This window comes from Equus przewalskii, chromosome 11 (genome assembly GCF_037783145.1).
Source record: "Equus przewalskii isolate Varuska chromosome 11, EquPr2, whole genome shotgun sequence".
In the NCBI taxonomy this organism is placed as follows: Eukaryota; Metazoa; Chordata; class Mammalia; order Perissodactyla; family Equidae; genus Equus; species Equus przewalskii.
Window position 1 is genome coordinate 23,115,889 of NC_091841.1, and position 119,477 is coordinate 23,235,365.

Below are 119,477 nucleotides of genomic sequence, written 5' to 3' on the forward strand. Positions count from 1 at the left end.
GGCGCTACCACACCGGGAAGCAGTGGCTGAGCAGGCAGCTTCCCAGGTCCGCCCGGATCTGGCTCCGAATATTGGCTTTGCCCCTAACCACCTTGAAACCCTGAGACCTGTGCCGTCCAATATCCTACCCACACAGGGCTATTTAAATTTGAACTAATTAAAATTTAACAAAATCGAAAAGTCAGTCCCTTGGTCTCAACAGCCACCTTTCAAGGGCTCCATGGCCACAAGCGCCTAGAGGCTCCCAGATTGGACAACACGGAGAACATTTCCATGCTCACGGAAAGTTACACAGGACAGCACTGCCTCAGACGGTGCTGAGCGTCCCTGAGCCTCAGTTTCCTCCTCTGTCAGATGCACATAACCCTACCTTCTGGGTAGGGGAACCTGGGAGGACTCAAGGAGCTAACGCCCACCAAGCGCTCAGGGCGGGCCTGGCCCATAACGAACGTTCATGGAATGCATCGCGGAGATGGAAGGTGAGGACCGGGGAGGAAACAGGGGAGGCTGCTGAGGTTTGCTTCTGAAACTCTCAGATTCAGATCTTCCCCTGTCCAAGGGGAGGATGAGGACTGCGGGGGCACGGAGTGGCCGCTGACCCCAGCCCCCGCGCGCCCCGAGCCCGCGCGCCCTGCGGTCCCCGCGCCCCGGGGAGGGACCCCGCGCCGAGCCGAGCGCCGCCTGCAGGAGCCGCGCGCCCTGCCCGCCGCGGGGCTGCGCTCGGGGACCGGCCGGCAGGGGGCGCGGGGCCGGCGGGCGGGGCGCGGGGGGCGGGCGGGGGCCGGGCCAGGGCGCGCGGGGGGCGAGCGCGGCGGCCGCCCGGGCGGGACCGCAGCCGCAGCGGAGCCGGGACTGTCGCGCGGGCCGCGCCGGCGATGCCGCGCCCCCGGGCCGGGCTGTAGCGGGGCCGGGGCGGAGCGCGCGCCGGGCGGGCCGGCCATGGAGGTGGTGGACGAGACCGAGGCGCTGCAGCGCTTCTTCGAAGGTGAGGACCGCGGGCGGCGGGGGCGGCGCCGATCACCCCCTCCCCCGGGACTGGGACCCCGACTGTGCTTTCGCTCCGCTGGGACCCCCGAGGACGCCTTCTCTGGGCTGGGGCCCTCCTCCAGGCTGGCACCCCCCTGCGGGGCTGCGAGTCTTCTGGAAGTTACTCCCCACCTCCACTAAAGTTGGACGCCCTCTCTCTGTCCCCCAACACACAACTTCCCTGGAGTTGTGTCCTCTTCCCGTCTCGGTCCTCCTTCGTGCCTCCCAGGACCTGCAGTCCCCCCTAAATTCTGACACCTCCCACCCCAAGCGCACTTCCGCAGTCTGGGGACCCTGGACTGTGTTTCCCTGGAACCCCATCCAGGCCCAGACTCCTTTTGAGGCTCCGACCCCCAGCACACCTTCTAGCATCTTCCATGCCTCTTAGACTGGCACCCCAGCCCCAGCGTGCTTCCCAGAGGCTGGGACACCCCCCCCCCCCACCCACCCAGAGACCCAGGCGCCTTGTGTGCCTTTCAGGTTGGCATCCTCCCGCCGCCTGACTCCTAGGAGCTGGGACCTCCCCCTTGTGCTTCCCTGAGACTACGACCCCCTTTAAGTCTGCCATCCACCTTCTACGAGGCTGCTCCCTCTCCCAAGGCTGAAATGCCCCTTGAAGCTGTCCCCCTTCCCTACCTGGGCCTGGGAAGCCCTCCCCAGCATTCCTCCCTGGGCTGAGTGGGCTGGATTGCCCCACTCTCCCACCCTGACTGCACTGCTCTGCTTGGTCTGGAAGCTTCTTGAAGTTGGCATCCCTGTTGCCAGCCACCTCGCCACTCCGAGACCCTCCCCCAGCTGTGAACTGCATCCCGCTAGCCCTCTGAGGCTCCTCAGGGCTCTGTCACCCGCCCACACCTGTCCCTGCGGCTGTGCCTCCTCTGGCTGTGTCCCCCACCCCAGACCTTGACCCCGAGGGGACCCTCTCAGGGCTGGGATCTACATAGACCCTACAATATTTTCTTCTACCCACTTCCCTGTCCCCACAGTGATTTGGGAGGTCTGCTCCCACGTCTAAGCGACTTCCTGACCCTTTTCCTGAGTAGCATCTGCAGGTCCTCAGGGCATCCCCCTCCTCCTGGGTGCTGGATTCAGGAGGAATGAGACCGAGGGTGGGAGGGGGAGGCGGAGGTGCAGGCTGACATCTCCAGCCCACTCTGCTGCTTTTCAGGCCCTCTAGCCCCTTTTCTGCCCCTCCCTTCCAATTTGGGGAGCCCAGCCTCTGCCCCCACCCTCTCCCCAGTCCCTAAGCCCTCATCCTGCTCCTCAGTGCATTCAGAACCCAGAAGTCGGGGACTCAGAGCCTTCCATCAGTGTGAACCCACCCCTGGGGGCCGGGGGTGGCCCACGGAGCACGCTGTGCTGGCACTGTGGGGCTGCGGGGCTGGGAATCGGGGCCCAAGTTTCAAGCCTAGAGCCCAGATTCCGTGGAGTCCCATGAGGGAGAGAAGAAGGCCTCTCTTTGCCTCAGTTTCTCCCTCTCTGTGACCCGAGAGGCGGGAGCCTTTGTCCCCTCCGGCTTGCTGCGCAGCCCAGGGCAGAGTATCCACCAGCCTCAGCACTCACCTCTCCGGGATTCTGGACACCCCAGCAGACCCAGATCCCAAGAAGTCACCTTTGGACTAGATTAAATGGTTGATCCCCAGGTTGTCGGGCTGTTTGAGGGTCCCAGGCAGCCCCCCATCAGTCCCAAGGACTCTTGTTTTCCCCCGACTCTGTTCATCCTTTAGAAACCCACAGGAGTCTTATGGGGGCTGGGGGCCCCTGGGGAGGCAGGAAAGGGACACAAGTCCTGCCTTGGGGGTACTGTTTTGAGGTGCCCTGAGCTTTCTAGGTACCCCAGATGACCCCCGGCTAGTGCCTCTTGCTTCCTCCAGATAGCCCCCTGTCTCCTCTCCCAAAGCCCAGGGCCCGGGCAGAGGGGTGGGCCTGGCTGGCCAGGGCTCCCTGACTCCTGAGCCAAACTCCCTCCTGGCCGTGGGTGGGGGTGGGGGCTGACGCCACGACTCAGCCATGCGGCCGGCCTGGCGGGGAGGCTGCGCAGCTCCCTCCAAAGAGATAAGAGGAGACTCAAGAATGTCTGTGGGGAACAGGGGTGGGTGTGGGACTGCCCGCGAGGAGGGCCCCGGGGGGAGCCAGGGGCTGGCGAAGTGTTCCCAGAGCTTGCGATGGGGGAAGATGGGGTGGGCGCCGAGGGCCCGGGTCCCTGGGGCCACTTGGGAGGGGAAGGGCTGGCAGGGCATCAGATGGGCAGTGGTGTGGGGGGACCCAGCGTGGGTGTCAGGGTGCGCCCGGGAGTGGCGGAGCCTGAGCGTGCTCGTGGGTGTAAGTGTGAAAGGGCAGGGGGTGGGGAGTTGTGCTTTTGTGCGTGTGGACATGGTGTTCCTGAGCGTGTGGGGGCAATGGGTGCTCTTGCACTCAGGTCTGGGGACCCCTGAGTTCTCCTCCGGGTCCCCGCTTGGCCTTGGTCACTCCCTCTGGACAGTGGGTCTGGGACCGGGTCCATGCTTTCAGCTCTGGGTTTGGAGACGGGCAAGGGCTTTGCTGAAAGGGCAGGGGTGCGTGAGCCCCCTCGTCTGACGTGGCCCGCACCAGGGTGGTGTCCTGGGTCCAGCCCTGTGCGGGTGGGCCAGGCTGTGCCCCGCTCCAGGGTGGTGGGCTGGGGGCTAAGGCGCTTTGGGCCTTGGGTGGGAGGCTGGGACAGGGCGGCCCCCTCGAGGCTGGTACAGCCGGGGCCCCCGTGACCGCCCTGCTAATCCCTAGAGGGAGGCTTCGGCCGCCCGGCTCGGCGGGCACAGGGCCTGCGGAGAGGGGACCCTCCGGGCAGCATGCACTGGCTCCCAGCAGGTAACTGGGTGGCGGTGGCATCGTCTTGACCGGCTGGGGCCTTGGACACCCAGAGCCCGGTCAGGGACAGGGACAAGGCAGCATCAGAGGATCCCGGGAGGACCTCCGAGGTTCTGGTGGTGGCTCAGCCGTGGAGAGCTGTGTGACCCTGTGCAGAGCTCTCACCCTCTCTGGGCCCCTTTTCCTCATGTGCAGGACAGGAGGCGGTGGCAGAGAAGGTCTGGATGCCTTCAGCTCTCATGAGCCTAGTCTCCCAGCCCCGGAAAGAAGGGAGCTTGCAAGGGGGAGGGTGCTGGCCCCTGGCTCCAGGGGCATGTGGCACTTGAGTCAGCAGCCAGTGTCCCCCAGAAAGCAGGTGGTATAGAGGAAGGCTTAGAGGCTGAGGGGAACTGGGCTTCTAGCAGGTGCTGGAAAGGCACTGCGAGGTTGGGGCAACCTCCACTCGGCCTCTAGAGCCCACCAGGGAGGCTGGAGGGAGGGGGCGGGTTTTCACTCCTGCCAGCCCCGATGGGTGGCTCGGGCTGCTGACTTCCCTTCTCCTGCCTCATGTCCCCTCCTGGGGCAGCCAGGGGCCCTGGACCACAGCAGGGGCTTCCAGGGTCATTCTTTTTAGCCACCAAACAAAGACGAACTCATGGTCTCCTGAGAGCACCTCTCTGCTGGACGTAGAGACCCCAGAGCACCAGGATCCTGGTTTAAAAGCCACCGGCCCCCGGCTCCAGATGGGGGGGGGGCACGAGGGGGTGACATGGGCCCCCTTTCCCAGGGGCCAAGACAGTGGCTCCGAGAGAAGGGAGTTGGCCAAAGGGGACACCTAGCCCCATCTCTCTCTCTGCCACCAGGCCCTTGGGAGGGAGGGCGGCCTTCCTTCGGGGACCAGCAGCTGTGCCTCCAGAGGGCAGGAGGAGGCCCCGGGGGAGGCCGCCTGATGGCTTGTGGGAGAGGATGCCCACCCTGGACTGAGCTGGGGCTGAGCTGGGGTGTATGATGGGGTGGCACCAGGCCCCGTGTCAGCCTGTCTGTTTGTCTGTCATGCACCCAGGGATAGGTGGATGGGGGAGGCAGTCCGGCCCCTGACTCTCAAGGATATGAGATGAGGTATCTCCTGGGTCCACCCAGAGACCCTGGGAGGACACCTGTCCCAGCCGCCCTCCCCCAGTCCCTCAGTCCAGCTGGAGGGGAAATGTAGTGTGGGGTCTGACTCATCCCCATGTTCCCAACACCCAGCGCAGGGCCACACAGGGGTGGGGGGGGCGGGGCGGGCAGGAAATGTTCCCAGGGTCAATGGAGACAACAATGGCTATGGGAGCAGAGGCGGGGCAGGGGGTGCACCCCAGGAAGCCGACTCTCTGGGAGGACCTGTGGTCAGCGCAGGGAGAGCAGCGGGCTGTGTCCAACCTGCTGGCCTCTGGAACTGAGGCTGGGGGCCTGGGCAGAGGGCCCTTGGGGTCTTAGGCAGGGCCAAGCAGGGTGTTTGGGGGAAGGACAGGCCACTCAGGGCTGACTGGCCTCCTTCTGGGGCCCTGGCACCCGCTGCCTGACTGCCAAGGGCTTACAGGACTGGGGGCCCTGGCAGCAGAGGCCGCCGGGTAACAGCCCAGCGGGGCCGCCGATTGGCTGCTGCCCTTGGACTTTGCCCTCCTGATAAGGATGGGGAGCAGAAATGATTAACCGAATCATTAACCGGGGGTGGCCCCACCCCACCCAGGCGGCCTGCCCTTCCTTTCCACCTTCTTTCTCCTCACGGCCCCTCTCTGGGCCTCAGTTTCCCTCACACCCTGGGCGCGTGTCTAGGGGGGCCTCCTCTCCCATCTAGGTCTCCAGCCCCTGCTGCGTGGTGTGGGCAGCCCCTTGGCTGGGGCACGGGTTGGATGGTGTCATGGTCTTCAGCACTCACGGTGGGGGGCGGGGGTTTCCGGCTCTGGGCTTCCCCTCGGCCCTCCTCCTGGGCGTATCGCTGCCCCTCCCTTTTCTCATCTGTAAAATGGGAATACAGCTGTGGTCAAAGTGCCTGCCTCTCAGGGACCTGTGGGGACTAGGTAAAGGGGTATGAGAAGGGCCTGGTACAGGGCCTGGTGCAGAAACCCCCATAAATGTCAGCCTGGATTGTGATGATTATCCCCCAGGCCGGCACAGTCCCGTTGAGCAGGCTCAAGGCCGATATGAAGCTCCCCACTTTGGGGAATTTTTGGTCCATGGGGTAGGTCAGTCGGTGCCCCGAAGCTTGGGCTGGGGCCTGGGGCTGTGTGCCTTGGGGAAGTGCCTCCCTGTCTCTGGGCTCCTTACTCCAGGGGTGCTGGGAAACCATCAGCCTTGTGGAGCACGCTCTGGATGCGGGGCCTGCGCCGTGATGGGTCTGGCCGCGCCTGGTCCTCATGCCCCTCCTGGTTCCTGGACCTCCAGCGGGGCCTGCCCCACCTCGGAACTTGGGCAGACTTGGGCCTTGGGCAGGCGGGCAGGGGGAAGGGGCTTGACTATCCTTTGCCTACAGCACCCAGGCCAGAAGCTTTTGCATATGTTGTCTCCCTGGCGTCCTGGTGTTCCACAGAAGCGTAGGTGGTGTCCCCTTGCTTCTGAGAGGGGGATGCTGAGGCAGGCAGGAGAGGAAGGGGACGTGTCAGGCCCACTCAGGGCGACCACAGCGGAGCTGGGACGGGATCCTGGGTCTCCTGGCTGCAGCCTGTCGCAGTTGGGTGCCAGCCTGGAGTGGGGCCAGGAGGGGGCCTCTCCTCCTCCTTGTGTGCCGAGGGACCCCATCCACCGCTAATGGCTGTGCCAGGTGCCTGCCGTTCAGCCCCTTGACCTCTCTGGGCCTCAGGGCCCTCACTCCAATGGTCAAGGTTGTGGGGTGGAAGCAGTAAGACCCCAAGAGGGCCGAGGCCTGGAGGGGGAGGGGAAGGAAGGGCGAAACCCTGGATGGGGGGCAGTTGGGTCCAGAGCCCCCCTGACCTGGACTGTGGACTAGGGGTCCCAGGGCATCCTGTCTTCCCTCTGTCTCTAAGCCCCAGCACTGGAAAGTTCTCCCTCCGTCTGGCCTACATCCCTCCAGCCCCCGTAATGCACACCCATACCCTCTGTCTCTCTGAGTTTGGGGACCCTCCCTCCCTGGGGGTGTCCCCTCACTGCCTTCTTCATCATCTCAGTCCCCTGTGCTTTCTTCGCCCTCCACGGTTCTCCCTTTGGGGTCTTTGGTAGCCTGGCGGAGTGGGAGGAGAGGGGTCCCCATCCCCTGCTCTGCCAGCTTGGAGGGGCTGCCTTTGGTGGGGTGGTTGGGGGTCTACGACACCGAGTTCGTTCATTTGGATCTGGCCCCATCTAGAGCTGATGGGGAGGTGTGTCGGGCTGGGCCTACCATGGGGTCAGCGAGCATTTGTGTGCACTAGTGTACCAGTCTGGGAGGTGTCAGAGATGTGAACATGCGCAAGCATGCTGGTGCCTCAGGGCCTTTGCACTGCCTGGAATGCTCTTCCCAGATATCCATGTGGCTCACCTCCTTCTTATCTTGGCTCAGGGAGGCCCTCCCTGACTATCCTATTTAAAATGGCAACTCAGCCCGGCTCTCCTGGCACCCCAACCCCCTTCTCTGCCTTATTTTGTCCATATCTGTCTCCTTTTAAAATGCTATGGATTTTGCCGATCCATCCTGTCATCTGACTCTGCCTCCAGAATGTCAGCTGCATGTGGCAGGAGCTCTTGTCCGTGTTGTTTACGGCTGTGTCTCCGGAGCCCAGTGTCGTGCCCGACACAGAGCAGATGCTCGATAGATAACTGTTTGAATGAATGAAGTGGGGGGGGGAGGGAGCACACGTGGAGCATGCTGGTGTGCACACGTGTATGTCAGGTGCCACTGTGTAGATGTGTGTGTTCGTACGGACAGGATCACCCGCGTGTCAGTGGATATGCGCCTGGGAATGTGCCCTGGGGTGCGCACATCCGTGTGGGCCGTGTGGTATGTGAGCGCAGGTGGGCGTGGGTGCGATACCCCACCCCAAGCAGCGGGCTGTCTACTCTGCCCCCGTGGGGAGGACACTTCCCCAGCTGGCCTGCCCTGGTCCCTGCGGGAGAGGGCCGGGGGCATCGGATGGGAGCCACCTCGGCCCCGTGGAGTAGGGCTGGGGGGTCCCCAGAGCAAAGCAGAGATCCTTGGGGACCAACGTGGCTTCTTTAAGAACAGGCTGTAGCTTCTGGGCTCAGTTCTGTTGGACCCGGCGTGGGACCATCTTGGGGCTGTAAGTTCCACCTCCTGTCGACCTGAGGACAGGGTGGCAGCCCTGTGGGGACTAGGGGGGGACTTAGCTATAGCCCAGGAGTGGCTAAAGATTCCGGGTCCCCTGGAGGAGATGGGTCTCTGTAGGCAGGGTGGAGGGGCTCTTCTGCATTTTTGGCCAGAAGTTGAGAGGGAGCAAAGACAACTGTGGCCCAGATTTATTTAAGGACCTGATGGCAATGACGCAAAAGCCACATCCTTGTCATTCAGCCCCCAGCTAACTGGAGATTTGATGCAGAGAGGCAAAGGATAGCTTGCAAAATCAAGCATCTGACCTGAAGGCATTTTGAGTGAGAAGACTCTGGTCGCAAGTGGAAGGCTGAAGCAGGGACAGCTAGCGGTTACCTGTTAACCATAGGTCATATTAATAAAGATAGAAAGTCCAGAAGAAAGGAGGTGAGGGCCCACTGTGCCCCGTCCCAGTGTGAACTAGTTTGGAGCATGTCAATTAGCTCGGCACTGGGGGCCCTCTGTGACGGGGGAAGGGGTCGTGGGGGGGATTGAGGAGGGGTTGCCTGATCAGGGAGGCAGTCACAGAAGGCTTACCCACTGTGGGGGATGGCTAGAGCCAAGGCCTGGAGGCTGGCTTGTGCCGTGTAAGTGCCAGAATAGCAGCACGGTCCTGGTCATGCCTCAGAGGGACCCAGAAGAAGGTGGGAGGCTCCCTGGAGCAGATAGGCAGTCAGGTGGTGAGGCGTGGGGAGGAGCGGTCCGGCCTGGGCGGGAAGCGGATGGAGTCCTGAGAGAGAGATGGACACAGAGCAATTCACGTCGATGGAGGAATGGCCTCCTGGGGTCGGGGCTTCCCACCATCTCCTTGGAGGCTCACGACCACCCGGCCACGCAGGGTTCCCTGCTCCGCTCGCAAGAGAGGACGGCCGAGGCCCAGGGAGGTCAGGGCGCTTGCTGAGGGTCACACAGCTGTGAAGGGGGCCCACGTGAGTGGCCAGGCCTCCTTGAGCCCTCCGATTCAGGTACCTGGGGTGGACCCTCAGGGCAGCGGGGGGACAGGCTGGGGCCGTCAGCCCCGGCTTCAGACCAGCTAGGCCTGGCCAGCATCCTTAGGCCCTGGCCTGCCCTGCCCGCAGCCACGTGGCTGACGGGATTTCCGCCATGTTTGGGGCATGAATTGACAAGTGCCCCATTGACGGGCGGGGGGGAGGGTGTGGGCAGGGCACAAGCCTCCCACTGTGCCGGGTCCCCACCCTCCCCCGTTCCCCAGGACAATGGCCGAGACTCAGCCAGTGGCCACAGCTGGTTGGGGGGGGTGATGAGCACGAGGAGGGAGGGCGGGTGTCCAGGGTGGAGGACCACCTGGGCCCCCACCCGCCCTCATCCTGCACCTGGTTTCTGTCCCCTGCATCCGTCTTCTGCCCAGCTGGGTGGCCTTAAAGGGAGGAGGAGAGAGGAGAGGAGGGGGCTTCCTTCCCACAGCCCCTACCCCAGCGGCCTGGCTCCTGTTAGAAGCAGGTAATAAAGAGCCTAATTAATGGGAGCAGCTGGGGCACAGAGCTCAGCCGGGCCGGGGGCGCCTGGAGGGGCCCTGTCTAGCCTGGACCCTGACCCCAGTATGGCCCGGCCCAGGTCCCTGGATCCTGGCACGCCTGGCGCCAGGGTCCCGCTTGCCACCCTGCTCATTCTTTCCGTGGACATTTATTGTGTGCCTACTGTATGCTTAGATGCTTAGATCCCAGGGAGTCAGGACAGGGCGGGGCTCACAGCCCGGTTCCCACACCTGTAAGCAGCGGGCACGGTGCTTATCCTTTCTGAGCCTCAGTTTCCTCATCTGTACAATGGAGACCCTACCCCGTAGGTAGGATTATTAGGAGAATTAAATAGGAGCCGTATGAAGTGTGTGGTGTGGTGGGAGCTGTGGACAGTGGGAAGGCGGTGGACAGACCCTCCACCCGTCTGTAAGGTCTGTGCTAAGCAGGAGAGAAAAGAGCCTGATGAGAAAGTAGAAAGGAGGCTGCCACTCAAGAGATGGGACAGTCAGATATGGCCTCTGGGAGGAACTTACATTTAAGCCAAAACCTAAAGACTGAATACGAATGGGCTTTGTTGGGCAGAGGGAACAGCGTGTGCAAAGGCCCTGAGGTGCAAGGGGGATGTTTGTCCAAGGATGGAATGAGGCAGGGGATAGACCATGGAGAGTTGCCAGGAGGCAGGCTGTGGGGCAGGCAGGGGGCTGCTCGTGCCAGGCCTTGGACTCTGGTGGGCTCTGGTGATCCCGAGCAGTGGGAAGGGGTTGAAGGGTTTGAGGAGGGGGAGGGCAGGGACCTGGTGGTGCCACTTTCTGGCTGTGGGACCTTGGGCAGCCTCCCACTTCCTGCCTGGCAGGTGTCTGTTGTTGGCTCAGGGATGTTCCAGGGCTCTTTTGGGAGCAGTGCAGGAGGGGGGACCCCAACGCTGCCTTCCTCCTGGGTTCCTGGGGGCTCTGTCCCAGCCTCAGGAGCCCCTGGGCTCCAGCAGACCCCCACTCGCACCCTGTCCTCCCAGAATGTTCGGTTAGAAATGTCCAGGGTGGTTTAGGGGGCGGGCTGGGGGCATCTGCCTGGCAGCTGGACCCTTTGGGCAGGGCAGTGTGGGGAGAAGACCAAGCCGGCCTCCAGGGCTCCCAGAGAAGGAGAAGAGGTGGGCTCAGTCAGTGTTCCTCAGGAGGCCCACCAGCCCCGCAACCCCCACCCCGCGGCCCACCCCCCACCCTTCCCCAGGGGCTGCCTCCTCCCTCCTCCGTCCTCCGTCCGCCCGGCCCCTGGCACGGGAGGGTCTCCCCTCCCGCTAACCACATCTGGTTCTCGTTAGGGTCTCCCAGGATGCCTCTGCCTGAGGCCCCCCTGTCCCGGGGGAGGTGGGCAGGAGGATTAGGGGTGATTAGGTAGGAGCGCTCCTGGCCGAGGGAAGGAGGGGGAGGAGGGGGCCTGGCCTGTTATAAATAGCAACACCGTGACTCCGTCACCTCATCCTTCACTGTAGATTCCAAGTTCAGGCTCAAAAACCTGCAGCTTCAGGGGCAAGGGTGGGGTGACGCTCCAGTATGCCCTCCCTCCCCGTCGCCTGGGCTCCATCCTGCCTTGGGAACCACCCCCCCAGCCCATCAGGTGGGGCAGCCCAGGAAGGCCCAGAAGTCTCAGCGACCACCAGCCATACCTTCCCCCTTGGAGTCAGGTCCCTGGGCCCTGGTTTGAATCCTCATTGCTGTGTTGCCTTGGGCAAGAGACTTGACCTCTCTGAACGAAGGGGCTGATGCTAATAACACCAAGTCTGCAGGGGTGACTGGGAGGTAAACCTGGAAAGCAGTCAGCATAGTGCTGGGTCCTGTTGGGTGCTGTCAGCAGGAGCCGCTGTCACCATCCTTGTCCTGTCATCGTGGTCCCCATTGCAGGTTGGGAGTTTAAGTGTCACACTGCACGTGAAGAGCCTACGGGGTACCCAGCATGTAATATGATTATCAATGTACTTGGCTCCAGAAGTGCCTGGCACACAGTAGGCGCTCAACAAAGGAGACCTGTCGTAAACAGGGAAGGATGGGGTGGGGGCCAGAAGGTAGACAGGAGCCCCAGAACCTCGGCAGGCAGACTGGTCATTCCCGGCTCCAGAAGCTCTTCTTGCTCTGGCCACCCAGGGCCCTAGCTGGCCATCAGCGGTGCTCGGTGGGTGTCCCTTGTTCCTGGCTGGGTGAGCCGGGGGTGGGGGCCCGCAGGAGGGCCTGTCCCAAGCAGCGCGTGACTCCTAGGAGGGCTTAGCCACTCATTAATCACCTAAGCGGGGCTCAGCATTCTTGAAATGCCGGCCAGGGCCAGGGAGGGGCCTGGGCTGGGGGGTCCTGGGGACCCCAGGGCGCTGGGGACTGGGAAGTGAGGACAGCCACTCCATCTGCTTAGCACTCTCTGCTGGGCACCTTACATACCTTAGTCTATTTCATTCTCAAATCACCCCTGTAACGTGTTAGCTGTTCGTGTCCCCATTTTACTAATGAGGAGACTGAGGCTCAGAGAGGGTGTGTGACCTTCCCAAGGTCACACAACGGGGAGGAGGCGGGCCAGGATTTGTTCCTGGACCTGTCTGAGCTCTGTTCCCAGGGCTCACCAGGGGAGGGGGCATGAGGTGCCGACCCCAGACTCAAGGCTCCGGGGCCCAGTGGGAGGGGTACCTCCTGCCTCAGTGGGGCTGGCCAGCCCAGGTCAGCAGTGTGGGTGGGGCCGTCCTCCATTATCAGGGTTGACGCATCTCCCACGTCAGCCCCCTTATCATCCCGCCCTCTGGCTCCCCCCCGCAAGGTGACCCCGGGAGGAGAGAGGCCAGCGCCTCCCCCTCTCCTCCCTTGCTGATGCCTGAGAGCCCTGGGCCGCCTTTTCTGCGAGTCCCTCCCCTTCTTGCGGCCGGGGCCAGCAGGGAGGGCCCAGGAGAGGGCGGGCAGGCCTGGCGGAGGAGCAGGGCTCAGGCCTCCATCCTTCCTGCTGCGAGGCCAGGGCAAGCCCTTACCTCTCTGGGCCTCTGTTCCTCCTCTGGAAAACCCAGGCTAAGCACCCTAGGCCCTGTTACGGGGGTGATGGGCGTATGCAGTGAGGGTGGGCTGGGCTGGGCATGCCTGGTTCCGATCCCCACCCCTTTCCATCTGCAGCAGGAGCCTGGGGTGCTGGAGGCTCCGCCAGCCTCCTGGGCCCTCAGGATGTATGGCCCAGCCCAGCCAGGCCTCGTGCTCTTGGGGACCCACCAGCTGGGCCACCTGGAAGTGGCTGCTGGAGGACAGGGCAAGACACAGTCATCGAGTCTAGTTCTGTGTCCTCGAGGGTGGTGGGCATCCCCTGGCCACTTGACCCAATAATGCACCTCCTTTGCTCTTCACAGCATCCCATAAGACAGGGGGACAATTACCCCATTTTACAGACAACAGGAAGGGACTTGCTCAGTCGTGAAGCTAGAAAGGGGCACGGAGAGGCACAACGTGACTTGTCTATCCCAGATCTGTGCCCTGGGCCCCTCCACTCCTTGGAGACTCCAGGTGGCCTTGTGGGCTGGGGGAGGCATCATCAGTGCCTCCTGGAGGGGTGTCAGGTGGTGGACGAGGAGGGCCTCTCCCGGCACATGGATACACAGATGGGGAGGAGCCTAGGGGCATAGGTTTTGGAGGGCTCAGCCTGGGAGAGTTGGAGGGCTCGGTCCAGAAGCCTAAGGGTCTCAGGGAGCTGGACCCCTCCCCTAGCTCACATCTGTGCCTCCCCTGCAGGCCACGACATCAACGGCGCCCTGGAGCCCTCCAACATCGACACCAGCATCCTGGAGGAGTACATCAGCAAGGAGGATGCCTCCGACCTGTGAGTGGCCCCGTGACAGCCTCGGCCCCACCCCCGGCCCCTCCGGCTTCCACCTTTCACCTGGCAGGCGTGACACGGCCCCACCTCTGAAAGCTGCTCCTCATCCTTTCCCAGCGCTGACCCCTCTGTCATCCCCGCGCTGCCCTGCGGGTGGGGCCTGGGGACCTGGCTGGTGCTGAGCTTCCTTCCTTCTCTGCAGCTGCTTCCCTGACATCTCTGCTCCAGCCAGTGCCGCCTCCTACCCCCACGGGCAGCCAGCGATCCCCAGCTCCAGCGGGGTCCACCACCTGAGCCCCCCTGGGGGTGGACCCTCCCCGGGGCGCCATGGCCCCCTCCCACCCCCAAGCTACAGTGCCCCGCTCAACTGCAACAACAACAACGGCATGGGCGCCGCTCCCAAGCCCTTCCTGGGGGGCTCCGGGCCCCCCATCAAGGCAGAGCCCAAGGCTCCCTATGCCCCAGGGTGAGTGAGGGCAGAGAGTCGGGGGTAAGGATGCAGGGGCCCAGGGGCCAGTGTGGGGCCAGTGACCGAGGGCTTGGCAGTGGTGAGCGGGCTGCCCCGTGGGTCGGTAAGAGGCGGGGCAGGACAAGGGCCAGGCTGAGGAGGGACTCACGGCTTTGTTCTGAGGCACTGGGCAGCCATGGTGGGTTCTGGGCAGGGGAGTGATGAGGGTTGATGGAAGTGCTGGAAAAAATCTCTGAGGGCTGTGTGGAGAGTGGATGGGAGGGGGTGAGGCTGGAGGCGTGACTGCTTACATTCACGGGACCATCTACACACGCGTGCACACACGCAGGGCACACACATTCCCCTCGCCACGCCAGCCCCATCCACTCACTCGTGTAGCCAGCTGCTGTTTATGGCGGCCACAGGGAGTTGGCCGATGGCACAGATGTGGTACCTGAAGGTCCCCCTCCCTGAGCCAACCTCCCAGGTCCTTCCCCCATCCCTCTGAGGGGCCCACACCAGTGGCCTGACCCAAGGGCTCAGCCTGGGCCTGGCTGGGAGCAAAGGTTCCAGGAGGCCACCAGCCCAGCAGACTCTAGGGCAGCCTATGAACACATGCACGTGGGGAGAGGCAGGGAATGTGGGTCTGCTGGGCTGTGCACAGGGGCTTGGAGAAAGTTCTGGGCTCCCCAGCCTGGGGCAGGGGGCAGGGGGCTCTGTCTCCGGGCAGAAGAATGATGAGTGCTGGGAGGGTGACACTGGTCAGACGGCCTGGCTGCCTCTGCGGCTCCACCATTTCCCAGCCTTCTGGCTCGGTAACCCATGACGTGGGTCGGGGCCTCTGCCCCAAAGGCTCCCCCGTCCAGGTGACTCTGGAAATAAGGGAGGAAGACATGAGGAAGGGCTGGGGGGACGATGGCTGTTTCCTGGCTTCCAGGGGGAGGGCGGCGGAGGGGAGCTGGGGTGCCAGGGGGCAGACTTTGTTGCACAAGGCAGGCATCCACTGGAGACCAAGAGGCTGTCCCTAAGACCCGAAGGGCGGGGGCAGAGGGGAGAGGATGAGCATGTAATAAGCGCCTGCTGGGTGCCCACTGCCACCACCTCCCTCTGTGTGTACGAGCTCACCTACCTGCCCCAGTAACCAGCTCCTGGGGGACCCCAAAACCAGGCGGCCTGCGAGGAAAGCTTGGCCGCCCCTCACAGCAGGATTGAGAGAGAGAAAGGGCCTATCAGAACCACACGGAGATGCCATGGCTGGGCCCCCTCCAGGGAGGGACCTGGAGCCTCTCTCTGCCTGCACCCCTGCCAGGCCCTGTGCTAGATGGTAAAGGAGACGTCCCCATGCCCCGGGCAGTGTATCCCGCGGTCTAGTTGGGGGGTGAGGTATTAATCAATCAATCCCCACATCGAGGACTGATGAGCACCACGAGGGGTTGTAAGGAAAGACCCCTAGGCCTGTGGACTCTGGCGTTCGATTGCAGAGACTGGAGGGTGTGGAAGACCTTGACACAGTAGAGGAACCCAAGGCCACTGTCAGAGAAGTGCAGGGAGCAGGTGGTGGACGCCGAGCTGGGGACGCCCCGTCAGCCCGCCAGGCCTTGAGGGCCGTGGCAAGGACTGAGTCCCCATCACTTTCTTCTGTCATCCTTACACCGCTGGCAGGGTTGGGTGGGTAGCTTGTCCAGGGGAGCCCTGGGACTCTGGAGTCAGCCCAGAGCTGTATCCATGACAGCTCGGCCGCCTCTGGCAGCTGCCTGGGCATGACAGTGGGCAGTCTCTCCAGATGCAGGGACCAGGATGGCCAGAGAGCCAGACCCCCACATGGCCGCAGCCTCCACATCCCTGGGCGAATGCAGGGTTCATGCAGGACGTGTTGACCTCTCAGGGTTTAGTTTTTTTTTGTTTCCCTGAACCACTGATAAAACAAAAACTGCAAGAAAAAAATAAACCCAGGCCCGGTGGAGCTGGCTCCCTGCCCAGCCCACACCTGCCCATGGTGGGGCAGCCCCCCGGCGCCCCGCTGAAACTCCCCAGGCCCAGCCCCCAGGGCCCCGTGATTCCAGGAAGTGGGTGCAGGAAGAGGGGAGCAGACCTGGCCCCTCAGTCTGGGGAGGGTGTCCTTGAACCCCTGTGCCATCCTCAGGGACACTGGTTACTGGCCCCCAGAAGCCCAGTAGGTCGGTCTGAAGGGATATTGGGCAGGAGCCCACAGTCCCCCACCCACAACTCAGCCCCGGGTCCTGCCAGGCCCCCCATGGTGGCTGGTGCAGAGAAATGCCCCTAAGGGTGGGTGTGAGGGGACCGTGATGCCACTGGCCTCTGGGGTCCCTGGGAGCCTGCCCCGCAGAGGAGCTGTCTGGCTTGAAGGCATGGGCTCAGCTGCCCATCCAATGGCCCCTTCCTCCTGCTCCCGCAGCACGCTGCCAGACTCTCCCCCAGACTCGGGCTCCGAGGCCTACTCCCCCCAGCAGGTGAATGGTGAGTCCGGCGGGCACCGCCCTCCCCCTCTGGGGTTTGGGCAAGTGGTTGGGGCGGCCTTATCGGGGAGGGAGGGCGCGAGGGAGGGAGGGGGCCAGCGGCCGCCCAACAGCCCAGATTATCGCTGGTCAAATACTCTGTGGCCCTGGCTATTGTTTCCCCACGGGCGGGTGGGGAGCCTGGCCCTGCCTCTGAGCAAGTGTCCCTGCCGGTGATGCCACCCGCCTGCCCGCCTGCGCCATCATGGACGCGCCCTTCGGTGGTAAGTGGACGGCTGGGGGAGGCCCTGGGTGCAGCCTGAGCGCGGGCCTCGCCGCCGGCTGGGCCCACGTCGCCTCGGGGGGTGCTCAGGGGTGCAGCAGCCCCCAGGTGGCCACGAGTAGAAGGCTCACAGGCAGCTGTCTCCCCACAGCCCAGAGAGGGGTCAAGAGTTCTGTTTATCTTACCAAAAACATCTCTGGAATGCCTCCTGGGGAACAAAGGGAGCGGGCCTCCTCCCTCGGGCTGGGGGGCTGGCCCCTGGGAGCCCCGTAGAGGGGCTGCCAGAGGGAGGAGGGCTGCCACAGGACTGTGCTGGGGGTCTCTGGAGACTTCCTCCTGAGGCCCAGAGGAGGACCAGGCTGGAGAGGAGCTGGAGGAGAACTTTGGGATAAGGGAGCTGGGCCAGGCCCGGCCCCGGCAAGGAGCTGGCTAGGATGGGGCGAAAGGCTGCCCATCCCCTGGACAGGGTCTTGCCTCTAGTGGCCAGTCTTTAGGCTGCCCATCCCTCCTCCCACATGAGGTCGGAGGGAGGGCAGCCCCCAGGCTCAGCCCAGGAGGGGGTGGGAATCAGGAGGCTCTGCCCAGGGGAGAGCTGGGACCACCACCTCGAGTGAGGTAGGTCTCTGATGCCCACTCCCTTCTCTCCCGCAGACCCCCATCTCCTGCGCACTATAACCCCTGAGACCCTGTGCCACGTGGGAGTGCCCTCCCGCCTGGAGCACCCGCCCCCACCTCCAGCCCACCTGCCAGGCCCCCCACCGCCCCCGCCGCCCCCACCTCACTACCCTATCCTGCAGCGGGACCTGTACATGAAGGCCGAGCCCCCGATGCCCCCCTATGCCGCCATGGGGCAGGGACTGGTGCCCACCGACCTCCATCACACCCAGCAGTCCCAGATGCTGCACCAGCTGCTGCAGCAACATGGAGCTGAGTAAGACGTGGGCAGATAGCTGCCCCTAGGACTGGACAGACAGGGTGGCGGGTGGGGTCAGGGCAGCAGCAAGTGGGGCAGAGATGGAGGTAGGGACAAGGATGAACCCAGGAAGGACAGAAGGCCCTGACCCCCGGAGATGGGGGTCAGCACGTGCATCTGTATGTGCCCAGCAGTGTGTTGGGGACTTACAGCAATGGCTAAGCCACCCCCATTGTCCAGATAGGTAAACTGAGGCTCCAAGAGGGGGAGATGCTCACCCAGGTATCAGAACCAGGAAGGGGCAGAGCTGGGACTTGAACTGGGGCTGTCCCCTTACTCAGACCTAGTGAATCCATCTTGTGGAGTCCTCAGCTTCCTGAGGAGGTTCTAGGAGTAGATCCCAGCTCCCGGCTCGGACACCAACCTGCAGAACTGTCTTTTTCTCTGTTTTACGTGTTGAGATTTCATGAAAGATTTAGTTCAAGGAAAGATCCCACTGCCAAACTTTTTGTAAATCAGAAGGGGAAGGGGTGCCGTGCAGCCCCCAAAATCTTCAACCCCCTCCCAAAACTCCCTTTCCAAGCCTATAAAGGGTGACACTGAGAGTGACACCACAGGGAAGGGGCCCAACTCATTCATTCCGCAAATGATTCTGAGCACTCTGGCTGCCAGGCCCATTGCTGGGTGTGATGGGGATACAGACAAGTCAGGTGTGGCTCCTGGATTTCACAGGTGGGGGGCTAGAGAGGGGTGACAGAGACAGAGAATGACAACATGGAGTGATGGGGGGCGCTCCAAGGAGGCAGAGCCTGGGGCTTCCCGCAGGATGTGTCCTCTGGCTGGGCATATCCTGCTGAAACAGGGTGGAGAGGGGAGGAGGGGCGTTAGTGCCCGGGGGCAGGGGGCTCAGGGAGAGCCATCCCCCCATGGCTCACTCCTCTGTCCCCCTAGGCTCCCCACACACCCCTCCAAGAAGAGGAAGCACTCCGAATCACCCCCCAACACCCTCAACGCCCAGATGCTGAATGGAATGATCAAACAGGAGCCTGGGACCGTGACAGCCCTGCCCCCGCACCCCACTCGAGCCCCATCCCCACCTTGGCCTCCCCAGGGCCCGCTCTCCCCCGGCCCCGGCTCCTTGCCCCTCAGCATCGCCCGGGTCCAGACGCCGCCTTGGCACCCACCAGGTGCACCCTCACCAGGTACGTGGCTGGCTTGCTCGACCCCGCAGGGGGCCCACCCTTCAAGGTGGGGTGTGGGGCCGGGGCCCATATGGGCGTTCCCTCCCTCCAGGTCTCCTGCAGGACAATGATAGTCTCAGTGGCTCCTACCTGGACCCCAACTACCAGTCCATCAAGTGGCAGCCGCATCAGCAGAACAAGTGGGCGACACTGTACGACGCGAACTACAAAGAGCTGTAAGTGGTCTGTGCGACTCTCCACCCCTCCTGGCCACCCCATCTGGGGCCCCCCAGCCCTGGCAGTGGCGTCACGGTCCCAGAGCAGGGCCTGGGAGCACACTGGGTACAAGATGGTCCCGTTGTACAGAAGAGCAGACAGGCTCAGGGCAGAGCCAGGCTTGGCACTCAGCGTTCCTCAGTCCTGGCCCAGCCTGAGGGCTTCTTAAGAAGGTGGTGTGGGCCAGGGAGGGGCTGGTGGGGGCCAGGTCAGGGAGAAGGGGGGAATGAGTGTTTTCTGACTCCTCCTTCCCCTCCACCTCCTCCACTCCTCCTTCGGCATTCCAGGAAGGTAGCAGGAAGCTGAGTGTCAGCAGGGCCCTTCCAGCCCCCTCCCTGGGGAGGAGGGACCAGGGAGTGGGGGAGGACTGGGTCAGAGGCAGCCCGGGCATTCCTACCTCTCCCTCAACACCCACACAGATCCAGTTTCCCCGCTCAGGCCAGGAGCACTCTGGGACCACTCCCCCGACTCCCACTGAAGGCCAGTGCGGGGTGAGAGTGTGGCTCCCCTCGACTCACCTTGGACCTTGCCAGGCCTGGGCAGGGTACCTGGACTGGGGGCTCTCAGGGCTGAGACCGGCCTCCTGGAGTTGGGTGCCCCAGGCTCTGTGGAACTCTTAGCCACAAGCCCTCAGGGCTGGGGGGTCCACCTGCTGTGGTGGCTGAAGGTCCCTTGGGCCCTGCCAGGGTCAGCGGGAGAGTCTTTGGGGACCTAGCCCCTATGGCCTGGTGAGGACCCCCACTTTGACTCCTATGCTTCTTGGGCTGGCCCTGCCACCCCAGGCCCCAAGGCCGGGAAGCTGGCAGCTGAGGCCCCCAGTGTGGCCCAGGCGCTTCCTGGGTGTTCCCCTGGGTCGGGCAGGTGGGTGGAGCCCCGAGAGGGAGAGGTGGTGAGCCCTGGGCCTTCCTGTGGTTGTTAGCCAGGCCCAAAGGCCTCTCCCCACAAGTTGGGAAACATTTTCCCTGCCTAGCTTCTTCCAGCAGGCCCTGGGCATCAGGAGCATTCCTGGTGCCTGGGGACCTGGATGAGGGCAGGCCAGTAGTTGCCCCCCTTCCTGCCACCTGGAGGTCCCCTAAGGGTCCTGGAAAGTGCTTGGAACACCTTCCCAGCAACAGATGGGTAAACTGAGGCTGCTTCTAGGTTGTCTAGAGTGTCCCTCTCCTGATGGATGGAGGAGTCAGAATGAGGATGTTTGGGGGCTTGAGCAAGCTGGTGGGCAGGGGCTGGGCCAGTGCCGAGCCGGCGCCTGGTTCCACCGTTGCCACGGCAACCAGCTGTCAGGCAGTAGTGATGCTCTGCAGACATATCCCCTCTCACCCCATCTCCCGGGAGGGAGGGGGCTTCAGGCCGTGTTCTGGGAAGGAGTCAAGTGTGGTGAGGGGCCGTCAATCTCCCCCAGGAGAGTTCCCTCCTGTCTGGTGGGCCTCAAGGGTCCTGCCCTGCCTCCCCATCACCAGGGCGGGGTGGGCCCAGGCATGTAGAGGAAAGAATATCGGCTGAGGAGTTGGCAGACCTGATCGTAAATCCTCCTGGGGACTCAGTTTCCATTTCTGAGGAGTGGGGGCAGCCCCATGAGTGGTTTGAGGATCGTCCGGGGTACCGGCTAGGAAATTGCTGTGGAACGCAGGCATGTGGGAGGGACCGACATTCGGGGCCATCTTTGGGGGGCCCCGGGTGAGTGCCCTCCCCTGCCCCCAGGCCCATGCTCACCTACCGCGTGGATGCCGACAAGGGCTTCAACTTTTCGGTGGGCGATGATGCCTTCGTGTGCCAGAAGAAGAACCACTTCCAGGTGACGGTGTACATCGGCATGCTGGGCGAGCCCAAGTACGTCAAGACGCCCGAAGGCCTCAAGCCCCTTGATTGCTTCTACCTGAAGTTGCACGGAGTGAAGGCAGGTTTGGGGGCTCAGCAAGGAGGGCTGGGCAGGAGGGCCAGGACGGCGTGAGGGCATTGAAAGACCCCAAGGCGAAGCTCCCCCGGCTAAGCCCTGCCACCCTGCCTTTCCTCCCTGTGCTTGCCCCTAATTGTCAGGCTCCTCTGCCCTCTGCTCAGTTATGTTACCTGTTTCCTTCTCTACCCTGGGCCCCCCAAGTCTGTGCCCCTAGCCGAGACCTCTCTCCTGACCCCTCTGTCAGCTGCCTCAGCTCCACATCCCAAGATAAACCCCCCATGAGCTCACCCCTCCCCCTGGGCTCCCCGCTCAGGGAAGAGGGCCCCAGGGCCCTAGTTACCCAGGCTGTGAGTCTGGGGGCCCTCTTGCCCTCGCCTCACCATGCACAGGGCCCTGCTATTCCCTCGACACGGTCCCCTCCTCTCCTCTCCTCTGCCTCTCCTGGGACCAGGCCATCCCCTCTCCGTGTCTGAATGCCTAAGGCAGCTTCCACTCTGGCTCCTGACTCCTGTCCCACCTGAGACACGGTGGGCACCACACTCGCCATTCTTCCAAGGCTCCCAGTGCCCTCCCAGTAGAGCCCCCCTAACTTCTAAGCTGAGCCCCCAAAAGCCTTCGGGATCCAGTCCTTCACTCCAGCCCTGCCGTTTGCTGGGCCCCAGACACGGCCCTGTCTTTCCTCTGGTGGCTCCCTTTCTCTGGGATGCCCTCCCAACGCCCATGCCCTCCCTCCTCTGCTGGCTGACTGCCCCTTAACCTTCACTGTGCACTCTGCTGCTGTCCCTGGCCCTTGGGGACACTTGCCCATCTCTACTCTTAGAGGCCCCTCCCCTGTGACCCCCCCCAGCACAACCACAGTGGCTGTTGATTTTGAGACCGTGAGCTTCCAGGGGGCACGGCCGCATGTGTCTCCTTCAGTGTCATGAGGGGCCAGTGCTCGTGGAGGGGTTGAGGGGACGTGGGTGTGGGACAGGGTCTGGGGAGGGCATGGGTTTGGGTGTGAGCAAGTGTTTATGGAGGCCGGTTTGGGGCGTGTGCTTGGAGGTGGGGGAGGGTGTGGATGTGGAGGTGGGGGCTGTGAGGGTGACTGGAGTGTGTGTGCGTGGGGGGATGCCTGCAGAGGTGGGGGGAGCGATGTGGGTGTGCACCTATGTCGGGGAAGGCACCGGAGTTTGTGGCAAGTGAGGCTGAAGGGCGGCAGGACCAGGCGGGGAGCAGGGGGCCCTGAGGTGCCACTGGACTGTGCTCCTCCCCCAGCTGGAGGCCCTGAACCAGTCCATCAACATCGAGCAGTCCCAGTCAGACCGAAGCAAGCGCCCCTTCAACCCCGTCACGTGAGTGTCTGACCCCGTGGGACGTGGTACCTGCAGCTGGCTTGGGAGCTGAGGGGGGCCCCGCAGGCACCCACCATGTCTACCTGCCACACACTCCTGACCTGGCGCCCCCCCTGCGGCCTGCCTCTCCAATACCCCCCTCCCTGCCCCCTGAGCACCCCGCCCTTCCTCTGCAGGGTCAATCTGCCCCCTGAGCAGGTCACGAAGGTGACCGTGGGGCGGTTGCACTTCAGCGAGACCACCGCCAACAACATGCGCAAGAAGGGCAAGCCCAACCCTGACCAGAGGTGAGCAGGCTAGACCCTGCCCCGGGGCCCTCCGTTTCTGAGGAGGAGGGGCAGGGAGATACCACCCTGTGTGGCACAGAGTCCCACAGACCGACCCGTGTTACAGATGAGGGACCTGAGACTCAGAGCCCTCAACTGACCTCAACTGACTTGAGGACGGGACAGCAGAAGCCTGGCTTCTGATTAAGGAAACGCTCTGTGGCTTCCTAGCTGTGGGCCCTGGGGAATTTCTGCCCCCTGGTGGAGACTCACATTCCTCCTCTGTAGGATGAGGAGTTAATGCCCACTTCCTGGGGGTGCGGGGAGTCTGTGGGAGATGACTGAGTGGCAGTTTTGTGCACTGTACCTCTCCCCGGGAAGTGTGGCTGGGGGGCAGGGGCAGGTGGGGCCGGACCCTGGGTGCCTCTAAGAGCCCTGTGTGCCCCAGGTACTTCATGCTGGTGGTGGCCCTCCAGGCCCACGCACAGAACCAGAACTACACGCTGGCTGCCCAGATCTCGGAGCGCATCATCGTGCGGGTGAGGGCCACCTTCTCCCAGGGGGTTGAGAGTCCTCCTCAGAGCGGGGAGAAACAGCACCCAGGAGAAATACTTGGGTACTGGGGAGTCAGGAGCTGGAGTGCTGATCCTGTTGTGCACTGGCTGTGCGGCCTTGGGCAAGGCTCCCACCCTCTCCGGGCTGCAGTGTCTCCTTCACAGTAAAGCATGGAGGTGGACAAGAGCTGGTAGCCTTCTGAGATCCCACTAGTGACTGAGAGTTGCCACAATGGAGGGACAGTTTAAGTTGGGCATGGTGGGGTGAGGAGCCCTGGCTGGAGCTGGAGGGATGGCTGCGGGGCTTCCCCCTTTCCCAGGGCGCTGCAGGCCCCCGTCCCCCAGGACTGATCCAACCGCAACTTGCACTAGGCCTCCAATCCAGGCCAGTTTGAGAGTGACAGCGACGTGCTGTGGCAGCGGGCGCAAGTGCCCGACACCGTCTTCCACCATGGCCGTGTGGGCATCAACACGGACCGGCCAGACGAGGCGCTGGTCGTGCACGGCAACGTCAAGGTCATGGGCTCGCTCATGCACCCCTCAGACCTGCGGGCGAAGGAGCACGTGCAGGAGGTGGGGGCGGAGCTGTGGGCGAGGGGCGGGGCGAGCCGAGCTGCGAGGGGAGGGGCTGGTGGCAAGGGCGGGCTGCGAGGGGCGGTGCTGCTTGTGTGGGCGGGGCTCGTGGGAAGGGCGGGGCCAGATGGAGGGGTGGGGCTGCAGGGGAAGGAGGAGCGGGTGGCAGGCCCTCGATCTCTGCATCAGGGGACCCAGGTAGCAGGGTCTCCTCTCCACACTGCAGCCTCGGGGCTGCCGCCCTGCAGGGCTCCGGGGCCCGCTCCCGACGGGCCCGGGAAGGGAGGGGTTCAGTCTAGGTCCTGGCTCCCGCACAGGTGGACACCATGGAGCAGCTGAAGAGGATCTCGCGCATGCGCCTGGTGCACTACAGATACAAGCCGGAGTTTGCCGCCAGCGCTGGCATCGAGGCGACCGCGGCGCCCGAGACGGGTAGGGACCGGCCTGCGCGGATGGGGCTGGGGTCCGGGAACCCAGTAACCTCAGCCCTCGGTAACCCAGCCCCTGTCCTCTGGCAATTCTGTGTCCCTGTCTTCTGGAAACCCTACTCTCAGGAACCTCTCCCCTTGACTTCTGGAACTCCGCCCCCGGGAATCCCGCCCTCTAGAAGTCCCGCCCCTCAGCCCCCGGGAAAACGCGCCTCCCCAGGACCCGGGTACCTTGCCCCTTGACGTTGGAAGCCCTGGAATCGGGGTCCTGGCATCCTCGCCCTTTGGCTCCCTAGATGATTCCTGCCTTCATCCTCCTGGATCCCTGCCTCCTTCCCCTGAGTTCCCCCTGGATTCCTTACTCCCAGGAATCCGCCTCTCCCTTCAGCCCCGAGAACCCCACACCTTGACCCCCCTGGAACTACAACCCTGTGAACACTTCGTGGGAAGTGGAAGCCCCTTGCTTCAAGGCTCCTTAGAACCCAAATCTCTAGCCCTCAGAACTTCGCCCTCTCCAATCCCTGCCCCCTCCTTACATTAGACTTGTCCCTCCCCAGGTGTGATCGCCCAGGAGGTGAAGGAGATCCTGCCTGAGGCCGTGAAGGACACTGGAGACGTAGTCTTTGCCAATGGGAAAACTATAGAGAACTTCCTGGTGGTGAACAAGGTCTGCAGGGTGGGGGAACCTAAGGGGCAGAGGGATGCCAGCTGGAGGGCATTCTCCTCCTCCATAGAGACGGGGGCACTGAAGTGCAGAGGCAGGAGCAGCCCAACTCTCTCTCATGATGCCTCCAGAGCCCCCTCCCCACCCCCCAGGGCAGGGGAGGGCGTTCAGCGCGGGAAGCTGGGGACTTGAGCTCTATGGCTGTGTGGTCAAGGGCAAGAGCAGCCTCGCTGAGGGTCATTGCCTTCTCTGCAAAAGGAGGGAAACAATAGTAACTGCCAAGACATTCTCCTGTGGTTATTGCAAAGCTTACACATGTGGTTTATTGTGAGGATGATGTTTGTAACTTACCTGGCGTGAGGCTGGGCACCGAAGAGCATGTTGTATGTTTCGGCCTCTGCTGAATAAAAGTGCTGAAGTCTGAGACACCATGTTCATTGGAGCGGGGAGGGCAGAAGGCCAGAGCCTCCGAGAGATGGAGAGTTCCGACGAGCAGGGTGGGGGCTGTTCAGGCAGGCTGGATGGCCCAGGCAAAGGTGCAGAGGTGGGGATGCTATTTGGGCCCACAGAGAGTGGTGGGAGCTGAGGCTGGCCTGCATAGGGAGGCCTGGAGGGGCTCCTCTTCTGCTCCCCACTGGGCCTGTAGCCTGGGTCTCCCAGGAGCTGACTGTGCCCTCAACATTGGCCCATTGGCTGTGGCAGGAGCGCATCTTCATGGAGAACGTGGGTGCTGTGAAGGAGCTGTGCAAGCTGACTGACAACCTGGAGACGCGCATTGATGAGCTGGAGCGCTGGAGCCACAAGCTGGCCAAACTGCGGCGACTTGATAGTCTCAAGTCCACTGGCAGCTCAGGCGCCTTCAGGTGGGGGCATGGGGTGGGGGAGGGCAAGACCCCTTTCCCAGAGGCACCTCTTACCCTGGCTCTCTTGCTGCAGCCATGCAGGGAGCCAGTTCAGCCGGGCGGGCAGCGTCCCCCACAAGAAGAGGCCCCCCAAGGTGGCCAGCAAGGTGAGGGTGGGCAGGAATGGAGGGCAAATAGACCAGGGGCCTCTCCATCCCCCATAGTGTCTCCTTCCAGCTTGCATCTCTCCAGGCTCACTGACTCCACGCGCTTCCCCTCTCTTCCCAACCCTCTGGCCCTCCCAGCCTCCAGTTTCTCTTTCTCACCCTCTGCCCCCGGGGGGAATGAGTAGACCTTGGCTTCCCCACCTCCAGCAGAGCCCACAGTAGACGAACCCATGGGCTCCCTAAGTCTGGACCTTGTCTGCTTCTTCCCCTTTTCTTCCTGGTCCTCAGTCATCGTCTGTGGTCCCAGACCAGGCCTGCATCAGCCAGCGCTTCCTGCAGGGAACCATCATTGCCCTGGTGGTGGTCATGGCCTTCAGGTGACTTGTCCTCTAGGCTCTGGGGGTGCTGGCTGGGGGAGTTGAGCTGCCCACGGGCCCAGGCCTGGGGGAAGAGGAAGATGTGACTGGGAGACCAAGTGGCTGAGGTCTTGCTGGAGGAGGTGGGCTGCCTTGTGCTGTCTTGTCCCTCAGGGCTGGGGAGACCAGTGTACCCCTGGGAGCCCAGCCCCTGGGCCCAAGGACCACAGGCCTTACCCTAGAGAGAGGGCACTGGACGGTGGCTCCAGCTCTAACTGTGGCCCTTTTCTGTGGCTCCCAGCGTGGTGTCCATGTCCACACTGTATGTGCTGAGCCTGCGTACTGAGGAGGACCTGGTAGAAACTGATGGGTATGTCCCTGGTGGTCCGGCTGCAGCCAAGCTGCCAGGCCAAGCGGGGCTTCGGTGGGCCGCCCAGGGTCAGAGGAGCCAAGGAGGCTGTGTCCTCTCAAGGGGGTTTCCCCTCAGGGTCTCAGCCTGCTGGGGGCTGGTGCAAGTGGGTGGGAAGGGCTCCCTAGGAGGGGAAGCTGTTTTTCCCAGTTCCTGCTGAAGCCGATATTTCTCTGTGGTCTACTCAGTGCTCCTCCGGGTAGCTGGGCCTGAGTCAGTAGCATCCAGGGGGCCCAGGCTGGAACAGGGTGGGAGGAAGGAGGGCCAGGGTGGGAACTTGGGCTCTGCCCCCTGTCACCTGCAGCTCCTGGGCCATCTCTGACTGTGTCTTCTCTTCTCTCCTCCCCGGTGCCTGTCCCCTCCTTTCCTCTCTGCTGCTCCTTAGCTCTTTTGCCGTGTCTACTTCCTGTCTTCTGGCCCTGCTCCGGCCCCAGCACCCTGGGGGGAGCGAGGCCCTGTGCCCATGGTACGTGTGTGGACCAAGCCCCCTCCCTCTTGCCTCTGGCTCCTGCCTCCTTTCCACCTTCCCTGTTCACCTCCTCCTGCCCCTCCTGCTTCTCCGGGACTCCCAGGTCTCCCCGCTCCGGCTCTCCCAGCCCCTCTGAGCTCAGCCCACCCTTCCCCAGCAGGTCCAGCCAGAGCTTTGGGACCACTCAGCTCCGACAGTCCCCTGTGACCACTGGGCTGCCAGGCACACAGCCCTCTTTGCTGCTGGGTGCGTAGCTGGGGTGGGTCTGGAGATAAGGGACGGGGGAGAGGTGGCTGTTTTCTGGCTGGGGGGCTCTGCTGCTCCCCTCTGGCTCACACAGCTTCTGGCCTCCTTCCTCAGTTACCGCCGGCCTGGTCAGCTCAGCTCCGGGTCCAGCCATACGCACTGTGGACCTGTGCTTCAGCCGCCCCTGCCCGGTCGTCTGCTGCTCCTCGTCCACCCCCAGCCCTACTCCTGCCCCTAGTCTTGGCCCCAGCTCTAACCCCAGTCACGGTCTCAGCCCCAGTCCCAGCCCCTCCACCAACCGCTCAGGTATGGCTATCTTGGGGCCAGGCTTGGGTTGGGAGGTGGTTTGTGTGAGTCCAGAGAAAGGCCCCCAAGACTCACTGGTGGGAGGGTCTCCTGGAGCCCAGAATAAGGCTCTGCAGAAAGACTGGGAGGGAACCAAGAGGCATATGGGAGTCACCTAGAGTCTGCAGGGGTCCTAGAGACAGCTGAGCAGGAGGCAGCCAGTTCCCTCTTCTCAGCCTGTCCCTGGTTCTCTCCACAGGCCCCAGCCAGATGGCCCTGCTGCCAGTCACCAACATCAGAGCCAAGTCCTGGGGCCTGTCAGCCAATGGCATTGGCCACTTCAAGCATTCAAAGAGCTTGGAGCCTGTGGCTAGCCCTGCAGTCCCCTTCCCTGGGGGGCAGGGCAAAGCCAAGAACAGCCCCAGCCTCGGTCTCCATGGCCGGGCCCGCCGAGGAGCCCCCCAGCCTGGCCTGAGCCCTGTTCAGCCCACTCAGGCCCGGGACCAGCCAGGTACATGCTCTGCCGCCCCACCTCTCAGCCCAGCCCAGCAAGGCTCCCTCGCCAGGGCCCATTTCAGCCCAGTCACGTGAAGGCCTGGGTGCAGAACTGTCAGTCAGCAGACGTTTGCAGAGCATTACTAAGTACCAGGACTCAGGCCTGGAGCCTCAGATAGATCGCCTCATTGATTCCTCATGACACTCCTGCAAGACAGGAACTGTCCCATGGTTCAGAGGAGGAAATGGAGACTTAGGTAAAGTGACTTGCCCAGGGTTGTACAACCTGTCCGTGGCAGAGCTGGAATTTGATCCCAAGTTGGCCTGACTCCAGGCCTGCCTCCTTCTGTGTCACCATGCCAGGGCAAGGAGGGTGTGGTACAGGGTCCCCCCAATTTTTCCAAACCTCAAACCCTTGGTTTTAACAAAGCCAGAGAATGCTTTATTGCAGAGGTTTTCAAACCAGGCTCCCTCTGAGGGCTGCCCTGCAGGTTGAAGGGGAGGCCAAGAGCCAAGAGCCTTCAGCCTGGTGGCAATGCTCCAGGTACTGGGCCTCCTCATCAACTTTCATTTGGTGAGTTTTGTGGCTTAAAAAAAAAAAGAAGCTTTGAAACTGTGGCTTGCCGAGTCTGAAGTTCAAAGTGATGAGGGAAACCCCATGGGTGCATGCTCACCAGACAGCCATTTCCTGGGCCTCTGCTCTGTGGCTGGCTCTGTACAGGGCCCTGGGGGTGATGGAGACAGACATGCCCCACCCCCAAAGAGCTCACAGACACCGAAACGCAGGAGAGTGTGAGGCTCTGAGGGGACGTGCAGGCAGCTGGGCACCTGGGGAGGGCACTCTGTCGAGGCTGGGGTGGGGAGGTGATCAAGGAAGGATCTGGAAGGTGACGTTGGAATTAAGTGTCTGAAGGACAGTGAGAGTTCACCCAGAAGAGGAGTGGGAAGGGCCCTTTCCATCTTGTCTGTATGTGATACCTGTCCATGGGTCCATGGGGTGTTCTGCGTTCTGCTGGGGTCCTTGAGTGTCTCTTGGAGCTGAAAATGGACCAGGTCTAGCAAATGCTCAGTGGTAGTGGCCCCAGCTTCCCCCTCTTGGGGGGGGGGGGGGGATGGTCAGGCAGCAGCAAGCCTGTAGGTGAACTGAGATAAACAAGAAAGCCTTGTGTCCCCCACCCCCCCGTCACCCTTCAGTCCTACCCAGCCAGCCAGTCTGTGGCGGGTTGGTCCAGAGAGGGCCACACGCAGTGGTGTGCTGGTATTTAACAGTCGGCTCTCGGGGTGGGGGTCGGGGAAGCCCTGATTTGCCTGTGTGAATACTCCCACTGTGGCTGATTTCAAGCTACCAAGTTGACATCACTGAAGCCAGAGCTGGGCAAAGATGTGTGCGATGGGGAACACAGGCCTGAGGGGCAGGCTCCTCTACAGCCCTGGCAGGGGATATGGGAGAGCCATCCCTGCTCCTGGGCATTCTGGTTCTGTCAAGCAGGCAGACCTCAGGCTCATGGGAACCGGCTGGTGCTTGGGCTGCTAGGGAAGAGGGTGGTGTGACCCCAGCCATTGTGGGGGTCTAGAAAGAACAACCTGGAACTTATTCATCCTAAGGTGGGAGTGACCGATCCCAGTCTGGCAAGGAAAGTCTTGGCTGCTTCTCATTTGTGTCCTGCCTTGTCACCCTGCTCCCTGCCCCAACGGCCTCTCTCCTTGCAGACCCAGTGCCCTCCCTGACCTCCATCCAGGTGCTGGAGAATTCGATGCCCATCACCTCCCTGTACTGCGCCCCAGGGAATGCCTGCAGGTGGGCCTGGCTCCCTCCCTTCACCCCAAGGACAGGTTCCCTCAGGTGACATGAGCTCAGGCAGTACAGATGTCCAGCTCCTGTTCCCCTCAGGGAGGAGCTTCCCCCCCAAGGCGGGGCAGCCCCTTTCTCGGGCCTCGAAGGGCTCCAGTGTAGACTGGGGGCTGAGGAGTCGACGGGGGGGCCTTCAGCAGGCTGGCCTTGGGCTAAGGAGCCAGCTTTGCCCTTTCAGGCCTGGCAACTTCACCTACCACATCCCCATCAGCAGCAGCACCCCGCTGCACCTCAGCCTGACCCTGCAGATGAAGTGAGTGCCAGCGCCAGGGAGCAAGGGCTGCGGTGGTCCTGGGCAACTTGGCGAAGGGGGCCTGGGAGGGATGATGCTAAGTTTATCGCCTGCCCCATCCTTCACTGGCTCTGGGACCCAGGCAATCTCTGGGCTTCAGCGCTCCTGTAAAATGGGCTGCTGCCTCCCGGGGGTGTGAAGACCACGCGGGATGGTAGGTGGGGAAGGGACGGTAGCTGTTAGGACCCTGACTCTTATGCCTTCTTCTCAGGTTGTGGGATGTGGTGGCTGTTTCAGTGGGGCAGGGCGGGTGGAGTGGAGGGCTGGCTGGGCGGGGCTGGCGCTGAGGAACTCGGAAGCCCACTTCCTTGCTGACTGGCCTTCCCCCAGCTCCTCATCTCCCGTGTCCGTCGTGCTGTGCCGCCTCATGTCAAAGGAGGAGCCGTGTGAGGAGGGGGGCTTTCTGCAGAGCCTTCACACCCACCAGGACACCCAGGTAGGGGCCAGCTAGGCCCCAGAGCTTCCTCTGCCCTGGCACAGCTGGGCCCCCAAACGGGAGAGGGGAGGGAGCCAGGGCTCAGAGTGAAGGCGGCTCCATAAGGGACACTTCAGGGCCTGGGCCTCTGTGCCTTGGGGAGGGGGGCATGCGTGCACCTTGCTGCTGAGCATCTTCTCAGCCCTGTCCCTGCTCTGTCCCATCCTTGGCCCTGTCCCGACAGAGCCTGGGGAAGAAAACAGCTCCATGAAGACCAACTGGAATGAGTGCAGTGGTGGGGACAGGGCGGGTGTCCTCGGCACCCACAGCAGGGAGAGCTAACCTGGTCTGGTCTCAGGGTCAGGACAGCCACCCACAAAAGTCATGTTTAACTAACACGAGACCTGAAGGATGATTTGGGGTCAGCTGGGGAAGGAAGAGGACGGTGTCTCAGGAGAACAGCATGTGCAGAGATCTGGAAGCCAGGGAGGGCGCCGCCTGCTGGCAGGGCTGGAACTGTGTGTGCAAGGGCTGAGAGTCCGGGGACAACAAGAAGCCCGCCCTCAGGCTCAGGCTGGGCAAGTGGCATGGTTCGAGCTATGATTTTGGAAGAGCCCTTGGGCTACATGTAGAGGGCTAGCTCCTGCTCCGGGAACCAAACGGCTGGGTCCCTGTCACTGGCCATGTGACCCAAAGTTGTGACTCTCAACACAAATGAAGGAAATTTCTTCTCATCCATTCATGTGTTTATTCAACCAGTATCTGTCAGGGCCTCCCTGTCCCAGGCCCAGTGCTGGGCCAAGCTGTGGGGAGGCAGAGCTGGGGTAGACATGGGCCTGGCCTTCCAAGAATGCCTTCTCTACCTGGGGAGAAAAGATGTGCAGAAAGTAACCTGAGTAGAGGATGGAGTGAGCGAGCCTCAAAAGGGGCCCAGGCCCTGTGACCTTGCAGAGAAGACAGCACCTGAGTGGAGGGAGAGCCTGGCCGGATGCTCCTTAGACGGGGAGCTGAGGCCTGAGCCCACAGAGTATAGGGGCCAGGTAGGAGGTGGGCCAGCTGCATGCGGCCAGGCCTCACGCTACCCGGCAAGGGCGAGCATGACAGACCTGGGTTTGAATCCCAGCTCTGCTGCGTGTCCACTGGTGATTTTAGGCAAGCAACTCAGTTCCTTCATCTAGAAACAGCATCACCTTATTGGGGTGTGGTGAGGATGGGGTCAGTGAAATACCTGGATGTGCCTGGAGCATAATGGGTGCAAGGGAAGGGAGGCAGGGGCCAGGGGGCACGGCTGTGGACTTGAAGGTATTTGGCATAGTCTGCATAGAGGGTGCCTGCCATTGCTCCCCAAAGCAGAACCTGCTCCCTCTGATCTCTCTGCTTTTACCCTTCAAAAACCTTGCTGAGAGTCCAGGGCTGTGATGGCTGTGGCGCGAGGGATGCTGGTTGGGATAGGGGCAGGGGCTGTCCTGACCCCTCTCCCTTCTCTCTCCAGGGCACTTCCCACCAGTGGCCAGTAACTATCCTGTCCTTCCGTGAATTCACCTACCACTTCCGCGTGGCACTGCTGGTGAGCACAGACACCCCACCTGTCCCCAGAGGTCCAGATACCTGTATCTCAGTGTGGGGCTTGGGGAGGGGTGGGGGGGTTTGCAGAGCGCGTGGAAGGACTTGGGAGACAGTGTCAGGCAATGTGAGCAGGGGGAGTGCCTCCTGCCCTGCACCTCCAGAGCCGCCTCACCCATTCCTGCTGCCCTTCCACTCAGGGTCAGGCCAACTGCAGCGCGGAGGCTCTGGCCCGGCCAGCCACAGACTACTACTTCCACTTCTACCGCCTGTGTGACTGAGCTGCCTTCCTCAAGGCAGCACCACACCAGGGCCCGGGGGTCCCTGGGCGCCCCTTCCACACTGGATGCAATGGTGTTACACTGGAGCCTGCTGCCCGCCATCTCTCTGCCGTTCACTGGCACTCCCTCAGAGAGACTGAGCCGGGCTTGGCCCTCCCCGAGACTGGTGAAACTGGAAGTCCTCACACTGGAGTTGCTGTTCCTGCTGGTCGCCCCTCACACACCATGGAGGAAGCCAGAGAGAGACCTGTGGGGCCAGGACAGGACCAATTCACATCTGTCCAGATATGGTGGGTGGAGGGCTGGCTTCAGGTGCCCTGGAGGCAAGGGGAAGCCTGTGACTGTCCAGAGCCCACCCTCCCTGCCCCTCCTTTGAGACTGGGAGCCACCCGCTTTTGGAGAGGACCTGCCCACTTTTGAGAGCAGCGGGGGGCCTGGATGAGCCCTAAGAGACTTGGCTGGACCCATGAGTCGGCAGAGGGCAGACAGCCTTCATCCTCGAAGCTGCTCCCTGGGGGTGGCTAGGTGGTGGACGTTTGGGGTTTGCCTGTTACGCTGGACTTGGACTTATAAGCTTTAAGTGTGGCCCAGGAGGTCTCTTCTTTCTGGGTAAACTTGGCTCCTAAGAGCTCCCAGGACAGCTGAAGCCAGCCCTTGGATGGGCTGGAGACTGACCATGTGCCTTACGTACACTTAGTGCCTGGCTGAACCATGGGGGCCAGTGGGCCAGGTAAGCCTTGGACCCTTGAACCTGGAGTATCTGGGGAGGGAAGGTCCCGGTGAGTCCCCAGATGGCGTTGTTGCCCCATGGCCTGGACCCCTGGAGCTTCCAGAGCTCACAGTAGTGTCAGTGACCCATCACTTCCTCTGAGCAGAGGAGCAGGAATCCCTACAGGGCAGTAGGCCGGTCTTGGCTGGTGGGTGGACGCAGACAGCTTTGGCTGTTGTTAATGAATTACTAAAATGCACTTAAACCAAGGGCAGGAGTGGAAGGATGGAGATGGAAAGCCCAGGGTGGGCCAGAGCCCTGGGGGGCATGCTTGCAGACAGGGCCCTGGCTCTGATCCGTCCCACGGAGCCTCAAGACCATCCCACTCCTGACCACCATGCCTGGCCTCTCCCTCCACACTTGTTTGCTGGTGGCCTCGTCTCCCCAAATCAGGGGCTCCCGTGCTGGGCTCGGACAGCGAAGCTGGAGGGACCCGTGCTTGGCAGGAGGCCCCATCTCTGCCACTCCTCCCAGGAGCGAAGCAGTGGGCCTGGCTTATGAAGTCTCATCACAAGTGCCAACGTTAGTGGCACGTAGTGGGTGCCTGGAGCATTGAGGCCACATCCAGGCTCACGGAAGGAGGGTGGAAATCATTCAGCCATGTCTGCAGGGTTCAGGAAGGGGGCCGGGACTGACCGTCCTTGCTGTGATACTCTGCCACTTCGTTGGGAACCAGGCCTTGCCCCTCTCCTACTTCCCATTCTCCGCTTTGAATGGGAGGCCTTGTGGTGGGGAAGCTGCATCTTGAAGCAGCCTGTGAACTGTGGGCCCCCTCTGCCGTAGATCTCAGAGCACTTCTCAGGATGGGGAAACACCAGGGGAATTTAGGGGACAGCAGGAGTACCCTGCCTCCCAGTCCGCTCCCCAACGTGATCCCACCCCCTCAAGCTGACATAGGAATTACATGGCTCCGCACACCACGCAGGGGTGGAGCCTTACTTAGGACTACTCTGTTCTCCCTCCTCCCCCTGGGGGAACTCTCCCTCTAATGCCTTAAAACTGCCGAGACCCGCCCCTTGTAATAGGATTCTTGGGCTCCCTCAGTCAGGGTGCAAGTTCTTGGACTGCAGCCCCTCAGTCTTTAACTGGAAAGTGACCCTCCACTGCCCCCTGGAGCCCATGTGGACACAGTATAGCCCCAATCTGGTTAGCAGCTGGCTGTTTCCACGCCTGGGGAGGGGGTCCTCAGTGCAAGGATTGGGGCCAAGCTGGGGCTCCAAGCTGCTCGAGGGGGGTCAACCTTGGACCAAAGTTGCCTTAAGCCCAATAAGGTTAAAGTGCTTCAGGGAAGGCAAGTCGGCCACCTGCTGGAGGCTGACAGCAGCCTAGGTGGCACTAGTGAGCAGGGGTCTGGGCTCCATCCCCTCCCAGGGCCCAGCAGCCATCCCTCCCTCCCCCTCTCCCCTTTGGCATTTATTCCCGTAGCCACTGGGCTAATCTCCCCCAAGCTTCAAGCTGTACAGAGGGCCTCTCCATGCACAGTCCCCACCCACATTACCTCCCCTGCAAAAGCCTGCGTGTGCATAGAGCGCCCCCTCCCTCCCAGTTAACTCCCAGTTCCTGTCCCTGAGCTTTGACTCATATTTATCGCGTACCAACTCTGACTCTGGAGTGGGCAGAGGGAAGCAGCCCCGGGCCTGCTTGCCTCCTGTCCCCTGAACTGTCCTTTTCTTCTGAAGTAAATATACGTATATAAATAAATGTATAAATACTGCTTTGTATCTGAGCTTGCCTCCCCGTCTCTTCTTGAGATTGTTCTGGTGGGAGATGGAGTCGCCTGTGGGGCCGGGACCAAGTGGAAGCTCTGGGGCCGCTGAGCCAGAGGGATGCTTTGCCCTCCGTTATCCTTCTTAGCGTCATGCAGGCTGGGGAACATGACTCAGCAACTGCCTCGCCTAGCCACACCCCACAGACCTACAGCTGCCTTACTTGGGTTCAAAGTAGCCACATTAGGGAAAAGCCTTCTTGGGGACAAGCTGAGCCTCTTGAGGGTCCCCAGCCCAGAGAAGGGTGGCTACACTTAGAGGAGGGGACTGGCCTGGGGCAGACTTGCTTGGTGCGGGTTTCAGGAGAAGTTTGCTCTAGGAACAACAGACGAGGGTAGGCCTTCAACTCCAAGGACAAGACAGCCCTCCCACACCCGCCTCGCCCCTCAAAGGTAGAGGGCACGGCTTCCCAGGAGCAGGAACCGACTGAAAGGCAGAAGAGAAATGGGAAGGGGTGGGACTGGCACCCAGCACCAGCACCACCCCCACGCCGCAGAATGGGCACCAGAGGGACTGTCACACATCTGCCTTTATTGTGAGCAGCAGGTGGGACACTTCCAGCAATGGTAAAAAAATTAATTTACAAAAGCAGGGATTCAGTGAAGCCGCCTGGTTGGAACCTGAAAGAGAGGGGTATCAAAAATGAGACCAAGGACCCTCATTTGACCCACTTTTCTCACTGAACCCCTATGCTCCGGGGGCAAGGGCTGGCAGGCACACTCCTTTGAAGCTGGGCCACCAGGGCCGATTCTCAGTGACTTGTCTGACGGATTATCTGCAGCAAGGTTTTTTGGTTTTTTAAAAATCACTTAGTCAAGATTTATTTCAATGACTGAAAACACCGAGACTAACCAAGATGGTACTCCTTGCTGAAGTTCTAAGTCCCAGATCCTGACCCGCTTCTAGCCCACTCCCCAGGAGTCTCTCTAAGACAATGGTGTGACTTGCAAGATTGCAGCTGTGTAACCACGGGAAGCCTGTGCCCAAAGCCCTACGCAGGACACCCCAAAGCCCACCTGAGGCCCTGGGCAGTGTGGAGACCCCTGAATGGACAAGGTAGGTCACGCTCAGTTCAAATCCCCATTAAGGACAGGGAAAGAGGCACATGTGCCTGGCGTCCCCATCCACTCTGCTGAGTCTGTCTCCACTGCCCAAAGGGTCGTGCAGGCCTGAGGACCTGGTGGCTTCTCCAGTGTCCCACCCTGTCACAGCTCTTACCCTTGGGGGCTCACACGTAGATGCCGACCCAGAGTAGCAAGAAGAGGACTCCAAAACCCATGAAGAGCGAGGCCACCAGAGAGATGAGGAGCTCTTTGTAGATATCCCGAGTGTACTTGGTGGAGGTGACCTCATAACTGGCAGGGCGATTAAGGAGAAGAAAAGGGATGGACTGCGCAGGGCAGGGAGCCTGGCCAGTGCACCTCTGGGAGAAAGGTCTGGGCAAAGGGCCTCTGGTGCTCCGTACCACCCCTCCACCACCCATGAAGAAAATAAGACCCAGAGAGGTTACGTCACTTGCCCCAGGTCACACAGCTAATGAGTGGCAGAGCTGGGACTAGCCCTCAGATCTCCTGACACCTCAGTGCACCCCTCCTTATACCAGTTTTCAACTTCAGGTCCCCTATCCCCAACCTCCAGTGCAGCCAGGCCCTCTGTTTACTATCCTGGAAGTCTGAAGAGCAAACTGAGCTCACCCGAACTTGGAAGATATGGGCACTACCTGACCTGGGACATCCAGAGCCTTCCCTTGACTTCCATCCCTCCCCCATCCTCACGCCAGAACAAAACTGACAGGGTGCATGTGCCCCGCGTGGTTTCTCCCTCGGTTTCCCACGTCACTAATTCTGGCCCACGGGCTGCTCAGCAAAAGGATACACGAAGAACCAGGCGGTGAAGAACATGCCAATGGCCAACAGCACCACAGTCAGATGGGGGAAGACAGCCGGGTTCACTGGGCTGGTGTATCTGCTCATGGCCTCAAGCTCCTAGGGGAGGACATGAGATCAGAGCCATCGAAGAATCCCACGACTTCAACCTGGGGGGACCACGGGGTCATCAAGGAGCCTCGGGCTGCTTGTGCCTGCTAAAGGCCTGTTTCAGCCTGGGAAGTACGGAAATCCTTCAGAACCAACATCAGGTGATTCAGTGTGGGAAGGACAACAATTACATCTTACACAAAGGGGGCCCTTTGTCTTTTGCTAAGAAGGGCAGCTGAGAATCAGAGGCTGAAACACAGAAGGTGACTGATTAGCTATGCATCAGTGGTCCATAGCATCACCTGAGGCCCCCCACCGCTATGAAAAAAACGTGATGAAACGCATGAACTCTGCCTGGGAAAAGCCACATATTAAAAAAAAGTAGGCCTATAATTTTAAGAGCTTTATGGACCCATATCTGTAGACCCCAAGCTAAGAATCCCTGTTGTAATTCACGCAGCCAGGACCAGTACCCAGATCTCAACTGCTAATTCTATAGTCTTCCCGCTACACGATTATGGAATCTCAGGATCTCCACGCGGAAGACATCAGTCAAAATTCTGGCTCTAGTGAATAACATGAGCCTCAGTAAGGAGTTACAATGATATCTGTCTCCCAGGGTTGACGTATGATTTAAGGAAGATGACAAACGTCAAAGGACCTAGCTCAGGGCCTGCCATAGAGTAAGCAGCTCATCAATAGGTGTTTGTTTCCTTCCCAAAGTTATGGGAAGATTATGAGATCATGCCAGTGAAAGAGGGCTGCAAACGTCAAGTTCGGTACAAATGTTAACTTCCATTGTCCACCCACCGGCCAACGCTTCTAAAACCCAGAACATAACAACTCGGGAGAAGTAAACTGACCCTATTGTTCTAAGAGACACTGCAATTCAGTTCCGTACACATTTATGCCCCCCCCTGAAAACGACAGACAATCGCTGCCATTTATGGAGCCTCCGATGGCAGGCCCTGTGTTTGGCACTGGGAATACAAAGATGAATAGACATCATCCCAGGGCTGGCTGCACGTCAGACGGTGGTCACTAGGAGGCGTGGCAGATAACAAAGAGGTCCGTGACACGTGGCGAGAGGTCTGTACCGAGGCTGCGGGAGCTCCCAGGAGGGAGCGGCCAAGTGCCCCAGAGACTTGGAAGTGCTTCACCAAGAAGGTGACATTTGCCCAGGGCCTTGTAGGATGAATACGAGTTCGGCAAGGGGAAGAACTTGCCAGGTAGAGAGAGCTTGAACACAGGTAACAGAGACAAAAGCTCGAAAGTCTTAAAAATGCACCTCAAGTCCCTCACCCTTAAAAATCGCGAGATCAAAACCTCAGCCTAAAGAGGCCACGGCAGGATGCTTCCCCTCCCCGCCCCTCAGCCCAAGCCGGAGGATACAGGAGCCTCCCGCTCTCGAGAGCTCGGGCGTCTGAGGTCTCTGCGAGAGAGACGGGGCGTGGGACGGGCACCGACGGGTCCCCACAGCCCTGTCGGGAACTCCCCTCAGCCCTCTCACCATTTTGCCGGGCTCAGGGTATCCGCCGCTCTGCCACCGGAAGAACACGTCGGCGGGAGCAGGCGCCCTGTTCGGCCGGAAGAGGAAGTGCGGCCGCGCCCTTGGCATTGTGGGACTTGTAGTCCTGTGGTTTCGGGTATAGAGGGAGCTGGGGACCTACGGGGGCCTGATATGGAGTAGGGACAAGTGGTGGAGAAGGGTAGAGCAGGGTTGCTGAAAGAGTCCGTTCACCCTGGCGAGACTGTCGGCCGTGAGAGAAGCTGGCTGAGGAGATCGGGGCCTGAACTACACTTCCCAGGAGGCTGTGCACCGCGGCGGGTCACGTGACGGGAGCGCGGGCTTTGGAAGGCGGCTGAGCGAGAGGGTACCCGCCGGTCGCGCTGAGACAGGTGCTGGCTGAGGCTTGTCGTGGGGGACACCGGACCAAGCGCTCGCTGCCGAGGCCTCGCGCTCCAGAGGCCAGGTGAGACCCCACGGGAAGCGCCTCCGAGGGCGGCGGGGTCGGCTCTGCGCCGGGGGCCGTGGAGGGCCGTGTGCGGCGCGCGGAGCCGAGGCGAGGGCGCCGGGCTGCCACTTTCCCGCCGCGGGACGGTCGCGAAACCTCGAGCCTCTTTCTTCGTGTGTAGAGAGAGGATAATAGCTTCCCCTTTATAGCGACCCCTTTACAGGGTCGTTGTGTGTTTTGACTTAAGACCCTGGTTGAGAAATGTTTTTTAATCTTGACCCCTTTGCTGCCCATCTCTCTGGGATGCTGCGGGAGGATAACGGGCTGACAAGGCATTGTCCGCTCTGGACACGTGCTAGCAAAGCAGGCGGCTCGAGGCATGAGACAGGATCGAGAGGCTTCTGCGGGGGGAACGTTTGCAGAGCCCTTCGTGTATGTTCAGAGTTTCTCGTCTGTTATCTCAGTTAAGCCTGGCAGTCATTCTGCAAGACAACCGTGCTTATCATCTTATTTCCTACACGAGAAAACCAAACTTCACTACCTTAGTAATGTCCCACACTAAGTGATGTTACACCGATGGAGAATGGTGGCGCCTAAATGCAAGGCCACTGCCATTCACAAGGGAACTAAAATGCGATGGACCGTCTAGAAGGGGCTACAGGATGGTGGGAGGAGGGCACAGCTGAGCGAAAGGGTCTTATCCCAGCCTTTCTCTTGGGTTCCCAGACTGAGGGTAGGTTGGGAGCTAGAGACTGGGTGATCTTGATGCCATGCTGGTGTTTGGACTTAATTAGAAAGAGGAATGTAACAGGATCGCTTATACTTTAGAAAGAACCCTGTGAAGGAAGAGGCAGAACCATCATAAGGCCTAGTATAATATTTGTTAGTGTTGGACACGTTCCACCAGTGGGTACATGATGACTTTAAGTGGCACCCCAAAAATCCTTTTTAATAGCTATATATTTAGGTATAACCCAGGTATGACACAGATATGATTGCTTAAGATGAGTTCTCCTTTTCACCAGAGTTTTTAAAAAATGGTGTCCATTTAAAGAAAATGTTAAGGGAATGAAAGTACAAGTTTTAGTTGGAAGTTGCAAAAATTAGGAAGGTGATTCGGGCCTGCCTGAAGTTTGGGAAACACTGCCCTAGGCGATATTTGGTAAGGGGCCTGAACCACAGAAGTGCCATCCTGGGCTGAGTGACTAGAGCATGGCTAGATCAGGGCCTGGGGTGGAGTAGGAGCCGGGGAATTCATGGTTCAGACTCAGTGGTAGAGATAAAATACAAAACGAGAGTCTTAAAACTGCTGGTAACATCATGATCATGGAAGTGGTGGAAACTCTTAAGTGCTGACGGGCTTCTGAAGGGAGATTAGAGCAGTCTGTGAGAAAGCCACATTACTCCCATGCAGGTGTGTTATTTTTGCCAGTCCTCCTTCAAGCCTGCCCAATCCGTCAGGGTCCTCGAGAGAAACAGAACAAAGAGGATATAGGATATGGATATATATATATGTAAAGAGATTTATCCTAAGGAATTGGCTCAGCTGATCGTAGAGGCTGGCAAGTTTGAAAATTGAAGGGCAGGCCCGCAGGCTGGAAACTCAGGAGTTGATGGTGTAGTCTCGAGGCAGAATTTCTTCTTCAGGAAACCTCCATGTTTGTTCTCAAGACCTTTCAAGTGACTGCGTGAGGCCCACCCATATCATGGAGGATAATCTCTTTTACTTAAAATCGACTGATTATAAATGTTAACCACATTTACAAAATACCTTCACAGCAACACCTGGTTTAGTGTTTGATGAAATAATTGGGTACTGTAGCCTAGCCCAGTTGACACACAGAACTAACCCTCACAGCTGCTAAGAGGAGGTGAGCGGGAGGAATGAGCTGGGGCTGTTCAATGACTGGTGTAAAGGTGCAAAAGAGGAAGGAACGTGTTGCTCATGAATTGGCAAGAAGATAGATGCTGATGTGTTTATTTGACCTCTTTACACATTCAGCCGTGTATCATAGTTGCTCTCATATCTATCACATCTCACCTCCTTTGTTTCGCCAGTATTTGCCTGTCCTTCAGGGCCCAGTTGTACTATTATGATCCCTGGACTCCTTAAGCTGGGCCAGGCACTCTTCTCTGGACTTGCCTGGTCCTTGATGCAGACATCTGTTGTAGCTCTGATTGCAGGCTAGCCCTATTGCTGCCTTAGCCACAAAACTTTAAGCCCCTCGAGGACATCAGCAGTGTCTTATTTCCCTTAGCACCAGTTCAGTTCCTGATGCTCAGGAAGCCTTAGTATTAATTGAGTGGACTCCTTTACTAAGTGTACATTTCTTGAGAATGAGAACTTTGTCTTGTTCATCTTTTCGTCTTGTGCAGTGCTGACGTGGTGTTCTTTCTGTTGTGCTGAATTTGTTTAGCTGAAGGCATGAAGTTGGTGAGATAGCGCTAGTTATAACCCCTGGTCCTTTTGCATCCTTTAACTTCCTCCTTGTTTTACTGGCCTTTCTTTTTTAGCTGCCCCTCCTCTGTGTTGCTATGGGAATTCAAGGCTTGGCCAAACTGATTGCTGATGTGGCCCCTGGTGCCATCCGGGAGAATGACATCAAGAGCTACTTTGGCCGCAAGGTGGCCATTGATGCCTCCATGAGCATTTATCAGTTCCTGATTGCTGTTCGCCAGGGTGGGGATGTGCTGCAGAACGAGGAGGGTGAGACCACCAGCCACCTGATGGGCATGTTCTACCGCACCATCCGCATGATGGAGAATGGCATCAAGCCCGTGTACGTCTTTGACGGCAAGCCACCCCAGCTCAAGTCAGGTGAGCTGGCCAAACGCGGCGAGCGGCGGGCTGAGGCAGAGAAGCAGCTGCAACAGGCTCAGGCTGCTGGGGCTGAGGAGGAGGTGGAAAAGTTTACAAAGCGGCTGGTGAAGGTCACCAAGCAACACAACGATGAGTGCAAGCATCTACTGAGCCTCATGGGCATCCCCTACCTCGATGCACCCAGCGAGGCCGAGGCCAGCTGTGCTGCCCTGGTGAAGGCTGGCAAGGTCTACGCTGCCGCCACGGAGGACATGGATTGCCTGACCTTTGGCAGCCCTGTCCTAATGCGGCATCTGACTGCCAGCGAGGCCAAGAAGCTGCCCATCCAGGAGTTCCACCTCAGCCGGATCCTGCAGGAGCTGGGCCTGAACCAGGAGCAGTTTGTGGATCTGTGCATCCTGCTGGGCAGCGACTACTGTGAGAGCATCCGGGGCATTGGGCCCAAGCGGGCCGTCGACCTCATCCAGAAGCACAAGAGCATCGAGGAGATCGTGCGTCGGCTCGACCCCAACAAGTACCCCGTGCCGGAAAATTGGCTCCACAAGGAGGCCCAGCAGCTCTTCCTGGAGCCTGAGGTGCTGGACCCGGAGACTGTGGAGCTGAAATGGAGTGAGCCAAATGAAGAAGAGCTCGTCAAGTTCATGTGTGGCGAAAAGCAGTTCTCTGAGGAGCGAATCCGCAGTGGGGTCAAGCGGCTGAGCAAGAGCCGCCAGGGCAGCACCCAGGGCCGCCTGGATGATTTCTTCAAGGTCACTGGCTCGCTCTCCTCAGCTAAGCGCAAGGAGCCAGAACCCAAGGGATCTGCTAAGAAGAAGGCAAAGACTGGGGCAGCGGGGAAGTTCAAAAGGGGCAAATAAATGTTTCCCCTCGTTAAGCCTCCTTGACCCCAGAATATTCGCCTTGCTGTACCCTCAAGAGCTAGCGCTAAAGAAACCGCCACGGGGGCAGGGAGGGGACTGCATCGCTTCTCCAGCACTACCCTCCTCAGTAGTGCTTTTCCCTTTTTTACTTGATCTTATGGCAGGAAAGCCACCGAGGTACTTGGTTTTTCTTCTTTTTTGCTCAGGAAAGTATGTCAGGCTCAAACCACCTCTCAGGCAATTTAATGGACACTGAATCCATTGTCACTTGAAAGTGACAGCAACAAGTTTTGAAGAGGGGAGATGGGGATGAATGGTAAAGATAAATGACTGTACAGGATATCCTGGCTGGCCACCTGGTGGCTGGTGGGGAGGTGATGGTGGAACCAGACTGCGCTGGTCTCTGGTTTGGCCTTGGCTCACCCTGAAGGACAGCCATCAGGAAGACCCAGTCGTAACTGATGGGAAGAGCCATTAAGAAATGAGACAGGCCTCTGCTAGAGTCCCTGAAGTTGGCAACAAGGGTTTGATGACTGGGTATGTGTCCTGGGGTGGGCAGACACTTGAACTTGCTATGTAACTTGAGTCTTTACATTTGTATTCAGAGGCGGAAGGTGGCAAAGTTCTTATGGCCTCTCTGAGGCAATCAACTGAGTTGAGACTTTGGAATAAGATGCTGTTTTCATGTGCTGTTTTTGTTTTAAAGGTATGAGGAGAAAGAGTCAATAAAATTACAAAAGTCACCAGAATGTCATGTTCTTTGAGAACATTTGAAAACATCTTGAGTGCCCTAGGCTGCAGGTAGAATGTAATAACATGCTGGAATTGCACCCTATTAACAGGTGGTTTGAGAGTGGCCACAAGATGGCGCCGTGCCCTATAGAATGGCGGGAGCAGCTTTGGCGGTATTTCAGCCGTTTGGAGGGGGTGCCTAGTTTATCTTGCTGGGAAAGGAGTTTGAATAAATTGAATGGATTTCTGGTTTTCCGCCTACTGTGTAAGATAAAGGCACTTCTCCGAGACAGCCTTACAATTTAGATCAACTACTCCTAGCATCCAAGCATTTACTTTACCAGTTTGTAAATCGTGAATTTTACCATTCAGAAACCACTTCCTTGTTCCTTTTGTGCCATCAAATTCACGTTACTGTTTCTCATGGAGATGGAATGTTGTTGTACTTGGAAAATTTTGTAGTCTTCGTAAAACTTGGTGGGGAGCTGTCCTGTTTGAGTTTCTTAACTTTTTAGCATTTCTATCACTTACTGCCATTTGAGATTATTAACAAGGACACTTAAGTGTAAGTGGCCTGAAATTTAAGTTGGCAACATTTTGACATTAAGCAGGTAGAAGACTAAAGACCAGTGGTTTTCAAAATTTTTAATGGAGCAACCTAGTTTTCAAGTGAAATCTTGCGTGGAATCTCAGGATATAAGAGCTCCTCTAGTTGAGGCAGGAATGGGATATAGTCTCACCACAACGCCCTCATGACTAGGGGACTCAGTGGTGTAGACAGAAAGTTCTATCCCTTGCATCTGAGTTTTGTTCACTGCTCTCTCTAGCAGTTGATGACGAGTGAAACCGATTTCCCCAGATTGAATCAAGCCGATTTATTTCCGCTCTTCTTCTAAGCCTGCAGTAAGGGGTCCCAGAGGCAGTAAGACTTCTACTCAGGGGTTATCGCTTTGGTGCAGTAGCTCTAGTTATGGGATTGCACCCTCTGGTTGTCAAGCATGGAGAGTGGTTTGTTTTCCTCTGGTTTTTTGAAGTTGAGTTGCTTGGTCTTTTCTAGAAGTTTATTAACCACTGCCCACTGCAGGGAAAACCAGGTCTGCAAATTTCTGTTTAGCATGTTCTAATCTTCTTGCTCAGAGAGCTGTTCTAGTAGGATGGAGGTTAAAAGGCATTGCTTTGCAGTCCAGCTCTGAGGCACTGTGCCTGCAGAGAAAGATTTAGGCAAAAAGGAGACTTATGGGGACCACCCACTGAGATGAGAAATGAGTTACAGAGGGTGAGGGCATTGCCTCGTGATAGGAAACGATGCAGGTAAAACCTGGCTCGTGAATCTAGGCACTGTAGCATCTGAACTTACGGAGATCGTGGGAAGGGGTTGCCTTTGCTTTTCCTTTTGCCGTGGACCACCTGTGCCTTGGTGTTTTCCGGAGGGTCCTGTTGTTCCTTCCTCTGCCCAAGGGGCTTATGCAAAGGGGAATCTGTTCAGAAAGAAGTTAGAGCCACAGAGGTAGTAGCTTATAGCCAAGGCACAGGGAGTCCTGTCGACACGTGTAGAAGAGCATTGTCGATTACAAGTGCATTAATAGCCTTCATTTGGGTCAACATCAAATTTTATTTCTCAGCATTATGTCATGGGGAAGTGGTAACAAAATTGGCACACACAAAAGGAATACTGATATCCGGCCTAATTAAAGAGAATGCCTCCGGCAAAGTGGTAGGAGGATGAAAGTAACAAAGATAAACATAGATGTTGGAGTCCTAAAAAAGTGAGTTGAAATGTTAGTTCTGTCACATCTGTGACCAGAGGTGACTTGTCCTCTCTCAGCCTGTTTTCTTATCCGTCATCGTTTGGATTTGAGATCACTCGTGTTACCACTGTAACAGTCTGAGCTCTTTGTCACTGGTGTGTCCTTTTGTGGCCATGTGAGACCACATTGGTCTAGGCTAAGGAGAGAAGGCCACAGTGGTTGAGGTGCTTTGAGGACCTGAACTTTGGCTCAATAAACTTCACTGGGTTTGCTCAGATCGTGTAGCCTGGGCCCACAGCTGGACGGCTTGCCAGGCTGGTGACGCCACACCCAAACCTTAGGTAGCAGGGAGCAGGGCTGGGGAAGGATCAGCACCTATTCTGGAGTGAGGGAGCCAATGAAAGTAGAACTCTTCAATTCTCATTTTTCTGCCTATGCTGTTTTTAACCAGGTTCTGCCCAAATGGAAAAGATCCAAACTCTTCTGCAACCTGTTCTCCCCCTTCTCTTTTTTTTCCTTTTTAATCTTTTTGTCTTTGTTTTGACAAATTTCTAAGTAATCACGACAGCCTTTCCATAGGTGGTGCCCTAACCCCATCCCAGCATGCCGTACGACATTCATCTCCCTGACGGCCACTCTCTCCTAAAACTAAACGTGAACTCTTCTGGGGCTCTGCTTTTTCCTGTAGTTTGAGGTCCTCTCCACCCAGTGTCCAAAATTATCAATATGCTTAATAGATGCTGTTGAACAGGTGGATAATCCCCTCACCTGAACCGACAGGTGGGAGTGGGAGTGGGGAGGGAAGAGGGGGTGACTGCCAATGACAAGCCCTGGGAGTCAAGGCGAGACTCGTGGGGGCACATTCCTATGTTTGCTCTCTAGAGATGGGTTAAACTGTCTCTTTCAAAAACCAAGAAATTAAAAAATCCTATTTCAGTATTAGATTGATTATCCTAAATTCCTACCTGGTCCCCAACAGAGAAAGATGCCTAACAACAACAACAATGATCACAAACTTCTGTGTTTTTATCTTCCTATTTCTGGTTTAGAACTATGACTTGATTATATTTAACCCACTGTTCCTGCTCAAAAGTAATGCTATAACATAATTTAGGTTATAGAAAATTTCTTACATCCCTTACATTCTGGCTGAAACGTGTGTTTTCCTCATGCCTGGTAATTCACTATCTCCCAACTTGGTCCCATGTGTTCACTGACTGCTATTTTATTAAACTTGGATTACAGGTAGGGAAGCGAAGGGGAACCACTGAAAGCCCCATTTGTTTTTGGGGAGAAGACTAAATTGCCCCATCTGCTCTCTTGTTTATGGAGCAAGAAGTGGACTCCCCATTCTGGGAATGTTCTCTTCCTTGGGGGGTGGTTAGAAGAGATGAATCAAAAGCTGAAGGGATTTTTAATGGCCAGCAACTCTCTGGTAGCTGTTTTGGCAAGACCTAAGACCTAAGGCTCCCTCAGTACCCTGGATGGAACATGGGGCCAAAATCAGTAGTGCTGGCATCCTTTAGGGCCAGATGTCTCCAATAACCACAGTCCTAGCCATTGCCTTGCCTGCTTCTAAAAGTGGAAAAATTGCTTCTCCGGGAGCCTGAGGCAGCCACAGGTGACATCTAGTCGTAGAGTGAGCTGAGCTCCCAGGCACTGGCTTGTGCAAGGCCTCAGAACTCTAAGCACTCGTGCTTCCTTTCTAAATCTTACTCAAAAGGCTCAGCTGCCCTGTCTCCGCTCCGGCCTGTGAACCTCTGAGATTTGCAAACACGGGCGGAGAAGGCACTGAGAAGTGGACCGGTGACATGAGTTTACTCCTTCCCTGGGTGGAATTTTGCTGCTAAACTTCCTCCTGATTTCTGGGCTCAGTGGGTCCTGCCTATTCTTCTAATACTCTCCTGACTTCCTCTTTGCTCACCAACCTACTGCATCTGCCAAACTAGAAAAAGGAAACAACAAAACTCTCACATCCCTGTCCCAACAGCTACCTCCCTCCTTCCAGGGGGCCTGCCTGTTCCCCCACCCCTCTGAGACTTAGATCTGTGCCTGGAGAAGAAAGGGGAGGGGTTTGAGTCAGAGCCTTTATCTCCTCAAACCCACCCCCTCTGGATATTAGAATTGTAGTGGCATTGTCCCTCAAGCTCCCCTCTGCTTTGGCTCCAGACGCTCCTCTTCCAGATGGGGGCCTGCTGTTATTGCTGAAGATAGGCATCTAGCCAGAGCTGCCCGGACTCCTTCAGTGAGCTGTTGGGGCAAAATGGGAGCAGGCAGTGAGGGAGACAGGGCGGAGCCAAGTGAGAAGCCAAACTCCCCACCAGAAGTACAGTAGTGAGACTAACAGGCATGGAGGCCGCCTTCCACGTGAACGCTCTCCTCCCCTTCGCTTCTGAGAAGGCTTGAGCCTTGGCCCTGAGAGCCAAGGCCTGAGCTGGCCACAGGACCAACAGCACGCCCTGCCTTTGCCTCGGTGACCTCCATTTCAGATGGCCGGGGAAACCTTCCTGTGACTCCCACCCGACACTTCCCCACCAACCCCACTGCCCCACCCCGCAGCCATCCTCCAGGCTCAGGTACTCACTAGACGATGTCGGCAAAGGCTGAGAGCAGGGGCTTGGACTGGTACTGGATGCCATGCTTGGCGCACAGGGACTGCACCAGGGGAGCCACTTTGTGGTAGTTGTGTCGAGGCATCGTGGGGAAAAGACTTGAGGGAGGAGAGGGCATGGTCAGTGGCTCCAATTCTTTGTTCCCCTGCACACATGGACCCTCCCCAGGACCCGGTGCCTAGGTCTCCCCACTTACTGGTGCTCAATCTGGAAGTTGAGATGTCCACTGAACCAGTCATTGAAGGCAGACTTGTGCACATTGCATGTTGCCTGGAGCTGGAAGGAAAAGAACAGGGGAGAGCATGGTTCTGGGTACCAGATGGAAAGGCCAGGCCAGCCTTCTCCAGGTAAATGTGGCTGGGGTGGGGTGTGGGACTGTCCCTGGGCACTCCCTTCTCCACATGATGGCAGGGGAGAAGCTTCAAGCTAATGAGGCAATGCTGTTGGGGACTTTGTTGTTACACCATAGCACCCCCTACACCCTGCGTCTCTGCCCACCCAGCCTTTGCGTTAGTTATGCGCAGGTCTTCCAAGTGACCGTCCCTTACCTGGGTGGAGAACCAGTCCTTGTTCTGGTCATGATCAATGTGCATGGGGATATGGTTCATCTGTGTCACCCACACAAACCAGTTGCTTTCCAGGAACCTGGTGGACACGGCGCACAGACAAAAACAAGTTCTTACTCTCCTTCAGACCGCTGCTCCAGCCAAGCCACCTTCCCGAGCCAAACCTGAAAACCCCTGCCACCTGAAGCCCCAGCACAGCCCCCAGACCGGACTGGTTACTCCCAAACATCTGCTTTTCTTTGCCAGTCCCTACTCCCCCATCACATACTACCTGACCATGAAGAAAAGGCCCAGGAAGCCTTTCAGTCCCAACAATGGCACATAAGTGAGGACGATGCGAACGTAGAAGGTGACCATCCAGGCCAAGTCCTGCCGTGAGAGGCAGAGAGCATTAGGACTGGCACAGAGCACCTCTGCTTCTTCCTCTCACTTCACCTGTTTCTTTGCATGATGCAGCCATTCTCCCGGGCCCCACACTGGCACACTCAGTCACTGTCAGCTTCTCTCCGTTGCCCAATCCTGCAGTATCTAGTGCCGCTGCTCCTTCCGTCCATTCCCAGTGGCACCTACCAGCCCTCCTTGTCTATTTCTTTCTCAGGTACCAAGGCCTCCAGCTCCTCCCAACCCATCTAAATCCTTCATCCCTTCATCATGCTGCCAAGTGAATCTTCTAGGACCGTGGCTCAGTCTGTGCCAGTGCACTGATCAAATCTCCAGTCACTTTCTGCACCATGCTCCTCCCCTGACACTTGAGTCCTCTCCATGTCCAGGGGCTAAACTCGCCCCTCACTTCCCAGCTTCTCTGCTCAGAGTCCATCCGCCCCTACCCCACCTCTGCCTGTCCTCCAAGGCCAGCCTGCTTTTCTGATGCCTCATCCAGCCAGATGTCGTCAGGCCCCTTTTGGAATCCCAGAAGCTTCTGCTTGTACCTCTTCTCCGGTGTCAACCACATCCTGCTCCATCAGAAGTTTCCCAAGACTAAGTGCCATCTCTTACTCATCTTCCCCATTCCCCAGCCCGGCCCCTGGCTTTGTTCCCAGCACAAGAACCTCAGGAGATTCTGGCTGAATGTAATAGGGCATTGGGAGTCAGGCTGCCTAAGTCCAAATCATCCCACCTAGAGGTAAGGAAGGTCTGTACTAGTTCTCTTTCCTCTCAATTAGGCCTGGAGTGAATCTCAGTAGGATTTCCCTTGGAGACCCCTTTCCCCTCCCTCAGGGTCCTAGAGACAAAGGATGTGGGACTCTTGGGCTGTGCATACTCACCACCCACTTCTTCCGCTGGATAACAAAATAGAAAATATACCACTGGAAATAGAGAGGCAGCAAGGCTGGGGGCCCAACTAGGGAGGAAATGGAGACAGGGAGGAGGTGTGAGCAGCATGAGGGTCACAAAGGGCCTCTGGCATGGGGCTGCCCCTTGCCGTCTCCTCCCGTTGCCCCTTGGCACCACAATCCAGTGGAACCCACAGGCACTGAAGGCGGGCATGAATGCAAGTGTGAAGAAGACACAATCTCCCAAGAGGACGCTGGCAGGGTGCAGGGTGGGAGTGGCTTTCTTTTCCAGTGGAAGAGGGCCACTAGGGAAACTGCCTCCACACATGGAACCTGCTCTGCTCCCATGACTTGAAAGGGCCCTGGCTAATACTCTCGCAGCTGCCCTGGCCACTGCCCTGCTTCTGCCAGGGGCCTTACTACTGGCCCTATGCCTGTCCTTGCAGCCATCTGCCCCATGTTCTTGGCTGCTCCACCATGTAGGTGAAGGGACAGGAGCAGGAAAACGTGTGTTGGGGTAGGGGGGATGACCTTGTGATCCTTCACAGGCTGAAAGCTCACTTTCTTGGACCAAGGACATGAGTTTGTGCCACCCAACCTGAAGTCCTAGAGCTGTGGGCAGTGGTGGAGGGACTTCGCTTAAAACTGGGAGTTGATGGGGCTGGCCCCTTGGCAGAGTGGTTAAGTTCTGCGCTCCGCTTTGGCGGCACAGGGTTTCGCTGGGCGCCGACATGGCACCGCTCATCAGGCCATACTGGGTTGGTGTCCCACATAGCACAACCAGAGGCACTCACAACTAGAATATACAACTATGTACTGGGGGGGCTTTGGGGAGAAGAAGAAAATAAAACAGATGTTAGCTCAGGTACCAGTCTTAAAAACAAACAGACAAAAAACACCCAAAAAACCCCCTGGGAGTTGAAGAAGTGGATCCCGTCCTCTGTGCTGTCCCATTTCCTTTTCTGTGTCCCTTCTCTGCAGGGCCCTCCCTGATGCTGCTTATAAGCCCCTGCATTACAGTGCCCGCCCATGGCTCCTCTATCCTGATGTGCCATGGATTCTAACATTCTTTCTCCCAGACTTTTCTGCTCCACCCTCTGCCCCATCCCCCTTTCTCTAGTAGGGATGGTTGGTAATAGGCAGTTAGGATAAATTCTTTTGAACTAAAATAGGATCATTGAAATCAACCCCTCCTTTCCTTTAAAAATTTGAATTTTTAAAGGAGTTTTTAAACTCAAATTTTAGGCATTACAGTTTTTTAAAGCAAGGACTATATAGCAGTCTTCAGAGAGCTTAAGCCAACCACAGAAATCTCCTCTCCTCAGCTCCAACCATTCCCCAACTCCCTCTTTGGATCCAGTCCTCCCATAGCTGTGTCCACCTTTGTCCCCCTGGGGGTTGGACTGTGCCCTGCTGGGTCACACTGGCACAGCTCTCTGTTAGACAAGGGTTAAGGTGAGGTTTACGGTTTAATTGGGATGGCCCCACCTGACCCCGCAGTTCTCTTGTGGTAGCCGGGGTGGGACTAGAGGAACTAGTTTGCCTGTAACACAGATGACCTTAGACTAAATTTTAGCCTAACTGTTGACGTGGCTCAGCTGATATGGTAGGTTGTGGATGGGGTCCTTTCTCCAGCCTTTACTTAAAATACCCTAATGGCTTGGGGAGTCACTTCGTCCTCACACCCCCTCAGCACCCTGGCCCAGGCATCCCCCTGTGTGGATGAGGACACTCACTCAGGAAGAAGTATTTGTGCTGGTGGTTGTATGGCATGTACTTCTTCTTCTGTTTCCCAAGCTGTGGAAAAAAGCAGACACAAATCAGCACCCGCAGACCAGCCACCTGTTCTGCTCCCCATGACCTTGGCTTTTCCCTGCTTGGGAGGTTAGGCCTACTCCAGGGCCTGTCAGCTTGGGGGTGCTATTGGAAGGCTCCAGCTGGCCCAGCCTTCCTTCTAGCACCTGATGCATGAAGCCCCCGGCTGTGATCTGCCACGTGCACCACACCATGGCATGCCGCTCAATGCCTGGGCCCACATGAGGCACGTGCACAGGTCTGCAGGTCCTCAGGACTCCTCATGTTCCTCCAAAGACACCTTCATCCTAAGGTTTCCCGGCCCCTCCACCTTCTCCCCTTCCTTTCTCCCATCTGGTACTTTTTTGACCTCAGAGTCTCCATGGACAACAGTTTTACCCCTACACAGGTCAATATTCCCTGTACCTCCAGCCCTGATCTTCTCTATCAAACTCTTTTGGTCATTTATTTGAACATTTATTGAGCACCTACTGTGTGCCAGGCACTGTTCTAGGTTCTGAGAGTACAGAGGTAAACAATAGAAATTTCCTACCCTCATGGAGCTTATAATCTGAGGAGAGGATGCTCATTTTGTAAACAGAAACTCTGTAAACAGAGCTCAAGGTAATTACAGATTAAAAGGAAAATATAACAGAAAGTGAGGGAGGCAGTGTTTTGACTAGAGTGGTCAGATATGGCCTCTCTGAGGTGCTGACAGCTGAACTGAGACCCAAATAATGAGAAGCAGCCAGTAATGCAAAAATTCAGGGGAGAGCATTGAAAGCAGAGGGAAGAGCCAGTACAAAGGCCTGGGATGTTCAGGTGACAGAAAGAAGGCCAGAGTGGCTGGGAATAGTAAGCAACAGGGGAGAATGGTTGATAAGGCCAGAAAATTAGGGATGGCCAAATCATGTTGACCTTAGAAAGCCGTGCTAAGGCCACGGTAAGGAGTCTGGGTTTTATTCCACTGGGGAGGGGAAGCCACTGGAGGGCTTTCAGTGGGTCCAGCATTATCTGCTTTGTGCTTTCAAAGACTCATTCTGGCTGGAGGTGGAGGAATGAACTATACAGGGCAGGTGTAGTGGCAGGGACACCAGTGAGGAGGCTGGAACAGTAATCCAGCCCTGAAATGGACCAGGCCTGGGGATGGTAAGCAGTGGAGATGGAGAAAGTTGATGGACTTGGGATACATTCTGGAGGCAGTATTAAAAGGCTTGCGGGATGTGGGGGTGAAGTTCCTCCCATCCTAAGCACCATTAACTCAGAGCGAAACCCGGAAGAGGAGCATCTGTCTTGTGTGGTAGGGTGGGCGGGCAGAACTCTGGCCTCCTATTTTGGAACTGTTATGGAGGGGAGCCCCGTACACTGCTGTCTCCTTGAATGGCAATCAAATGCCATTATGATCCTAATAACTGCCCTGTTGTGTTTTGACTCTCGGAGGCCAGAAAGGTTGTGTTTAGGGTGAAGTGTCACCTGCATTTTGTTTTTCTCCAGGAGAGTTGGGAGGCACTGAAGTGGATGCCACTGGGTCAGCATGGGCATCAATGCCCATTTAAACTGTACCCAGAAGGGCTGAACCAAGCGCCAAGCAGCCTGTAGGCCAGGCATTTACTAACAGGCAGCCTACCCTCAGCCTCATAACTAGGCAAAAAAAGAGAGGCTATTTTGGTCCCAGATCATTCTCTACTTTTTAGTGTCTGCAGACAGGGATTTCCTGAAAACCCTAGTACCAAGAAGCAATCTAGGCAGTGGTGTGAGAAGGTGCTCTTCTACTTAGACTCCCACCTTTTTTAACCCTCTATAGTGACAACAGAAGTGCCACCAAGAGCCCCATGCTTTGCCCAATAAATAACCCACACTGCCCTTGAAGCAGCCACCGGAGCCAGGCAGGACCAGGGCTGGTTCATCATCTGCACAATGTTGACCTAAGACAGTGGTGGACGTGTAGCAAACCAAGAAAATCCCTGCCTAGGAGGTGGGAAAATAGGGCATTATGCACAGGTAGGGCATGAGCCTCAAGCTAGGGGCTCCTGGTGCCAGGACAGCCAGTGCTCCCAAAGCCTTTCCAGAGTTCTTCTCACGGCCAGAGGGGACAGGAGAGCCAGGCTACCCTGAACGCCTGCCTGGAACTGAAACATGTTCAACGACAGTTTAATTCTTGGCAGAAGGTAGGGGCGAGGAACCTGGCAGAACTCTGACTGCAGCCTAGAGCCCTGGGATGAAGGCTTTTAAATTAGCTCTTCGGAGAACTCCGCTGGCCATTCAGTCTCCTACTGTCTTATGCTCACCAAGGGCAGACCAGATCTCCACTCCTAGGCCTTCTTCCTTTCGCAGCTGCATTACGATTTTTGCTCACAATCTCAGATGACAACTCAAACCCAATGCTGACCACCCAGGAAGTCAGACTGGGATCAGATGGGTGGGAAGAATTACTCAGTGAATGAATGTTCTAGGCACTGGGCATCAAAGAAGAGTAAGACAGTCCAGCCCTTGATGGGGAAGACTGTGACACAGTAGGATATCAAAGTGTAAGAGAGGAATACAGACTGCAGGGGCGTTGACTGCCTGGGGTAGGGGTGTCAAAAAAGCAGCCCCCAAGGAGGGCCATCCATCACCTTTAAGGAGGAGCAGGGCTTGGCACAGTAACCTCCTGATCATCCTTTGGATCCTTAGCAGCATGTGGTACCTTTATGTGATAACTATTTGCTGACTTGAGGCCTGTCAATTGCCTCTTGCCTCCCACAACTTCCAAACAGCCAGCCGGCCGGCCCAGCCCCCCATGTCTTACTCTGACAGCAATGTATTTTCCCCAAAGCCCTCTGTGCTGGCTGGTTCCCATTCTCCAAGACTTTGTCACTGATGTCTCCACTCACCTCCACAGAGAGGATCTTCCCCAAGGCAAAGAAGAAGGGGTGCATGTTGATGTCTGGGTCTTTGCGGAAGCAGTTGGGCTTGGCGTGATGCTGGAAGTGCAGGTGGTTCCACCAACTGGCAGGGGCCCCCTACAGAAAAGTGGGGACATGAGTATGAAAGTATGAGTATGACCATAAGTATGAAAGCCTAGTGCTTCCCCTCCCCACAGGCAGCCCTTCATTGACTGGAGTTTCAGAGAGTCCCTCCCCATCCCAGTGACCTTCAGTTGGCCAATCACAAAATGATGTAGCAGGTGGTTCCACGTAGAGGTGCTGAAGACGGACAGGTGTCCAAAGTCATGCTGCAGCCAGCCAGCCTGGGCCTGGGAGAGAACAGTGAGCGCTGAGAGCACCCACCTAGGCCCGTGATGGCCGCAGCACCCTAACTGAGCACATCAGGAGAGGAGTCAGGACGCCTGGCTCCTAACTTTGGCTCTGCCACTAACTCACATGAGAGTTCCTGTCCCTGTTCTTCAGTTCCCCAGCTCTGGAGCTCTGATTTATGATGTCTACAGAACTGAACATCCAGACTACAGAAAAGGACAGCGAGGGACAAACTCAGACAGCTGGGCAAATGGATTCTGACAGCCAAGTATTAGGGCCCAAGCATATTAACATGTTGGGCAGTGTTGTGGTGGGGAGGAAGCCCTGCTTTGCCGAGAAACCAGAATCTTGGCTCTAGGCAGATTTGGGCTGTGACAGAACCTAAACAGAGTTTCACAGGAGAAACTCCGCAGGAAGAAGGGAACCCTTGGAGGAGAGCTGGAGAGGCAGTGAGAAATACAGATGCGCGTGTGGCTCACGAGCAGGTGAAAGCCACAGACAATGGAATGTGTGTTCTCTCTCTGCACTAACTCTCCCCCAAGTCCTCGGCTCTGTCCCGGTCAGAAAGCGGGGCTCCTGGGCTTCCTCAGGGGGACAAAGCGCTTTCCCCAGGGATGCTGAGCACGGCTGTGCTCTTGACAAGCTAAGGGCTCTCACCTGAACTGTGCTGAGCAGCACTGCACAGAGGAGGAAGGGCACGAAGGATGTCCCAAAGACCCAAAGAGTGAGCCAGGCAGCCACATCCAGCAGCAGGATGTGCAGTAGGTACAGCAGGAAGAAGACGTGGTTGGGCTTCATGAGCCCCATCTGCTCCACTGTGGCCCGTAGTTCCCGGAACTCATCGGTCAGCTCTTTCTGCGCAGCAGAGTGGAGAGAGTGGGGCTGTTACTCTTCCTGGCTGAACCCAGCACTGCTGGAGACAAGGGCCCTGTTAGGCTCAGACCTCCCACCCAGGTAGCCCTGGGAAGTCCACCGTCCTAGGTAAAGACACCACCACACTGAGGAAGGATGACAGGAGGAGGTGCAATGGCATCACACCTAAGAGCAGGTGGTCTTTGGAGTTAACAGACCTGATTCAAGTCCCTGCTCTGCCGTTTACTAATGGCCTGATCCTTGGCCATGCTGCTTAACCTCTCTGAGCCTTGGTTTTCCCATCTGTAAATGTGTGAGGATTACAGGAGGTTATGCCTGGCACAGAGTATGTGCTCAGTGGACAGGTCTCACGATGATGATGGCAGTGGTGGTGGGGGCAGCCTTGTGAGAACCTTAGCTTCCAAAGCCCTGCTCCCGTGGGCCTGTGACCCAGTGACTGTGCGGGAGAAACAGGGACCTCAAGACTCCCAAGAACTACTGACTGGTCACCTGTGATCCTATCCAGGCCTGCCTTCTACCCCGTGCCCCTCAACAACCACAGGCTCTCCAAACAGCAAACCGGCTCTCACGTTCTTAGTGGGCTCAAAGCTGGGCTGCTCAGGAGACAGTTCTCCAATCAGGAGAGAGTTCATATACTTCCTCACAAGGCTCTTGTTGATGTGGAATGCCACAAAAGGATCCTGCAAGGATGGGGAGAAGGCAGAACAGTGAGGAAACCAGCCCACCCGCCCCTGGCCTCCTGGAGGGCTCACACCAAAGGCCATCCTCCTGATCCAGCAAGGAGGCTGTCCCCAAGTTCAAAGAGACACTACCTGTCTCCAGCCAACTGCCCTTCGAGGGTGCTCAGACCTTTCCCAGGTGTCCACAGCTCAGGGTGACCCAGCCTCCGTGTTCTAGTAACAAGGGCACCACACTAAGGAATAGGAAGCACGGGTTGGGGGGACCACAGAAAGACCTGCCTGGGCTGGCCTTTCCTTTGGGCGTCTCTAGGTACAGCTTTTGCGCTTGAGTTTAGTTATAGGTGAGAAACAACCAGAAGGGATGGGTGCGGCTATGAGAATTCTCTTTCCGTGGGACTTTTAACAAGGCCCTCTCTGAGCCAGCGTTCTCCATAACATGTGATGAGGGAGACTCCTTATGTCCGAAGCGGGGAACTTCTGCGTTTTTCCCCTCTCTGCGGCTATCGAGGTGTGGATCCCTGTTTTCCCTAGCGCTCTGACCACTCCCTGCCCCCAGGGAGGCTAATTCTGACTATGCGAGGTGGGGTCCTCTCTGTAGGTCAGGCAGCCCCAGACCTTGCTGGGAACCGGCACTCGAGGCGGGATCGAGGGCGGAGCCGGCGGCCGGTGGCACCACACATCCGGACCAATCGCGCTCTCCGCCTCGGCAGCCCCGGCCCCCGCCCCAAATCACACTGCAGGAAGCCCCGTCGTCGGAGCCTGCTCCGTCTGCGCTTGCGCCGCTCTACGCCTTCGCCTGCGGCCGCAGTCTAAACGCCCCACTGGTCACTTGGGGTGACCAGCGTAGACTTTGGCCTCCAGCCCCAGGCCGGCCACGTCAGAGTGAGGGGCAGGCCCTCATCCGGAAGCGTCTATGCCCCTTTGCGACATAACGGGAACTCCGAGGCGCGCTCCGGGATGGCAAGGACGGAGGATGGGGACATCAGAAGGGGTTAGACCACTGGCGCGGGATGAAAGAAGGATGTAGGGGGAGGGGACGCGGCGAAGCGAAGGCTCCAACCTTTGGGTCCCAAGGGGTGATCCCTGACTCTCCAACCCAGCAGGGAGGCGCCAGGTGCCTTAGCTCTGAGAACAGGTTGTCTAGAAAGGGAAGCAGCAAGACGGGGACTGGGGCGCGCGCTGACCTCGCGGTGAGGCCCGAGGGACGAGGGACGCGACCCTGCACTGGGCTTACTGCCCAGGAGTGCAAACAAATGTCTGCTGCGGCGAATAGCTGGGGACCCCGCTGGCTTGCGGCTGAGTGACTTCCCCACAGGATTCGAGGACCGCTCCGCGGGTCCTCGCTAAGTGTTTGCGGATGCAGGCCGCCCACCTTTAGCATGGCGCTCGCATTCCCCTCTGCACCAGCAGCCCCTAGCCCTCTCCGGCCCGTGCGGCCGCTTCCCCACCCTCCCGTCTTCACGCTGTGCGGGGGTTCCCAAGGCAGCGGGCACAGGTGGCTCCCGCCTCAGCCCTATCCCCGAGAGTGGCTCCCTCTCCCGCTCCCGCTCTCGAGTGTAGCCCAGCACACTCAGTAAAGACGCGGCTTGCGCTCCCCTCCCAGCCACCGAGACAGGTCAAGACTCCCTCTCCCTGCCACCGACCCCTTCTCCCTCGGCCTCGGCAGCACCGCCATCCCAGGCGCCCTGCATCCTCGCTGTCTTCTCCGCTAGCCCTGCTCTGGGGCCTGCCCACGCTGGAGACGGCGAACTCAGGGCCACAGACGGAATGCATGCACGGGCGGCGCAACCCTTTGTTTGTGTGTGCACGTTGCAGGCCTCCATCCCATGCCCCAGGCTCCAATTTTCATAGCCTCTCTCCTGCCCCTCCGTGCCGGCAGCACACCCAGTCACCGGGCAACAGGTATGCTCCGGCGCCACCGGCTTTTCCCCGAATTAGTTGGTGTTTGGCCGTGGGTGCCCAGCTTCCGGTCTCGCGCACTGAGCCTCTGGCTCTAGCCGCCCGGCGCGGCCTCGTCCCCCGTCCCACTCTGGCAGCACTCACCGTTGCATCCTGCCCGGCGTAGTGGCTGATGACCCGGGAGCCTCCGGGGTGCCGGCGCGTGAACTCGCTGATGTTGTACACCTTCCGGTCGATGACCAGCCACTGCTCCTTCCCGCGGCCGGAGCGCTGCGCCACCTCGTCCCAAGTGAAGTAGCGTGGGGTCGGCCCCTGGGCCGGGGTCTCGGGGGCCATCGGGGCCCGGCGACTCTGAGCGCCGGCCGGGCAGGGCTGTCGCGCGCGCGCTCGGGGCTCGCGGGGTGTAGCGCGCGTCCGCAGCCCGCCGCCCGCGCGCGGGGTTTTCAGCCCTCCCGGCGCGGCCCTCCGAGCCCCTCTGCGCGCTCTCCCATTGGTCGAGCCCGCGGCGGGGGCAGCGAGACCCTGCCTCCCAGCGTGGCCTGGGGCCCGCGGCTGGGGGCGGGCGCCGAGGGGCGCCCCCTCGCGGGCTCCTGGGAGGAGTTGCCGCTCGATCCCGCTTCCCGACCTGCGGCGTTTCCTCCCAGGCGAGGATAACGGTTCCTGGGGAGGCTCCCGGGTGCGCCGGCCTGGCTCGGGGGGCGGCTGCCGCGAGTGCGCGGGTGGCCACAGGGTTTTGGGGTAGGAGTTGGCTCGGCCAGGGACGGGGGGCGTCGGCCGAGCCGAGGGAGTAGGTGGATGGAGGGCCCGGCGGCGAGGGAGGCCTGCCAGGCTGGCAGGAGTAGGGTTGGGGAGGGGGGAAGGGGCTGTCCTGGCAGCCGATGTCGTCCTGGCGCGGAGGCTGCCCTAGGGGGCTGGTCTTTAGGCTGTGGACATCCTCGCCAGTCTCCGGACGCTCGCCCTCCAGGTGGATCCAGCATCCACCTGATAAACTCACACCCTGGGCGCGCCGCTCCACCCGTTGAGCTGCCTGAAGTAACAGGCTGAGAACCCTTGGCGGCTGTCTTGTGAACAGCATCATTACGGTTTATTGAGTTGGGGGGCGGGGAGTCTTCATGCTTTACTTTGCTCAATGTAGCATTAAAAATGCCCCACAATTTTTGTAGCCCTTTTTGCCTTTTTGGTTTGTTTGTTTTCATTTATGTTCTCTTTTTAAATCAACTGGGATTCTTAAATAAAAGGCAGTGGCCCGCGTCTCCTGACCTCTAGGAGGCCTTGGGTGAAGAGCCTGCGTCTCAAGCTGAGGTGTCTCTTCTCCAACCTGGAGGCAACTGGGAGCTGCAGCAGGCTTAAGTAGAGAGATTTGGGGCTCAGATCCCCGGGTTTTAGGAAGGAATGGGAAAGCACCCAAAGGTTGGGGGCGCCAGTCAAGAAGCTGTTGCCGGATGAAGAGACCCAGAGTTTATGTGCTGAGTTTTCATTTATTTATTCCACAAAAACTTTATAAAGCACTTACTATGTGCCGGGCACTGTTCTTAGTGTTTTGCAAACGTTAACTCATTTAATTCTCATAACAACCCTATGAGGAAGGAACTATTGTTAACCTCCGTTACAGATGGAGAAACTGAGCCACTCAGAAGTATTTTGTCACAGTGGGTTTGTGGCAGAGCGGAGATTTGAACCCACCTGTGCTCCTTATGCCTGGGGTCTGCTGTTTCTCCTCTGATTACACTAGTATTTGGGGACATTGATAGGACCCTGCAGCCAAGGGAGAGGAAGCAGAGCTTTATCCCAAGCCCTGAGCTGGAGTCTGAGCCCCTAGGAGTCAGGAGAGGGCATGCAGAGCAAACTAGGAGAAATACGGCTAGGTTTCTGGTAGCAAAGGACCTTAATCCATTCAATCCAAATCCTTCATTTTATAGAGAAGAAAATCGGGTTCAGAATGGGGAAGGGACTCTCCAAGTGTCCTTGGGGAAACTCAGGGGTTCTGACCTCTAGTTAAGATGCCAGGCCACTGCACCTTGCTGGGAAATGATGGTCCATGCAGCTGCCAACTTTCCTTTAAAAAAAAAATCCTTGCCCAACAATTTGGGGGTGTTTAACAAGAGAAATGAAATGGTTTGTACTCTTTGATTAAGAAATTTTACTCTTGGAAAAGTGGGAACTGGGAGACCACAAAGATGTTTATGGCAAACTTAATAGCAAAAACTGGAAACCACGGCAAGTCTCGATAATAAAATCTTCAAGCTCACTGGCATATATTCACCCGATGGGGATCCAGAGTGATTACGAATGAGCAGTATGTGAACTGTTTTGATAGGGAGAAAATACTTTGCAGTGACAAAAGTAGAACCCAAAGTGGTATGATTACAATTATGTAAGAAACTCATGGATATTAAATAACAGAGGAGAATCTGCCATGATGAGAACGTTTCATGGTTTAATATTCTTAAGTTTATTTTCCTGCCAAGTTGCTTAATCTCATTAAAGAAAAAGAAGAAAAAGAAGAAGAGGAAGAAGAAAGACCTTGCTCAGCCATTATGCCTGTAGTGAAGGTTCTGTGGGATAAGACACTCTGGTTCAAAGAAGAGATGGCAGGGTCAGTGTTGCTGTCCTTGCTTCTCTGGGGCATCTTCTTCCTCCCAGGCCGTTAGATCTGCTTCTAGGAAACCAGAGAAGGCAGGCCTGAACAGGCCCCAGACCATCAGATTTCTCCTGGAAATTGTTCTTCAGTGCCCCAGGCATCAATGTCAGCTTTTCACTGGTCTTTTTTTTTTTTTAAAAAAAAGGATTTTATTTTTCCTTTTTCTCCCCAAAGCCCCCTGGTACATAGTTGTGTATTTTTAGTTGTGGGTCCTTCTAGTTGTGGCATGTGGGATGCCGCCTCAGCATGGCTTGATGAGCAGTGCCATGTCCGCGCCCGGGATCTGAAAACCGGCGAAACCCTGGGTCGCCAAAGTGGAGCACGCGAACTTAACCACTCGGCCATGGGCCGGCCCCTTCACTGGTCTTTTAGTGCAACTTTACAGTACAAAGGATCTCTATTTAGAATAAAACAAAAAGACTAAGCTTAGAATCCTGATAATGGGGAGATTGTCTACTGCACTGTAGCAAGCAACCATATACATACACCTTGACCTGTTTAACCTTTTCCCTCTTGTTGGACATTTGTTTAGAAATATTTGCTTGTATAAATACTGCAGTGATGAACATTTAAGCATAAATATTAGTTTATAGTTTTTAAGACATAGATATTTATATTTATGAGCATTTTCTTAGGATACATTCCACACGTCTAATTAGTGGATCAAATGCTAAGAACATTTTTAGGCCCTTGTTATTTGTTGCCAAATTGGCTGTCAGCAACGTTTATTTGTTGAGCACTCGCTATGTGTCCTGTTCCACCACAGCTGCTGTCACCAGAACAGAAAGGAATGCAGATCTGCCGCTCCCTGGCCGACGGCCTCCCCACCGATACTGTGAGCTCTAAACATGCAGGAATGAAGCACAACCACTCTGGATCTCTCCTGGGGGTCTCCCAATCCCCCCTCATGCTATCCAAATAATTGTAATATCAAACTACAGGCAAATTCAATTCTAAATGTATTTCAAAGTTAGAGAAGGATCCATCAAGTTCCAACAGGGGATGTAGCAAGGAAGAGAGTCAATGTGGTAGAACAGAAGAATGGGTTGATATCTGAGACCTGGAACCTACACCTGCCATTCCACCTACTGACATGTGATGCTGGATGTCTTATCAACTTCTCTGGTCTCAGATTCCTTTTTAAAGCGGAGAGACCAGATTCCTTCCAGCACTAGCAGCCTATGTCTTTTTTGATGAGTTTCGCTCATGATACAATACTTCTGGTCAGTGTGCACCTAGAGATGATGCTTTTGATGATAACTGCTTCTCAGATAAGTTCACGCAACCTGCTACTGAAGGCAACTAAATTTGACATCCTTGTTAAGTTTAGATCATTTTTGTTGTTGAAAATTGAGTGTTTTTAAAATAGTTATGACTTTGCTGGCACAAAATAATCAATAACCATTCTATAGATAAGAGAAATAGGTAAGTTTTACTTGAGCCAAACTGAGGATTATAACCCAGGAAGGCAGTTTCCACAAAGGAAGAAAGCATTCTGGAGAAGCGCGGCTTTCAGTACAGTCTTATACCTTTTTAGGACAAAGAAGATACATTAAACATGCCCAGGATACATATTCATCAGAATTTCAAAGAGATATTCAGTTGTAAATTAGCACGTCAACATGGCCCTGATGTCAGGAAAGGGACTAATAAGGCTTTACTGATGTTCGGTATTGGTGGGGGAGAGGCAGTATGCATTCTTATCTTAAGAGAGTGCGTTCTTTCCTTTAGTGGTTAAAGCAGATGTACAATGTCTGTTTGATAGGGCATAAGCCAGGCTTCTTTAGTTCAAGCTGAATCACTTTTGAACCTGAATAGTTACCCCATATACCTCAATATGTGAAAAAAATCTCTTGTCATTTTTCCCTTGGGATCAATAATCTTTCGACAGAAAGTATTGATGATCAAAATATTGCCCGTTGGTGCCAGGGTAGTTGCTGTCTGCCCTGGGTCCATCATGTCCCTCGGTGCTAGGCTTTTATTTCATTAATTTTCCCACTTATCCACCTTGGGGAGAAATAGTCGGATAAAGTGGACAAGCATAGAGGTATATATTGACAGAAGAAGTGTTTTATAGGTTATGCAATTTGTCAATTATTTTTAGATTATTGCATAAACATTGTACACGTGCTTTTACATGACTTCTTGTACTTTCCTTGTTTATGACAATTATAGAACAAATAATTCAATACTTGAAATGATTAGTTTAAAAATCAGTTCTTTGGCATAGTCTTTATCAGAAAAGAAAATTTGTCCAAGGTTGTAAGATTGATTGGCCATCTCAAGTCACTGAGCAATCATTACTCCAGCTTGCATGCCAGTCTTACAGCACTGAGTAAAAAAATGGTAATTAGTTTGAATATTATGATTAATACAAGAATTCCAAGGAGTAATAGAAATAGGACTTGCAATCCATATTGCAAAAGGGAGGCAATACTGGAAGGGAGCCAACTAAACAAATCAGGATGAGGTGTCAGGTTGCTTTAGGGCATTCACCTGCTTTCTCACGTGCTTTAGCAGCGATGACACATTGGAAGACTCATCACGTGTAAAACACAGCATTCAGTTTGAATGATTGTACAGGTACCACCTTGGGATGCAATTAAAATGTCTAAGCCCATTCTATTTTGAAGGACAGTCTTTCTCATTGAAGACATTTCAGTATTTAACAAGGCTGTTCCTGCTTGACTATCATTAAGGGCTTGTTGAGTAAATTTAGAGCTTCTATATGTGATACAACTTCTAGCTTCAAAGAAGGAACAAGTATAGCTGCTAGGTGGCCATGCACAGATTGGTTAAAATTATCTGTTATAGTGCTTTCCAACAGAGCTGCAGACAGTCTTTTGTTTGATGCCTTTCCCAATAAATAAAAGCTTGAGGTTGTAGTCCATGATCCTTAAGGTCTTCATCTCCCAGGAGCTCTCTGGGAAAGGAATCAGCTACCAACATTTTCATTTCTTTTAAGCACCTCAATGAGACCCTGGCAACAATGTAATACATCTCCCTTAAGGAAAGTTGGTTCTTGCATTTTCTCATCTAATTGCATAGACCCTCCTGTTTTTATTTCAAAAGGAGACAGCTGATATTTACCAAAATGTGTAGATCTAAGATTGAGAAGTACTAGTGGAAGAGCTTTTGGCCATGAGAGATCAAATGCTTCTGAGAGCTTTGCCAAGTTGAGTTTTGATTGTACCGTTAGTTAAAATGTTGCATTATTGGGCAAATGTCGTGAATAGATTTAATTATAGATTTCATTATTTGTCTGGTGGAATGAGTTTCCCAGTCACTGAATAACTCAGTAGGAGTTCCCCAAACAGAAATTATCCTTTCCAGTAATTTACCTATTACTAAAGCCATCACTCTTCTGCAAGGAAAGGCCTCAACCTAATGTGAGAACACACAGAACATTAGCAAGATATTTATATCCTTGAGGTGCTGGCATTTGAACAAAGTTCAACTGCCATACCTTAGAAGGTCCCTTAAGAAGGGGAAAGTGATGTTGTGACCCATGAACTGTTTTCCTGGGGTTATATTTGGGACACATATTGCAATGAGCAAATGCTTTATCGGCCACCATGGGAGAAGGTGTCCAAAAATATGGTTTTCCCCATAAAATCATCTTTTCAGGTGGCCAGTGGGTTAATTGGTGTATATGCTAGAGTAGTGGCAATTGTGTTCCAATAGGCACTCTGGCTTTTTTTTTTTCTGTCGGGCCTGAATCACATCTGCATGGTGGTGTCAAAAATTCCCCTTTTTTGTTGCCACCTTTGCTTCTCTTCTTTTGTGGCAATTTCTTGAGCCTGTAGAGGGAAATCTTTCACTGGATTATCAGAGTCAATAGAAAGTAGGGGGCATTCTCGAGGCTGGACGGCATATCCAGCTTGATAATGTCCTTGCTTGTCATTTAAGTAAAACCCATCTGTAAGCCAAATTAGATAATAGAATGCAGTCTTGGTCATTTTCTTCCTATGGTGCTGGAAGCAAGGTATCAGGGTTAAGATAGTGAATAATATTCAGCTACACCATATAACTAAGAAGGTTTATCATCATTTGCTCAACAGTGCTTCCCACGCAATTTAGCATACCAAATAAACCTAATTAGTTTAGTATCTCCCTCTGTAGGAAGGGAAACAAATTTCTTTGAGAAGTCCCAGGGGCCCTCTGAAAATTCTCAGAGAAATTGTCAAGTCAAAAGAAACTTCATTTAGGATTGGAATTTTGGAGAGCTTGCCAAAAATACCAAAAGGTTTTAAAACACTTCGCCAAACAAGATCAAGTGTTTGCTGTGAAAAAATGCTTAGTTCTCTGTTTAACCAAAGCGAGACTCACTCATAAGTAAAGAAAACCTTTTGTAATCACTTCGTCAAGAGCAGACTAAAAGTCCAGGAAAATTGTCCTTTTAAGAAAGAGAAAACCAAATTCTAATTTTTGTACCGGCTTACTTTTGATATTAAAACTTATTCACTTAATTAAATTTATTCCAGTCTTAGCTTGACCCGGCATAAAACTCTTCAAAGGTCCTTTTTCACAAACCTTCTATAACTTTAATTTTACATTCATATTTTGTTCTATGCCTTCCCTCCTTCCTAGTATTTTAGGACAAATTTACCTTTCTTAACAAAACAAACAAAAAATCTCCAAACATACATTTTACTTTTCTTGTATAGAGATGTCTTCGTTATTATTATTTTTTATTAGCATCTTGTGGAGTGGCAGAGACACAAATACTTTCTAGAAACATGTGCTTCTTCAGAAAAGTTCTCAGCATGGCACAAAACATGTTTATTAATATAGCCAAGTATTTTCTAGTTTCTCTGTAATAAGAAGCCAAAGGTAGATAAATCTATGTTTAGTAATTAATGTCTAATATTTCATCTAATGTGGAAATGACCAAGATACTCCATAAATTTCTATCATTTAATTTAACAAAAGTCTAAGGTTTCAAGTCACCAAAGGTTTTGAAGTTATTGTAACTACATACACCATAACAATTATTGTTAAAAAGTTCACTGAAAACTTTTATCTTTTCCCATCTATTTAGTTTGTTTCCAATAATTATATTTAGATTACCTACAAAAACTTCATGAGACATTAGACAAAATCAGCTATCATTCTAAGCTATTTTGCTAACAAATTTTGTAACAGAGAGAACATGAGCTTATTTGGCTAATAAACCCAAGCAGAGTGAAGGTTACATCTCTGCATCATAGCCAGTGCCTATAACTCTGAAGATATGCTTATTTCAATCAAACCTAAAAGCTTAAATAAGCTTTCATTTACCAAAGATTGTTTTATATCATGTTAACTTGAAAGGCATTTGGGTTAGTTTCTATTACACTTAGGAATAATTTGTGTAAGTGCTTACTTTAAGCCAATTAAATAGATCTCCTTTAGAAATTATACCATCTGGAGGTAGAAAAATATCACATATGTAACAAAAATAACGTATATATAGACACACACATAAACACACAGGTAGATGCAACAAAGATTTGATAGCCTCTGTTTTTAAAATTTTCCTTAGAATTTTGGGCAAGGGTACTTTCATAGCAGTCTGCATCTCCAAAAGCCTCTTTCCCCATTTTTCCCTTTCTTTCAGTCTTAGGAATCTGAGATGGTCTAGATAATAGCTCCTGGAGAGGTCACAAGTTTTTGAGATCAACAGGCGATGTTAGCTTCTTATCAAAGGACTGACACACCCATCCAGTTCCATAATCCTTGATTTGCTTCTTTGTCTCTGGATATGTAGTTTTATCTCAATTTAGGGGAGAAGGCATAAGAAAACCTCCTATCAGGCTTTTTTTTTTTTGAGGAAGATTAGCCCTGAGCTAACTACTGTCAATCGTCCTCTTTTTGCTGAGGAAGACTGGCCCTGAGCCAACACCCATGCCCATCTTCCTCTACTTTATACGTGGGACGCCTACCACAGCATGACTTTTGCCTAGCGGTGCCATGTCCGCACCTGGGATCCAAACTGGTGAACCCTGGGCCGCCAAGAAGCGGAATGTGCAAACTTAACTGCTGCGCCACCGGGCCGGCCCTCCTATCAGGCTTTGAATATCAGCTTCCAATTTGGCCAAATTTCTGATCATAAATGACTAAATCCTTTCAAATATCTTGTCAGGTTTTAGGCAGAACGAACAGTAACTATTCCTGACAGCATTAAACAACTCCATTACTTTTTAAATTTTCGTTCCCCCTCCACTGTTTAAGGATAGCAGTTTCCCAGAAAATCTCTCATTCTCATTAACCCTGGGAGGGGCTCATATTGGGTCCTCCTTTGAAGGTAGCCATGACTTCATGAGTGCACTTCTTAAAAGATCTTGTCTAACTGGAATGTTTCTTCTAATGGCCAAGGTACAAGTTTGGGAGGCTCAAAGGAGCCCCAAAGTGGCCACTGTAATTTTAAATTATCTTGGCTTATCTCGGTCCAGAGATCCATCCATTTACAGTTATCTCCATTTTCTTGAGCACTTGCAAGTGTCTGCTCCATACGTATTGAACACGAAGCCAGCCTGAGTTCCAGAGGAAGGCTGTCCATCTGGGAACTGGTCAGCCTTAGAGGCATGATTTCCTTTTCTTTTAGTTTTGTTTTACTATAAAGTGTGAGCAATTTCTAAGGACAGTGCAGTGGGTCAGAAGTGTGCTGTTTGTGAATGTCATTCCCTAAAAAAGGTTGTGAACACTCTCTTATGTGTCTGAGTTTCTCTCGCCAGCAGTTTAAAACTACCGGGGAGGCTCAGAGCGCTGGACAAACAATTTGTTCAGACTTTATAGACACAATCCTTTCTAATTTAAAGCCAAATTTAAAAGGTCAGCCTGCCCTATTCACTCCAGTGTTCCCCCTAGGCTCCCCTGGCCTAGGAATTCCCCCTAGGTTCCTCTTACCTAGAAAATGTACCTGTACCCCCTTAAGACACCTGGTCTTAAGACTTGAAACAGCTCAAGTAAAAAGTCGGGACCTATGACTTGAATAAGGAGGTCTGGGTTTCAAGAGAGTCACCGAGGGCATCTGAACAGTGCTGTGAAGCTGGAGGGGCACAATGGGCCTGCATGGTACCAAGCACCCATTCAAAGTAGATTCCAGGTGGTCTCCAGTGGGTTTCTCTGAAATCCTGCTGCACTACACCAAGAAATGTGGACCCAAAATAGCTAACAACCGTTCTATAAATAAGAGAGATATATGCATTTTACTTGAGCCAAACTGAGGATTATAACCCAGAAAAGCCTTTTCCAGAAAGGAAAAAAGCATTCTGGAGAAGCAAGGTTTTCAGGGCAGTCATATCTTTTCAGAACAAAGACCATACATTAAACTTGCCCAGGATACATAGTCATCAAAGTTTCAAAGAGGTATTCAGTTGTAAGTTAGCAGGTCAACAGGACCATGATGTTGGGCAAGGGACTAATATGGGCATTACCAATAGGGTGTTACCATTAGGGTATAGGAGGGGAAGTATGCATTCATACTTAAGAGAGTGCATTCTTGGGGCTGGCCCCGTGGCCGAGTGGTTAAGTTCGCGCGCTCCGCTGCAGGCGGCCCAGTGTTTCGTTGGTTCGAATCCTGGGCGCGGACATGACACTGCTCATCAAACCACGCTGAGGCAGCGTCCCACATGCCACAACTAGAAGGACCCACAACGAAGAATACACAACTATGTACCGGGGGGCTTTGGGGAGAAAAAGGAAAAAATAAAATCTTTAAAAAAAAAAAAAAAAAAGAAAGTGCATTCTTTCCTTTAGTGGTTAAAGCAGATGTACAATGTATGTTTGATAGGCCATACATCAGGCTTCTTTAGTTCAAACCAAATGAGTTTTGAACCCAAACAGTTACCCCATATACCTCAATATGTGAAAATCTCTTGTCAACTTTAGTCACAAATTGAGAAATTGTTATCTAGTGTGCTTGGTTAAAGTAGTTTGGCCTGGCCAATATTGTTAGCTAAGATAATATGTGTATGGCATTTTCACACACCTTGTGTCCTTCATTCCTCATTATTTTTTATCTTATTTATTTTTTTTTGAGGAAGATTGGCCCTGAGCTAATATCTGTTGCCAATCTTTCCCTCCTCCCTTTTTTTTTCGCTCGAGGAAAACTGTCACTGAGCTAACATCTATGCCTGTCTTCCTCTATTTTATATGTGGGATGCCACCACAGTGTGGCTTGACAAGCAGTGCTAGATCCATGCCTGGGATCCAAACCTGTGAACCCTGAACCACCAAAGCAGAGCACGTGAACTTAACCACTATGTCATGGGACCAGCCCTATTCCTCATTATTTAAAAAAAACCAAACAACAGGGGCTGGCCCGGTGGCATAGTGGTTAAGTTCACACGCTCCACTTTGGTTGCCCAGGGTTTGCGGGTTTGGATCCCAGGCGCAGACCTACACACTGCTCATTAAGCCATGCTGTGGTGGCATTCCGCATACAAAATAGAGGAAGATTGGCATAGGTGTTAGCTCAGTGACAATCTTCCTCCAGCAAAAAGAGGAAGATTGGCAATAGATATTAGCTCAGGGCCAATCTTCCTGACCAAAAAAAAAAAAAAGAAAACAAAAACCAACGGCAACAACAACAAAACTCTAGGTGAGATAGGACAGAAATTTCCATTCCATCCTGAGGAAACTGCAAGTCAGAGAGGCTCTAAGACCTAACACCCTGCAGGTAAGTGATAGAATAGGAATACTAAAGTGGCATGTGACTGCTTTTGATTTGTGACTTCCCACAAGAAGGAACAGCCGCTGTTCCCCAAAGCCCAGATCCACTGCTGGATTTGTGACATAGGCCCAGCCAAACACAGTGTCTCATTCCTCTGACAACAGTAATTGGCCCAAGGGTTAGACATGTGACCTCAAGCCCATTAGAATCAATCCCTGGGATTAATTCATAGAAGCAGGGCATGGGGAGCATTCTTTCTGCCAGGGTCGCTTAGCAGCCACGGCCATATTTTCTGTTACATGGAGAAGACCTTTATACAGTAGGAGAGAATCAGGCTGGCAGGAAAAGAAAAGCAGAGACTAATAGAAAGTGTTGAATTGCTGCTCGGAGGCCCTGGTTTCTGAAGCTGGTTAGTTCTATGACCTATCTGGCTAGTCTTCCCGGCTAGGTAAACCAATAAATTCCATTATTTCCTGACATTAGTTAGAATTTCTTTTTTTTGTTATTTGCAACCAAGAAATGAACCCAGAACCTCTGATTCTCAGGCCAGAGTCCTTTTGTCACCAACTAATTGCCCCGAGGAACTCATGGGTGGGTTTGGAAGCATTTAACTGTTTTTCCAAATTATTTCTTTTCCTTTTGTTATGTGAAGGAGATGCAATCACCAACCACCCTGAGCCAGACCCAGCTTCCCCACAAGAGCTATGCCTATGACCTTTGCCTTATTTTTAATGCTAAGATCTCTCCAGGAGGCGCTTAGGCCTTATTACCATAACCTGCAGTGTATGTGGAAGCCTGTTTTCCAGCTGAGCCCGCGCAAGCGAATCCCCACCTCTCCCTTTTGAATATTCATTCCCCATCCGACATAAAAGGTCCCTGCTTCCCTTTGTCCAGGGACGCCATGACTCTGGAAATGGTTCCACGTGGTCTCTCATTTGCTGCAAATATACTTTACTTTGTGAGACAACTACTTCTGGTGGAGAGTCTGATTTAACTCGCCAGGGGGGAACCCACTTTGGTTTTGATAGCCCTTTCTTCTCATGTTAATAATAGCAGTGAGTAGTTGAGCGCTTCCAATGGGCCAGGCAGTGTGCTAAATACGCCACTGATTTACTGTACCAAAACATAAAGCCGCAATCCAGAAAGGATAAATATGGAACCCTGGAAGGGCAACACCCTTCCCCAGGTACCATGGCATCTAAACTATCTGTTTTTATGAACTGAGGAGATTAGAGTTTTTGTAAAAATGTGGCCAAGTGATTGTGCCTCGGTAGAGGAGGACGCCTAACTGTGGGGGGGCCTCCAGACTGCACCATTCCATTCTTCTACGAGGCAGGAGCTCGTCCTTTCAGCCTCCCCCTTCTAAATGCTCTCTCATTTTTAATCAGCCATTCTGACTCCATAATGTGCATTGTGTTTTTTTTTTTATTTTTTTTTTTTATTTTTATTTTTTTTTATTTATTTATTTATTTTTTTTATTAATGTTATGATAGATTACAACCTTGTGAGATTTCAGTTGTACATTTTTGTTAGTCATGTTGTGGGTACACCACTTCCCCCTCCGTACCCTCCCCCCACCCCCCCTTTTCCCTGGTAACCACCGATCAGATCTCCTTATCAATATGCTAATTTCCACCTATGAGTGGAGTCATATAGAGTTCGTCTTTCTCTGACTGACTTATTTCGCTTAACATAATGCCCTCGAGGTCCATCCACATTGTTGTGAATGGGCCAATTTCGTCTTTTTTTATGGCTGAGTAGTATTCCATTGTGTATATATACCACATCTTCTTTATCCAATCATCAGTTTCTGGGCATGTAGGCTGGTTCCACGTCTTGGCTATTGTAAATAATGCTGCGATGAACATAGGGGTGCAACGGACTCTTGAGATATCTGATATCAGGTTCTTAGGATAGATACCCAGTAATGGGATGGCTGGGTCATAGGGTATTTCTATTTTTAACTTTTTGAGAAATCTCCATACTGTTTTCCATAGTGGCTGTACCAGTTTGCATTCCCACCAACAGTGTATGAGGGTTCCTCTTTCTCCACAACCTCTCCAACATTTGTCGTTCTTGGTTTTGGATGTTTTTGCCAATCTAACGGGGGTAAGGTGATATCTTAGTGTAGTTTTGATTTGCATTTCCCTGATGATTAGCGATGATGAACATCTTTTCATGTGTCTATTGGCCATATTCATATCTTCTTTTGAGAAATGTCTGTTCATGTCCTCTGCCCATTTTTTGATCGGGTTGTTTGTTTTTTTGTTGTTAAGCAGTGTGAGTTCTTTGTATATTATGGAGATTAACCCTTTGTCGGATAAGTGGCTTGTAAATATTTTTTCCCAATTAGTGAGCTGTTTTTTTGTTTCAATCCTGTTTTCCCTTGCCTTGAAGAAGCTCTTTAGTCTGATGAAGTCCCATTTGTTTATTCTTTCTATTGTTTCCCTCAACTGAGGAGTTACAGTGTCCGAAAAGATTCTTTTGAAACTGATGTCAAAGAGTGTACTGCCTATATTCTCTTCCAAAAGACTTATTGTCTCAGGCCTAATCTTTAGGTCTTTGATCCATTTTGAGTTTATTTTGGTGTGTGGTGAAAAAGAATGGTCAATTTTCAATCTTTTGCATGTGGCTGTCCAGTTTTCCCAGCACCATTTGTTGAAGAGACTTTCTTTTCTCCATTGTAGGCCCTCTGCTCCTTTGTCGAAGATTAGCTGTCCATAGATGTGTGGTTTTATCTCTGGGCTTTCAATTCTGTTCCATTGATCTGTGGACCTGTTTTTGTACCAGTACCATGCTGTTTTGATCACTGTAGCTTTGTAGTATGTTTTGAAATCGGGGATTGTGATTCCGCCGGCTTTGTTTTTCTTGCTCAGGATTGCTTTAGCAATTCGCGGTCTTTTGTTGCCCCATATGAATTTTAGGATTGTTTGTTCAATTTCTGTGAAGAATGTTCTTGGGATTCTGATTGGGATAGCATTGAACCTGTATATTGCTTTAGGTAGTATGGACATTTTAACTATGTTTATTCTTCCAATCCATGTGCAAGGAATGTTTTTCCATCTCTTTATGTCATCGCCTATTTCTTTCAAGAAAGTCTTGTAGTTTTCATTGTATAGATCCTTCACTTCCTTGGTTAAGTTTATCCCAAGGTATTTTATTCTTTTCGTTGCGATTGTGAATGGGATAGAGTTCTTGAGTTCTTTTTCTGTTAGTTTATTGTTAGTGTATAGAAATGCTACTGATTTATGCACGTTAATTTTATACCCTGCTACTTTGCTGTAGTTGTTGATTATTTCTAATAGTTTTTCTGTGGATTCTTTGGGGTTTTCTATGTATAAGATCATGTCGTCTGCAAACAACGAGAGTTTTACTTCTTCGTTACCTATTTGGATTCCTTTTATTTCTTTTTCCTGCCGAATTGCTCTGGCCAGCACCTCCAGAACTATGTTGAATAGGAGTGGTGAAAGTGGGCACCCTTGTCTTGTTCCTGTCCTCAGAGGGATGGCTTTCAGCTTTTGTCCATTGAGTATGATGTTGGCTGTGGGTCTATCATATATGGCCTTTATTATGTTGAGGTACTTTCCTTCTATACCCATTTTACTGAGGGTTTTTATCATAAATGGGTGTTGGATCTTGTCGAATGCTTTCTCTGCATCTATTGAGATGATCATGTGGTTTTTGGTTTTCATTTTGTTGATGTAGTGTATCACGTTGATTGACTTGCGGATGTTGAACCATCCCTGTGTCCCTGGTATAAATCCCACTTGATCATGGTGTATAATCTTTTTGATGTATTGCTGTAATCGGTTAGCCAAAATTTTGTTGAGGATTTTTGCATCTATGTTCATCAGTGATATCGGCCTGTAGTTCTCCTTCTTTGTGTTGTCCTTGTCAGGTTTGGGGATCAGAGTGATGTTGGCTTCATAGAATGTGTTAGGGAGTTCTCCATCTTTCTCAATTTTCTGGAACAGTTTGAGGAGAATAGGTATTAAGTCTTCTTTGAATGTTTGGTAGAATTCTCCAGAGAAGCCGTCTGGTCCTGGACTCTTATTTTTGGGGAGGTTTTTGATTACCGTTTCTATTTCCTTACTTGTGATTGGTCTATTCAGATTCTCCATTTCTTCCTGATTCAGTTTGGGGAGATTGTAGGAGTCTAGGAATTTGTCCATTTCTTCCAGGTTGTTCAATTTGTTGGCATATAGTTTTTCATAGTATTCTCTTATGATCTCTTGTATTTCATTGGTATCTGTTGTGATTTCTCCTCTGTCATTCCTGATTTTATTAATTTGCGATTTCTCTCTTCTTTTCTTGGTGAGTCTGGCTAGGGGTTTGTCAATTTTGTTAATTCTTTCGAAGAACCAACTCTTTGTTTCATTGATCCTTTCTATTGTCTTTTTTGTTTCAATATCGTTTATTTCTGCTCTTATTTTTATTATTTCCCTCCTTCTACTGACTCTGGGCCTTGTTTGTTCTTCTTTTTCTAGTTCTGTTAGGTGTCGTTTGAGGTTGCTTACGTGAGCTTTTTCTTGTTTAGTGAGGTGAGCCTGTATTGCGATGAATTTCCCTCTTAGGACTGCTTTTGCTGCATCCCAAATGATTTGGTATGTCGTGTTCTCATTTTCATTTGTCTCCAGATAATATTTGATTTCTTCTTTAATTTCTTCAATGATCCATTGTTTGTTGAGAAGCGTGTTGTTTAGTCTCCACATTTTTGCACCTTTCTCTGCTTTTTTCTTGTAGTTGATTTCTAGTTTAATAGCGTTATGATCAGAAAAGATGCTTGATATTATTTCAACTCTCTTGTATTTATTGATGTTTGCTTTGGTTCCCAAAATATGGTCAATCCTTGAGAATGTTCCATGTGCACTTGAGAAGAATGTGTAACCTGCTGTTTTTGGATGAAGTGTTCTATATATATCTATTAAGTCCATCTGGTCTAATTTTTCATTTAATTCTATTATTTCCTTGTTGATTTTCTGTCTGGATGTTCTGTCCATTGGTGTTAATGGTGTGTTGAGGTCCCCTACTATTATTGTATTGTTGTTGATGTCTTCTTTTAGTTCTATTAAGAGTTGCTTTACAAATTTTGGTGCTCCTGTGTTGGGTGCGTATATATTTATAAGTGTTATGTCTTCTTGGTGGAGAGTCCCTTTTATCATTATATACTGTCCCTCTTTGTCTTTCTTTATCTGTTTTGCTTTGAAATCTACCTTGTCTGATATTAGTATAGCGACACCTGCTTTCTTTTGTTCATTATTAGCTTGGAGTATTGTTCTCCATCCCTTCACTCTGAGTCTGTGTTTGTCTTTGGGGCTGAGGTGTGTTTCCTGGAGGCAGCATATTGTTGGATCTTGTTCTTTGATCCATCCTGCCACTCTGTGTCTTTTGATTGGGGAGTTCAATCCGTTTACATTTAGAGTGATTATTGAGACGTGGGGGCCTACCACTACCATATTGTGTCTTGTTTTCCGGTTTTCTTCAGTTTCCTTTGTTTCTCGTCCCATGGTTTAATCTGTTCTGATGTAGAGCTGCTACTCTCTGTTGTTGTCCTTCTACTTATCTCCTCTGCTCTTGGTTTTGTAGCCCCTTTCCTTTTTTGGATTTTTCAGGAATGAGGGTTTTCCTGAGGATTTCCTGAAGAGGAGGTTTTGTGGCAATGAACTCCCTTAATTTTTGTTTATCTGGGAAAGCTTTTATTTCTCCATCGTATTTGAAGGATATTTTCGCTGGGTAGAGAATTCTCGGCTGTAGGTTTTTGTCCTTCAGATTTTTGAATATATCATTCCACTCTCTTCTAGCCTGTAAAGTTTCTGCTGAGAAATCTGCTGATAGCCTGATGGGGGTTCCTTTGTAGGTTAGTTTCTTTTGCCTGGCTGTCCTTAATATTTTCTCCTTGTCGTTGACTTTTGCTAGCTTCACTACTATATGCCGTGGAGTTGGTCTTCTTGCATTGATAAAGTTTGGAGATCTATTGGCTTCTGTCACCTGAAGATCCATCTCCCTCACCAGATTTGGGAAGTTCTCAGCCATTATTTCTTTGAATAGGTTTTCTGCCCCTTTCTCCTTCTCTTCTCCCTCTGGTATACCTATAATCCTTACGTTGCATCTCCTAATTGTGTCTGATAATTCTCGGAGAGTTTCTTCATTTCTTTTAAGTCTTGCTTCTCTCTCCTCCTCTGCCTGCAACAATTCTATATTGCCATCTTCCAAATTGCTAATTCTTTCCTCCATATTATCGGCCCTACTGTTCAGAGCATCTAGATTTTTCTTAATCTCCTCTATTGTGTTCTTCATTTCCAATATTTCTGTTTGGTTCTTCTTTATCGTATCAAACTCTTTTGTGACATAGCTCCTGAACTCGTTGAGTTGTCGGTCAGAATTCTCTCTTAACTCAGTGAGTATTTTAATGATGGCTGTTTTGAAGTCATCATCATTTAGGTTATATATCTCATTTTCTTTGGGATTGTTTTCTGTGTATTTGTTACTTTCTTTCTGTTCTGGAGATTTAATGTATTTTTTCATATTGCTTGATGATGTTGATTTGTGCCTCCGCATGGAGATAGAGTTTAGTTGCTCCTTTCACTTGTTTCAGCTGCTGCGGTGGGGGGAGCAGCTGTTTATACTTCACCAACCAGGAACCCTGTCCGTAGTTGCTAACTGGGCCTGGGCCCCTCTTCGTAGCCACAGTGGCCCTTTGGATTCCCTCCTCTGCCGTGGGGGCCGTCACGGGGGGCTTCAGGCTGCAGGGGCCTACTGTTGTTGCCCACCTAGATGCGCTCTCTCCTTGGGGTCTGCAACGGTGTTATGGGCTTTTCCAGCGGCCAGGGGTGGGATCACTTATATTTGTCGCTCCGTTGCTGTCGGCACCCACCAAATCTCACTTGTCCTCTATGGGTCGCAGGAGAGCTATTGGCATCTTCTACAGTCTGTGGTTAGTACACCTAGCTATGCTGCTTTTGCCCTGGGGTCTTCCAGCCTTGTGGCTGGCGGCTGGGTGCCTTCTACTGGTGCTGTGCAGAGGCTTTCCCTAAGGCTTCTGTGAGCCTGTAGGGTTTCCCCCTAGGCTACTAAGCTGGGTCTCTGGAACTCTCTCCAGCCCCAGTCCTCTCCGAGATCTCCGGCAATCCCTAGCCTCACTGGGTGGGCAACGGCAGCTGGGGGTCGCCCCGTCCTCTGGGCTTCTCTCCGGGCCTCTGCCGGGAGCTCTGAATGCTCAGCGTGGCCCCTCTGCTACCAGCAGACAGAGAGTTTTGTCTGCTGCCTGGCGGAGCTCCGGCGCTTCCCCTCCGGGTCGCCGGACCCGCCTTTGAAAGTTCCCCCGCCCCGGTCCTCTCCGAGATCTCCGGCAATCCCTAGTCCCACGGGGCGGGCAACAGCAGCTGGGGGACGCCCCGCCCTCTGGGCTTCTGTCCGAGCCTCTGCCGGGAGCCCTGAATGCTGGGCGTGGCCCCTCTGCTAATGGCAGACAGAGAGTTTTGTCTGCTGCCTGGCGGAGCTCCGGCGCTTCCCCTCCTGGTCGCCGGACCCGCCTTTGAAAGTTCCCCCGCCCCGGTCCTCTCCGAGATCTCCGGCAATCCCTAGTCCCGTGGGGCGGGCAACGGCAGCTGGGGGTCGCCCCGCCCTCTGGGCTTCTCTCCGGGCCTCTGCCGGGAGCCCTGAGTGCTCAGCGTGGCCCCTCTGCTACCGGCAGACAGAGAGTTTTGTCTGCTGCCTGGCGGAGCTCCGGCGCTTCCCCACCGGGTCGCCGGATGTGCCGTTGAAAGTTCCCCCGCCCCGGTCCTCTCCGAGATCTCCGGCAATCCCTAGTCCCCCGGGGCGGGCAATGGCAGCTGGGGGTCGCCCCGCCCTCTGGGCTTCTCTCCGGGCCTCTGCCGGGAGCCCTGAGTGCTCAGCGTGGCCCCTCTGCTACTGGCAGACAGAGAGTTTTGTCTGCTGCCTGGCGGAGCTCCGGCGCTTCCCCACCGGGTCGCCGGATGCGCCTTTGAAAGTTCCCCCGCCCCGGTCCTCTCCGAGATCTCCGGCAATCCCTAGTCCCCCGGGGCGGGCAACGGCAGCTGGGGGTCGCCCCGCCCTCTGGGCTTCTCTCCGGGCCTCTGCCGGGAGCCCTGAGTGCTCAGCGTGGCCCCTCTGCTACTGGCAGACAGAGAGTTTTGTCTGCTGCCTGGCGGAGCTCCGGCGCTTCCCCACCGGGTCGCCGGATGCGCCTTTGAAAGTTCCCCCGCCCCGGTCCTCTCCGAGATCTCCGGCAATCCCTAGTCCCCCGGGGCGGGCGTCTCTCTGGGACCCTCCGGGCGCCCCGAGCACCAGGCTGGGTCTCCCCGCCAATGGCGGGGAGAGACTCTCCCCGCGGGCTCACGTGTGCAACTCCAAAGTTTCCCTCTGCGTTTAGGAGTAATTGCAGGGGGTTTAAGTAGGGTTCTGGTCACCTGTTTCCACCGTCGCTCCTCTGTTGTGTTCTCGCTCCTGCCCTAGATGTGTGTGGATCCTCTGGGGGCGTCCGTTGGAAGAAAGCCGCTTGCGGGTACTAGGCTGCCCGTCGGGGTCGGAGAGTTTTCACCTATTTCCACATCCTCCCGGAGGAAAGTCCGTCCGCCTTCCGATGTATAGTCGCGTGGGTGTCTCAGACGTCCTGAGATGCTGTCTGGATATCCTTTGTCAAGCGATAAGTGTCCAAATAATTGTAGACTCGAAGGGCGAGAGACAAAGAGGACTACTCACGGCGCCATCTTGGAATCCACTCTCCTGTGCATTGTGTTTTTGAGAGAAAGGCTGGATATAAGGGCAAGATCTTTTCATTGCTAAATCATTTTTTAAAATATTTCTAACCCATTGCTATTTGTTATTCTGGAGGTATAATTAATGTATAACATTTTATTAGTTTCAGGTGTACAACATAATGATTCCATATTTGTGTATATTGCAAAGTGGTCGCCACAATAAATCTAGTTAAGAACCAAATAATTTTAGGTTGTAAAACTCTAAATGGTTACCTCAGTAAATTTAATTACTGTCAGGATTCAAGGTGAAGACATGAAGAGAGTTCCCCATTAAATTTATATGTTTGGTATAGACTACTCCTTTGAACTTGTAACTCCCATATCCACTGCTTTCTTGCCACTTCCTTTGGGCTGTCTTACCATTATATCCAGATTAACAGGTCTAAGCCTGAACTTTCCACCTCCCACTTCACTTCCTAAACCTGCTGCCCTTCGGTTGTCTTCCCCATCATTAGAAATGCTCTGTTTACTCAGTGGGACAAGCTAAAGACCTGGGAGTCCTTCGTGAAACTTCACTGTCCATGGGCTCCCACAGTTGATTCATGACCAAGTCCCGCCGGTCATACCTCCAGAAACAGCATGAATCTCTTCCCTTCCCTCAACCTCTAGTGTCTCCACTCTACCCACACTGTTGTCACTTCCTGCAGTAGTCTCCTAACCAGCCTTCCTGCCTTTATCCGCATACATGTGATCCCCTGCTCCTCACATAACTGTCTCCTTCTCAACTACTGTCGCCAACTTAAATTTCGTGTCTTCAACTGCTCCTTCCATGACTACCACTCTTTCTAAGGAAGATGCTCCCCCATTGTCCTTGCTCACGATCTTAACATCCTCTTTGTTCTCACAGGATTTGTAATTATTTTATTCATTCTGGCTTTCTTTGCTCATTTTCTGTCTCCTTGACTGGATGATAAGCTTAATGAGGCAGAGGCTTTGTCTTGTTCACTGTGTATCCCTAATATGTACCCAATACAGTTAGTTGGATGAATGAATAAAGTCAATAAAAAAATAAACCAAAATGAGTGACACCAACAGGAGGTCATAGGAAAAATTGTACAGAGAGTGTTCAGAGACAAAATTCAACTGAGTAAGTTTGAAGATTTTTTTTTGAGGAGAGTTTTTCTACTTTATTACAAAGAGAAGAAGTCTTTATGTGGTCAGAAGATACAAGATTGATCTTTTTTCTCTTCCTATGAAAACATTGCTGTTCAAACAGCCAACATGATTTGTCTCAGTTCACTTTTTAAAAAAACATTTTATTTAAAGTTTTTTAAATTTGAGGTATGTTTTTTGTTGAGGAAGATTGGCCTGAGTTAACACGTGTTGCCAATATTCTTCTTTTTTTTTCTCCCCAAAGCCCCAGTGCATAGTTGTATAACCTAGTTGTAGGTCATTCTAGTTCTTCTATGTGGGACGCCACCACAGCATGGCTTGATGAGCAGTGCATAGGTCCACACCCAGGATCCAAACAGGTGAACCCCAGGCCACTGAAGCAGAGCCCGTGAACTTAACCACTCGACCATGGGGCTGGCCCCTTAGTTTACTTCTTTAAGTCCCATCATATTCACTTGGGTGTGGATGTCCTTGGCTGCTAAAAATCTAGCCCTTTAGGGCACAGGACAACAAAGTTGCCTGACCAGCAGTTCCAGAATGTCCCATTTCCATATATTGCATCCATGCATACCTCCTAAAAATGAGGTACAGCAGGGTAAACATCCAAAATAGATGTCATATATGTAATAAGTACATATTCATACATACATATATACTTTTATTTATATGATGTCCAAAAAACATTTTTTAAAGTGCACATTTATTACAAAATTGTAATGAAGACTGGACAGTGTTTTGCTCATTCTGGGACGATGAAGCTCAGTAATGACACAACCCTGGAAACCATCAAGAGAATGTGAGAGGGGCTGGCCCCGTGGCCGAGTGGTTGGGTTCGCGCGCTCCATTGCAGGCGGCCCAGTGTTTTGTTGGTTCGAATCCTGGGCGCGGACATGGCACTACTCATCAGGCCACGCTGGGGTGGCATCCCACATGCCACAACTAGAAGGACCCACAATGAAGAATATACAACTATGTACCGGGGGGCTTTGGGAAGGAAAAAAATAAAATCTTTAAAAAAGAAAAAGAGATTGTGAGAATATCTTTTTTCTAAACGGATATTCTTGTGTTAAGCTTGGCTAAACTGCCTTTTGAAAACAGAGGGGGAAGTAAAATGAAGGAAGCAGACTTTGCTCATCTTTGCAAGTGCGATATGAGAAGGATCTTCACATAAAAATGCACGAATATTTGTTATTTTATTACCAGTAGTGCTACAATAAACAATGCAAATTTTGTTGAGTCTTTTGTGGGTTTTCTTTTTTACATTTTAGGAACTAAATGGTAAACTTCTGCTAGTGTGCTTCATTGTCTTTACAGACCCAAGTCTGTTGGCAAAAAGATCCCCTTTTGATCGAGATCTTTCTCTGAAAGCATCACTGATCAAGAGTCAGGTTTGTTGAATTCAGTAGCCTTTGTCCCTTGGTGCCAGGAAGGACCTTTCCTGGATGTCATGTCCCAAGTCAGAGGGAAAGCGTGTGGATGGAAACCACTAGAGGCCTCATTTGAGTAACAAGGAAGGGTACTAGGGAGAACCCTCAGGTGTTTCTTATTCCAGTCTACGTTCAGTTGAGGTCATAAGCATTGGAAATCATCTGGAAGCGCTGAGTTGGCATCGCTGTATTGGGCACATTATTTTTAAAAAGTTTCACAAGCAACAGGTACAGAACTTAACAAGTATACAGAGCAGGGGCTAGCCTGGTGGTGCAGCTGTTAAGTTCACACGTTCCGGTTTGGCAGCCCGGGGTTTGCTGGTTTGGATCCTGGATGTGGACCTACGCACTGCTTGTCAAGCCATGCTGTGGCAGGCATCCCACATATAAAGTAGAGGCACATGGGCATGGATGTTAGCTCAGGGCCAGTCTTCCTCAGCAAAAAAGAGGAAGATTGGCAAAAGATATTAGCTCTGGGCTAATCTTCCTCAAAAAAAAAAAAAAAGCATATACAGAGCAGAATTAAAAATGACCTAACAAACCCAGTTTGTAAGATAGTTTTGAACCAGGAGCCCAGACCTGAAGGTAATCAGCTAAATAGATCAAAAGACTGAAGATCGTCAGGTGAAATTTGTTGTAGCCAATGTCCTTGGTCCCTAATTTATGCAATTGGGTTTCTACTTCCCCAGAGGCATTTATCTATGTGCAACAGGGGGTGTTTGCTATTGCACAGACACCTCCTTGCTCAGCAAGTAGATAATCAAGGGCTATAAAATTAACCGAAACTATTACAGCCAGTGAGTCAAGCCTGCATTGCTGAGCTGAAGCTGCTTTAGCTGTGAAATTGGCCAATTCTCCTAATGTTAGGGAGAGATTTCCAATCATTTGTTCATTGGCAGTTACTCTGGTCGGTAGGGAGAAAGCTTTCTCTGTGTGGAGGCAAACCCAGAATCACATATGCCTCCTGGAAGTTCTCATTTAAGGCAGTTATAGAGGTTTGATGGGAAGAACCAATGAGAGGCTCCCATTTTGTTGTGGAGAGAGAATAGAGCAGTGAATACGGCAAGGGCACGCTGTCCTTTTATTCTCCAGCTTTGAAGGCAATGAGTTGCCCAGGTGTAAACCAAACCTCCACAAATAAAGATGTACCTAGGAGGTGTACATAGGTCTTCTGCATACGTGATATCATTGAGGAATCTATTCATCGTTATAGTACAGAGGTGTTAGCATCATTCAACCAAGACTCAGATATTGTATTATTACATATTGAAAGACTACCTAAATATAGTGGCAATTGGAATTCCAGTGTGGTTACTTAGGAGGAACTAAGGGGTCATTGCTATCTTGATTTCTGATGACAAACCCAACAATCAGAGAGGTTTCTCTGTTTTGCACTAGATTGGGAAATGTGGCCAAGGGCATTGTTCTTCCAAGAAAGAGGGAGAAAATAAAGTAAGAAACAACAGTGAGGGTATACAGGCCTGGTCTAGCCATCTTGGAAAAGCTGTCCTTCAGCTGCTGTCTGCTTCAGTTCCTGGAAATCTTACATTTCAGGTCACCAGATGGTATGCAGGTCCAGTTGGAGTTTGGTGCCTTCTTTACGTGTGACATGTGACTCCAAGAGTCCACTCCCTGGAGTTGGTGGCACGAGGGTTAGTCAGCAGCACCTGATAGGAACAGTGATCGTTCCAAGGAGTTTGCAAAGCTTTCATTAAGTTTCATGTGATTTGCCCAATGAAGTGGGTGCCTCGGTCACTGGGTATTGTGGAAGGCACATCCCTAGCAGAAAGCACATTGTCTAACAGTTTCTTTTCAACCATGAGGGCATCAGTCCTGTGATAGGGAACGGCTTCAACCCATCTGGAAAACGTACGTACAGTAACAAGAACATATTGATAACCCAGGCTAAATGGCGGTTGAATGAAATCCAGCTGCAGGTGTTCAAAGGGTCCAGAGGGAGGAGGTCTGAGGGCTCTGGGGACAAAAATAGTTTCTCCAGGATTATGGACCTGGCAGTCAGACATTGCTGGTAGACTGTTTTTGTAATTTTTCAGAAGTCTCCCCACCAATGTTGACTCATAATTTGAGTCATCTTAAATGTACCACGGTGAGTGGAAGAATGCAAAAACAAAAAAATGGCGTTTGCCAGGGAGCCAGGAAGAACCAAGCAACTGTGTTGGGATTCCCATAGCCGCGACTGTTCATTAATTTACAGCCACTGTTTACCCATTCTAATTTCTCTGACTTAGGAGCAGACTCCTGCCAGGTTCCAAGGACATTAGAATGGCAAAAGCCTGGAAATGGGGGGTCTTTTTTTTTGCAGAAGCAGAACGAACTTCATCCTCATGTGCCACTCTCTTTATAGATTCTGCTACTGCTGTCTTTGCATGAAAGTCAGCTAGCACATTTCCCAGATCAGAATCCCTTGCCCCTGAGAAAAGGACTCAGATTTCGTCCTTTGAATGTGAGTCTCCATTTACCCCAGATTTATTAGAATGCAATTGACAAGGAAATTTGGTTATTTCTGTGACATATAACATTTTAACATAATAACTAGAATTCTAACTGATAACATTATATCAGGACATACCAGGATTTTAGGAATTTCATACAATTTCTTAAACACTTATATGTCTATACAGACAGACACAGCATACAGGAGGATTCCATTCTTAGCCAGTCCTGACTATACATAAGATTCCTTTCCCATATTATTTCCAGTAGTTTTAATTACATAAGTTAGAACTTTTAACCCTTAGAAACCTTTAATTTCTATTGAAAACTAAGAAGTAAGTAATTATGAACTGTCTTTTACACTAGCATTCTGTGGATTGGCAGAGTTATAAATACTTTCTATAATTTCTAGAAATATGTGCTTGTTCATAGAAAAATTCTCAGTGTGACATAAGACGTGATTACCAACAGACCCAATTTTATCTTTAGTTTCTCTATACTAAGTAGATAAACCTATGTTCAGTGATTAAGTTTCAATATTTTGTCTTCTTAAGGAATATCTAGATACTCAATAAGTCTCTATCGTTTAATTTAACTTAGCAAAACTCTAAAGTTTTAGGTTGCCAAAAAGATTTGGAAAACTTATTTGAAAAGTTCACCTAGAAAAACCTTTTATTCTGTTTACGATACTAATCTCAAGTTCGTGTGCCCAATGTGCAGTAAGACACCAGCACTTGGAGATGGAGAAAGGTTTATTAGAATTGGCCAAAACGAAAAGGTGGGAAGATAGCTTCTCTCAAATATGCCTTAATGAAAGAAGAAAGCAGGGGATCATTATAGAGCTAAGGGGCTTGTGAGGAGGAGATTTGGAGAAACAAAGGGGAAATCGGTGTTTCTTTCACTCCAGATAAGCCCTTGGGCAATCAGACTTCTGGGCGTCAACAGCAGCTGGGGGCTGGCTATCTGGTGATTGTAACTTCCTTGAAGCCATCCTTTTTATAAAAAATTTTATTTTATTGAGCTTGTATTGGTTTATAACATTGGTAATTTCAGGCGTACATTATTATATATCAGTTTCTGTATAGACTGCATCTTGCTCACCACCAATAGTCTAGTTTTTATCCATCACCATATACATGTGCCCCTTTATCCCTTTTGCCCTCCATCACCTCCTTCCCCTCTGGTGACTACTAATCTGTTCTCTTTATGTATGTGTTTATCTGCCACATATGAGTGAAATTGTATGGTGATTGTCTTTCTCTGTCTAGCTTATTTTGCTGAACATAATACCCTCAAGGTCCATCCACGTTGTTGCAAATTTGACAATTTTGTCTTTTTTATAGCTGAGTAGTATTCCATTGTATATGTAGACCACATCTTCTTTGTCCTTTCATCAGTTGATGGGCACTTGTGTTGCTTCCACGTCTTGGCTACTGTGAATAATGCTGCAATGCACATAGAGGTGCATAAGTCTCTGTATTGTTGATTTCAAGTTCTTTGGATAAATACACCAGTAGTGTGATAGCTGAGTCATATGGTACTTCTATTTTTAATTTTTTGAGAAATCTCCATACTGTTTTCCACAGTGGCTGCACCAGTTTGCATTCCCACCAGCACTGTATGAGGGTTCCCTTTTCTCCATATCCTCTCCAACATTTGTTATTTTTTGGCTTGGTAATCATAGTCATTATAACAAGTGTAAGGTGATATCTCCTTGTAGTTTTGATTTGCAATTCTCTAATGATTATCGACGTTGAACATCATTTCATGTGCCTGTTGGCACATCTGTGTATCCTCTTTGGAAAAATATCTGTTCATATCTTCTGCCCATTTTTTCATCAGGTTGTTTGTTTTTTTTGTTGTTGAGTTGTATGAGTTCTTTGGAGATTAACCCCTTGTCTGATATATGATTTGCAAATATTTTCTCCAGGTTGGCAGATTGTCTTTTCTTTTTGTTCATGGTTTCCTTTGCTGTGCAGAAGCTTTTTAGTCTGATGTAGACCCATTTGTTTATTTTTTCTTTTGTTTCCCGTGCCTGAGTAGACGTGGTATCCAAAAAGACATGCCAGAGTGTATTGCTTATATTTTCTTCTAGGCGTTTTATAGTTTCACGTCTTTCCTTTGAGTCTCTAATCCACTCTGAGTTAGTTTTTGTGTATGGCAAAAGATAATGGTCTACTTTCCTTGTTTTGCATGTGGCTGTCCAGTTTTCCCAACACTGTCTATTAAAGAGAATTCCTTTCTTCCATTGTATGTTCTTGGCTCTTTTGTCAAGGATTAGCTGTCCATAGATATGTGGTTTTATTTCCGGACTTTCAATTCTGTTCCATTGATCTGTGTGTCTGCTTTTGTACCAGTACCATGCTGTTTTGATTACTATAGCTTTGTAGTATATTTTGAAGTCAGCGATTGTGATGCCTCCAGCTTTATTCTTTTTTCTCAGGATTGCTTTTCTATTCAGGGTCTTTTGTTGTTCCATATAAATTTTAGGATTCTTTGTTCTATTTCCATGAAGAATATCATTGGGACTCTGATAGGGATTGCATTGAATCTGTAGATTGCTTTAGGTATTATGGACATTTTAACTATGTTTATTCTTCCAATCCATGTGCATAGAATATCTTTCCATTTCTTTATGTTATCTTTGATTTCTTTTAGTAATGTCTCATAGTTTTCAGTGTATAGGTCTTTCACCTCCTTGGATAAGTTTATTCCTAGATATCTTATTTTTTTGTTTCAATTGTAAATGGGATTGTATTCTTGACTTCTCTTTCTGCTAGTTCATTATTTGTGTATAGAAATGCAACTAATATTTTAAGTTGATTTTGTACCCTGCAACTTTTCTGTAGTTGTTGATTTTCTTTTCTTTCTTTTTTTTTTTTTTTGAGGAAGATTAGCCCTGAGCTAACATCTGCCAATCCTCCTCTTTTTGATGAGGAAGACTGTCCCTGAGCTAACATCTGTGCCCAACTTCCTCTGCTTTATATGTGGGACGCCTACCACAGCATGGCTTGCCAAGTGGTGCCATGTCTGCACCTGGGATCCGAACCGGCAAACCCCGGGCCACCAAAGCAGAACATGTGAACTTAACCGCTGCACCAGTGGGCCGGCCACAGTTGTTGATTATTTCTAATAGCTTTCTGGTGGATTCTTTAGGGTTTTCTGTATATAGAATCATGTCACCTGCAAACAGAGAGAGTTTACTTGTTTTTTTCCAGTTTGGATTACTTTTATTTCTTTTTCTTGCCTAGTTGCTTTGGCCAAAAGCTCCAGTACTATGTTGAATAAGAGTGGCAAGAGTGGGCACCCTTGTCTTGTTCCTGTTCTCAGAGGGATGTCTTTCAGTTTTTCACCATTAAGTAGGATGTTGGCTATGGGTTTGCCATATATGGACTTTATTATGTTGAGGTACTTTCCTTCTCTACCCATTTTCTTGAGAAATTTTATCATAAATGGATGTTGGATCTTGTCAAATGCTGTCTCTGCATCTGTTGAGATGATCATGTGATTTTTATTCCTCATTTTGTTAATGTGGTGTATCACATTGATTGATTTGTGGATGTTGAACCATCCCTGTGTCCCTGATATAAATCCCACTTGATCATGTTGTATGATCCTTTTAATGTATTGCTGTATTCCATTTGCCAATATTTTTTTGAGGATTTTTGCATCTATGTTCATCAGCGATATTAGTCTGTAATTTTCCTTCTTTGTCTTTTGCTTGTCTGGTTTTGGGATCAGGGTGATGTTGGCCTCATAGAATGAGTCTGAAGCATTCAATCTTCTTCAATTTTCTGGAATAGTTTGAGAAGGATAGGTATTAACTCTTCCTTGATTATTTGGTAGAATTCTCCACAAAAGCCATCTGGTCCTGGACTTTTGTTTTTTGGAAGGTTTTTGATTACTGTTGCAAACTCTTTACTTGTAATTGGTCTATTCAGATTCTCTATTTCTTCTTGATTCAACGTTCAGAGGTTGTATGAGTCTAAGAATTTATCCATTTCTTCTAGGTTATGCAATTTGTTGGCATATAGTTTTTCATAGTAATCTCTTATAATCCTTTGAATTTCTGTGGTAGCCATTGTAATTTCTCCTCTTTAATTTCTAATTGTGTTTATTTGAGCCTTCTCTCTTTTTTTCTTAGTGAGTCTGGCTAAGAGTTTGCCAATTTTGTTTATCTTCTCAAAGAACCAGCTCTTAGTCTCATTGATGCTTTCTACTGTTTTTTGGTTTCAATTTCATTTATTTCTGCTCTAATTTTTCTTATTTCCCCACATCTGCTGACTTTGGGCTTTGTTTATTCTTTTTCTAGTTCTGTTAGGTGTAGTTTAAGGTTACTTATTTGAGATTTTTCTTCTTTGTTGAGATAGGCCTATATTGCTATAAATTTCCTTCTTAAGAACGCTTTTGCTCCATCCCGTAAGAATTGGTATGTTGTGTTTTCATTTTCATTTCTCTCCAGGTATTTTTGATTTTCCTTTGATTTCTTCATTGATCCAACAGTTGTTCAGTAGCATGTTGTTAGTCTCCACATATTTGTGACTTTCCTAGCTTTTTTCTTGTAATTGATTCCTAGTTTCATAGCCTTGTGGTCAGACAAGATGCTTGATATGATTTCAATCTTCTTAAATTTATTGAGGCTTGCCTGTTTCCCAGCATATGGTCTATCTTTGAGAATGTTCCATGTACACTTGAGAAGAATGTGCATTCTGCTGTTTTGGGATGCAATGTTCTATATATCTATCTGTTAAATCCATTTGGTCTAGCATTTTGTTTAAGGCCACTCTTTCTTTATTGACTTTCTGTCTGGATGATCTATCCATTGATGTAAGTGGGATGTTGAGGTCTCCTACTATTACTGTGTTACTGTCAATTTCACCCTGTAGGTTGTTAATAGTTGCTTTTTATACTTTGGTGCACCTGTGTTAAATGCATGCATACTCATAAGTGTTATCTCCTCTTGGTGGAATATCCCTTTTATCATTATATACTGCCTCTCTTTGTCTCTCATTGTCTTTTGTATCTTGAAGTCTGCTTTTTCTGATATAAATATGGCAACATCTGCTTTCTTTTGGTGGCTATTTGCTTGGAGTATCAACTTACATCCTTTCACTCTGAGCCTGTGTTTGTCTTTAGAGCTGAGATGTGTTTCCTGGAGGCAGCATACTGTTAGATCTCATTTTTTAATCCATCCATCTACTCTGTGTCTTTTGATTGGAGAATTCAATCCATTTACATTTAGAATGATTATTCATATTTGAGGGCTTAGTACTGCCATTTTATCTCCTGTTTTATGGTTGTTAAATATTTCCGTTGTTTCTCTTCCCTGCATTTCTGACTGCCATTTCAGCTTGGTGGTTTACTCAGTTTTCTTTTTATTTATGATTTGTGACTGCTGTAACTTTTTGTTTAATGGTTACCATGAGGTTTGCGTGAAAGATCTCATAGATGAGATAGTCCATTTTCTGATAGCTTCTTATCTCCTTTAGCCTAAGCAGGTTCCATCTCTTTCCTCTTCCCCTTCTGAGTTATTGTTGTCACAAATTGTTCTTTTCTGTGTCGAGAGTTTGTGACTAAATTGAAGTGTTTATAGTTATTTTTGATGCCTTCCTTCCCTTTGTCTTTTATGATAAGTGTTTACTGACCTATTCTGATATAGAGCTGCAATTTTCTGATTCTGTCTATTTATCTCTTTGCTCAAGGTTTTGTAAACATTTACTTTTCACTTTCAGATGATAGGCCTCCTTTCAATGTTTCTTGTAGGGCAGGCCTAGCCTCAATGATCTCCCTTAGCTTTTATTTATCTGAGAAAGCTTTTATTTCTCCATCCTATCCGGAGGATAGTTTCTCTGAATAGAGTATTCTTCGCTGAAAGTTTTTATCTTTCAGTATTTTGAATATATCATTCCATTTTATCCTACCTAGCCTGTAAAATTTCTGCTGAGAAATCCACTGAAAGCTGATGGGGGGTTCCTTTGTAGGTTATTTTCTTCTGCCTTGCTGTCCTTAGCATTTTTTCTTTGTCATTGACTTTTGCCAGTATCAGTATTATATGCCGTGGAGAAGGTCTTTTTGCATTGATGTGATTTGGAGTTCTATTGGCTTCATGTACTTGTACATCTAGTTCCTTCCCCAGGTTTGGGAAGTTCTCAGCTATTATTTCTTTGAGCAAGTTCTCTGCTCTGTTCTCCATCTCTTCTCCCTCTTAAATATCTACAATCCTTATGTTACTTTTCCTAATTGAATTGGATATTTCTTGAAGAATTTCTTCATTTGTTAAAAATCTTAGTTCTCTCTCCTCCTCCACTGGAAGCATTTCTATCCTCTAAATCACTAATTCTGTCCTCCATAATGAAAGCTCTATTTTTTGCGTATTCTAGATGATTTATTTCATTAATTGTGTTCTTCATATCCAGAATTTCTGTTGGTTTTTTTTTTTAGAGTTCAATCTCTTTGGTGAAATATACTTTCTTTTCATTAATTTTATTCCTGAGCTCATTGAACTGTCTTTCTGAGTTTTCTTGTAGCTCATTGAGTTTCTTTATGACAACTATTTTGAATTCCTTCTCACTTAGATTGTAAATTTTTGTGAGTTCAGGACTGGTTTCTGGAGACTTGTCACTTTCCCTCCATTCTGAAGTGTTAGTGTAGTTCTTCATGGTGTTTGATAAAGTGATCCTTTGCTCATGCATTTGTGGTAGTATCAAGTTGTAGTTTCTACCTGCCACTACTTGGGGGCAGGCAGCAGCTGTGTTTTCTGATCCCACTCCATCTTTTGGAAGTTGTGCAGGTAGGGCTACTCTGCATTTTCCTGCGCTGGCCACAGTCCCTCGGCAGGTTATGCTCAAATGGCAGGGCCTTTGCACTGGGCAGGTGGGTGGGTCACCATTGGTGGAGTGTTTGTGCTCGGCAGGGGACCAGCTGAACTACTGTGCACAAAGTGGATGGGGCACGTATATGAGGGCTAAGCCACCGCTAGGTGGGTCCAGTGGGCTGCTGTGGTCCGCAGGTAGTGTGTCTTCTTGCCTGTGCTGCACCGAGAGGGTGCCCACGTGGTGGCTGAGCTACTGCCACTTGGTGTAGAGTGTTCCCATGGGTGGGGCCACCATGATATGTTGGATGCCCCCTTGGGCTGGATTGCAACTCTGCATTTGCTCATGCTGGGCTTTCCCCATCTCCTTTTACAGTCATGAGCGACTGCTGTCTGAGGATCCTTGCTGCCACCAGGGAGGGGGAGGGGTGCACTTATTTAGTTCCACTGCCTCCTGGGGATCCAGTCCACCCACCTTCAGATGTATAGCTGTGTGGATCTCTCAGAAATCCTGTTGTGCTGTGCAGTGAATCATCTGCTGGTTAATGAACGTCTATTTAGTTGTAGCTTAAAGGGGAGAGACTGAGGGAACAACCCACTCTGTCATGATGGTGACGTCTGAAGGCATTCTTTTTCTTCTTCAAAACAAGTTCATAAATCCTTGTGACCCTTGAGTCAGCCCCGAGGTTAAACAAGAAAACACCAAATTAAGAAGATTAACTTCTTTTCATTTGTGTCTTTGTTGGGAACAAGGTTGAAGAGTAATCATGTTCTTATCAAATATTTACAGTAACCCTCAGGTACCCAGCTTCACTTTGTTTAATTTACTTGCTCTTAACAATTAGGTTTAGATTACTTATGAAAATTCCATCATACTGAGTTATTTTTTTTCTTGACAAAGTTTTAAATATGGGTAGAGTTATTATATTTAATGCTGATAACTCTAAAGAAATGTCTGTTTTAATTAAACCAGTGAACTTAAACCAACTTTTATTTACTAACGGTTACCTTAGATCATGTGAACTTGAAAGAACATTTGGGTTAGTTTCTTTTATATTCCTGAGAACTTTAGAATGCCCAGTCCTTACAAGGGCTTGCCTTCAAACCAACTAAATAGAGCTCTTTTACAAATCAATTTTAGCCATATCGTTCAGAGATAGAAAAATATCTCACATTGACAACATATATATATGGATATACACACAAACACACAAACAGATGCAAATAAAGATCTTATGGCTTTTTTTTTTAAGGTTGTCACCTGAGCTAACATCTGTTGCCAATCTTCTTTTTTCTTCTTCTTCTTCTTCTCTCCAAAGCCCCCAAGTACACAATTGTATATTTTAGTTGTTTGTAGGTCCTTCTGGTTGTGCTATGTGGGATGCCGCCTCAGCATGGCCTGATCAGCAGTGCCAGGTCCGTGCCCAGGATCCAAACCAATGAAACCCTGGGCAGCCGAAACGCAGCATACGAACTTAACCACTCAGCCGTGGAGCTGGCTTTGAGATCTTATGGCTTTTGCTTTTGCCAGTATTTGTGGAAAGGACGTTTAAGATTTTTAAGCCCAATTTCCAAATATTTCCCCCCTTTCCGATGAGAAACATTTTCATTTCAAAGAATGGCTGTTGGGTCCTGGAAAAGATAAGCATAGAAAATTTACATCACAAAGGCACAGATTAAATACAGGACAATTCTATTTCCAATGTCCTGTTCTTCCTAAGCATTTTGAGAGGAATAGGAGAGATTTGGGGGATGGACAAGGATGGATAGACTTTGAATTTCTAGAGCCACATCTTTGACCTTGCAGAGATTCGCAAGACAAAGATCAATGTTTCCAGCTCCCCAAAGCACTGGATTGCAGCTTGAGTGATAAAAAGGCTGATTTGCCCCCAATTTGCTTCTTTCCTTCTGGGTGCATAGTTTTATATAGGCAAAAAAAAAAAAAAAATCTTGTCAGGCGCTAAATATCAGTTTCCAATTTGGCCAAATTTCTCTTCATAAAGCTATTAAATCTTTTAAAATATCTTGTCAAGTTTCAGCCAGAACAAACAGCCCATATTTCTGGCAGATCAAATAACCCCATTAATTTTAATTTTAGTTTCCCCTTGACTCTAAAAGGGAGTAACATAGCAGTTTAAAAGGGAATTACTTAGAGTCTCGTCAATCTTGTGAGGGGCCCATATGGGAGCCCTTCCTTTGGAGGTAGATATGAGGGCATTTGAGAAGAATTTGCATAGGGTCTTTAACGGCCATTTCTTTTCCAGTGTCCCAGTTGATCACAATTGAGACGTCAATCTTTGGGCCAGCATTTTTTTGAAGATGGACCCCTAGGTGGTGCAATGTGGGAGGCCTTGGTCTTGTTTTGGGTCTCTGGCCTTGGAGCTCTGGTACCTGTATAGGTATTAGCTTGATGGATTTCTGTTTGCAATCTTGTTCCAGGGTTCTTTCAAAATGCTCAGCTATAGCCATGAATTCATCAGGCCTGTGGCCTCCCTGGGTGTAGGAAATTCTTTGACTATGGCTCTTAGTTCCATCTTTGACCAAGGGGTGAAGGACACCTGAGGGGCCTCGTCTGCAGCCTTAGCTAATTTTATTTAAATGGTAGTTGTCTAATAGTCTCTTTGAAGTAGAAAGACATTTCAGACAGAGAATTAGTAAAATGTGGGTACTGAGGTGAAAAAGGACAAAGGGGGCAGTTAAAGTCACGTAGGTAGTCATGTCAGTCCTATCATTTTTTGTTTTAGATCGCTTTTGTCTCTTTAATTTTATATTAGTTTTTTGTAAGGCATCTTTTAATGAAGCTATTTTGGAATCTTGAAGGCTTTTGTAAGCTTCTGCATGCCAGTTAAAGTAAACATCTCATTCTGTCTGTTCTGCTTGGGATCCCTTGCTCTGAAGTGCATTTCTTAAATGAGCAATTTTATCTAATTGACCATTCCTCATAATGGCCATTGTAGTTTGAGGTTGTTTTTTGTAAAATCTTGCCATACTTCTCAATATCGGCAGCTTCCAAGGCTACAGTTCCGTTGACATGAAATCACCAATAACCATGCTATAGATAAGAGAAATAAGGTGAGTTTTACTTGAGCCAAACTGAGGATTACAGCCCAGGAAGGCAGTTTCCACAAAGGAAGAAATCATTCTGGAGCAGGGTGGCTTTCAGTACAGTCTTAAACATTTTTTAGAACAAACATACATTGAACACACCCAGGATACAAGTTCATCAAAGTTTCAAAGAGGTATTCAGTTGTAAATCAGCAGGTCAGCATGACCCAGATGTCAGGAAAAGGACTAATAATTGGCCGATACTGGCTACTGGTGTAGGAGAGGAAGTTTGCATTCTTATCTTAAGAGAGTGCATTCTTTAACGGTTAAAGCAGATGTACAATGCATGTTTGATAGGCCATAAATCAGGCTCCTTTAGTTCAAGCCCAAACAGTTTTTGAACCTGAATAGTTACCCCATATACTTCAATATGTGAAAATCTCTTGTCAGTCCTTAAACGTAAAACAAGCAGGTGTGTCAGAAAGTGGCACATTCAACTCTTTGGATATAAAGGATCTCATTTCTTTAGTTAGCTTTTATCCACACACACAAAAACACAGACAAACCTGTGCACCTTAAAATATTGGTGGTAACCAAGAGATGTTACTATGTCCTGGCCAAAAGAAGGCTCTGTGTGCACCACCAAAAATTCTTGCAGAACCTCAGACTGAGGAAAAGGATTGAACCAGCAAAGTCCAAAGGATGGGGACTGTGGACTGATTCCAGACAAAATGGAGAACTGCAGCTGCCACCAACAGTTCCCAGTATGAAATTTGGGGGCTGATTCCAAACAGAATCTGGGGACAGAATTAAGGGCTGGGATTTTCTACTCAAAAAGTCAGCATAAACCAAGAGATGTTACTGCGTCCTGGGAATTGTGGTCTGAAAGGAAGGCCCTGTAAAGGAAAGTCAATTAGATTGGGAGCTAGAATACAAAGAGGGAGTAGAGCTTGAACTGAGAGGAACTTATCCACAGCCCCTGGGAACAATGAGAAAGACTGTGAACTCAAAAGTGTTCATGGGCACCATGCCTGTGTTTCTCATTGTCCCTGAATGTTGTTGAAAGTTCGCTTCAGATCCCATTGCTACCGCGAGTCTGTTGAAAAACAAAATTCAGCTGAGTAAATTCGAAGATCTAATTGGCTTTATTAAATGGTTCATGAATTGGGCAGCATCTCATCTGGTAGGCAGAGAGATACTCCAAGGGGCTACACAACACGGAAGACTTTCATAGGCAGGAGGGTGGGACAAGGAAAGGAAGTCATCAGCAAAGAAAAGATGAAAGTTCATTGAGGAAAGTAAAAGTCCAGGTGATGATGGCTCCTTGTTGACTGAGCTGTGGCATTTTCCATCTGCTGGGCAAGAAGGCAGTCTCTCCTCCTCTTGCTGGAACAGTAAGTAGTCTCATTTTCTGTTTGGGAGTGCAAGGTACTCTTTTCCTGTTGTGGTCTGTAACTGATGCTGTAATTAACTGATACTGTAATTGATATCTTCTTGCTTGGGGCAATTGACCACAAGTGGCAGGGCATGAGATCTAACCCTATAGGCCTTCCTGACTCCAATTTTAGTTGAGGTTTATTTTATTAATTTTACCAAGAGCCAATAAACATAAGAGGACACTCAAACTCTGTCCCATAATTAAAAAGGGGGGGATTGCACTTTTCGTGTATCAGCTTGGCAAAATTTAAAGGTTTGGCCACATCTCTTAGACTTGGCAAGAGTTTGGAAAGACAGGTTGTGGGATGGCAAACTAGTGCAGTATTTTAGAAAGTATTTGGCAATATCTACCAAATTATAAAAGGCATATATCCATTGGCCCAGGAATTCCAGAGATAGAATGCAAACAAGAATGCAAATACATATGTTCCAGAATGTTTATTGTAGCATTGTTTGTCATAGTAAGAATATGGAAGAATAATAGCTAACATTTTTGAATACTTCCTATATTCCGGAACACATTTCAGATACAGTATCTCATGTACTTCAAAGATCAACTCTATGAGGTGATTGTTATTGTACCCCATTTTGTAAGTGGGGAAATTAGCTGGTAGCTTCCCCAAACACCCACAGCTGGTAAGCAGAGCTAGGAATTTAACCCAGAGCTACACATTTAATCATTATGCTATATTATAATTTACAGCAACCTAATTGTCTATCAAATTAGGAAACAAATTCCACAATATGATATTTGAAATTCTACACTGTGTGGTCCTCCCACCGTAAACAACTGTAAAACTGGACAAAATATATGAAGTGGCTGCTTTTGGACATTTTACAATAGGCAGTGCAAGACTGTGATCCCTGAGTGAAAGGAGGCACACAAAGTGAACCCCACAAGCTCCCTGGATTCCTGTCTGATGGCACTTTCTGATGCTGTAATGAAGTGGAATCCAGGCAGAACACAGTGGAGATTAATTTAACATTTGAAACTATTGAGGAAGCTGAGATGTATGAGTCAGGGTATTAAAGAAAAGAGTGTACAGAAAAGGAGCTCTAGAAATCTGCATATGGGTCTTCTTCTGTTTTAGCCAAATACTAAAGACTTAAGTATGTGCAGGGTGAGACTTCACAAGCCTGGTAGAGAACAGCTGCCAGGTCTCACAGCACTGGGGGACACAGGAGTTCCTACTAGCCAGAATCAAGAGAGCTCACCAAATACTCTGAGCATTCAACTGAGACTCCAGAAAGGCCATGCATTAGGAGTAGGGCTACTGTAGCTGTAGACTATGTGCCACCCTAGATCTTTCCAATAAAACTTAGAAATAAGGCTCAAAAGAATCAAGCTTGTCTGCCATTAAATTAACTGTCAGTCAGAACGAGACAAAACATCCATTAAAGGAAGGCAACAAAACCCTGACACTCAAAAAAGTTAGTATTCACAATGTCCAGCATAAAACACTAAATTTATAGACATGAAAAAGAAATCAGGAAGATGTGACCCATAACCAGATTTTTAAAAAAACAATAGAAATTGACACATAGGTGACAGAGGTGTGGAACGAGCAGTCAAGAACTGTTTACAGTTATTATAAATATACCTAAGGACTTAAAGGAAAAGATTAACGTACTTGGTAAACAGATGGGAAAGCTCACTAAAGAAATAGAAACAATAATAAAGAAATGCAAATTCTAGGACTGAAAAATATAGCATATGAATTAATACTGGGTGGAATTAATGGCAGATAGGAAACTACAGAAGGAAATGTCAGTGAAATTGAAGGTAGGAACATAGGAATTATCCAGAATGATGCTCACAGAGGGGGAAAAAAGTTGAAAAAAAAGAAAAAAGAACAGTGACCACTGGACAATATCAAATGGTCTAATATGTATAATTGCAGTCCTAAATTAAGAGGAGAGAAAGACTGGGGTAGAAAAAACATTTAAAGAAGTAATGGCCAAAATCTTTCCAAATTTGAGGAAAAATATCAGTTCATGGATCCCAGAAGCTCAATGAACCCAAAGCATGAAAAATGCAAAGAACATCACGCTTAGGCACAGCATAGTCAAATTGCTAAAATTGAAAAATAAAGAGAAAATATTGAAAGTACCTAGAGGAGGAAATATGCATTACAGACAGGAGAAGAATGATAAGAATTACCACTGATTTTTCACCAGAAATAGTGCTATTCAGAAGACAATGGACAAAATACTGTCAACCTTGGAGTCTATATCTAGTGAAAATATTCTTGAAAAATGAAGGCCTATGGTGGTGGTGGTGCAGGGTATTCAAGGCATATTTCGGAACTCTCTGTACTTTCACTCAATTTTGCTGTGAACCTAAAATTGCTCTAAAAGTAATCTATTAAAAAAATGAAGGCAATTTAAAAATATTTTCAGACAAAAAGACTGAGAGAGGGGCCAGCCTGGTGGCCCAGCAGTTAAGTTTGCACATTCCGCTTCACTGGCCCAGGGTTTGCCAGTTCAGATCCTGGGTGTGGACATGGCACCGCTTGGCACGCCATGCTGTGGTAGGCATCCCACATATAAAGTAGAGGAAGATGGGCATGGATATTAGCTCAGGGCTAGTCTTCCTCAGCAAAAAGAGAAGGATTGGCAGCAGATGTTAGCTCAGGGCTAATCTTCCTCAAAAAAAAAAGTTGGATGTTTTAATACCTACTCTTACTAATTTATAAAACACACAAAAAAGTCAGTAAAGATTTAGAACATTTGAACAATACCATCAACCAGCTTAACCTATTGACATATATCAAACACTGCATCCAACAACTACTGAATACACATTCTTCTCAAGAGTACATTGAGGGGCTGGCCCTGTGGCCGAGTGGTTAAGTTTGTGCACTCTGCTTTGGCGGCCCAGGGTTTCACTGGTTCGGATCCTGGGCACAGACATGGCACTGCTCATCAAGCCATGCTGAGACAGCATCCCACATGCCACAACTAGAAGGACCCACAACTAAAAATGCACAACTATATACTGGAGGGCTTTGGGGAGGAAAAGTAAAGATAAAATCTTAAAAAAAAAAGAGTACATTGAACATTCTTCAAGATAAACTATATGTTTGGCCATAAAATAAATATATAACACTAATTATAAAAGGATTGAAATCATACACAGTATATTCTCTGACTATAACAGTGTTAAATTAGGAGTTGATCCCAATAAAATGTCCAGAAAATCCCAAAATCTTTGGAAATTAATGTATTACCAGACAATACATAGATCAAAGAAATCACAAGGGATTAGAAAATATTTTGAACAGAACGATGATGAAAATGCAACATATCAAAATTTGTGGGATACAGCTAAAGCAATGCTTAAAGAGAGATTTATAGCTTTAAAAGCTTATTTTAGAAAATAGGATAAAAAATCAGTGAAATATAAAATACAAGTAGAGCAAATCAATACAGTAAAAAATTAGTTGTTTGAAGAAATGAAACAAAAGGGATAAATCTCTATCAAGAATGATGAAGAAAAAAGAAAACTCAAATTATCAAAATTAGAAATGAAAAAGGAGACATTACTACAGAACTTATAGACTTACAAAATAATAAGAAAATACTGTGAAAAACTTTGTCAATAAATCAACAACTTAGATGAAATGCAAAAATTCCTTCAAATACATGACTTAATAAAATGGACATAAGAACAAATTTAAAAATCTAAATATCCCTATATCTAGTAAAGAAATCAAATTCATAATCTTCCCACAAAACTCCAAGCCCAGATTCTTCTCTGGTCAATTCTATCAAATGTTTAAGGAAGAAGTAACAGCAATACGACATGAACTATCTTGGAAAATAGAGAAGGGCAAACTTTCCAAATCATTTTATGAAGCCTGCATAACCCTAACCAAAATCTGATGAAGACGTTACAAGAAAATAAAATTATAGACCAATATCCCTTGTGAATATAGGCATAAAATTTCCTATTAAAATATTAGGAAATCAAATCAGCCATATATAAAAACGATAGGAATAAGTGAAGTTTATCTCAAGAATGCAAGGCTGGTTTAAAATGTGAAAATCAGTGCAATTCATCACATTAATAGATTAAAGGAGAAAAGCCACGTGATCATTTCACAATAGATACATTAAAAGCATTTGACAAAATGCAACACCCTTCATGATAAAAACCCCCCAACAACCTAGAGATAGAAAGGAACTCCCTTAATCTGATAAAGGCATCTTGGGAAAACCTACAGCTAACATCATACTTAATGGTGAAGACTAAACGCTTTCCCTCTAAGACGAAGAAGGCAAGAATCTCTGTTCTCACTACTTCTGTTGCACACTGTACTGGTCAGCCTAGCCAGTTCCGTAGGTAAGAAGAAAAAATAAAAGACACTCAAATTGAAAAGGAAAAATTGAGACTGATTATTCACAGATAATGTGATGCGTGTAGAAAACTCTATGGAATCTACAAAAGCAAAAAGCCACAACTAGAACTAATAAGTTAATTTAGCTAGGTCACAGGATACAAAGTCAATATATAAAAATCAATTGTAGTTCTATACACCAGCAATGAGAACATGGAAGATGAAATTTAAAACTGCTGTTTATACTAGCACCAAATATATGAAATATTTAGGGATATGTTTTAATGAAAGATGTACAAAGTCTCTATACTGAAAACCATTTGACAGCTCCATGTGAATGTCTGATAGGTATTTCAAACCTAATGTTAAAAATAAAATTTTTGATTTTCCATCCCTACATCCACTCCACTCCCCCATCTTGGTAAACGGTATCATCATCTACCCAGTTGCTCAAGCCAAAGGCTTGGAGTCTTCTTTGATTTCTCTTATTCCTTCGTCACCACCGCCACCCCTGCCCAGGTACATCCAATCCATTAGTAGGTCTTGATTCTACCTCCAAAAGATTCTGAATTTATCCACTTCTCTACATCTCCCTCACTTCTGCCTTTATTGAAGCCACTTCTGTCTTTTACAATAGTCTCCTAACTGGGCTCCATGTTTCCATTCTTGCCCCTTTCCAATCCATTCTTTACACATGAGCCAAAGCAATCTCTAAAAAAAAAAAAAAAAAGCCAGATCATTTCTCTCCCCTGCTTAAAACCCTCCAACGGTTTCTCAATGTACTTAAAATATAAACACCTTACTGAGACCGTTCAGATCTTGGGTGATCTGGCTACTCCTTTCCTTTCAAACCTCATTCACAACTGGTTCCCCCTCAGTCACTCTAGACTCCAACCACACTGTCCTTCTTTTTGCAACCCAGACACTCCAAATTCACCACCCTCTTACTCTCTCTTCTTGGAATGCTTTCCCCTCAAAATTTTCTGTCTGCCTCCTTCTTATTCAGTTCTTAGAATAAATGTGCTTGCCTCAGAGAGGACTTCTTTGGCTTCCTGCAATGTTACAGAATAGATTAGAGCTTGGCAGGAAGAGACCACACACAAACAAATGCAGAGACATACACTCCTACTATTTGTCCTTAATTTATTGAACCAATGGTACAGGATTTGTAGGAAGTGATATGGCGACAGAGCAGACCTGCACATCTGTCTCAACATTTGCCTGCTCCCTGATCCCTCTGCACAAGAAGGATCTTGCCAGAATTGAGAAAGAAGCCAGATTCTTGCTACATCGCTGCTTTTTTAAACTTGGGCTTACATCACCAAGTGGGAAGACCAGCAATCTGTGTGTTTCCATATAAGGGCACCTTTATACGTGCTGGGCTATGCCAGTTCTTAGCCACACTCAGCACCAGCAAGCCTGCATCCTCATCTAGGGGAGTGAACCCCATCTTTGCTTATAGCTCTTTAATACTCCATATAACTTGTCTCCCCATGGCACCCTATCTCCTCCTGCCCTCTCTCAGTTACTCCCTATTATCTTATTTTTGTTTCTTCACAGCACTTATGACTCTCTGAAAGTATTTCTTTGTCATGTCTCACCCACTAAAATATAAGGACCACGAGAGCAAGACCTCTTTCTTGTACACAGTTGTACTTCCAACACGTAGAACAGTTCTTGGCATATAGTAGTAGTTGAATGAATGAGTGGTTACCCCCCACCTCTAGTCTTGGCACGCTCTAATCGTCTTTCCACCTGTAGTCAATCTCCTGGCTTCTGTCTGACCTTAGATAAAGCCTAACTACTTAACATAACTTGTCAGGCTCTTTGTGAGCTATGCTTGCTTGCCTTTCCTGCTCTATCTCTCATTCTTCTTGCCTGAAATTCTCCTTTCTACTTCCCCACCCCTTGGCTGTCTCCGTGCTTCAGACCTGAATTTTCAGATCCTCAGAACTGTCAAGTTCTCTCTGACTTCTGTGCCTTCAGGAATCTCTTCTCACTTCCGGAAACATTTTTGCCATCCCCACCCTCAGTCCCTTTTCATCTGTCTAATTCCACGCAACTTCCCGGCTCTCAGGTCACTCTAGAACCTGTATCTCTCTTTAATGCTTAGCCTTTAACTCCTTAGCACTTAACTCACTGTCTTGTGTTACGTATTGGCAGTTTCCTCTGCATACTGGAAGCTCCATGAGACCAGGGGCTATTCCATTTAATTATACATATGTTTACGCACACACGCAAATCTTGAAGAATGTACACAGTGCTAGTAAAGTTAGTTTCTGAGTGGACAGGATAAGCATACACATATTTTTTAATGTTTTAAAACACTTATCTGTATTTTCTGATTTTTAAAATGAACATCTCTTGTTTTCTTTTTTTTAACTATATTCTTTTTTTTTTTTTTTTGAGGAAGATTAGCCCTGAGCTAACCGCTGCCAATCCTCCTTTTTTTGCTAAGGAAGACTGGTCTTGAGGTAACATCCGCGCCCATCTTCCTCTACTTTATATGTGGGATGCCTACCACAGCATGGTGTGCCAAGCGGTGCCATGTCTGCACCTGGGATCCGGACCAGCGAACCCCGGGCCTCCGGGAAGCGGAACATGCACACTTAACTGCTGCACCGCTGGGCGGGCCACACATCTCTTGTTTTCTTAATACTAAAAGATAGTAACACAATTTCAAGACTTACTATAAAGCTACAGTAATCATAGCAATGTGGTATTGGCAAAAGAATAGAAAAATAGATCAATGGGACAGAATAGAGAGTTTAGAAATAGACCTACACAAATATAGTCAACTGATAGGAGCAAAGACAATCGACGGAGAAAAGATAGTGTTTTCAGCGGGTACAGTTGGTACAGCTGGACATCCACACACACACAAAATGAGTCTAGATATGGACCTTGGACCTTGCACAAAAATTAACTCAGGGGCTGGCCCCGTGGCCGAGTGGTTAAGTTCGCGTGCTCCGCTTCAGGCAGCCCAGTGTTTTGTTGGTTCGAATCCTGGGTGTGGACATGGCACTGCTCATCAAACCATGCTGAGGCAGCGTCCCACATGCCACAACTAGAAGGACCCACAACGAAGAATATACAACTATGTACCAGGGGGCTTTGGGGAGAAAAAGGAAAAAAAATAAAATCTTAAAAAAAAAAATTAACTCAAAATGGATTATAGACCTCAATGTAAAACACAAAACTATAAAACTTGTAGAAGATAACATAGGAGAAAAATCTAAATGATCCTTGGGTTTTATGCTGCCTTTTTATATACAACACCAAAGGCGTGATCCATGAAAGAAATAATTGGTAAGCTGGACTTCATTAAAATGAAAAGCTTATGCTCTGTGAAAGACACTGCCAAGAGAATGAGAAGACAAGCCACAGACTGGGAGACAATATTTGCAAAAGATATATCTGATACAAGATTGTTATCCAAAAAATATAGAGAACACTTAAAATTGAAAAACATGAAAATGAATGGGAGACAATATTTGAAACCGTAAGCAGTTAATATCCACAATATATAAGAAACACATACAACTCAATAGCAAAAACCCAAATAACCCAACTAAAGAATGGGCAAAGTACCTTGGGAGATAATAGAAAATATATATTGCTCTCTGCCCCCGGTTCCTGACACAGGGCTCCTGAAATCCTTGTAATTTCCTGAGTGAGAGGAGTATCTTTTGTTCTAATGAGGTGACTCTGCATGGGCTCCTGGATGGGGACTGGTCACTAGAAAGACCAAGCCACAATTAGAGACTTGGAAGTTTCAGCCTCAACCCGCATCCTCCAGAGAGGAGAGAGGAGCTGGGAATGGAGTTTATGACTGATCATGCCTATGTGATGAAGCCTCTGTGAAAATCCTAAAGATAAGAGGATTGGAATGCTTCCAGGGTGGTGAACACCTGGAGGTGTGAGGAGAGTGGTGCACCAGGAAAGGACGTGGAAGCTCTCCACTCGTTCCTATACACCTCGCCCTGCTCGTCCCTTCCATCTGGATGTTCATCTGTATCCTTTATCTTATCCTTTTATAGTAAGCTGGTAAACAGTAAGCAGACTGTTCCTGAGTTCTGTGAGTCTCTCTAGCAAATTAATCAAACCCGAGGAGGAGGTCATGGGAATCTCTGATTTATAGCTGACGATCAGAAGCACAGATAACAACCTGGGCTTTCAATTGGCGTCTGAAGTGATGGTGGGGTGACAGTCCTGTGGGACTGAGCCCCAACCTGTAGGATCTGTTGACACGAAATAGCCAATAACCACTCTACAGATAAGAGAAATGAGGTGAGTTTTACTTGAGCCAAATAGAGGATTATAACTCAGGAAGGCAGTTTCCACAAAGAAAGAAAGTGTTCTGGGGAAGCATGGGTTTTGGTACCGTCTTATACCTTTTCAGAACAAGGAACATATGTTAAATACACCCAGGATATATATTCAACAAATTTTCAAAGAGGTATTCAGTTTCAAATTAGCAGATCAACATGAAACTGATGTCAGGAAAAGAGACTAATCATAGGGCTTTACCAAGACTGGCTACTGGCACAGGAGGCGAAGTCTGCATTCTTGTCTTAAGAGAGTGCACTCTTTAATGGTTAAAGCACATGTACAACGTATGTTTGGTAGGCCATAAGTCAGCCTTCTTTAGTTCAAGCCAAATCACTTTTGAACCAGAATAGTTACCCCATTTACCTCAATATGTGAAAATCCCTTGTCAGATGTGATGCTATCTCCAGGTGGATAGTGTCAGAATCGAGGTAAATTGCTGGTGTCACAGAATTGCTTGGTGTGGGGAAAACCTGCTCACGTTTAGTGACCAGAAGTGTCAGAAGTAGATTGTTCTGTGTAAAAGTAAAGGGGACACCTAGGAGGAAAGGACTATTGGGTTTTTCTAATATAGACCTAAACGGACATTTTTCCAGAGAAGTTAATCAAATGGCCAACAGGTCCGTGAAAAGGTGCTCAACATTACAAATCATCAGGGAAATGCCAAGCAAAACCACAGTGAGATATCACCTCATACCTGGTAGGATGTCTGTTATCAAAATGACAAGAGGTCAAAAATATCGGTGAGGATGCGGAGAAAAGGGGACCCTTGCACACTGTTGGTGGGAATGTAAATTGGTACAGCCACTATGGAAAACAGTATCGAGGTTCCTCAAAAAATTAAAAGTAGAACTACTATATGACCCTGCAATCCCACTTCTGGGTATCTATCTGAAGGAAACAAAATCACTATCTTGAAGAGATGTCTGTGATCCCATGTTCAGTGCAGCATTATTCCCAATAGCCAAGACATGAAAACAACCTAAGTGTTGACAGATGAATGGATAAAAAAATGTGGCACACGTATATACAATGTAATATTATTCAGCCATAAACAGAAGGAAATCCTGCCATTTGCAACATGGATAGACCCTGCAGTCAGACAGTGAAGTAACTCAGACAGAGAAAGACAAATACTGTATGATCCCACTTATATGTGGAATCTAAAAAAATCAAACTCATAGAAACAGAGAGTAGATTGATGGACAGAGGTGGGGGTGAGGAGGGGGTGGGGAATGGGTGAAGATGGTCAAAGGACACACACTCCCAGTTATAAGATGAAAAAAAAAGCTGCTGTGGGTGTAAACCTTAAATGTTCCCACCACACACGCACACACACACACACACGAAGGTAACCACGTGAAGTGATGGATGTCTTAACTAACCTTATCATGGTAATCATTTTTTTGCAACATACACTTGTACAAAATTATCGTGTTGTACACCTTGAACTTATATAATGTTATGTGTCAGATATATCAATAAAGCTGGAAAAAAAAGAAAATGACCAACTCAATTAAAAAATGGACAAAAGCCTTGAACAGACACCTCACCAAAGAAGATATGCAGATGGCGAGTGAGCATATGAAAAGATGCTCAACATCACGTGTAGTTAGAAAATTGAAAATTAAAACAACAAACTACCACAACATACCTATTAGAATGGCAAAAACCCAAAACACTGATAAAAAGATCAGATTTTGTCGCTGGCAAAAGATGCAGAGCGACAGGAATTCTTATTTATTGCTGCTGGGAATGCAAAACGGTGTAGCCACTTTGAAAGACAGTTTGGCAGTTTCTGACAAAGCTAAACACAGTCTTACCATATGATCCAGCAATAGTGTTCCTAAATATTTACCCAATTGAGTTGAAAACTTTATGTCCACACAAAAATCTGCAACCAATGTTTACTGTGTTAAAACCAATATTTGGTTTTATTCCTAATCACTAAAACTGGAAACAACCAAGATGTCCTTCAGTAGGTGGATAGACAAACAAACTGGTACATTGAGACAAAGGACCATTTTTCAGCACTAAAGAGAAATGAACTATCAAGCCACTAAAAGACATGAAGGAACCTTAAATGCATATTGCTAAGTGAAAGAAGCCAGTCTGAAAAGTATAGTATCTTAGTCCCTTTGGGCTGCCATAATAAAGACACCATAGACTGGGCAGCTTGTCAACAACAGAAATTTATTTCTCATAGTTCTGGAGGCTGAGAAGTCCAAGATCAAAGCACTGGCAGATTGGGTGTCTCATGAGAGGATCCACTTCCTAGGCAGCTGTCTTTGCTTCAACTCCACCTATGGGAAGGGTTGACGGTTCTTTGTGGGGTCTGTTTTATAAGGACACTAATCCCATTCGTGAGGACTCCACCGTCATGACCTAATCACCTCCCAAAGTTCCCATCTCCAAAAACCATCACACTGGGGATTTGGTCTTAATGTATGAATTTCGGGAGAGACACAAATATTCAGTCCATAGCATACTGCATGATTCCAGTTATATGACATTCTGGAAAAGGCAAAACTATGGACACAGTAAAAACATCAGTGGTTGCCAGGGCTTGGGCGGTGGATGAATAAGTAAAGCATAGAGGATTTTTAGCGAAACTATTCTGTATGATACTATAATGTAGATAGATGTCATTACACACTTGTCAAAACCCGTAGGATGTACAACGTTAAGAGTGAACCCTAATGTAAACTATGGACTTTGGGTGGTAATGATGTGTCAATATAGGTTAATCAGTTGTAACAAATGTACCACTGGTGGAAGATATTGATAGTGGGGGAGGCTGTGTGTGTAAAGGGACAGGGGTCATGTGGGAACTCTGTACTTCCTGCTCAATTTTGCTGTGAACCTAAAACTGCTCAAAAGAATAAAGTCTATTAAAAAGAATAATGAGAGAGGCCTTAAAAAAATAAAGACCCATCTGTTCTGTCAGACGTAATCCCATCTTGAGTCAAGATGCTAGATGATTTCTGTAGTACCCACTTTCCAAGGCCAGGACTTTGAAAGAGTCATGTGACCGCTCTAGGATTTGATCTATTTTCTACTTGAAAATGAAGAGTTGGGCTAGATCAGTGGTTCTTGAGCTTTTGAGTTTTTCTTGAAGAAGTAAATTAAAAATAGAATTCAGAGAACCCTCTGTCATATCTGGTACTAGTTGGTGGGACCAGCACTTGGGCTGACTGAACGATAGCTTCGAACTCTAATAGCCTAAGACTTTGCGCACAAGGATTATTTGTGCTGCAGAAAGGTCCACAGTAGATGTCTTCAGTGCTCGTCTTAAGCACCACAGTGAAGAGTACCTACCAGCGCTGAAGCCCCTGCTATGTATGCTAGGCATATTGTTGCTCATATTTAACCCTATGGGGTAGGTATTATGGATAGAACTGAGGCTCCGGAAGAGTAAGTAGCCTGCGCAGAGTCCCACTGTAGAGTGGCAACACCAGGACACAGACCCAAGCTGTCTGGATTCCCAAGCCCATTTTTGTTTCCGTCCTCAGATTCTGGTTTTCCACATAGCATTCTCTTTTCTTCTGGAAGCAATCCTCTCCTCTTCTAAAAATGCCTCCTTCCCCCACTCCAGCATGTGGATTCCTGGACGTCAGTCTCCAGCCACAGGTGGTCCATCCAGGCATGTGAACTCGAGGCAAGGAAGGCATGCCAGTTGGAGTCCTTCCTCATGCATTTGAGCTTACACCTCGAGAGATTAGAACGCATTACATTCCAATGCTGTAAACCATAAAATCCAAGATTCAGTCGTTTTCAGCAGTCTAGCCACCGGAAACTGGTCTGCAAGGAGAGATAATGAAGTGACATCAAAGAGAAACAGAGGGCGGAGAATGCTGACAGTTTTCATGTCCCTTGATCCACCTGTTCCTGAGGCCCCTCCACCACCATCTTCCCCTGGTTGGATTGTTCCACCTTTCCCTGAATTTGATGGAGCACCACATCCTCCTTTTTCCTGAGCCAGTTCAGGTTTTGTCACATGCAGCCAATATGGCTTAGATCTCAGTGCTCTCATTCTTGTTCTCCAGGAAGGAGGCAGCACTACATCATAGTGGAAAGAATGTGGACTTCAGAGTAAGATCTTGACAAGATGTGGACAAAACAATGCTTCATGGCGTTAGAGTTTTAGAAACTGTCAGAGCACTCATTTTGAGCCACTGCAGAGGGGACAAGAGACCGGGCCTTGTCTCAAACACCAGATGGTACATTTAGGCTGTTATTGTGCCAGAGGACAAAGGTCTTCGATCTGTTTGAGTGAGAAAACAAAACAACAAGCCTTCTATGTTCATTGTCAGTTCAGTGACTTTTGAAGTAATAACAAAAAGCACTACTTACGAACTGAAACTCTCTTCTCCACCAGTTTATTTTGTAACTGTAACCTTTTACAATTGTACTTATTTTTTAGAACATATTTCAGACTTTCATAGGGTTCAAAATTCAAAAGGTCCAAAAAGGAATACAGTAAAAATTTTTGCCCTCATCCCAGCCGGTAATCCAGTCCTCCCTACACCACCCCAGGCAACCCACGTAACCAGCTCAGAAATCTATCCAGAGATACTCTTTGCATGTCTGTGTTGGCTTTTGCTGCATGACAAGTCACTTAAAATTGGGTGGTTTAAAATAACGAGCATTGTATTTGCTCAAGACTCTGTGGGCCAGCTGGGCATTTCTTGTCCAGGCGTGCTCAGTGGGGTGGATGGTCTCGAGTAGCCTTGGTCACGTGTCTGGCGGTTGGCAGGCTGTTTGGACGAGGCAGTCTTCACATATCTGGAAGCTGGATCAATGTCAACTGCTGTGACAGCCACACACCTTCTGTCACGCAGCAAGCCAGCCCAGCCTCACTCATGTGATGATGGAGGAGTTCCTGGCAGGAAAAGAGGGCACACGCTAATGCGCAAGCACTTTTCAAGCCTCTGCCTTCATCACGTTTGCTAATGAACCTTCGGCCAAAGCAAATTAAATTAAATCAAATGGGCAAGTCCAGATTCAAGGGCACTAGAGAAAGACTCCACATCTTGAAGGAAAGGCTGTAAAGTCGCATTGCAAAAAGGCACAGACGCAGGGTTGAGAAGAATTCGAGGCGTTTTTTGCAGTCTATCACTGCATATGTTTGTGAATATGAGTGTACGCATGTATGCGTGTGTGTGTATATATACACTTTTTCCTATTTTTTACATAAATGGTGGAATGCTCTTTTATGGCTTTTTATAAATAATTAAAACCTATTTTACAAAACTTGATGTCTATCAAAGCATAAAAATGTATACTTTAGATGGTAAAGACAGATAAGAGAGATGTTATCTCTTTATATCAAATGATAGGAAAATAAAAATAGAGGGAGCTGTAACTGATAGTAGAGACCAGAACAGACTTACCTTCAGTTTTACTTTGTGCTTTTGCTCGAGTTGATTCATCAGCTAATCAAGGATCTTTGCGTACAGTGTAGTTCTCTGAGATTAGGAAGTCAGCCGTTCACGGAATTACCCGCACAGCATCCGAATAATCAAAGGGCTTTTCGGTGCAAAGAGTCTCCATTTAATTCGAGCTGAATGGCTTCTTGAAAGAAGACGCATCTTTCAGTCATCTTTTATCCAGGATGAGGCTTGTATTGTCCTCCTTCATGTCACAAATGTTACCTTTTCTGGAAGGCCTTCCCACCCAGTATGAAAGTGTACCCCACTTCAACTCCTGGCCTTCCCCTGCCCCTCTCCAGCTTTATTCTTCCTTGTAACGCAGTCACCACCTGACATACTACATGTTTATCTGTTTGTCATCCATCTCTGCCTCCCTCTAGGTGGGTAGGGACTTTCTCTTGCTTACTCCCGTATCCCCAGCGATCAGAACAGTGACTGGCATATTGATAAGGCCCTTGATGAATATTTATTGAATACATGAAAATAGTGAATATTTCCACATGTGATTTACCTCTCTAAACCCCAATGACCTCATCTTTAAGACAGAGGTTCTTAATACCTCCTTCATTAGATTTCCATGCAGAGCAAACAAGTTGTGTGAGTATAACACCTCATGTAATGTATGACATCTAGACAGACCTCCATTCCTATCAACCAGGTGTGCTCACAGCCTTCGCTTACACAAGGGCGTAAATGTTCATAACAGCAAGTAGTACCTTTCTTGGGACGTTGGTGGGGATCAAAACCTTGTAAAAAGAAGAAAGTTATCCTTTTATAGGATTACTCTTGACTTGCCTTGCAGTATAGCAAACTGAGCACGGGTGTTCGTCTCTCTGCCTCCTGATACTCCATTAAAATTAGAAAAAGAAAGAAAACTAAGCTCGTAATACTGAGGAGAACAGGATGGCCCATCAGTAGACAAGGGATTTCAATGAGTTTCTGGAAGATATAAGATAGATCGAAATGCCTTGATGGATGAAATGGAGTGGAGGAAACCACAGCCAAAAGCACAGGAGGATACAGCCAACTTGCTGAGTGGAATCCCAGAGAGTGGGGTACGTCTGGGCAGAGGGTGGGAGTGAGATGGGAAAGCCATGTCAGGTATTAATGAAAATCCATCTGTTGAACAACTGCACCCATCAGCTGCTCACACTTCCATACCTTCTTCCTCCATCCTCATTCACGTGCCAGTAGATAGCCAGCCATTTAGCCCTAGCCAAAGATCTAGGAAGAATATTCTCCAAAGAAACTGAATGAACGGCAGCTAAAGTGAGTATTGGTACCACAGAGGAGTGCCCTTTCCACTCTGCCATTTAAGCTTTCCCACAACCCAAGACTAGCTCCTTACCCATTCATCCTAAAGCAACACGTGCAAATCAACAAGCCCACCCAGGTGTAGATGGACCAGTCAGGAGAGAGACTTTGTGCGGAAAGAGGAAAGGCCCACTGGTTTCTAGAATAATCAACCTTGTCTCCAGTAGTAATTGTAAAACGTCAAGCAAGGATGAAGACCAGCAGGATGGAAGAGAAAGACACACCATTCCTGTACAGAGAGCCAAAGTTGGTCATTCACTCAGGCCTGGGACAGACTTCTTAGAGGGGGAAAGAAGACACACAACAGGGAATGAGGAAGTAAAAGAGAGAGAGAGGACACACTTATTGAGCATGTACAGCTGCCCTCGGGAGCACTTACTGGTTGGGATGGGGGAGGGCTTCACAGAGAGGATGTCTGAGGGACTCTTAGGTGGTGTGATGATTACTTTTGTGTGTCAACTTGGCTGTGCCACAGTGCCCAGATATTTGGTTGAACACTGTTCTGGATGTTTCTGTGAGGGTGTTTTTTGGATTAGATTAACATTTAAATGAATGGACTTTGAGCAAAGCAGATTGCCCTCCATAATGTGGATGGGCCTTATCCAATCAGTTGAAGGCCTTGATAGAACAAAGACTGGCTTTCCCCAAGGAAGAGGAAATTCTGCCAGTAGACAGCCTTTGGATTTAAACTGCAATGGTGGCTGTTCTGTGGGTCTCCAGTCTGCTCACCCTGCAGACTTTGGAGTTGCCAGACTCCATTCATATATATACACACACAAACATCCTGTTCTATTTCTCTGGAAAGCCCTCACTAACACAGATGGGCATCTCTCTCCCTCTCCAAGGGCTCTCCTGGCCCCTTTTGCTCCTGGAGGAGATGGATGTTTGCCAGCAGATATTAGAGGGGCAATCAGGGACTGAGTTGAGACAGTCATTCTATGCTGAAGGGGCAGAAATCGAGTCAAGGACTGGCTTGTCACCACACAGATAGTTTGAGAGCAAGATGAGTACAAGCACTGAAGTTACATCTCTGACACTCTCCAGCTGGAGGCTCGGGTGCTACCCTGAGCATGGGGAAGGTGGTGATGAGCAAGACGTAAAGAAGAAGACAGCAAGGCCATAACTGATTCATCTCAAATGTGCCAAATGCTGCCAAGGAGAAGTGTGGGAGCTAAGGGTGCTGAGAGGACCATGTCCAGTTAGGAGGTCGGGGAGGGTTTCTCTGAGGAAGTGATGTTTAGCTAAGACCCAAAGAAAGGGTAGGACTCAGCTGGGAGTGGGAGGAGCCTTCCAGGTAGAAGGAACAGCATGTGGGAAAGCCCAGGCAAGGAGGAAGTTTGCAGAGCTGAGAAGTCCAGCATGGCTGGAGCGAACTGGGTGAAAGAGAGAGTGGTGGTGCTGAAACTAGAGAGGGAAGCAGGGGAGGTGGGTGGAATCTTGGAGGTCCGTGTAAGGAACATGGGCACTATTTTAAGGCACATGGAAAGTGATTGCACAGTTTTCATCAGGAAAGTGGCCTCGATTCTTTCTTCAGCTTCTTTTTCTGTCCTCCCCCCATCCCTCCTCTCCTTCTGTAACCCCAAATAACACATATGTGAGAGTGCTAGATATTTCCACGGGTCACTGATGCTCATTTTTTGTCAGTCTTTTTCCTCTCCCTTCTTTATTTTGGACAGTTTCTATTGGCATGGCTTCAAGTTCCCTGATCTTCTCTTCTGCAGTGTCTAATCAGTTGTTCATCCCACCCAGGGTAGTTTTCATCTTAGATATTGTAGTTTTCATCTGTAGAAGTTCCATTTGGGTCTTCCTTATATCTTTGATAGCTTCTTGAATATATGGAGCATATTTATGATAGCTTTTTTTTTTTTTTTTTAATTAATGTTATGATAGATTACAACCTTGTGAGATTTCAGTTGTACATTTTTGTTAGTCATGTTGTGGGTACACCACTTCCCCCTCCGTACCCTCCCCCCACCCCCCCTTTTCCCTGGTAACCACCAATCAGATCTCCTTCTCAATATACTAATTTCCACCTATGAGTGGAGTCATATAGAGTTCGTCTTTCTCTGACTGACTTATTTCGCTTAACATAATACCCTCGAGGTCCATCCACATTGTTGTGAATGGGCCAATTTCGTCTTTTTTTACGGCTGAGTAGTATTCCATTGTGTATATATACCACATCTTCTTTATCCAATCATTAGTTTCTGGGCATGTAGGCTGGTTCCACGTCTTGGCTATTGTAAATAATGCTGCAATGAACATAGGGGTGCAACGGACTCTTGAGATATCTGATATCAGGTTCTTAGGATAGATACCCAGTAATGGGATGGCTGGGTCATAGCGTATTTCTATTTTTAACTTTTTGAGAAATCTCCATACTGTTTTCCATAGTGGCTGTACCAGTTTGCATTCCCACCAACAGTGTATGAGGGTTCCTCTTTCTCCACAACCTCTCCAACATTTGTCGTTCTTGGTTTTGGATGTTTTTGCCAATCTAACGGGGGTAAGGTGATATCTTAGTGTAGTTTTGATTTGCATTTCCCTGATGATTAGCGATGATGAACATCTTTTCATGTGTCTATTGGCCATATTCATATCTTCTTTTGAGAAATGTCTGTTCATGTCCTCTGCCCATTTTTTGATCGGGTTGTTTGTTTTTTTGTTGTTAAGCAGTGTGAGTTCTTTGTATATTATGGAGATTAACCCTTTGTCGGATAAGTGGCTTGTAAATATTTTTTCCCAATTAGTGAGCTGTTTTTTTGTTTCAATCCTGTTTTCCCTTGCCTTGAAGAAGCTCTTTAGTCTGATGAAGTCCCATTTGTTTATTCTTTCTATTGTTTCCCTCAACTGAGGAGTTACAGTGTCCGAAAAGATTCTTTTGAAACTGATGTCAAAGAGTGTACTGCCTATATTCTCTTCCAAGAGACTTATTGTCTCAGGCCTAATCTTTAGGTCTTTGATCCATTTTGAGTTTATTTTGGTGTGTGGTGAAAAAGAATGGTCAATTTTCAATCTTTTGCATGTGGCTGTCCAGTTTTCCCAGCACCATTTGTTGAAGAGACTTTCTTTTCTCCATTGTAGGCCCTCTGCTCCTTTGTCGAAGATTAGCTGTCCATAGATGTGTGGTTTTATCTCTGGGCTTTCAATTCTGTTCCATTGATCTGTGGACCTGTTTTTGTACCAGTACCATGCTGTTTTGATCACTGTAGCTTTGTAGTATGTTTTGAAATCGGGGATTGTGATTCCGCCGGCTTTGTTTTTCTTGCTCAGGATTGCTTTAGCAATTCGCGGTCTTTTGTTGCCCCATATGAATTTTAGGATTGTTTGTTCAATTTCTGTGAAGAATGTTCTTGGGATTCTGATTGGGATAGCATTGAATCTGTATATTGCTTTAGGTAGTATGGACATTTTAACTATGTTTATTCTTCCAATCCATGTGCAAGGGATGTCTTTCCATCTCTTTATGTCATCGCCTATTTCTTTCAAGAGAGTCTTGTAGTTTTCATTGTATAGATCCTTCACTTCCTTGGTTAAGTTTATCCCAAGGTATTTTATTCTTTTCGTTGCGATTGTGAATGGGATAGAGTGCTTGAGTTCTTTTTCTGTTAGTTTATTGTTAGTGTATAGAAATGTTACTGATTTATGCACGTTAATTTTATACCCTGCTACTTTGCTGTAGTTGTTGATTATTTCTAATAGTTTTTCTGTGGATTCTTTGGGGTTTTCTATGTATAAGATCATGTCGTCTGCAAACAACGAGAGTTTTACTTCTTCGTTACCTATTTGGATTCCTTTTATTTCTTTTTCCTGCCGAATTGCTCTGGCCAGCACCTCCAGAACTATGTTGAATAGGAGTGGTGAAAGTGGGCACCCTTGTCTTGTTCCTGTCCTCAGAGGGATGGCTTTCAGCTTTTGTCCATTGAGTATGATGTTGGCTGTGGGTCTATCATATATGGCCTTTATTATGTTGAGGTACTTTCCTTCTATACCCATTTTACTGAGGGTTTTTATCATAAATGGGTGTTGGATCTTGTCGAATGCTTTCTCTGCATCTATTGAGATGATCATGTGGTTTTTGGTTTTCATTTTGTTAATGTAGTGTATCACGTTGATTGACTTGCGGATGTTGAACCATCCCTGTGTCCCTGGTATAAATCCCACTTGATCATGGTGTATAATCTTTTTGATGTATTGCTGTAATCGGTTTGCCAAAATTTTGTTGAGGATTTTTGCATCTATGTTCATCAGTGATATCGGCCTGTAGTTCTCCTTCTTTGTGTTGTCCTTGTCAGGTTTGGGGATCAGAGTGATGTTGGCTTCATAGAATGTGTTAGGGAGTTCTCCATCTTTCTCAATTTTCTGGAACAGTTTGAGGAGAATAGGTATTAAGTCTTCTTTGAATGTTTGGTAGAATTCTCCAGAGAAGCCGTCTGGTCCTGGACTCTTGTTTTTGGGGAGGTTTTTGATTACCGTTTCTATTTCCTTACTTGTGATTGGTCTATTCAGATTCTCCATTTCTTCCTGATTCAGTTTGGGGAGATTGTAGGAGTCTAGGAATTTGTCCATTTCTTCCAGGTTGTTCAATTTGTTGGCATATAGTTTTTCATAGTATTCTCTTATGATCTCTTGTATTTCATTGGTATCTGTTGTGATTTCTCCTCTGTCATTCCTGATTTTATTAATTTGCGATTTCTCTCTTCTTTTCTTGGTGAGTCTGGCTAGGGGTTTGTCAATTTTGTTAATTCTTTCGAAGAACCAACTCTTTGTTTCATTGATCCTTTCTATTGTCTTTTTTGTTTCAATATCGTTTATTTCTGCTCTTATTTTTATTATTTCCCTCCTTCTACTGACTCTGGGCCTTGTTTGTTCTTCTTTTTCTAGTTCTGTTAGGTGTCGTTTGAGGTTGCTTACGTGAGCTTTTTCTTGTTTAGTGAGGTGAGCCTGTATTGCGATGAATTTCCCTCTTAGGACTGCTTTTGCTGCATCCCAAATGATTTGGTATGTCGTGTTCTCATTTTCATTTGTCTCCAGATAATATTTGATTTCTTCTTTAATTTCTTCAATGATCCATTGTTTGTTGAGAAGCGTGTTGTTTAGTCTCCACATTTTTGCACCTTTCTCTGCTTTTTTCTTGTAGTTGATTTCTAGTTTAATAGCGTTATGATCAGAAAAGATGCTTGATATTATTTCAACTCTCTTGTATTTATTGATGTTTGCTTTGGTTCCCAAAATATGGTCAATCCTTGAGAATGTTCCATGTGCACTTGAGAAGAATGTGTAACCTGCTGTTTTTGGATGAAGTGTTCTATATATATCTATTAAGTCCATCTGGTCTAATTTTTCATTTAATTCTATTATTTCCTTGTTGATTTTCTGTCTGGATGTTCTGTCCATTGGTGTTAATGGTGTGTTGAGGTCCCCTACTATTATTGTATTGTTGTTGATGTCTTCTTTTAGTTCTATTAAGAGTTGCTTTACAAATTTTGGTGCTCCTGTGTTGGGTGCGTATATATTTATAAGTGTTATGTCTTCTTGGTGGAGAGTCCCTTTTATCATTATATACTGTCCCTCTTTGTCTTTCTTTATCTGTTTTGCTTTGAAATCTACCTTGTCTGATATTAGTATAGCGACACCTGCTTTCTTTTGTTCATTATTAGCTTGGAGTATTGTTCTCCATCCCTTCACTCTGAGTCTGTGTTTGTCTTTGGGGCTGAGGTGTGTTTCCTGGAGGCAGCATATTGTTGGATCTTGTTCTTTGATCCATCCTGCCACTCTGTGTCTTTTGATTGGGGAGTTCAATCCGTTTACATTTAGAGTGATTATTGAGACGTGGGGGCCTACCACTACCATATTGTGTCTTGTTTTCCGGTTTTCTTCAGTTTCCTTTGTTTCTCGTCCCATGGTTTAATCTGTTCTGATGTAGAGCTGCTACTCTCTGTTGTTGTCCTTCTACTTATCTCCTCTGCTCTTGGTTTTGTAGCCCCTTTCCTTTTTTGGATTTTTCAGGAATGAGGGTTTTCCTGAGGATTTCCTGAAGAGGAGGTTTTGTGGCAATGAACTCCCTTAATTTTTGTTTATCTGGGAAAGCTTTTATTTCTCCATCGTATTTGAAGGATATTTTCGCTGGGTAGAGAATTCTCGGCTGTAGGTTTTTGTCCTTCAGATTTTTGAATATATCATTCCACTCTCTTCTAGCCTGTAAAGTTTCTGCTGAGAAATCTGCTGATAGCCTGATGGGGGTTCCTTTGTAGGTTAGTTTCTTTTGCCTGGCTGTCCTTAATATTTTCTCCTTGTCGTTGACTTTTGCTAGCTTCACTACTATATGCCGTGGAGTTGGTCTTCTTGCATTGATAAAGTTTGGAGATCTATTGGCTTCTGTCACCTGAAGATCCATCTCCCTCACCAGATTTGGGAAGTTCTCAGCCATTATTTCTTTGAATAGGTTTTCTGCCCCTTTCTCCTTCTCTTCTCCCTCTGGTATACCTATAATCCTTACGTTGCATCTCCTAATTGTGTCTGATAATTCTCGGAGAGTTTCTTCATTTCTTTTAAGTCTTGCTTCTCTCTCCTCCTCTGCCTGCAACAATTCTATATTGCCATCTTCCAAATTGCTAATTCTTTCCTCCATATTATCGGCCCTACTGTTCAGAGCATCTAGATTTTTCTTAATCTCCTCTATTGTGTTCTTCATTTCCAGTATTTCTGTTTGGTTCTTCTTTATCGTATCAAACTCTTTTGTGACATAGCTCCTGAACTCGTTGAGTTGTCGGTCAGAATTCTCTCTTAACTCAGTGAGTATTTTAATGATGGCTGTTTTGAAGTCATCATCATTTAGGTTATATATCTCATTTTCTTTGGGATTGTTTTCTGTGTATTTGTTACTTTCTTTCTGTTCTGGAGATTTAATGTATTTTTTCATATTGCTTGATGATGTTGATTTGTGCCTCCGCATGGAGATAGAGTTTAGTTGCTCCTTTCACTTGTTTCAGCTGCTGCGGTGGGGGGAGCAGCTGTTTATACTTCACCAACCAGGAACCCTGTCCGTAGTTGCTAACTGGGCCTGGGCCCCTCTTCGTAGCCACAGTGGCCCTTTGGATTCCCTCCTCTGCCGTGGGGGCCGTCACGGGGGGCTTCAGGCTGCAGGTGCCTACTGTTGTTGCCCACCTAGATGCGCTCTCTCCTTGGGGTCTGCAACGGTGTTATGGGCTTTTCCAGCGGCCAGGGGTGGGATCACTTTTATTTGTCGCTCAGTTGCTGTCGGCACCCACCAAATCTCACTTGTCCTCTATGGGTCGCAGGAGAGCTATTGGCATCTTCTACAGTCTGTGGTTAGTACACCTAGCTATGCTGCTTTTGCCCTGGGGTCTTCCAGCCTTGTGGCTGGCGGCTGGGTGCCTTCTACTTGTGCTGTGCAGAGGCTTTCCCTAAGGCTTCTGTGAGCCTGTAGGGTTTCCCCCTAGGCTACTAAGCTGGGTCTCTGGAACTCTCTCCAGCCCCAGTCCTCTCCGAGATCTCCGGCAATCCCTAGCCTCACTGGGTGGGCAACGGCAGCTGGGGGTCGCCCCGCCCTCTGGGCTTCTCTCCGGGCCTCTGCCGGGAGCTCTGAATGCTCAGCGTGGCCCCTCTGCTACCGGCAGACAGAGAGTTTTGTCTGCTGCCTGGCGGAGCTCCGGCGCTTCCCCTCCGGGTCGCCGGACCCGCCTTTGAAAGTTCCCCCGCCCCGGTCCTCTCCGAGATCTCCGGCAATCCCTAGTCCCACGGGGCGGGCAACGGCAGCTGGGGGACGCCCCGCCCTCTGGGCTTCTGTCCGAGCCTCTGCCGGGAGCCCTGAATGCTGGGCGTGGCCCCTCTGCTAATGGCAGACAGAGAGTTTTGTCTGCTGCCCGGGCGGAGCTCCGGCGCTTCTCCACTGGGTCGCCGGACCCGCCTTTGAAAGTTCCCCCACCCCGGTCCTCTCCGAGATCTCCGGCAATCCCTAGTCCCACGGGGCGGGCAACGGCAGCTGGGGGTCGCCCCGCCCTCTGGGCTTCTCTCCGGGCCTCTGCCGGGAGCCCTGAGTGCTCAGCGTGGCCCCTCTGCTACCGGCAGACAGAGAGTTTTGTCTGCTGCCTGGGGGAGCTCCGGCACTTCCCCTCCGGGTCGCCGATCCGGCCTTTGAAAGTTCCCCCGCCCCGGTCCTCTCCGAGATCTCCGGCAATCCCTAGTCCCACGGGGCGGGCAACGGCAGCTGGGGGTCGCCCCGCCCTCTGGGCTTCTCTCCGGGCCTCTGCCGGGAGCCCTGAGTGCTCAGCGTGGCCCCTCTGCTACCGGCAGACAGAGAGTTTTGTCTGCTGCCTGGCGGAGCTCCGGCGCTTCCCCACCGGGTCGCCGGACCCGCCTTTGAAAGTTCCCCCGCCCCGGTCCTCTCCGAGATCTCCGGCAATCCCTAGTCCCACGGGGCGGGCAACGGCAGCTGGGAGACCTCCGTGCCCTCCGTGTCTCTCTCTGGGACCCTCCGGGCGCCCCGAGCACCAGGCCGGGTCTCCCCGCCAATGGCGGGGAGAGACTCTCCCCGCGGGCTCAGGTGTGCAACTCCAAAGTTTCCCTCTGCGTTTAGGAGTAATTGCGGGGGGTTTAGGTAGGGTTCTGGTCACCTGTTTCCACCGTCGCTCCTCTGTTGTGTTCTCGCTCCTGCCCTAGATGTGTGTGGATCCTCTGGGGGCGTCCGTTGGAAGAAAGCCGCTTGCGGGTACTAGGCTGCCCGTCGGGGTCGGAGAGTTTTCACCTATTTCCACATCCTCCCGGAGGAAAGTCCGTCCGCCTTCCGATGTATAGTCGCGTGGGTGTCTCAGACGTCCTGAGATGCTGTCTGGATATCCTTTGTCAAGCGATAAGTGTCCAAATAATTGTAGACTCGAAGGGCGAGAGACAAAGAGGACTACTCACGGCGCCATCTTGGAATTCCTCCTATGATAGCTTTTTTATATCCTTGTCTGCCAATTCCATTGTTTCTGTCAGTACTGGGTCTGCTCTAATCATTGGTTTTCCCCCAAGATTTGAGACATGTTTGCTGCTTCTTTACATGCATAGTACTATCTAATTGGCTTCCAGAAATTGTCAAGTTTACATTGATAGGTGAGGGATTTTGCTGTATTTATTTAAGTAGTGTTGGGCTTTGTTCTGGCATGCAGTTAGTTACTTGGAATCAGTTTTGAGACTTGCTTTTAAGCTTTGTTGGGGTGGGTCCCTAGCAGCCTTTAATCGACAGCTCATTCATTCCCTCTGCTAAAGTGCTGCCCTGGGTTGTGGGGTCTTTCTGCTCCGACTGCTGGAACCATTCCCAGCCCTGTGTGTGCTCCCGGAACCGTTTGGCTTACAGCATTCTGGTGGTTGTTTTCCTGGCCTCAAGTGGTTTTCTTTCCTGCATGTTCTGGTCACTGCTCAGCCAGAGGCTCAAGGAGATTCTCCTGCAGTTCTCTCTGCTACTAGACATAGGGCTTTTTTGTGACTTGGTCACGATGAGTTCAGGAAGGGAATGGCGGTACAGTCATACATCACTTAATAACAGGGGTACATTCTGAGAAACGTGTCAGGTGATTTCACTGTGTGTGAACGTTATAGAGTGTCCTTACACAAACTTAAATGGTATAGCGTACTACACACCTAGGCTATATGGTACTAATCTTATGGGATCTATCGTATATGCGATCCGCTGTTGACTGAAACATCGCTATGTGGTACATGACAGTGTTGGTTCCCCC

At 50.1% G+C, this 119,477-nt stretch overlaps 4 protein-coding genes and 1 long non-coding RNA gene across 31 annotated transcripts; 2 read left to right on the forward strand and 3 right to left on the reverse strand.

Moving 5' to 3' along the window:
• The first annotated feature begins 808 nt into the window (after positions 1-808).
• Positions 809-34,889, forward strand: MYRF (myelin regulatory factor). 25 transcript variants are annotated; one of them, XM_070565315.1, is made up of 28 exons: positions 8,879-9,111; positions 9,516-9,607; positions 13,368-13,455; positions 13,655-13,918; positions 16,317-16,378; positions 17,291-17,570; positions 18,504-18,754; positions 18,846-18,969; positions 20,708-20,903; positions 22,161-22,237; positions 22,414-22,524; positions 22,952-23,042; positions 23,430-23,630; positions 23,948-24,062; positions 24,616-24,725; positions 25,425-25,585; positions 25,659-25,731; positions 26,020-26,108; positions 26,389-26,457; positions 26,882-26,962; positions 27,126-27,211; positions 27,326-27,517; positions 27,756-28,007; positions 29,702-29,789; positions 30,022-30,096; positions 30,466-30,571; positions 32,043-32,117; positions 32,314-34,889. In XM_070565315.1, the coding sequence occupies exons 4-28, from the start codon at positions 13,839-13,841 to the stop codon at positions 32,392-32,394; spliced, it is 3,126 nt and encodes a 1,041-aa protein (XP_070421416.1). In that variant the 5' UTR covers positions 8,879-9,111; positions 9,516-9,607; positions 13,368-13,455; positions 13,655-13,838; the 3' UTR covers positions 32,395-34,889. The 25 variants fall into 25 exon arrangements, with proteins under 25 accessions (XP_070421401.1, XP_070421405.1, XP_070421406.1 ...); XM_070565300.1 differs by lacking the exons at positions 8,879-9,111; positions 9,516-9,607 and adding an exon at positions 809-985 and having other exon boundaries at positions 27,123-27,211; XM_070565301.1 differs by lacking the exons at positions 8,879-9,111; positions 9,516-9,607 and adding an exon at positions 810-985.
• On the reverse strand, positions 18,171-19,024 carry LOC139074486 (uncharacterized). Of its 2 annotated transcripts, none has more exons than XR_011524125.1 (2): positions 18,884-19,024; positions 18,171-18,405 (listed from the first exon to the last, which is right to left on the reverse strand). It is a non-coding gene; the product is annotated as an uncharacterized lncRNA (long non-coding RNA). The 2 variants fall into 2 exon arrangements; XR_011524124.1 differs by having other exon boundaries at positions 18,171-18,402; positions 18,884-19,023.
• Positions 34,890-35,440: 551 nt separating the features above from the next.
• Positions 35,441-38,542, reverse strand: TMEM258 (transmembrane protein 258). The gene is made up of 4 exons (XM_008510000.2): positions 38,416-38,542; positions 36,805-36,914; positions 36,148-36,284; positions 35,441-35,549 (listed from the first exon to the last, which is right to left on the reverse strand). Exons 1-3 carry the CDS (start codon positions 38,521-38,523, stop codon positions 36,158-36,160), a joined length of 345 nt encoding a protein of 114 aa, XP_008508222.1. The 5' UTR covers positions 38,524-38,542; the 3' UTR covers positions 35,441-35,549; positions 36,148-36,157.
• A 1-nt stretch (position 38,543) lies between these two features.
• Positions 38,544-43,284, forward strand: FEN1 (flap structure-specific endonuclease 1). Its single transcript, XM_008509999.2, has 2 exons — positions 38,544-38,878; positions 41,375-43,284. Exon 2 carries the CDS (start codon positions 41,396-41,398, stop codon positions 42,536-42,538), a length of 1,143 nt encoding a protein of 380 aa, XP_008508221.1. The 5' UTR covers positions 38,544-38,878; positions 41,375-41,395; the 3' UTR covers positions 42,539-43,284.
• A 1,581-nt stretch (positions 43,285-44,865) lies between these two features.
• FADS1 (fatty acid desaturase 1) lies at positions 44,866-58,517 on the reverse strand. 2 transcript variants are annotated; one of them, XM_008510001.2, is made up of 12 exons: positions 58,100-58,517; positions 55,946-56,056; positions 55,161-55,358; positions 54,401-54,502; positions 54,141-54,269; positions 51,210-51,270; positions 49,465-49,541; positions 48,471-48,568; positions 48,182-48,278; positions 47,830-47,909; positions 47,606-47,731; positions 44,866-47,271 (listed from the first exon to the last, which is right to left on the reverse strand). In XM_008510001.2, exons 1-12 carry the CDS (start codon positions 58,289-58,291, stop codon positions 47,220-47,222), a joined length of 1,323 nt encoding a protein of 440 aa, XP_008508223.2. In that variant the 5' UTR covers positions 58,292-58,517; the 3' UTR covers positions 44,866-47,219. The 2 variants fall into 2 exon arrangements, with proteins under 2 accessions (XP_008508223.2, XP_070421426.1); XM_070565325.1 differs by lacking the exon at positions 54,401-54,502 and having other exon boundaries at positions 58,100-58,453.
• Between the last annotated feature and the right edge of the window lie 60,960 nt (positions 58,518-119,477).

Excerpts from the sequence above, each read along its gene's own strand:
- MYRF (XM_070565300.1), top strand. The coding sequence starts at position 940 with ATGGAGGTGGTGGACGAGACCGAGGCGCTGCAGCGCTTCTTCGAAG. Across the intron at positions 18,970-20,707 it reads GACGCGAACTACAAAGAGCT|GCCCATGCTCACCTACCGCG; the intron begins GTAAGTGGTCTG and ends CCCTGCCCCCAG. Across the intron at positions 27,518-27,755 it reads CCCCTCCACCAACCGCTCAG|GCCCCAGCCAGATGGCCCTG; the intron begins GTATGGCTATCT and ends TTCTCTCCACAG.
- TMEM258 (XM_008510000.2), bottom strand. The coding sequence starts at position 38,523 with ATGCCAAGGGCGCGGCCGCACTTCCTCTTCCGGCCGAACAGGGCGCCT. Across the intron at positions 36,915-38,415 it reads ACCCTGAGCCCGGCAAAATG|GAGCTTGAGGCCATGAGCAG; the intron begins GTGAGAGGGCTG and ends GTCCTCCCCTAG. Across the intron at positions 36,285-36,804 it reads TTCACCGCCTGGTTCTTCGT|TTATGAGGTCACCTCCACCA; the intron begins GTATCCTTTTGC and ends TCGCCCTGCCAG.
- FEN1 (XM_008509999.2), top strand. The coding sequence starts at position 41,396 with ATGGGAATTCAAGGCTTGGCCAAACTGATTGCTGATGTGGCCCCTGGT.
- FADS1 (XM_008510001.2), bottom strand. The coding sequence starts at position 58,291 with ATGGCCCCCGAGACCCCGGCCCAGGGGCCGACCCCACGCTACTTCACT. Across the intron at positions 51,271-54,140 it reads GGAAGATCCTCTCTGTGGAG|CTTGGGAAACAGAAGAAGAA; the intron begins GTGAGTGGAGAC and ends TTTTTTCCACAG. Across the intron at positions 47,272-47,605 it reads GCCTTTGCCGACATCGTCTA|CTCACTGAAGGAGTCCGGGC; the intron begins GTGAGTACCTGA and ends TTGCCCCAACAG.